The 144,179-nt window shown below is 37.6% G+C and overlaps 1 protein-coding gene across 1 annotated transcript; it reads left to right on the top strand.

Moving 5' to 3' along the window:
• The first annotated feature begins 35,648 nt into the window (after positions 1 to 35,648).
• Positions 35,649 to 124,911, top strand: GNAI1 (G protein subunit alpha i1). The gene is made up of 9 exons (XM_036863015.1): positions 35,649 to 35,770; positions 36,299 to 36,463; positions 89,812 to 89,854; positions 89,948 to 90,089; positions 99,213 to 99,370; positions 102,776 to 102,904; positions 109,236 to 109,365; positions 110,731 to 110,884; positions 123,255 to 124,911. Exons 2-9 carry the CDS (start codon positions 36,346 to 36,348, stop codon positions 123,443 to 123,445), a joined length of 1,065 nt encoding a protein of 354 aa, XP_036718910.1. The 5' UTR covers positions 35,649 to 35,770; positions 36,299 to 36,345; the 3' UTR covers positions 123,446 to 124,911.
• The last annotated feature ends 19,268 nt before the right edge of the window (positions 124,912 to 144,179 follow it).

Genomic DNA, 144,179 nt, shown 5'->3' with positions numbered 1-144,179 from the left:
ACTTCCAAAACTATGTTGAATAATAGTGGTGAGAGTGGACAACCTTGTCTTGTTCCTGATCTTCGAGGAAATGCTTTCCGTTTTTCACCACTGAGAATGATGTTTGCTGTGGGTTTGTCGTATATGGCCTTTATTATGTTGAGGTAGGTTCCGTCTATGCCTATTTTGTGGAGAGTTTTTATCATAAATGGGTGTTGAATTTTGTCAAAAGCTTTTTATGCATCTATTGAGATTATCATATGGTTTTTCTTCTTCAATTTGTTAATATGGTGTATCACATTGATTGATTTGCCTATATTGAAGAATCCTTGCATCCCTGGGATAAATCCCACTTGATCATGGTCCAAGGATCATAATACTTTTAATGTGTTGTTGGATTCTGTTTGCTAGTATGTTGTTGAGGATTTTTGCATCTATATTCATCAGTGATATTGGTCTGTAATTTTCTTTTTTTGTAGTAACTTTGTCTGGTTTTGGTATCAGGGTGATGGTGGCCTCATAGAATGAGGTTGGGAGCGTTCCTTCCTCTGCAATTTTTTGGAAGAGTTTGAGAATGATGGGTGTTAGCTCTTCTCTAAATATTTGATAGAATTCCCCTGTGAAGCCATCTGGTCTTGGACTTTTGTTTGTTGGAAGATTTTTAATCCCAGTTTCAATTTCATTACTTGTGATTAGTCTGTTCATATTTTCTATTTCTTCCTGGTTCAGTCTTGGAAGGTTATACCTTTCTAAGAATTTGTCCATTTCTTCCAGGTTGTCCGTTTTCTTGGCATAGAGTTGCTTGTAGTAGTCTCTTAGGATGCTTTATATTTCTGAGGTGTCTTTTGTGACTTCTCCTTTTTCATTTTTAATTTTATGGATTTGAGTCCTCTCCCTCTTTTTCTTGATGAGTCTGGCTAATGGTTTATCAATTTTGTTTATCTTCTCAAAGAACCAGCTTTTAGTTTTATTGATCTTTGCTATTGTTTTCTTTGTTTCTATTTCATTTATTTCTGCTCTGATCTTTATGATTTCTTTCCTTCTGCTAACTTTGGGTTTTGTTTGTTCTTCTTTCCCTAGTTCCTTTAGGTGTAAGGTTAGATTGTTTATTTGAGATTTTTCTTGTTTCTTGAGGTAGGCTTGTATAGCTATAAACTTCTCTCTTAGAACTGCTTTTGCTGCATCCCATAGGTTTTGGATCATCGTGTTTTCATTGTCATTTGTCTCTAGGTATTTTTTGATTTCCTCTTTCATTTCTTCGGTGATCTGTTGGTTATTCAGTAACGTATTGTTTAGCCTCCATGTGTTTGTGTTTGTGTTTTTTACGGTTTTTTCTCTGTAATTCATTTCTAATCTCATAGCATTGTGGTTAGAAAAGATGCTTGATATGATTTCAATTTTCTTAAATTTACTGAGGCTTGATTTGTGACCCAAGATGTGATCTGTCCTGGAGAATGTTCCATGCACACTTGAGAAGAAAGTGTAATCTCCTGTTTTTGGATGGAATATCCTATAAATATCAATTAAATCTATCTGGTCTATTGTGTCATTTAAAGCTTGTGTTTCCTTATTTATTTTCATTTTGGATGATCTGTCCATTGGTGTAAGTGAGCTGTTAAAGTCCCCCACTGTTATTGTGTTACTGGCGATTTCCCCTTTTATAGCTGTTAGCAGTTTCCTTATGTATTGAGGTGCGCCTATGTTGGGTGCATATATATTTATAATTGTTATATCTTCTTCTTGGATTGATCCCTTGATCATTATGTAGTGTTTTTCCTTTTCTCTTATAACATTCTTTATTTTAACATCTATTTTATCTGATATGAGTATTGCTACTCCAGCTTTCTTTTGATTTCCATTTGCATGGAATATCTTTTTCCATCCCCTCAGTCTGTATGTGTCCCTAGGTCTGAAGTGGGTCTCTTGTAGATAGCATATATATGGGTCTTGTTTTTGTATCCATCCAGCAAGCCTGTGTCTTTTGGTTGGAGCATTTAATCCATTTACGTTTAAGGTAATTATCAATATGTATGTTCCTATGACCATTTTCTTAATTGTTTTGGGTTTGTTTTTGTAGGTCTTTTTCTTCTCTTGTGTTTCCCAGTTAGAGAAGTTCCTTTGGCGTTTGTTGTAGAGCTGGTTTGGTGGTGCTGAATTCTCTTAGCTTTTGCTTGTCTGTAAAGCTTTTGATTTCTCCATCAAATCTGAATGAGATCATTTCTGGGTAGAGTAATCTTGGTTGTAGGTTCTTCCCTTTCATCACTTTAAGTATATCATGTCACTCCCTTCTGGCTTGTAGAGTTTCTGCTGGGAAATCAGCTGTTAGCCTTATGGGAGTTACCTTGTATGTTATTTGTCATTTTTCCCTTTCTGCTTTCAATAATTTTTCTTTGTCTTTATTTTTGCCAGTTTGATTAATATGTGGCTCGGCGTGTTTCTCCTTGGGTTTATCCTGTATGGGACTCTCCATGCTTCCTGGACTTGGGTGGCTATTTCCTTTCCCATGTTAGGGAAGTTTTTGACTATAATCTCCTCAAATATTTTCTCTGGTCCTTTCTCTCTCTCTTCTCCTTATGGGACCCAGATAATGCGAATGTTGCTGCTTTTAATGTTGTCCCAGAGGTCTCTTAGGCTGTCTTCATTTCTTTTTCATTCTTTTTTCTTTATTCTGTTCCACAGCAGTGAATTCCACCATTCTGTCTTCCAGGTCACTTATCCATTCTTCTGCCTCAGTTATTCTGCTATTGATTCCTTCTAGTGTAGTTTTCATTTCACTTATTGTAGTGCTCATCTCTGTTTGTTTGTTCTTTAATTCTTCTAGGTCTTTGTTAAACATTTCTTGCATCTTGTCAATCCTTGCCTCCATTCTTTTTCCAAGGTCCTGGATCATCTTCACTATCATTATTCTGAATTCTTTTTCTGGAAGGTTGCCTAGCTCCACTTCATTTAGTTGTTTTTCTGGGGTTTTATCTTGTTCCTTCATCTGGTACATAGCCCTCTGCCTTTTCATCTTGTCTATCTTTCTGTGAATGTGGTTTTTGTTCCACAGGCTGCAGGATTGTTGTTCTTCTTGCTTCTGCTGTCTCCCCTCTCAAGGATATCTTACTTTAAATGTCTAGTTTTCCCAGTAGCCCTTCTAGCACACAGTATGAATATGGGATGTGCAGGGGGCAGTTCTGTGGCTTCCCAGGGAGAGGTATAGGCCTAAAGGGATGACATTTGAACCTACTAGATAATGTAACTGTTGCCCGCTGGTTATAAATGTCACAAGAACTAAACTGGTTAAAGGTGAGAGAGACCAGCACTGTCCCTGTGGTCCTTGCTGCCTTTGTCTAAGCCAGTTATGGCAGGTTTGTACCCAAAGTTAGCAAATTCTAGCCAGGTTCAGACCAGAGCTAGGATATCAGAATCAGACTAGTGAGGCAAAACCCAGTGGAAGAGACAGAATTTAGAAAGACAAATTTTTAAAAAAGGAGGCTGCGTGGTGCGGGGGGGATATGAATGAAGCTGTGCTAATTATACAAAGGAAAAACATGTACACATAAAGAGGGCTGCCCTACTTTTGTGTGTGTGTATGTGTAAGTTTCAGGTATAAAGCATTACAGGTCAACATCTGTATATACTCCAGAGTGATCAACACCACAAATCTAGTTACTATCCATCTCCACACAGTTGACCTTTATCCATTTTGCTCACCTCCAACCCCCTTCCCTTCTGGTAACCACTAATCTGTTCTCTGTATCTATGTGTTTGTTTTATTTTATTTGTTCCTTTGTTTTCTTTTGTTTGATTGCACATATGAGTGAAATCATATGGTATTTGTCTTTCTCTATCTGACTGGTTGAGATCTATTTCTTTGTCTTCGAGTTTGCTGATTTGTGTTCCTACTTCATCCCTTCTGCTGTTGAACCCCCTCTAGTGCATTTTTCAGTTCACTTATATTCTCTGTTTGGTACTTTATTATATTTTCTGTCTCTAATGAAGTTCTCACTATGTTCATCCGTTCTTCTCCTGTGATTGGTGAGCATGTCTACGACATTAATTTGAACTCTTTATCAGGTAGGTTATTTATCTCCATAAGGTCTTTTTTTCTGGGAATTTGTTATATTCCTCCATCTCCTCATTTTGTCTGACTCTTTGTGTTTTTCTATGTGTATTAGGCAAAACATCTACCTTTCCCAGTCTTGAAGGAGTAGTCTTGAAGTGTAGGAGTGTAGGAGATGATCTGTGGTGCCCAGAAGTGCTGTCTTCCCTGCCCTCCAGAGCCAGGTGCTCAAGAGGAATCCCTTTGTGGACTGTCCTGGGGCCTCAGCTGCTGCATAGGGAGGGCAGGATGTGATGCAGCCTCCCTGTGCAGATGTGGCATGGCTGTGGCACAGGGAAGTTAGAATACAGCCCACGCACCTGGCCTGGTTGTGGTATGGCTGCTGTGCCAGGTGGGTTGGGTGCAGGGAGCTTGCCCAGCTGCAGCCCTGCTAGTGTGTGGGGAGGGCGGGGCGTGGTGCACTTGCCCAGTTTGGTTGTGTCATGGCTGCTGTGTGGGGTGGGTGGGGCATGGAGGACGCCTACCGTGCTAGCAGGTTAGAGGAAGGCACCAAACATGGCTTCCGCCAGCTCTGTCAACAGCAAGTTAGAATGAGATTGCAAAAATGGTACCCACCAGCATTTTCATCCCTGGAGAAAGTCACTTCAGTTTTCTGCCTCTCTGACAGACACTTTGGGATTAGTAACTGGGTCTTCCTTGCATACTGTCTGGGTGTTTTTCAAACTGCTGCTTTTTGATGGATCTCAGGGCAAGTTGGTCTGTGGTTGAGCCCTTTAAGAGTGGGTTCTCGGCAGCTGCGTGGGTGGGTGGTGTGCAGAGAATGCCCACTGGTGCTAGCAGGCTAGAGGGAGGGCTCCAAAAGTAATGCCCACCGGCCTTTGTGTCCCCAGGGAAAGTCACTGCACGTTCCTGCCTCTCCAGGGCTACCATTCTTTTGGGAAGAAGGTGGAATCTTTGTGTCATTTCACAGCCACTTCAAGGACTGACAGAGGTACATGTTCCTTCCCTGGATGTCCTGAAGTTGCCTCCTCTTCTTAGAAGCAACTAGAAAAAGATTATGTCACTATTCACTGTAGGTAAAGACTCTGAAAAGTAAAATTATTTTACTTTGACTGGGTCCCAGGTGATAAACTGACAATAGCAGTTTGAAAAAAATAAGAAGCCACTAAAGAAACTGATATCATTCTCTTCATTATTTTTTAAAATTGAAAAAAAAAACCTACACAATTAGCAGTATCAAGGGTGATTCCTGAAAACACACACATACAAACACATATAATTTACAGTCCTAATTATGCTGTTGCTGACTATGGGAATATAAATTGTATAACCAATTTGTAAGCTTCAGTTTCTTCCTCAATGAAGAATGCCTGCCTCACAAAGTTACCTTATATATTGTTTCACATTTTATTTTATTTTATTTTATATACACTGTATAATATTTTTTCTGTGTGCTTCCATGGAAAACTATGCATCTTCTGTAGTATACCCTTCTAGGTTATCATATTCCAGCCCTGTTAGTTTTCATTGAGCTAATTTGCAACTCTGTAGGTTGTAGGTAACTGAGAGATAAGTAAATTGTCTTGTCTGGTAGTGATTTAACTGACTTCCTCCCCTCTGTGGAAAACTAATTTTGTCTCCATTTGCAATTCACCTGAACATTCCTCTATTCCTTAGTAATTTGTGCTGTTCTGACTTTTCCTTTGAACCAAGAGCCCCTGACAGTAAGTGTCCATTTTCCTCATCCAGTGTGGACTGGTTGCCCGTACTTCCCTTCATTGTCATCCTCAAAAATTCGGTCATTTTTCTAGGTTTTATCCACTGTTTACTGTATACTATATCTGTCTCTTTGCTTAATTTGCATTTGCCTTTGTTCAGAGATATCCTCTAGTAGTAGCTTCCCATTAATGAATGACTGAACGGTGTGTATGTATATATATACGTATATATGTGTGTGTGTGTATCTATTTATCCTTGCATTCCTAAAAATGTCCTCATTTTACTCTCTTTCTCTTTTGCCGCACCATGCGGTTTGCAGGATCTTAGTTCCCCAGCCAGGTATTGAACCCATGCCCTGGGCAGTGAGAGCACAGAGTCCTAACCACTGGACTGCCAGGGAATTCCCTTTACTCTCATTCTTGAACATTAGCTTGTCTTGAGTATAGAACTGTTCACTAAATACCATTTTTGTTAAAACTTTTGAAGACATTGCTCCAAAGTGTCTTAACAAGTGGATTCTAAACCCCCATAGACTTATCTTCTTATTTTCTTTTCTCTACTTCCTGTTTTTCACTTCCTTGTGTTTTGTTTTACTTTTGGTCCTGGATTTATCTTTCAATTATTTTAGAATGTTATTTATTTCTATTATTTTTGTGCTCTGATTTTTTTTCCTTTTCATAGCATCCTATTCGTATATCTATTGAAAAATATACACATTGAAAAATAGTATTTCCACATTGAAAAATAGTATTCCCTATGTTATCTCTGTTTCCAGTGGATTTTATATCTTATGGTATTTTTTTTTATTGCTTTATTCCTTTACTATTGTTTTAGTAAGGTTTGCAAAGGAAGAAAAATAACAACATGTGATCAGTCATTTGGTTAAAAAAAGAAATTCCTTTTTAATTTTCCAGAATACTAATTTTTGGTTTTTTATTTGTATTGGGTTGAATAGTGTCTCTCCAAAACACATGTCGAACCAGTGAACATGGCCTTATTTGGAAATAGGGTCTTTGCAGATGTAATCAACTTAAGATGAGGTCATACTGGGTAGCGTGGGTCCTAAATCCAATATATCTGGTGTCCTTATAAGAAGAGGAACATTTGGGCACAGAGACACACACAGGAGAGAAGGGATGTGAAGACAGAGGCAGATATTGGACTGATACATGTATGAGCTAGGGACCACCAAGGATTGCTGGCAACCACCAGAAGCTGGAAGAGATAAGAAAGAAAGGATTCTTCCCTAGAGGCTTCAGAGGGATATGGCTTGCTGACCCCCTGATTTTGAACTATTGATACTAGCCTCTAGAATTATGAGAGAATAAATTTCTGTTAAGTCATCTGGTTTCTGTACTTTGTTACAGCAGCCCTAGGAAACGAATACATCTTTCCCCATTAAGATGAATTTATAATTTAGCAAAAATAGATTAAGTTGCTTTTGAAAAACTTGTCTCAGATTAGTACCTTTTAAACCTTCCTTTTTGAGAAACAGAAAATGCAGACAGTTGAGAATCTAAAACTTCTTCCCTATAATCATACAATGTTCAAGGACTTAGTGTTGATTTTTCCTCCTTAGTGGTTTCTCCTGGTCGGGTCAGCTCAAGCACCCAGTGATAAGTGCATAGAATAAAACAGTTTTTCCTATGCTGATAACTGAAGATAAAATTCCAGTTTTATACATTTAGCTAATTAGAAGTGTAGATGATGACTGCTTTCCATATATAATTTTAGGGCCTGGGCAATTTGATGCCTTTTTCTATATAATGAGATTGGCATTTTTTTTTTGTTTTTTACCTAAGAATTTGTTAAGCTCTATACATAGTTTTATTTAAATACATTTGGTTCAAGACTAGTGAGAGATAGAAGGAAACGTATAAACAAAAAAGACAAGCCAAGAAAGGGATGTGTTCAAGAAGAGAAGAGTCAACTCTATCGAATGCCACAGACTCCAAGAAAATACCGTCGGGAGACTGTTTTGTGTGGAGGAAGTTATTGACATCTTTGGTGCCTTGAGGGGTTCTCTGAGCAGAGACCAAATTGCAGTAAGCTTGTGATTGAATTAGAGGTAAGGAAATGAAGTAGGGAATGCTCTTTTCTTTTCTATGGAAAAGTTTGGTTTTGCAAGGAAGGAAAAAGGGGGGCAGTTATAGGATATTATTTTTAGAACAAGAGATTCCGAGTGTTATATTTAGAAGGGAAGGAGTTTGAAAGGAAAAGCAGCTGGAGCTGAAGAAGTTGAAATACTAGAGAGAGGGAAAGATAGAGATGAGATAGAGATAAGGACAGGGAGGTGGGGGGTGGAGGGGAGAGAGAGAAAGAGAGAGAGAGAGTGAGAGTGAGAGAGAGAGCGAGAGACAGCGTGAGAGCGACTGAGGGAGAGCGAGAGAGAACGAGGGAGAGAGAGAGAGAGGGAGAGAGAGGGAGGTGGGGGGAGAGGTAGAATGAGAGGTCGGGGGAGAAGATAATTAGTATATTTTCTTGAGCAGAAGGGGACACTAATATCCAGACAACGATATATATTAGCACTAGCTTTGGACATAAGCACAGCCCCTGAGACTAGAAAGAAAAATAATTTGTTTTCAGGGAGTTAAATGGGGAGGGGACAGGAAATTGAGAACTCTTGACTTTCTGTGAAGTTAGAAAGCAATATCGCATGCTAAAAATATTTACATAAAGAAGCTAAATTGAATAAGCTAAAATTATTATTTTATTTCCAAGTTGAAATGGCAAAAAATGACTACACAAGTGCTCTGAGAGCTCTCTTTAAAACAACGTGGAAGGAGGATCACTGAATAACAAGAGTCCTAACACATGGCTTCTTAGGTCATTAACAGAAATTATGGATTTCACACAGCCCATCAACCTTGTATATTTAGTTGATTTACAAAACAAGAAATGACAAGTACAGACTGGTTTCAGATGCTAAGAGACGGGTAGGTTCTGCTATTTTATCTCTGAAGGCTCTAAGTGTCCTGTTTCGATTTAAAAGAAAAAGTGCTTCCTCTAAAAAACATCCATTGAGGATGTGGCTTTATGACACACTTTAACTTTATTTGCCTAAGTGCTTGCTTTTCAGGGTATAAGGAAAAGCTGCATGGAAATTTTATTTGACTTTATCTGGTAACACTTATTTTAGGAAAAAAAAAACAACTGTTAATTAAATATGTAGCTCCTATAGATAAACTGTAAGTTCCTGACATAAATTTCAAAATCAGTCAAATATAGATAAGTGACTGACTGAAGTATTTTATGCCAATCTGCTTATTTAGAAAAGAAAGCAATTTCATCAGCTAAGCATATAATTTATTCAATCCTCTCAATTAAATGAACACATTCATAATTAAACATGACACAAATGTTTGCTAGAATGCCAAGAGACACGCAGAAAAAGATTCTTGTTTGAAAAAAAAAAGTTGTATAGAGATATTTGTGAAGCACACAAACTCGAGGAAAAATTGTGTAAGTATTTTAGTATTGCTGTTCACATTCGTGCCTTTTCTCTTTGCTTTTATCATTATGTTTATATAATCTAGACCAAAAAGGAGAGTAATAGCGCAGGTATACTTTCTGTATTCAGCTCGGGCACATGGCTGCTTGTAGCTGGTTCCATTTACAAGTGAAATCACAGCATTTGGTATGAGCCAATCCAAACTTGGATGAAAATGATGTCTCTTTCTAGCAAATTAATTAATCCTGCCCTTATGGTGAACTACTTTGTGATGCTTTTCTTCCTGCCCATTGGGTTAATGATGAGAGAGCAGAGCAGCATTGAATGTGGTGCCTGTCTTCTTGGTTTTTACTTTTCTACCAAAGATTTTTTTTTCTGAATGGATTTTAGTTTTACAAGTTATAGCACACTGTCGGGTTCAAGAAGCTTAAGGAAAGAGAAAAAATACAGAATTATGGAAATGGTCCTAGCCACATTTAAAAACGTTTATTGTACTCATGTAAATGAGACTGCTTTAACTCAAAAATCAGATAGAAATTGAGGGTTCTGATTACCATAGAAATAGAATAACTGAGTTTGTTTAATGCCTCTTTTCTTAATACAGCAAGGCATTTCAAGGTTTATTGAGAGGTAGAAGAAACAGTATGTTGTCAGAAAGATCTTATATATACTTCATTCAACATGTAATTAATTGATAATAAAACATTACATTCATGATATTTTATATTTTGTACTTGTATACTGGATTTGTTATTTTCCTATGAAATGATGAAACAGTTGTTTTTTAAAAAACATTTATGTTATACAATAGAAATTTTCTTTTAAATATACAATAATTCAACCAAGGGGGAAAGTAACAAATATTAATAATGATACGTTAAATAGTTTGTAATAGAATAAGAGCACACACATAGGATGTGAATAATGCTATTGTTCTCAAATTCTTGATTATTTTTCATGTTTAAAAAAGTTTCCACAAGTATGGTGTGCAAACTGAGTTTTGTGTTTGCAGCTAAGAAACCGAGACAAGCTATAAATTTGTCAGTTTTACTGATTAACCTAAATCAGTGCATACCTAAATATTAACCTAAATTGTACATGCCTAAATATCTGATAATACATAGAATGATTAACTTACTGGTTTGTAGTAATTTGGGTGAACTCTCAGTTTTTAAAACAAAAAGCTGATTTCTATGGTTCTGCATCTCTGGACGTTGCTGGGCCTAAGGCTTAGACCCTCAGGACACACCAGTGTATATTACCAAGATTATTTATCATAATTTGCATATGTTTTTATTTGTAAGAATTCTCTTTATAAAACATTCCAAGTTATTTGTATCTTGGTCTGTCTTTTAGGGCCTTATTATTCAAATGTGGTCCCTGAGATCAGCAGTATCCACATCTCCTGGAAGCTTGTCAGAAATGTAGACTCTCAGGCTCCGCCCCAGACCTGCTGAATCAGAATTTTAATTTAATGAGATTCTCAGATGCTTTGCATGCACATTAGAATTTGAGCAGAAGTGCTTGAGGGAGTAAAAACCTAGTATGCTGGAAGGTTTAAAGGTCCCAGGTGGTGTGGAAAGAAACACATTTCAAAGAAATGTAGCTCAAATCATATTCAACTTTACTTTTTCACATCTTGGGTTTTCTTTATAATCAATAAATTATAAGTGAGCCATTTAAATGAGTCAGTTTAAACAAATGGGTATAGTTCAGAATTGAGTAGAAACAAGAGATTTTATTTGCATAGTACTCTAAGTTGGAAAATGTTTTTAAAAATAGAAAAATATATCAAGTAATTATTAGTGATATATTTTTCTGGCTAATTTCTTCATTATTTTAAATCATACTTTCAATAATATTTAATATGTCACTGAACTAAATATAAATATCCTTAAATAGTCAAGTGATCGAGCATTCTGTTCACCTTCCTTGCATGACTTGAAAAGATTTCTAAATCTAAAGAAGCTGTAATAGGGAAAGTGCACATGACTCAGTCCTGTTTTAGCAATTCACTAAATGGATAGCTAGAAGGTTTCCTCCCTTCACACTGAGTCCTCTACAAACATTTGTTGAATGGATGAATCAGTGTTAGAGACAAAGACTATTCTTTCAAGAATAGACTGTACCAGAAAAAGATATAGGGCAATATCCAAAAGGAAGATACATTCAAAGTGTTTTTGTTTGACTGTTTATAAAACCAGAAAGGCAATTTGTTAAAGATAAGAATTACATTATCAAGAAGAAAGGATACCCATGTTTGCTGATCAGCACATTCTCTTCCTGGGACAACTATGTGTGGGAAGCAATATTACAATCAGAAAGTTATTGTGAGCCAAAGACATTAGATGGGTGATTATAGTGGCTTGTGCCATCAAGCCTGAAAAACTGGTACGTAGTTTTTTACCATTAGAATATACTAATCCCACAGAATGGATATGTGATTGTCTGGGTTCAGGTTAAATCGTCATCTGATTAGTACAAGAGACATTTTATTACTATTTGCCCTACCTATTCTGCCTTTTCTTCTTTTCTTTCTTTTGGAGAAATGCTTTGAATGGCAGGAAGAGTGGATTGAGGGAACCCAATCCTATTAGGAGCCCACTGACCCATTGTATGTGTGTTTACATGTGTATGTGTGTATCTCTGTCCCAGTTTAGCTGGAACAGGCCTCACTTACACCTCCTTAGCATTTGTTCAGAACTTTTTATTTTTCTTAAAGTATTAGTATTTATATTAAAATAATCAGGGATGAGTTTGTGAGATCTACTCTTTGTGTTTCCAGGTCTGTCATTGTCTGTCAGGAACACGGTTATACCTTTAAAATAACCTTTAATAACCACCTACCTTTTCCTGAGTCTGTTCAGATTCAGTATAACAAGCCCCTCCCTTTCAAGAAGAACATACAGTATGCACACTGATAAAACCAAGTACACTTGGACATGAAAGGCTAGGGATAGTTAACTTTGCAGTTTCAGGTGCTGACAGGAGATGCTTTTGAAGTTGCAGCCTCTGCCAGACATTTGGTAAACTAGTCAACTGTTTGGTGGCAACGTGTCACAGTCTGGCAGATGCATGAAGCCACCAGTCAATAGGGTCAATGGGAAATATGGAATATTAAAGGTTAGATGCATACGGTACTTCTGCAGTACAGTATACTTTAAAATCTCTTGATGTAGTAGTTTGGTCATTTATTAAATGCTGTAAATTACAAATATTTATTTTATTGTTTGGTAAAGCTTTTAAAATTTTGCAGTAGACTCTGGGCAACAATGAACTCAAAATATGAAAAGCATGTTTAATGAAAACTTTAGTACTAAACATCTACTTTTCAAACAAGTAGATGTAATGTGAACTTGCACAGAAAGCTTATCAATGGATACCATTCATCCCAGGATCCAGAGTAAAGCTAATACTCGCTACAAAGGGAGAAAACACAATCTCTGAAGAAACATCATCTATTTGAAAAGTTAATACTTAATTTAAGAAGAATGTTCCCAAAGACAACAATTTAATATATACAGCTGATACATTTCGTTCTTGAGAAGCATGAGTTTTCATTTGGATCAAATGAGTGTCCTTCTAAATAGCTGAATTTATTTTCAATCCCAATTCTTCTTGGACACATGTGTAAAGTGAAGCAGTAGCTCTGATGTCAGTTTTATATATGTCATTATATGCTTCAAATAAGAATTCATGTAAGTTAATTCCAATAATGCTTCAGAGTTTTTCCACCAGCTCATGCAAGCAAAGGAAAACTTTTGGAGGTGAAACATCTGACATTGACAACATTACATAAAAGTTGTAAATTCAATTAAAAAGTTCAACATTTAAGATACAATTATTTATTTGTACAATGATAAAATGAATACAAATTTTGGTGGAGCAAGCATTGTGATAGAAACAATGTTGTGGCTAATTTAAGAAACCTATTTTATCAATTGACTATTGCCACATGAATGCTGCTTAATAAATCACCCCAAAATTCAGTGGCTTAAAACAAAAATTATTTATTTGCATGGATATATGATTAGCTGACTGTAAGAAGACCAGCTAATAGATGAATTCAGTAATCAAGAGTGAGATGATGGTGGCTCAGGCTAGGATGATAGGAGTGAGGACTTGGGGAGTGATAAGAAGGGACTGAATTTAAATACATGGGTCAGCTTTGCGTCAACTGATCTGGGCTATATTCAGCTGCCACTTTATTCTCTGTCTGTCTCATCCTTCCTGTGGACCCAATGGAATAGACAAGGACTTGTTCTTCCCATGGTTATGGCAAAGGCTCTGGAGGGCAAGCAGAAATGCTGCAGACTTCTTAAAGCCAGAGGTCAGAACTAGCACACTATCAAATCTATCCACATGCCGCTGGCCAAAATAAGCCAAGGGGTGGGAAGTAGATTCTGCTCAGGATGACTAGGGTGTGGATACAAAAAAGGATGCAAAGATTTGGGCCAGTCATTCAATCTACAAACCCTTTTGGAAGGAATAAGCTCTTAAACAGATAAACTTGGAATTGGCTGTGCTCAGACATAATTGACTGCATCCCATAAAGTACTGCGCTCTATAGTCAAAACAGAGGATGTAGATGTCAAAATTTACACTTTTTAATATGTTCACAGAGTAAACTACAGAATTTGGAGGAGTAAAGCTGATGTTAAATAAACATAAACACACTTCGGCTTTGAAGTATGTGCTTTCTCTCTTTGCTGCTCATCATCAATTTGATTTTTAAAAATATCTGAGACTTGGAAGACACAATTTTGTAAAACAACCTAAAAGGCCTACAGTAGAATTGAACTTCTTAAAAAAAAATAAAACGCTTCTAAATTGTGGTTGCATTTTGTTCAAAAAAAAAAATTTTTTTTTTTAATTTATTTATTTTTGGCCGTGTTGGGTCTTCGTTGCTGCGCGCCAGCTTTCTCTAGTTGCGGTGAGCGGGGGCTATTCTTCGTTGCAGTGCGTGGGCTTCTCATTGCGGTGGCTTCTCTCGTTGTGGAGCACAGGCTCTAGGCGTGCGGCTTTCAGTAGTTGCGGCACGCGGACTCAGTAGTTGTGGCTCACGGGCTCTAGAGCGCAGGCTCAGTAGTTGTGGCGCACGGGCTTAGTTGTTCCGCGGCATGTGGGATCTTCCCAGACCAGGGATCGAACCCGTGTCCCCAGCATTAGCAGGCAGATTCTTAACCACTGCGCCACCAGGGAAGCCCTTGTTCAAAATTAAAGTTGAAAATATTTAACCAAAATTTTCTGCAAATGAAACAATAAAAAACTTACTTTTAGAAAAGAAAAATTATTTAACACAATGCTAAAATCAGGAAGGCATTAAAATATATCTGTTTAAAAGCAAAGAAGAAACTGAATAAATTAAAGGATGAGAGCTCAAACGGGGTACACAATCTAATTTTTGAATTCTAAAATTGCACTTTGGAATATCGCAAGTTGTGGGATGACTCTTTTGACAGAGGCCTTATTTTTAATGGATAAATTTATAATTTCCACAAAAATTGAATAAAAGACCTACAATTATAAATATGGTGAAACATCAAAAAATAATAGAAAAAGATAACTGACAAGTTTTTTTCTTATAAAATGTACATCAAAGAAAGGTTTCCTGAACGGAGGCAAAAAGAAAGCCTGTCAAAATATTTAGGTGAAATATTTGCACAGCTGAACGGCAAAAAAGAAGGACTGACAATATCCTCCATTTAGCAAAATTTGCTCAGATCTTACCAGGCATCTTAACATTTATAAAGAGATTGTTTGTTTAATTAAAAATACAATGGTCCACAGAGAAATATTTGTATAAATTGTCAACAATTTCAAATTTAGTAAACATAAAATACAACCTCAAAGAACATTGCAGGTAATTGTATGAAAACAAGATAATTAAGACATTTTTAAGAAAAGATGTTGAAAAAATACATTCTTAAGAAAAGCACCAGTGACATTATGTAAAAAACCGTTTAAAGAACATGAATATGTGCCAAAATTAATTATTCTGCTTATATTTTTTAATGTTTATATAATCAACATAAATAATTGTTAAAATTTTTGCTTTGATGAACATGGATATATGCTATTTTTATTTTTAGAAATCTTTGTATAGTTTCAGCATTATAATAAAATAATTTGGGGAGTAAAGAGATAAACATTTCAAAAAACAATGTAATTTTTTTTTCATGTCTTTAGTTAAATTCTTTTTTCTTTTAATTTTATTGGCGTATAGTTGATTTACAATGTTGCATTAGTTTCAGGTTTATAGCAAAATGATTCAGTTATACATCTACATATATTCATTCTCTTTCAGATTTTTTTTTCTCATGTAAGTTACAATGGGGTATTGAGTAGTGTTCCCTGTGCTATACAGTAGGTCCTTGTTGGTTATCTATTTTATATATAGTAGTGTGTGTATGTTAATCCCAAACTCCTGATTTATCCCTCCCTGCCATGTTTCCCCTTTGTTAACCATAAAGTTTGTTTTTGATATCTGTGAGTCTGTTTCTGTTTTGTAAATAAGTTCATTTTTATCATTTTTTAAAATTAGATTCCACATTTGAGTGATATTGTATGATATTTGTCTTTGACTTACTTCACTTAGTATGATCATCTCTAGGTCCATCCATGTTGCTACAAATGGCATTATTTCATTCTTTTTTACGGCTGAGTAATATTCCATTGTATATATGTACCACATCTTCTTTATCCATTCCTGGGTTGATAGACGTTTAGGTTGCTTCCATGTCTTGGCTACTGTAAATAGTGCTGCAATGAACATTGGGGTCCATGTATCTTTTCGAATTATGGTTTTCTCCAGATATATGCCTAGGAGTAGGATTGCTGGATCATATGGTAGCTCTATTCTTAGTTTTTTAAGGAACTTCCCTACTCTTCTCCATAGTGGCTGTTACCAATTTACATTCCCACCGACAGTGCAAGAGGGTTCCCTTTTCTCCACACCCTCTCCAGCATTTATTGTTTGTAGACTTTTTGATGGTGGCCATTCTGACCCTTGTAAGGTGATAGCTCATTGTAGTCTTGATTTGCATTTCTCTGATAATTAGTGATGTTGAGCATCTTTTCATGTGCTTTTTGGCCATCTGTATGTCTTCTTTGGAGAAATGTCTATTTAGATCTTCTGCCTGTTTTTTGATTGAGTTGTTTGTTTTTTTGACATAGCTGCATGAGCTCTTTGTATATTTTGGAGATTAATCCCTTGTCGGTCACTTCATTTGCAAATATTTTCTCCCATTCTGTGTGTTGTCTTCTCATTTTAAAACTATGTAATGTAATTTGACTCTTTCATTCCCCAAATTATCCCAGACTGAAATTTAAAGCAAATAGTCAAACCTATATGTCAGTAGTATAGGCATGACATGATAGTAGTCTGAACTACGTAGATGGTAGTTGTCAGAGAGAAATGTGGATAGAGCTTAATTATATTTAATTAAAATTAATAGGAGCTGAAGTAGACATCTCTAGATTGTATATTGTGATTAGTGGAACTAGTTAGTATAGTTAGTTGGTTAGTGGAAGTCATCTGTTAATAGATGGTATTGACCTTCATGGGATTTTAAAAAAAAGAAAAGATGAAGATACAGTTTGGTAGGAGACTGTTTTCAAGTGGGGAGGATCAAGAGACATTGGGTCTCTTGATGGTGGGCTGAAGCCTCGGAGATGAGGTTTTGATACAAACTGAAGGGCAACATCTTTCCTAATGACCATATCAAAGGCATGTCTCCTACCAAAGGTACTGAGTTTTGTTCATTTGAAGCCTCTGAATGTAGTTACTTTAGGTGTTTTGAAACAGTATTAGGATAAAAAAATACATTTTCTGTGTTTATGTTCGTATGACAGACTACTAACAAGTTAATAAACATGAAAGAAAAAAATACTGTTGTTACATATTAATTTTGTGTGAGACCTAGTCAAATCAATTGAGTCCAGTAAGATATAGAGAAAGGTAATTTTATATTTTCATTTACCCAGTAAACATAATGCATAATTCAACAAAAAAATAAATCTATTGGAATTCAGTGCACTAAGGAAATTAAAAATTAATATATTTACATTTTCTAAATCCAAACATTTTCTACATTCTATTTATTAGATCTCCATTCTTTAATGATCAATTAATTTCACATAATAAGAACTGGCAAATTCAATTAACATTGTAAATCATCATATGTGCTATGTGTCTACTCAACTATGGTCTCACACAGTTCCACATCCACCGTTTTATGCTCTATTTTGTGGTACTTTGTGGTACTGGAAACTCAAAACTTTTTTTGTTTTGCTTTTTTGCAAACCAAGTCCATGTAGGTTTCACCAATAGTGGGCGCTAGTGAGAGAGTAGAAAAGAGAAGTCAGTAGAAAAAAAAATTAATATATTTACATTCTCTATTGATTTATTTTACTACTCGTGAAAAAAATAGTTTTGCTATGTACAAATGTACATGCACATACATATACTGAATCACAGCTCATATACTACCCCAGTTGAAAATGTACAGATACAACATAAAAAGATGGGGCAATTTCGTGTTTTAAAGTGTTAAAAAAGACTATTTTAAATTTTAATCTGGTTAATTTGTCTAATTATTAAGACACTAGATATTGCTTTAGTTTGTATTAGATTTTTTATTTATGTAATTTTATTATGGTTACTAAAATCCATGTTTTTGTGATTTCTGTCCTTTAGGATCTCAGATTATTTTATAGTTTATCTTATTCATTTATTTGAATATTTTTAAAGGAATTTTCATGTGTGTGCACATGTACATATTTTGGAAAATCCTTGTGGAAAATAAGATATAGAATTCTTCAATGATATAAAATATGATGTAGAATCCTTCAGTAATACTACACTAAATGGTAGTTCTAAGACTTGTCATTACATCTCAGGGACTCTATTTAAACATCACTGTATTGAAGACAGACGCTTAGTCTGGTCAAGTGTCAGTAAATACAGATAATCAAGTGCTTCCCAGATCACTAAAAATGAAATAGAAAATAAGTGACCTAAATGGAAACAATTGGTTCTAACAAATATTAGAAAGCTAATTCTAAAATTTCCATGGGACCTTGTTTTCCTGAACCTTTAAAAATATGTCAGTCATATTACTTGATGCACTCATCCTTCATGTCTTGAAAAGTAACCCATTCGTTATGACATTAAAACACAACAGAAACATCCCCTCCTTCTTAGTGAGAATGCTGCCTCCCCACCCCACCCCACCCCCAGTTCACTATTCCTCGCGTTGTCCATTTCCTTGGTACTTGCCTTCCCTCCCCCACAGTCTTTAACTCTCAGCTGATGCACACCCCACCCCATCATTCACTGAGAAAAGTTACTGCACGGGAACTCCCTCACATTCCCAGCAGCAGATCTATTCATTTTCTCTGCACTCCTACTTAGAGTAGGAACGAGTGTCCTATCAAGTCTATTCTTGCAGGCACTGGCCTCCATGCCCTCTTGCCTTATCAAGAACTTCACTCCTCAGCCATGCCTCCTCTCCCCTACCTCCTGAATCTGTTCATCTCTCCATCATCAGTCTCTTCCTCTGTATTGGCATAATTCTGTCAGCATACAGATATTCTCTACTAGTTCTATTTTAAAATCCCTTCCGTAACCCCTCATTTCCTCCTGTTACTGTTCTATTTTTCTACTCCTGTTCCCAGAAAACATTCTTTATTTAGCGGCTTTACTTACTCTCCCCGACTTCATTTCTCCAACTCATACATCAAACTACACATATATGACTTCATTCTCCTTTCCACTGACTCTGTTCTTTTCAAGGTCACCAACTACTTCTGAGTTGCCAATTCCAAGAGGAATTTCTCTGTGTTTAACCTACTTGGCCTCTTGATGGTATTCAACATGTTGGAAATGCTGTTCCTCTGGAAACCTTCCCTCCTGGATTCCTTGACCTAATAGTTTCAGGCTTTTCCTCCTACCTCACAGTCTCCTCAAAGTCTGTTTCTGATTTAGATCTTCCTAAATGCCTTCCTAGTATGCCTCCTTCTCTTTATTACCCACATCTTCTTCCTAGGTTGCCTTTTCTTTCTCATAGCTTTAGATACTATTCCTGTTCTCCCGCATTCTATGTCTATTTTTCCATGTCAGACCTATCCTCTAGGTCTGAATCCTGGCTCATGAAGTCGAGACTCATGTATTCACCTGCCTATCTGACATCATCTCTCAGATACCTAGTTGGTAAGAAATGTTCAAACGTAGCTGATGATTCTCTCCACTAACCTATTTCTTTCTCTATTTTCCCTTGTTACGCAATGGCTCTGCCAGTTACTCAAGACAAAAACAAACAAATCTAAAAATCATACTTGATTCCTTTCTGTTCTACACCATCATCCCTAAATCCAATTGATCATCAAGTCCTCCTGGTCTAATTAATTCTAAAATATGTCTTGAATTTATCTAGAAGATGTCAGCTGTGATTCTGAACTGCACCAGCCCTGTTCTAAGTTATCTTCCTTGTGTTGCCTAAAATATTACAAAAACTTCTTAATTATAATCCCTGCTCTCATGAACAATTCTTCCATTCTCCAAACTGTACTAAGAGTGATGTTCTAAAATAAATAAGATCATATCACTTATCTGTTTATTCTCCTCTAATTGTTCCCCATGGAGTCTTTCCATGATCAAGCTCCTATTTACCTCTGCAAATACAGGTCCTCTGTGTCACCTCTTGCTTACATTCCATTCTTCAGCCACCTGGCCTTCATACTGCCCTTCCAGTATCCACGTTGCCTTTCTTTGCTTGAAATGATCTTCCTCCCACTCCTAACCGTCATCTGGCTCATTCTCATCCTTTATATTTCAGCTCAAATGTCTCCTTTTTGCAGAGTCCTTCTCTCTACCCAAATCATTTAAAGTAGCTTCTGCCTACTACTCTTTATCTTCTCACTCTGTTTGTTTTGCCCTACACCTATCTATCACCACCTGAAAACGTCCGACTTTTTGGCCACCCTGTACAGCACGTGGGATCTTAGTTCCCCTACTAGGGATCAGATCTGTGCCCCCTGCATTGGGAGTGCGGAGTCTTAACCACTGGACCACCAGGGAAGTCCTCTGATTTGGTTTCTTGTTCACTCTTTATCCATCTGAATGTTCACTTGAATGGAAGCTTCTGGAGAACAGGGACATTATCTCTCTGGATCAGTTTTTGTTTTTTTTTTTTAAGCCCAGGCCAATGTCTGCCCTGTATAGCGCTTGATAGGTAATTGTTGAATAAATATGTGACTAAATGAATAGATTATTTATAAAGTATGTTTATTATATGAAAAAGGTCAAGGAGTGTGAAATTGGATGACATCACAATCTAACCCAAACTAAGTGGTCAATACCCTCAATTGTCTAGAAAATTCAGAAAATGTAAATAATCCAAGAACATATGGAGCAACAGTACAGCTGAGAGAACAAAAAATAAACATACTAAGTTTAAAGGGACACATTTTTCCTTTTTGAAAAGTTACAAAGAAATGTATACATAATTGCAGAAATCTTAGAAAATATTATAAGGAAAAATAATCTAGGAATACCTGCTCTCCTGTCAACTGGTCAAAGCCTCAATTAATGTTTTATTACATAATTTCCAGATTTTTCCCATGGAGATCTACATATGGTCATTGAGCACTTGAAACATGGCTAGTGCAAATGAGGAACTGAATTTTTAGTTTACTTATTTACTTATTTATTTTTAATAAAACTAAAAATTAAGGCAGTATAAAATATTTTTTTTCCAAACACCACTTTATTGTTTGGCATGACTACATTTTGCTTTATTGAAAATACAATGTCTGAATTGAGATGAGCTGTAAATGTGAAATATACACTGCATTTTAAAGACAATATAAAAAATCCAAAAAATCTTAGTAATAACTCTTTTATGGATTACATGTTGAAATGTTAATATTTTGGATATAATGGATTAAGTAGAATATTTTTAATCTAATCTATTTTTATGTTTTCTAAAGTGGCTACCACAAAATTTCAATTACATATTTGGCTTATGTTATACTTCTATTGAATATCACTTCATACATATACATCTATATTTATATATGCATATACTTACACATATATAGGTTTTTGTGAAACATATTCTTTTATAAACTACTTCCTTGACTTAATGATATTATACAAACATCCTTTGAAGTCAATAAATACAGATCTATATTTAGCTTATTTGAATGATTGTTTAGTATTTCACTGTGTGGAATATTAGATATATTCTTTATTACAGAACATTTAGATGATTTCTAAATTTTCACTTTAAATACAATGCTAGGGACATAATTTAAGGGATGTTTATGCATGAGTGATGGTTATAAAGGCCAGACACCTTCAGTGCTAAATTTTAAAGCAATTAAAGAAGGCAAGGAGAAATTTTTCAATAATCATTGAAGTAATGAAAGTAATGGAAAGCAAAAGTAGTGGATTACTATGCATAATGGTGAAAGAATGGATGGAGAATCAGTCACAGTGGGTTCCAGGAGGAACACAAGTGGTGGCAAGAAGAGTTTTCAATGACAATGGGAGCAGTAACAAGCAGAAGACAGAAGTGGCTAAAATCAAGGGCATCAAGGTTATCTGAAGACATTTGGTCCAAATGACCTTACCCAACTCCTACACATATTGTTCTAATAGAATCATGTCCCTACGAATAATAAATAAGAGATTTTATATGTTTCATACCTTCTGCTTATTAAGACGGAAAGTAAATAACATATATTATGAAGATTTCTATCAACACCAGTTAAATTCTTTTTTACAATTCTATTTAAGACAGTTCTAATTTTCTGGAAAAATATGTTATATGATGATTTCATCTCTCTGAGAACACTTTAAAAAATAATTTTAGGTAAATGAAATACTGCTATTTTTAAAAACAGCATACAAGCTCATGGATATAAGAGGCTGAATGCTCTGGCCTATGTCTGTCATTTTTGCCTGACTCTAGAAGATGCTGTGAGTACAACGTCAGAAGACAAAGAGCCTGCAGGGACAGGTGCTCTGGTCCAGCCCTCCTGAGAACACATCAGAATTTACCCATCTAGGCCAACCTCAGGGGTTTGCCAAGGGATGTGGAATGGAATGGTTCTCAGACCAGTTTGGGGAGGCCTTTATCCTTTGTGCTCCAAAATGTCAGATCTGCTCCAGGTGTCCAGAATAGGTAACAATATTGTCTCCGGAGAACTTCTAATACACTCCACATTAGGGGAGATAAACAGAGTAGGACTGTCTTGATTTTCCAAGAGGTTTGAGTCTACTATATGCTCAGTGTTTCAGTATTGTGTGAATTACAAATTCCAGTGTTGTCAGGCCACTGGTAGGTTCCTAGACAGAAAAGATTGAAATTTAATATAGAGAAAATTACAGATACAGAAGAAAAAATATTTTATGGTATTAAATGGAAATAAAATATAATACCATATTTAGCATTGCTAGAAAAAGTCTTTTACAATTTGAACCAGTTATGCTACTTACCCCATAAATAGAATCATATGACTTTCTTGGTTAAGAGCAGTACAGTTGACTCTTTTTCATCCATTTATTTCAGCAGTAAGGGTTTTGCCTCCTATGTCCTACATTTCACTCAAGTTAAATAGATAATAGGTAGGACCTGGGCATTGTTAAATTTCTAACAGTTACACCTTTTATATAAACACATTGTAATTCAGTTAGAAGCCACTCGTCTCTGCATCATTCCTACAGTGTCATAGAAGCACCAGAAAGAAGGTCTGTCCTCTATTTCTGGCTCTGCCAGTACTGATTTTTAGCGAGGGTATGTCAGTTAATCTCTGAAAGTTAATTTCCTCGTATATAATATGGGGACAGTACATCTTGTGCTACCTGCTTCACAGGGTTGTCATGAGAATCAAATGAGGTAAAACATATAAATACATTCTGTAAACAAAAAGAGAGATTATTCTTGGAAGCTTAGAACAATTTCATTAGTAATAACAATGACAAGTCCTCACTTTGTAAGTATTTCTTTTATTAGGAATCTTCTGATTACAAGCAAAAGGAATCAACTCAAAGCAGCTTAAGGGCGGGGCAAAACATGGAGAGAGGTTTGTAATATAAGGATGCAAAATCATCTCTTGGTATATGAAACCAGGAGCACATCAAGATCTTAGGAAAAAAACTGAAACCAGTTACTTCTCTCTTCTCTTCTATTTGCCTGAAGCTTTTTTTTTTTTTTAAATCTAAAGATAGATTTCTTCTGCTTTTCCATGAATGAAAATGCAGCTACCCACAGATCCAGAGCATATATTTTACAGATCCAGCCACCTGAAGACACTGATCTCTTTCATTTCCAACTACAAGTTCACGGGGAATCTGGTTATGCTTGCATGACGTGCCCACCCATGCCCTATATTGTGAGCAATGATCAAGGACAAGACAAACGAAACGGCTGTTCAGTGAATACTACTATTCTCCAATAGACTGGAAAGATAGACCCTTTTTCCTTCCCTAGAAAAGGGGCTGTCAGACATCAAATCCCTTAGGCATCCACTATTCCCCTTTACTTTCGAAAGCATTTTCGCATGTGAGTGAGGTGAAAAAATGTCTTAATACACAACAGATAGAATTCTCTGAGGGATGAAACTATTTTTGTTGAGGAGAAAAAATACTTTGGCAAGCTATTCGAAAGAAATGTGAGATCTTGAGGGTGTGGGTACCACCTGAGTCCCAAGAACAAAAGAGTGCTTGAGGGTTCTCTGTTCCAGAAAATGAAAGGCATCAGATTCAGCTCTTAAGACAACTGGGGAGGAAAAAGAAGGAAGGAGACAGGGAGGCCAAGAGTCCAAGAAATGCTGTGCATCAAAGCAGCATGGAGTAAAGAAGTTGTAAAAATCTCCCTGGTGGTAGAATAAGCCTCAGCCTCCATCTAACCCAAAAAAAGTCCTTTAAGGAGGAAAATAACTCAATGTGGTTTTTAATTGATTCTGTGTAATTTGGGTTATATGTCTGTTCTGTGGACATTATGTAAATGAGGTAAGTGTGTGTGTGTGTGTGTGTGTGTGTGTGTACCTTAAGTTCATCTGGACAAATCAGTAAGGAAGAGAAGAAATGTATGCAGAAACGAAAAAGCCCCTTGCTTATGAGAGGCAGAGCGTACACCACCCAGGATCTCAAGGGCAGCGAGGCAGCAGCTGAGTCAGGGCTATACATGTATTATTCCCTATGATCTGCCCAACAACTTGTCAGGTAATTAAAACACATCATTAGTGTCTGACAGATGAGGAAACTAAAAATCATTTACCCAGTGTCTTATGGCCAGTTAGTCTCAGAGCAGGACGGAAGCCTATATGTTTCCTCACTCCTGGGCTCATGTTACTGCACTGAATTTTCTTTATTTCCTTCAAATGTTATGACACCGACAGAACAGGGGTAGCATACCTTAGTGGCAAGAATCAAGAAGACATTGCTTTTCACAAAATGCTTTTAATGTTTTTTAAACGCTTTTAATGAAACCACTAAGATTACCTCTTATTCATTCATCTACTCATTTAATATATATTTGTTGAATTCCTATTCTGTGACCAGCGCTATAGTAGGTGACAGCCCCTTGCTTCTGAGCAAGAATAGTTTGACCAAAGTGAATCTTAAAATTGTAAAACAAAAAGACTAAATAGTAATGGAGGACCATGCAGTTCACAGTGTTCTTGATTTTTTTAAGTACTCTTTGAAATCGCAGTGTCACACAAAGCCTGATCCGGTTTCAGCAGCAGAACTGAATAGTTAAGATTCCGAAACTAACCTCATCAACCCTCATACATTGCTGGTGGGAATGTAATGGGGCAGACACTTTGGAAAACAGCTTGGCAGATCCTCAAAAAGTTAAACATAGAGTTACCATATGACCCAGCAATTCCACTCCTAGTATATGCCCAAGATAAATGAAAACATGTATTCAAACACTTATGCACAAATGTTCATATCAGCACTATTCACAATAGCCCCAAAGTGGAAACAACCCAAATGTCTACCAACTGATGAATGGAAAAACAAAATGAGGCATATCCATACAATGGAATAATATTATCAGCAATAAAAAGAAATGAAGACTCATACAGGCTACACCATGGATGAAACTTAAAAACAATATCCTAAATAAAAGAAGCCAGACAAAAAGGGCCATATATAGTATGATTCCATTTACATGAAATGTCTAGAATAGGCAAATCCATAGAGTCAAAAAGTAGATTAGTAGTTGCCAAGGGCTGGGGTGGGTAGGGAATTGGGAATGATTGCTAAAGGGTATGAGGTCTCTTTTTTGGAGTGATAAAAGTGCCTTGGAATTAGTGGTAATGGTTGCACAATCTTATAAATTTATTAAAAATCATTGAATTGTACACTTTAAAATGGTGAATTTTATACATGGATTATATCCCAATTTAAAAAAAACTAACAACATCACATTTCTAATTGTGTATAAATTCAGGATAATAAAATCATTCTGAAAATGAACACTAACTCTACTGCAATCGCTACTTCCATTGCTACATTTTCCTTTTCGTTGTTTTCCTATGCTCGCCAAAATTCCCTCAACCACTGTATGTTAAAAAGGAGTCTGAATAATCTGATGAACTTCTAAAAAAGAGCCAATGCCCTTTTTTACCTTACCTTTCTCAATATTCTTGCTCTGTTTTGTGATTTTTAGATACTGTTCTCAGCATCAACTTCTTCTTGTTGCTGAAAAAGCAATTGCTAGTGACTCAACATAGGATAGATCAGTTGTCTCTCTGCTTTGAGAATTTTAGAGGCTAAGGGTAAAGCTTTGAAAATTATTTAAAATTTTACCTTCTAGGACCAAGAAGGGCTTGGAAGGTGCTCCGCCAGCGTAGACACTCTTGCTCACCCAGGTGTTCGAAAGGAGCCGTTTAGGAAAGGAACAGGAGCACATTGTGAATCAGAGCGCCCCTCTGTCGGCAGCTGTGCAGCACCAGGTGTCTGAAGCAGAGCTTTGGTAAAAGGATGAGGGTGAACTTGTGGCTGAAGCCTGAGGGCTAAGCAGCACTTCCCAGTCAACACATATTAAACATGTGTGGGCCAACACACTCAGCATGCTTGTGGAAAACAGTGTGCCCTGGGCAGGGCTTGAGCCCATGCACCTACCCAGAGCGCATCAAAGGGCAGAGAGAAGCTCTGCCGAGGCCAGGCCTCCATCTGCCCGCCCCACGGGAATTAGAAGCAGGATATGCAAGGAGAGCATGGATCCCAGGCGGAAACCAATGTATGTACCAGCACCCATGCCATGTTCCTGAGTTATTGAATTTCTCTTCCTGGGTGTTAAGGGTAGAGTAACAGTGAGCCGGGAATAGAGGGCGCACGGATAGGCCAGGCCCAGGGCGGGGTGACCAGAGATTTTCTGCCAATACATATATTTTACCCCAGTCGCTATTCTCATAGAAGATTTAAGGTCTGATCTTCAGCATTTGACTGATTGACTCTCTATTTTCCTGTGGTTGAGTAAAAGAGTCAATTAGTGGTTGAGTACTGTGGTTCTTTTTCAAGGAAAACCTTGAAACTTTCATGCCTTGAAGTTCCTCATACGTGGTTTTTTTCCCCATTCAGTGACCCTGAACTCTTACAAAGAACTCATTTCTTAATAACTTAATATAAAACATAATTTTGTCCCTTTTAGCCCCTAATCCATACATAGCCTAATAAGGTGTTGATAGTCAACAAATGCTTGCTAAACTCCTTACTACCATGATTTGGAATAATATTGCCAATACTGGTAATCAGGACAGAAAAGCAGTAAGTGCCTCCCTGAATTCCCTTGGCCTGGCTCCTAATTCCAGTCCTGATAACCCTTCTGTTGCAGTTCCTGCTGAGCTGAACAAGAGACACACATGCCAGTTTCACAGTTTAAAGAGAGAGCTACAGAAGAACAGCTGAGCCAGCAGGAAGCATAAACTGCGGGGGAGGTGTCAATATACCTATTTTTTTTTAATCCAGTGTAGTAAATAAACACATAGACTTTAATAAAGCCAGGTAGCTCTTTCCTTGAAAAGTTAGCTTATGCTTCAAGCTCGGCCCAAGGTTTGCTTGATCCTTTTTTAGAACAGCGTTTTGAAATTTTGGCAAGGTCAAACAAATAAATGGGAGAAAGAAAAAAAAAGACATGACCTTATTCTTAGGTTTATTCTCTCACAAAGAGAAGCAGGATGTTTAAGAACCAGGAAAAGACAAGGCAAATAGGAATCACAAAAACATTCAAAATTTTTAGCATTGTCAATCGCGATACAAATAGATACTATATCATGAATTTGACTATTATATAATTTCTCCTCTCTGGATCTTATCCAAACCCTTCATCTTGGCCCTCAATGCCCTCAGTTGTCCTCTTCACCTTAACTTCTTCTCTCTCCTATTTTGTGTAAGAGTAAAATGCTTAAACTCTTGGATCTGACAAAGCAGAAAGAAAAAGTACTATAATTAGGAGCGCATGATGTGCCAGGAACTGTGTTACACTTGATGTTATTTAATTATGAAAACACATCTGCTGATATATCCAGTTTTGTAGAAGAAACTGAGGCTTACAACTTCCAATTTAGAATAAAGTTAGAATAAATTCTGAGCACCTGAGAATGGCCTGCCCAGCTCTAGAGGATCTGCCCCACCTCCCTTGCAGCCCTCTCCTTTCTCATTCCCACCACTCTCTTCTTCATTATTACGCTTCAGCCAAACCGGCCTGTGGGTTCCTTGATTAGGCCAACCTCGGTTCTATCCTGGGGACTTGGCACTGGCACTTTGCAGTGAGAGAGATTGGAATCCTCTTCCCCCAAATCTGGTTCCTTCTTCTCCTCCAATTCTCAGTTCAAAAGTGTCACCTCCTCAGACTGATCTCCCTGAACCCTCAGTTGAAAGTAATTCTTCCCTCAGAGTAACTCCCTATTGTAGCCATGAAAGCGTTTCACTAAGATCCCACTTTAGGGGAGTGTAGTTGGCTGACCACCTCCAACTGCCCCGTCTTTAGATCCACTGCAGTGTTCACATCTGAGGCTGCCCAGAGTCCATCACTGAGCATCACGGGGGTTGCTAGACCCAGGCCGTTTCTGCCCAAGGCAGGACCCCTCTAATGAGCAGTATTTCCTCAGGAGTCAGGGAAGGGAGCCCCATTGGCCTGGCCAAGACTTTCTCAGAGTCGTACCATAGTCTGAGACTCTTCCTACCCAACTCTTCTTTCCTTCTCTCCTTCCCCAGGTGTCCGAGCTGCATCCCATTGGAAGGTTCTCCCCATCTCTTCCTGCTCCCCGCTCTCATTTATCCTTCACAGGCATTTCCCCCAATAAACCTCTTGCACGTCTAATTCTGTCTTGGAGTTTGCTTCTCAGAAGACCTGAACTGGTATACTCTTTTTGTAAAACTCTTTATCTTCATAGCACTTACAACTATTTTTAATTGAATCCTGTTTAATTGATCCACTTACCTACTTATTTAACATCTCTCTTCTACCACTGCACCATCCCAACAAAATAAGTCTTATTCACCCCCTCATTTCCAGTGCTAAGAACATTGCCTGACTCATGTCAGGTCTTTAATTAATATTGTTGAATGAATGAATTAATGGCATAGAAGACTAGATTTATATTCTAAATCCAGCTCCTTCCCTTTATTTATTTAATATGGGTATTTACTGTGCTAGCGATTGGAGATAAAACAGTAAACGAAAGAGACAAATTCTCTGCTCTTTTGAATTTATGTTCAAGTGAGCGAAGACAGGCAGTAAACAAATCACAAAAATAAGTGTGTGATGTGATAAGAGTTATAAAGAAATGGCAGTGCATAGTAAGGGAATGAAGAGTGACATGTGGTGGTTAAGCAATATATCTCCCTGATAAGGTGGCATTTAACTGAGATGATGTAAGAGAGTCAGCCAAACAGCTATCTGCAGGAAGAGTGTTCCAGGCAGGGAGAACATAAGTACAAAGGTCCCATGACAAGCATGTTTGGCAAGTTCAAAGAATAGCATGCAGGTCAGTGAGGCTGAACCACTGAGAGCAAGGAGAATGGTAGGAAGTAATATTTAGGGTGAAAGAAGTGAACTTGATAAACCAGGTAAGAACTGGTTGTATGTATGTCATCATAAGAACTTTAGGTGGGATTTTTCTCTAAGTAAGATGGAAAGTAAATGGATGGGTAGTTCTTAGTAAAGGAGTGACCATTCTAAAAGGATGACTCTGGTTGCTAGATAGAAAATAGGAGGGGATAATGGTGGAGACAGAGGGACAAGAAAGCAGGCTATTGTGATATTCCATCAATATCTCAAACTAGGATATATCAATGGATGGTGATATTTGGCCAAATTCGGAATATATTTGAAGGCAGAGTAAACAGGATTTCCTCAGGGGGTTGAGGGAAAGGGAGGAATCAAAGATGATGCCAGCTTTTTGGCCTGAGCAAATGGAAGGATAGAATTGCTGAGTAATGTTTTTTCCTCCAGTCAAGCTCAGTTGTACAGGTACAGACACAGATAGGCCAAGAGGTGATTTAACCAAATTTGAGGTTTTTCTGTTGAATACAATGGTGGGGATGTTTTGAGGGTATCTGCAAAGGAATGATTATCCTGGTACAAGATGCATAAGTTGCTTAAGGAGAGAAATTATCACATGACAGGGCATGAGGGACAGGGAAAAGGCAAATGGTCAATGGATGGAAGGTCTCTGTGGATTGAAGAAATGGTGGTGATGAGGTTTCAGAGGGCGTGAGATGGAAAAATCAGAGGCAGAGGTCAGAGAGTGGGGAAGCCATGTTCTTTCCTTAGCATAGTAACAATTTCCTTTTCTACCCCTGCCTAATACTTGGGAAGAAGAGTCACGGCTTAAATGAAACAACAACAAATCCCAAACCCACCTCTCCATCTACCATCCCATGTGTCTACCACTTCCCATGGTTAAAAATTCTGGGAAATTTCCTCATTAATCTCTGCATTCTCAGGACTTACTTACTCCTTAATTTTACATGGTATGGTTTCCATTCACAGCAGTACATCAAAGTACTTTGGTATATTTGCCAACCATCTACTGTTTTTGTTTTCTTTTTTCTTTTTTTCCAAAGTTCTTAATAAATACATAGAGCAAAGTGGTTTATTGTTTATTTTTTTATTTTAAACATTTTATCAGGAAGGCACTTTTTTTTTTTATACAGCAGGTTCTTAATAGTCATCAATTTTATACACATCAGTGTATACATGTCAATCCCAATCGCCCAATTCATCACACCACCACCACCACCCCCCTGCGGCTTTCCCCCTTTGGTGTCCATACGTTTGTTCTCTACATCTCTGTCTCAACTTCTGCCCTGCAAACCGGTTCATCTGTACCAACCATCTACTGTTGAAATGACAGACTCAAAGGAATTCAGAATTATTGGGATCTTGCCGATGATCTAATTCAACACACTTTTATAGGTAGGGATATTGCAGTTTATGTAAGTTAAGGGACTTTCAAAGACAGATATGCAGTTGAAAAGAGAGCTCTGAATTGCTCCAAGGTTATTTGATTACCTGCTTAGAGCTTCTTCTACCATAATACTATTTCCAATTCTCTTTTGTTTATACTTGTCCCTGGGAGTATTTTTGATGCGTTTGAAATAATATATTACCTTTTTTTTTTTTTTTTTTTTTAACATCTCCCTCCTTTACTTATGTACTGTTATATTCCTCAGTGCCCCCTGGCCTCATGGACACTGACTTCAAGATTTACCTGCTTCAGCAGGAAGCTGGCATCATATTCATGTGTGCTCGCAAACCAGTCTGATGGTTGAAGTCACTGCCTAATACCTTCCATGTTTTTCCTCTTCTTTTCCAGTTCTCTTCTGTCATGGCTGCTGTCTGTGAAGCTAAATGAGGGAGACTGAGCATTGCCAGTGGTGCAGTGCCCATCAGGAGCATGTACATGTCCATACTCAGGGGCCGTCTCTGTATGCTTTCAGTCCACCAACGTGCTGGCGCCTGGGTGGTGGTATGCTCCTTGCAGAGACGATGGCCTTTATGTTACCTCTGCCCCACAGTGTTGTAACTTGCAAACCGAAGGGTGCTGCTTGTCTTTTAAAGTCTTTCAGTAATAATTCAATGAGCTTTTGTATTTCAACCTTTGCCCAGAATCTCACAACATCTCTAATAAAAATGGTTTTGGTTTGGGGCCTTTCTAACTATAGACGGGTACGGATGCCATGCTAGCCCCACTATTCTCCAATTATTTATAGCGTCTCCCCAAACCAGACTCTCTCCTTCTTACTTAGAGAGCAAAACCCTCAATGTAGACAATGGAAAGGTGTCCGCATGTCACGTCTGCTTCCAACTTAGCCAAAGACACACACTGCCCTTTGGTTGTCTGTGTGTGTGTGTACACGTTTGGTTGTCCTGACTCTCTCTTCTCTGGTTCATCCTTATCCCCACACGAATCCGTCAATACACCAAGCCAAAATGTCTCACGTAAACTCTCCTTTCCCACTTCTGCTTGTATATCTCATGGCAGGATGAGTAAGAAAATGGTTGAAGACCAGAAGGAGTTTCTGGATTTTAATATCATTTCTCACACTAATCCCATGTGACTTCTGACTGATATAGAATCTCAAGGTTGTAAGGGATCCCAAAAGTTCATCGATCTCTAGATCTTTCCCAATATATGATCATCCAGTCTAGAGTTTTACATCTTAGTCAAGAATAAACGAGTTTCTGAGGCTCCCTATTTCCTTCGGGGGAAATTGTACACTTTTTTTTTTCACTTCAAGGTAAAATTTGTTGGCTATAGCTTTCTTCCAATAGGTCTTAAATCCACCACCTTGAATCCAGACAGAAGATGTCTATTCCCTCTGATTTATGATATCTCTTCAACCATTTATAAATAGCTATCATGTCACTTTGTATCTTCTCATTCCTGCATTAAATATCCCTAGTTTCTTCAATTATTCCTTATGACATGGTTTGGAGTTACTTTAAAACCTAGATGCTGTCACCTGAATGTGTCTCAATTTGTCTTTTAACATATGTCTCTAACTCTCTTAACATATGATGCTCAGTATTATTCAGCAACAAAAAGAAATGAAGTACTATACGTGCTACAACATGGATGAACCTTGAAAATTTTACGCTAAGTGAAAGAAGGCATAGACAAAAGACCACATACATGGTTCCTTTTATATAAGATGTCCAGAATGCGTAAATCTATAGAGACAGAAAGTAGATTATTGGTTGCCTAGGACTGGGGGTAGCAGGGAAGGTGGAAAGATTGGGGGAATAATGGCTATAGGGTATGGGGTTTCTTTTGCAGGTAATGAAAATGTTCGAGAATTGATTGTTGTGATGGTCACACAACTCTGTGAATATACTAGAAACCATTGAATTTTATACTTTCAATGGATAAATAATACGGTATGTGAATTATATCTCAATATAGTTGCTTAAAACATATGATGTCCAGAAGGAAAACAGTACTCTGAGGTAGATTGCTTCAACATCTGTATATCAGTTTCACTCTCTATAAAATAGATGAGTTAATACTATTTTTTCCACCTGCTTGACAAGGTTGTTGAATCATATTTTTCAACATCGTAATTATGTAAATTGTTAATTTGAATGATTCTCACCACCTCATATCTGGACTATTAACACAATCCACTTGCTGGTAACACCACTTGTTTTGTTGGGTGAAAGCTTTTTTTTTTTTACACCTATTACCCAGCTCAGGAGAATGTAGGGAACATTTAGTACCCATTGTAAAAAAGTCCACCTCTTCACCTTAATATTTAAAGCTCTCTTTCAACTTTGTGCCATACTTCCTATCATTCTTTACAACTGAACTACATTTTGATTATAAAACAACTGTTATTTCCATCATGTACTTTGCAATTAACCCTTTTAGCTGGTTATTCCTCTTAAAATATACCCTGTTATGTTTGTGCTCCCCTCCCAACCCCATTCATTTGTTGAAGCCCTCACTCCAGTATGATGGAATTTGGAGGTGGAGACTTTGGCAGGTAATTAGGTTTGGATGAGGTTATAAGGGTGAGGCCCCCATGATGGGATTAGTGTCCTTATAAGAAGAGTGAGAGAGATTAGAGCTCTTTCTCTCCACATGTGAGAGCACAGTGAGAAGGTAGCCATCTGAAAGCCAGGAGGAGGGTCCTCACCGGGAAACTAAATTAGCTGGTACTTTGATCTTGGACTTCTCAGCATCCAGAACTGTGAGAAATAAATTCCTATCGTTTAAGTCACCCAGCCTATGGTATTTTGTTATGGCAGCCTGAGTTGACCAACACAAAGCCCTGGAAACTCCCCATCAATCCCCAGTCATGGCTCCCTTCTAAAGTTTTTTCAAAACTTTCTCCTCTTGGAATTTCCCCTCATACTGCTCACTCCATTATTCTGCATCCTCTCAGAAGTTTAGCTTCATAATAAAGCTAATTTTCAGTTCTTATTCATCCATATATTGTATTTTAACTCCTCACCTACTTGACAAATGAGAGGTGTAATGTGTATCATTCTGTTCAGCTTTCTTTTCTCCAAAACACAAGTTTTGTAGTCATTTCCACTAGTACTCAGTCATGATTGCTTCCTCTTTTCTTGCGATTGGTGGTCCCATACTCCGTATGGCATGAAAGCTTATAGGAAAGGCTCACAGATAATCCAAAGTGGTAATATGTAAACACTATGTTGAAAGCTCACTCTGTCAAGTTTAATTCCAGAGTTTCTGATGAACATCAGCATTTAGACTGCCAAGAAATACAAAGAGGGTAGGAGGTGATTAAATACAATTTAAAGCTTGTTCCTTTTTGTTGGTATATTACAAAAGGCCATAGGAAAAGTTGAGGCAGTTCTTGAAACTGCAGCTGTTGAGCCCAGCAGGTTTGACTATTGCAGGAGAACAGGAAAGGGCATGTCAAATAGGGAGGAAACTGGCAACCTCTGCTAGCCCACAGGCCTTGCTTAGGAGACCCACTCTAAGGCTGTTCTTCCTGTAGCATCAGCTCAGCCTTACCTTCTTGGAAAACTCAAGCCCAGTTTTTACAAATGTTTTTTAGAAAATAAGACTTCCAGATGGTTGCTCTTTGGTTTCCATCAGAACAGTTTCCTAATTTTTGAACACATCAAAGAGGATGTTTTTCTTTGCTACCAACCCCATCTTATAATCAGTCAACATTTCCTGCGATGTCTATAAGGGAAAAGTGTAGTAGTGCAAGTGACAGGGAGAGACCAGACCTTAAACCTATGCTCATTCATACCGTGCTGGGTGCAATGCCTCCAAGGGCCACAGAAGCTATTTCCCCCAGACCAGGTAGAGCTGGAAGGATGGTGGATGGTCTGGATCAACTCCATCTCATTTCATGGATGAGGAAGCCAAGGCCTGCAATAAGGAATGACATGCCCAGTGGCTTATGATTTACTAACACGGCCATAAATATTGGTTCAGAACTTGGCCTGGAAGCTTCCATGTCACCTCAGAGGAGGTCAGTTAAGGTGTGGAGATTTGTGTGGGTGTGTTGTTTGGTCTTATTTAAAAATATGCTCTTTTTTAAAGCTTATCCATTCGAAAATATAATTACCCTGGTACTGTAGAGAAAATAAAACGTTTCTATTGTTTCAATCCTTTAAGGGTTGATTTTGTTTAATGCAAGTAAGAAATATCCGAGAGCAATCTAGCAGTAGACTTTGATGCCCCTGCGTTTCTGAATTCTCAGTCAATGAAAACATTTAAGCCAGGAATATGCCTGAATCTGTGGCAGGAGGGAATAGGTAGCAGCTGTGAAATCTGCGTAGTATGGAGAGGTTGGGCTAAGTGACGATTATGGTCTCTTCTAACGTTAAGTGGCATTCTTCCAAATACTTTATTAACATATATGTTATTTAAGAAAAAATTTATCGTACTTTTCATACTGCTTTAAAAATTCTATTTCATTTAAAATATAAATATCTCTGCTATATCATTAAATATTATTCTATAATATAACTTTTAATGCTGTAGAGTATCCTATCATTTTGGCAATCCTTGGACATTTTGTGGATAATTTTGAAAGTGGGATGAATGGACACAGTATTGAAAAGACTTTCTGAATAAAATTTATGGCACATAAAATTGTATGGATAGGAGAAAAAAAAATATGCTCTTTGATTCTTTGTCTTACATTTTCTCAGGTTTGAGGAAATCCTTCAAAATGTTCTTTGCTTGTGGAAAGGGACGTGAGAGTGGATGGAAGGAGGGAGGAGAGAAGGGAAAAAGAAAAAAGCGGAATAAAGTTGACCTCCTATCCTCCCCAGACTTTTCTGTTCCCCACTTTACCCTCTCTGCTTTCTCCACGGTTCCATTACCGGCCCCAGCTCCCTCTATTTCCCTCACCCCTGAAGGCCAGCTGACACGCCTTTACATTTGGAAAACCCTTGCGCGCCTGCCCGAGCTGGGCATGCTCAAACGCCCAGGACTGGCTTTTTTCGGTTTCCAACTTTGGCAGCTCTCCCACCCGCACCCCTAAGGGGCAGGTTCGAACACATCCCTGGGTGTGAGTAAACGGGAAGAAATTATCACGCTCCCGCGGAGGAAGCGAGGTAGGGGAGCTCGCCGCGACGTTCGGCCTTCCGGGGGCGCTCCCCAAGGGCGCGCGCGGTGGCCGGCCCTCGGGGGCTGTGGGGTGCCGGGGTCCGCGGCAGCGTGGGCGCGCGCACCCGTCCGAGGGGGTGATGTCCGAGGGCTCGTGCTCGGGCGCGCGCTCTGGGAGTGGTCGCGGGGCGGCGGGAGGGGCGAGCAGGGGCGGGGCCGCGGCGGCGCGCGGACGCCGAGCAGCGCCGGGCTTCTAGAGGTTGCGCCGCGGCCACCAGCAGGAGGCCACCGGTAGCTGTACCCAGAGCCTGGAAACCCGAGACTTCGGGGCCGCGGAGGGAGGCGAGGCGAGGCGCGGAGGGAGGCGAGGCGCGGAGCCCGGCCGTAGGCAAGAGCCGCGCGGTGCTGCTAGCTTCTCTGCAGACAGCGCTTCCCTAGGTCCGTTTCGGAAGTGGGTGGGGGTGGCGTGGCCGGCGTCGGGAGGAATTCGAACGCCCTCATCCAGGAAGAAAGAATTCACCTGTGTTTCGAGGCAGCGCGCCGGACTTGAAGGGAGCGGCGGCCAGCTCTTGCTCCTGGCACAATGGGCTGTACGTTGAGCGCCGAGGACAAGGCGGCGGTGGAGAGGAGTAAGATGATCGACCGGAACCTCCGCGAGGATGGCGAGAAGGCGGCGCGCGAGGTCAAGCTGCTGCTGCTCGGTAAGGGCGGCCGGGCCGGGTTGGCGGGCGGGGGCCCCCGGCGGGCCTGGGGCCAGGGAGTCTGGCGGGTGTGCTGGGCGCGGGCTCCTCGGCATTGGGAAGCCCGGAGGGGACGTGCCAAAGCGGCGGAGGGCGCGTCTTGTAGCGCCCGAGGATGCTTTCGGAGCGCGAGCTTGTGCGGCGCGGCGCCCAGCCGAGGCGGGTGCCCCTCTCCCCGGTCCCCTTCCTCTCTGTTCCCTTGGCCGGGGGGAACTCGCCCGCGGCGGGGCAGGAGCTTCACTCGCTTGTCTCGGTGTGGATCCCGCCAGGAGCCGAGGAGCGAATCGCGAGGAACCCCTTTTCTCTGAAGTTAGCTCAGCTTTGTAAAGATGAAAGGGCACTGGCGACAAGGAAATAAAAGCACATCCCACCCTCCACCCCTCCCCCGCGCGAAAAGCCTTCCTACAAAGTGTCGTATCGCGGTTGTGGTTTCTTCATGTCACGAGTGCCACGTTTTGTGAAATCAGTGCACCTTTTGTGGGGTCTCCGTAGGGTTGAATTGTGTCTTTCTGTTGAACTTCCTGTGGCGACTCAGTAAGTGTTAAGGCAGCACTGATTATATTTATCTTGCGTAAGGAAGTAGGCTATGCTGGACGCTGGATTTTTATTACGGTGGGACATGGAAACCATCAAAGTTAGGCAACACTGGCTTCAGAAAGATACTCGAGCAGTGAAAACCGGTGTGAAAGGTGTGAGTGGGTCACATTGAACAACAGGATTCTCTTCTCTGCTGCCACGGCTTCAGATGAATGAGATTTGCCAGATACACGCAAGGCTCTTACTTGTTCTTAGTATTGTTCTCCTGGTGAAACGCTCTGTGGAGGTCTTTTGCAGTTGTTTGAAGGGAGGGAACGTAAAAAGAGTAAGCCAGGATTTTGATTAAGGGATGCATTAGGAAAATACTCGCAGCTTAAGATTTGTTGATGTGTGAGTTAGGGTTTTCTTTTGTTTGCATCCCCATACCCCCCAAACACACACTCTGTAGGCAGTGAAGTAGGTGAAAGATTTCTCAGAATCTTTATTTGCACTCCCAGCGACTGCTTTTATTTTTGTAACGGTTACAATAAAACAGAAATACTATCGCACAAACCTGTTTTCGGTGAGCTTCTGTTTCATTGGTTTAATGACTGCAGGAAAAATGGTGGGTTTTTTCTCCATTACTAGTAGGCTTAGAAGCAGCAAACTTGGCATGACTAAAAGTAATAATGATCTGAGTCATTCTGCAAGTAACTGTGAAATAACTTTGCATTTTAAAGACCTGGTGGTTTTCTGCACCCCCGCGCCCCAACGTAAATCTTTCTCAGTTAATACTGTTTACCTAAGTTTTTACATTAATGAGAAATATTGTCTTTTGAGGAAGTCAGTGTATTTTAGTGTATTGAGCACAAAGGTGACACACACGTTTGTATGGAAACGTGTAGGTGCTCCTCTTTCGAATTCAATGTGCTTGCGACAAAAATGGAAAAAGGATTGAAAAGTTCTTTTCCTGCAGTTTCTGCACTCCTGCTCTGTTATATTATTTCAGTGTATTGTGTGACCTGAGTTTGAGTCAGCCATCCACCATGTTTAAAGCATTGGAAAGTGAGTCCTCTGGTGGTGTTTTATGCTTTAAATAGATGTCTGTTAGAGAGAGATGGGCTAGGATCAAGGTCCACCAAGTTGGCTTTTGCTTATATTCAGAAGAGATCACTGTTTCTCAACTTCAGCACTGTTGACATTTTGGGTGGAATAATTCTTTGTTGTGCGGGCTGTCTTGTGCATTGTAGGATGTTAAGCAGAATCTTTGGCACCCACCTTTTAGATGCCGGGAGCAGTCCCCCTCCACCCGTGACCCAGAAAAGTCTCCAGATAGCCCCCAAACATCCCCTGGGGGCAAAATTTAATCTTGGCTAAGAATCACTGTTCTAGACTAACAATTAAATATACTTCAATGTGTAACATAGAACCCAAAGTTGCATCTCTACCACGAACTATAGTGAGATCCGTGAGAAAGGTGTAGCAGAGTTGCGATTTTCAGAAGTTAGGGAATTTTTGTTTCTCCATACCAATAACATTAGAAAGCTTTCACAATGATTTTAAAATCTTTAGGTAACTGAATTTCTTCAGCTCTCTTTTCTAACTTTAGTCTCTTGCTGTTCCGTACACCTTTTCTCTGTAGAAATCCCCGTCACAGCATCCCTGTCTTGTTGGCCCAACACTCCTCTTTGTCTGGTTTACTCCCATTCTACTCTACCCTTTTGCCCAGAGTTCCAGCATTCTAGTTCCTATAAACAGAATGTTGGCTTATTCTTGGAATGTTTGAAAACATTTTTCTTTTTCCTAGTTTGACTTCAGCAGTGGAGGGTTGACCTTTGGTTCCTTTTTGGATGTTTAAAGTTATACGTGTAAGGAGCTCAATGAAATCAGTCCATGTAAAACACGGCAACTGAATCAGTTAGAAATGTGAAATGGTCTCTAGGTAACCTATAACCAATGTCAATTCTGTTTACATCAGGTTTTCCTCCTCTTCACTTTTGTTTTTCTCATCAAATGATTTTTTTTTTTTCATTTAAGGTATAAAGCACATTTAAGATGGTATAGTAAATAGTTCATTGTATTTCATTTTTCTTAAGGCATGTGTTGTCATTTTAGACATTTGGGTTGAGAGATTCGGGTATAAGACACATACAAAGATTTGGGCACTGGATGTCTATTTTATACATATATGTGTATATATACTATATATGTATATATATGTGCATATATATTGTGTGTGTGTGTGTATGTATATATATATATATATTTTTTTTTTTTTTTTTAAACTCAGAGGTATTTCACTATCCTTATTAGGAGCAGTGAATTAGGCCTTAAAAAAAAAAAGAGGACCTAGTCTAATCCTTGACCTAAAGGAAATCGGGTCAGGGTTTGAGTGGTTCTAAAGATTTAGCTTTCAGGCTTTAGTATTAGAATAATAATCCTAAATAATGAAACTTATTTTAATACTTAAAGTTTTCTTTCCATTGTATATGGCTGATTGTCTCAAGGAAAACATCATTTATTGTTATATCTTTGAGGATGTTACAACTTATCCTTTTAAGGGTATAGCATTAGGCCTAGGTGGTTGTTTCAGTGAGACTACATTGTACATATGGGTACTTATTAAATATCTTATGGTAATTTTCAAAGATATATGAGGGTAGAGTATATACAAGTAAAATTTTTATGAATTAATTGTTCTTAAATTATTTCACTCTGGAGTTTTTTTTTTAATTTTTGAAATTTATTTAATTAGTTTATTTATGGCTGCGTTGGGTCTTCGTTGCTGTGCGTGGGCTTTCTCTAGTTGTGGCAAACGGGGGCTACTCTTCGTCCTGGTGCGCAGGCTTCTCATTGCAGTGGCTTCTCGTTGTGGAGCATGGGCTCTAGGCGTGCGGGCTTCAGTAGTTGTGGTAAGCGGGCTCAGTAGTTATGGCTCACGGGCTCTAGAGCGCAGGCTCAGTAGTTGTGGCGCACGGGCTTAGGTGCTCCGCGGCATGTGGGATCCTCCGCGGCATGTGGGATCTTCCCAGACCAGGGCTCGAACCCATGTCCCCTGCATTGGCACGAGGATTCTTAACCACTGCGCCACCAGGGAAGTCCCTTCACTTTGAAGTTTTGAGCTTGTATTCTCCTTCACTCCTCCCATTATCCTTCCCTCCACCCATTATCCTTCCCTCCACTGAACTCATCCCCACAAACAAACAAATACAAATCCATACCCTTTATCTCTTTAACTTCTTAAAATGAGGTGAGGGACTGGATCTCTTCTGCCTGGTGAATATTTTTACATTGCTACCACCCACCAGCTATTCGAGAAACTAAACCGTTCATCTTTTTGGCTTTCTTTAATCTTGCCCTGTGACTTCCCTAGTTGAGAAATTCTGGCATTGCAGAACTTTTGATTTTGCATTGCTTTAGCCGTTTCCTTAGAGTTGGCTCAGGATCTTAGATGTCAGAAAGCCCCTTTCCTTAAGTGAGTGAATGGATCTGGTATTTCTACAGGGGTTATGTGCTTCTCTCTCCCTCACCTACTTTGTATTAGCAATTACTTTACTAGAAGCCGCAGGTGGTGTTAACATATGTTTTGAAAGTGCTGATTTTTCTGTATCTTTTGTTTTTCCTTCTCACTTTTATAGTTCAAGTTCTCCTCTGCCTCTGGCAGCCTATTTCCAGTAGACTTTCCTGCTTCTGGTCTTTGCCTCTAGCCTGCAGTAGGTATCATGCTAATGCCTTGCTCGGAAAACCATTCTTGACTTCTCCATTGCCTGCAGAATAAAAACTTTCTTCTAGACCTGGCTTCCCTCTAGCCTCATACTCTTTTCCTCAGGGCACCGTTCTTCTCCAAACAGGAATAGTTGGCGTATGGCAGAGCACATTTGCTCTCTGGTTTCTAGTGTGATTTAGCTTTATGCCCCGCCTGCTTCCCCCACTAGTGTGAGACTTCAGGGGCAGGATCTTTGTAGGTCATCATAACAAACCTTTCCTTTTGTCATGAGCATATTTAGTTCTTAATTATGTTAATATCTTGTGTAGGATTAGGATTTACCTAGAATATAAACCTTATACTTTGCCATTTTCAATATTGATGGGAATGTAAACAAAAAGGGAACAGTAAAAGTAAATGACAACCGAAGTGAGCACATGGTATCTAAAAGTAAATTGTTTGGTTTAAGAATTTTTTTCATATTTATAAGAACTTTTCACAGTCGTTATATTTATTTGACAGTTTAGATAAATTCAAGAAAATGACAATGGATATTCATTGGAGGAGGGTCTTCTATGTTGTTATAGTGTTATAGTGTAGTGTTTGTCCTTAAAATAATTTTTTTTGGTAAGGATAGATCTCAGGTTTTTTTACTCTTTATTTTTGGCCTCTTAGCTATAAAGAGCATGAATCTTGTTAACTTATCAATGATAGGAAATACAATACCTGTATTATAGGATTTAGTCAAAGATGTTATTTAAATCTGAAAAAGATCACTGTAATTTTTAAGACAAAAATTGAGTATCCAACCACGATCTTAATTTGTATTTTCTTATGCATTTCTCTCTGCCTTGGAAAATTCAAGATACCACAGATTGACATGGGAGGACCTGATGTATTTGTCACATTTCTAGGTCACATAAATTTCTTGGTCATATGTTCTGGCACGCAGTTAGCCAATGTCTGACTTCCCAGAGTGTGACGTTGGTGAAGCTCAGATCCCACATGGCATTTGAGTTGAATGAGCTAAGGTCAACTGCACCTAGTCTTGTAGCGCTTAGGCTGCTTTCTGTCATAATTTGTTCAATACTAATTAAAAACTTTAACAGAAATAGGGTTAAAAATCTTAACAGAAATGGGGCAAAAATAATTTTAAAACGAATGTTCGTTACCATAACTTAGTGGCTTAAAACAATGCACAATTTATTAACTTTACGTTTCTGTAGTTCAGAAGGTTACACCAAGCTAAAATCAAGATGTCAGCCGGGCCGCTTTTCTTTTGCAGGTTGTAGAAGAGAATCCGTATATTTGCTTTTTCCAATCTCTGTCTAGAGCAGCGGTCCCCAACCTCTTTGGAACCAGGGACCGGTTTTGTGGAAGACAGTTTTTCCAGGGGCGTTGCGGGGCGGCGGGGAGGTGGCTCAGGCGGTAACGTGAGCAGTGGGGAGCGGCGGGTGAAGCTTCACCCGCTTGCCCGCCGCTCACCTCCTGCTGTGCGGCCGGGTTCCTGACAGGCCTCAGACCGCTCTCGGTCTGCGGCCTGGGGGTTGGGGACCCCTGGCCTAGAGGCTACCTGCTTTCATTGGCTCATGGCCTCTTCTTCATCTTCGAAGCTGGCAATGGCTAGTGGAGTCTTTCTTTTGTAGCATTACTGTCCTGTCTCCCTCCTTCACGTCTAAGGGCCTTTGTGATTACACTGGGCACACTCAGATAATCCAGGATAACAGATGCATCTCAGGATCCTTATCTTAATCACCTCCGCCAAGTTCCTTTGCCATGTAGGATAACACGCTCACAGGTTCCAGGGACTGGGGGCATGGGCATCTTTGGGGGCTATCATTCTGTCTACTTTAGTCTGCCCTCTGGCTCCCAAAGATTCATGTCCACCCCACATGCAAAATGCACTTATCCTGTCCCAACATCTCCCAAAGTCTCAACCCCTTACAGCATCAACTCAACATCCAAAATCTCATCCAGATCTCAGAATCTAACTCTGGTATGGGTGAGATTCTCCATATAATCCATACTGGGACCAAATTTCTTTCTCTCTGTGAACCTGTGAAGCTAGAAAACACATTACGTGCTCCTAGAATACGGTAGGAGGGCACAGTGATAGAGCAGGCATAGGATACCGGTTACAGTCACGCGTTCAGAAAGGGAGAAAGTGGAAAGGAAAAGGAGTGAGTATTCAGTCCCATGCACTTTCCAAACTACTTTAGGTTTCAAGGCCTACAAATAATCTTGGTGACTCTGCTTGACTTTCTGGCCTCTGGCCTCTGCCCTTCAAGTCATCCTTCCTTTTCAATCGAAGGTAGCACGTGTTCGCAGCGGAGTAATGTTATCAGCCTGTTTCTTGCCTGTATGATGGTGATCTGACAGCATTCTTTCATTTTGTACTCTTTTTTTTTTTTGAGTTTTATTTTATTTTTTATACAGCAGTTTTCTTATTAGTTATCTGTTTTATACATATTAGTGTATGTATGTCTATCTCAATCTCCCAATTCATCACACCACCACCACTGCATTATGTACTCTTTTAATTTATCTTTTCCTCTCCCATTTTACTATAACCGGTAAGAAAAAAAACAGGTCACAACTTCAACAATTTGCTTGGAAATCTCCTTGTCTAAATATTCAAATTTATAGTTTACAAGTTCTGCTTTCCACATAACTGCAGGACATAATTCACTTATGCTTTGCCACAAAATAACAAGGATCCTCTTTCCTCTAGTTTCTAATAATATGTTCTTCCTTTCCATCCAAGTCCTCACCAGCAGCACATGTAAAGTCCACATATCTATCAACAGTCTGTTCATGACTGTATTTAGTTTTCTCTACCATGTTCCTCACTTTCTTTTTTTTTTTTTTTTTTTTTCCTCACTTTCTTTTGAGCTCTCACCAGGGGAGCCGTTAACATCTGTGTTTTTAACAGCGTGTCAAGGCAATCTAGGCTTTTTCTATCATGGTCCTCAAAATTCTTTCAGCTTCTACCCATTGCTTAATTCTAAAGCCATTTCCACGTTTTTAGTGTTTGTTGTGGCAACACCCTACTTCCAGATACCCTCATTGATACCTCATGTATAACTTTAGGAAATGCATAATGATGGTAATTTTATATTCTTTGGTCCCTTATAATTTATGTGACTGTTATGGTAATAGCAAAACCACCAGTTTCTGGTGTTTCATGTTGAACTCATGGTACTTCACTTGTGGATTAATGTGAACGAATAAGACTTTCCTTTGTTTGCCTCCTCTTCAATGAAGTTTTTCCTGACCATCCAGTCTAAATTAGTCTTCTTTGCTCTCCCTTCCAAATTAGTTTTGAAATCATCTTGTGCATTTACTTTTTTATTGTCTGTTGCATCTCTCCGTGGGGATTGGCTCATCAGAGCACGAATCCTGTCCAACTTGTTTATCACCTAATGAGGTGGCACGTACTAGTCTTTTCATAAATGTTAATTAAATGAGTGACTAGTTAAATGATTCATTTTGAGTAATAGTCTTTTTTTTAAATTTTGTTTTTCTTAATTTATTTAATTTAATTTATTTTTATTTTTGGCTGCGTTGGGTCTTTGCTGCTGTGCGCAGGCTTTCTCTAGTTGCGGCGAGCGGGGGCTACTCTTCATTTTAGTGCGCGGGCTTCTCATGGCGGTGGCTTCTCTTGTTGTGGAGCATGGGCTCCAGGCACACGGGCCCCAGTAGTTGTGGCACACAGGCTCAGTAGTTGTGGCTCACGGGCTCTAGAGTACAGGCTCAGTAGTTGTGGCGCACGGGCTTAGTTGCTCCGCGGCATGTGGGATCTTCCCGGACCAGGGCTCAAACCCGTGTCCCCTGCATTGGCAGGCGGATTCTTAACCACTGCCCCACCAGGGACGTCCTTGCCTGTCCTTGTATGGTGAGAATTGTCATTGGTGGCATTTGTAAAGTGTCTTTCATGTTTTTGGTATCCAGTTATGCCTTAAGTTTACAAAATCCTTAGGAGAATTTACAGTCTACTTAGGGAAAGAAAATGTGTACATAAAGATAACTCCTTATAAGGGAAAATGGGGAAGAAGTGGTATAAACAGATACCCGGGGACATGAGCTTTAATATCGGAGTGTGCATTGTTGATCTTGTGGGATGAGGGCGTAGGTAGCATGCCTCTCAGAAATTACAGCAGTTAAGGATCTGTCCATTGCCTTCATGTATTTCTCTCTCTTTTTTTGGCCATGCCTTGCGGCATGCGTGATCTTAGCTCCCCGACCAGGGATCCAGCCCGCACCTCCTGCAGTGGGAGCGCGGAGTCTTAACCGCTGGACCGCCAGGGAAACCCCTTCATGTATTTCTGAGCAGACTTTTGGATCCTGATTGGCTGTAAGCTCTGTATTATACAGAAACCTGCAATCTAGAGGAGATTTTGCCATCTATAGTTTAGTTTTCTTACTTTTTCCACGTATAAGGAACTCAGGCTGTAAAATGTTTTCCTTAAGACCTTGGGCAAGTTATCCAGTTCTTTAAACCTCAGTTCTCTATAAATTCCAGATAATAAACGTACCTACCCTATAGGGCTGGGGACAAGATAAGCTAATGTATCTACAGTACTTAGAGCAGTTGTACATGGCACAAGTTTTTATTAAATATAAGCTGTTATTATAAATACTTTAGAGACTCTTTGCGATCAGCCCTCCCTCCCTGCCTCCTTGTGGATAGATCCATTTATGGTCATAGACATTAAATCCTTTTGTCGGCTCTTCTTAGCAGAGGGTGTGCACATAGCAAAGATTTCAAGAAGTATAAACTCAATTGTAATTACTAGTTTCTGGTCCCACCACAGCTTCCTTCTGGGGCTTGGACTTCTGTTACAGACTCCCCACTGGGAACAGACCAGGTAGATATCTGTGCTAGGTTAAGAATTCTATAGAGCCTGAATTTTGAGTAATTAGAAAACTTCACAAATGATTTAAAAGTAATTTCTCTCCATTTTATTACCCATTTTTAGAATAAATGCAGTAATTTCCTGCAAACTTTCCTTCTATCTTTCTTGAAAATAAAACACAGCTGTTAATATAAATTACGAAACATTGAGTTGACTCAAGTGAATGTGCCATTTATCAGGGGAGTTTATGATTACTTCCTACAAAGAGATTACTAATAAAACTCCAGAATTACAATGAATTTACTTTTAAAAGAGAAGCAACATCTCTTGAAAAGTGGTCGTAACCTTGAAATAGAAACAAGCATTGAATCTGTGACAGTATTTATGCCTTTTAATAATTTTTCAAAGGAGTCACTTAAGACTTAGCCTTGAATTACCTGGAATTCCTCTGTTTACCTTGCCTATCTAAGGTACCCTCCAGATTCATTTTTTTTTTTTTCTGGTAATATACTTATCTAATGTACATTATATTTTTTCTTGTTTGGGCACATGCCTTTTATTTGATAGCCTTTCATGTATTTAAGAGGCATGCAACCTGTAAGTAAACCACATTTAAGATTAATATAATATAATATAATATAATAGGAGTTAGAAGAAAACTGCCTTCTGATTGGTAGTTCTGAAGCTAATCTTTTGAAGCATAACATATTTCTATGCAGTTTGAAAATTGACCCACTGAGTTTTCACAAACTGAGCACATCAGTGTCATCAGCAACCAGATCAAGACATGCCTGCAAGAGATGTGTTGTGACAGTACAAAGCGGTGATGCCGGTCAGTTGAGTTGCTGGAACTGATGAGAAGGTGCCCCTCCCAACTCTAGGCCAGCGCTCCGTACTCACCCCCACTCCTTCATCCCTTCTTACCCTCAGGACCTTCCCATCCTCCATGATTCTCTCTACCATCTTCACGCTTTAAAGACTCCTGTGCCCTGCTCCGTAAGCATTCTCAAGTCATGCCCAGCATTAAAAGTAATAAAATCCAGACAAAACTGTTCATACCCTCCTTAAATAATTTTTCATCCCACATTTTGTCATCTAAACTTTTCAAAATATTAGGCTGCATTCGCATCTTTTTCACCTTCCATTCAGTCTTTAAACTGCTTTTTATTTTAAAATTGTGGACTTTTCCAGTGGTACACAAGTATTGGGAAATATCACAGACACTCATGGAACACACATCAATATATTTTTTTAAAGAGATAGTATCTTGTGACTTTTCTCTCTCCACTGGAGTTTCTTTTGTAATTAGTTTGGGCTTCTCATTCTAACTTCTCTCTCTCTCAACCTCTCTCCTCTCTCCTGTTTTTTATCTCCCTATTTTTTGTGTGCTACTTAGATATCTCCTAATTTACTTTCTCTCTTCAGTAATCAACTAATGTGCCTTTTAACATAATTGAGTCTTTTAATGGTGACATTTTTATTTCTAGAAACTATTTCTAATCTTTTAAAAATAGTTTATTGTATTTTCTGTCTTTTTAAAAAAGTAACTTTCATTAATACTACACTTACTTCATAGTCTCTTTGCAAAAAATTGATTTAAAAAAAAATCTTGCTGTTCAAATACTTGTAGGGTCTTGACTGTATCTCATGGTAAGTAGATTGTATCCTCTTGTAATTTTTTTTGTGAGCATATATTTACCAACACGTGGCCTGTGTGAATCCTGGTTACCCTGGACTGGCTGCAGTTTTCCTTTCAGTCTTGCGGGTGGAGGGTGGAGGGCAGGTTTATTTCTCATTTACCTAACATGGTGTTCCGAAATTGAAGGCATCATCTCTCAGCCACTTATCTACACTTTCTCCTTCTTCCTGTTTTCTTCTTCTTAGCTCCCGGCACCACCAGTCCTTGACTTCTTATTTGTCTTCACACCCCGTTAGTCAAAATCTCCATTGACTTTATTTTCTAAATATTTTAGTTATTTCCCTGCCTTACTTCTTATCATCCAGCAGCGCTGAACTTATTTATTCCTGTGCTGTTTTTTTGCCTCCCTCCACCCTTTGCTCACGTGGTCTCTGCTTAGGTTGAGAAGGGTGTGTGCGTGTGTGTGTGTGTGTGTGCGTGCGTGTCCGTGTGCGAGCACGGTGGGGAGGGTCTTCTGGGGATCCTCGTTTACTTGCATCGTGCCCGTGACCCTGGCAGCCAGCTTCTTCCTTGTCTACTGGCACCCACTGCTTAAGTGTGGACGTCCTTGTTGGTCCATGATGTCTCCTTTTGATCATAGCCAGGACCATCTGTCTCACTGTCGTGGCCCTCCTTGGTCTCTCGCGGACGCTGTGGGTTTCCTGATCTCGCGCCTCCCCAGGCAGCCCTTTGCTGCAGAGCCGGTGCGTGGTAGCCAGGCTCTTAGCCCCCGAGTGCTCTGCTTTCTCCAACCACCTCAAGCACGTTGCGGGTTCTGAGTTGCGATTCTGGGGTGGTGCCATGGTGCTGGGGGAGATGAGCTCAGGTGTTCTCTCGGCAGACCCTACATCTCCGCCAGGCTGTGTGGATGTGTTGCTGCCTCGGCGACTTTCTCCTCCCTGGATCCCAAATACGCCCCTCTGCCTTTAGCCATCTCCTCATCCTCTCTCACGTACCATTCACCCCTAAATCTTTGGCCCAAAGAGGAGATCAGGATAGAGGTGACTCCCTGCCTCCTTTATCCCCATCTGCCTTCTGCAGTTTGCTCCTAGGCCACTGGGTCCCTTGTGGCTGCCAGGGTTACAGTCTTGCCATGTGACGTCTGGAGAGTACACCACTTGTATTCATCCATTTGTATCTAGATGACACTAAGGTACCCTGTCTGCCTCTTTCCCCTTATTCATGTACATGCAAAAGATAAAAAAAAACCACAGTAATTTTCAAAGTAGATCTCGCATTACATTCTCTCTTATCCTTTAATTCCTGCTCCCACGTTGGTTTTTTCCACAGTTGTATGTTCTTGCTGCTCCATGTGTGCTCACCTCATTTTCCTAAAGCAGCTCTTCTTAAACTTAAACTTTAATACACATAGAAATAAGTTGGAATCTTTTAAAACGCGGGTTCTCATTCAGTAGGTCTGGGGTGGGGCCTGAGTTTCTGCGTTCCTCACGAGCTCACAGGGGTTGCCTGGGCTGCTAATCCACAGTCCAGTCCGTACTTCGAGAAGCAGAATCCTAGAGGTGATCCTCCTGGGTCTTTTCCATTTATCCATTTTGTAAGCATTTTTCAAGACTTATCCGGTCTTTGCCACATTCATGAAGCCTCCCATAACCTTATTAATAAAGTATTTAAAACAGTGCCTTGCACGAAGTAAGCACTCATTATGTTTTATACATTCACATGCATGTACACACATATATAATGCCTACCCACCTAGTGTTATATAGTTAACTTCTGATGTTAATCTGGAACCTTGTTTTAGTAGTGCATTCTGAGAAAAAACTATTTGATGTTTTCTTGCACGGAAACATGCGCTTCCTGGAAAGTGATCAAAAACTGTAATTAGTGATAATGAATCTTCTGTGTATTTAGTAAGAATTTTTACAGTGGATTGCTTCTTGTGATGATATGATTATTCAGGTCAGGTTGAATGTGACCTTATAATAATGTTTTTATGGACATTTTCATCTGGTAAAGTTCATGATGAAATTCCTTTGTTAGAAGTAAGTAAAAGATGGTTGCAAATTCTGAGCAAGTTTATAGCCATTGCTATTTGTATATAATCTCGGCTCTCCTAATCTGTATGCACATATAACACATTTTCCACTGCCCTTAAAAGGGATTTCTGATCTTAGAAAACTATCCGTCACATTAATATTTACTGACAGGTACCTACAAAATGTGTTTAAATATAGCATAAATGTTCTATAACTTCTGCTTTCATCATAGTATCATTAGTTGGTTGGGCTTACTTTCAGTTAGTTATGACATCTGGTTCTTATGAAATGTGTAAATTCATTCAACAAATATTTATGGAATGCCAACCCTATGGCCTGCATTTAGGTATCTGGGAATGGAAAAATCATTGGGAAGAGGAAATTAATTAGAGAAAGTATTCTTTAAGCATTTTACCATTAGATAAAAACAATATGGTTATTTTGGCTTGTTTAGTATAAGTTTAAGTATAAAAAAATGGGTTCTGGGTTTCTTCCACTCTGCCGTTTGTCTTAGTAAGCCTTTGTGGTAGATCATTTTAACTTTGCTTTGGATGATTGCATTTTATACGTCAAGTTGAATTTTATTGCTTTTTGCCAAAAGCTATTAAAAAACTTTCAGAGCAGAGAATAAGTAATGAGCTCCACAGTAACTTATACTGTGCACATAGTGACGCTTAGTATAATTTCAGAACAAACTTCCTGAAAAGTTATCAGTCAACAAATGTAGCCCATTGTAGTTTTAGCAGTCACATCTGAAATAGTTTCAGCTCTAATCTAAGAAGTATACGAAGAGTGATTCTGAAAAATATGAAACTCTAAACAGAGTCTTCCTAGTGGCTACCTTTTGAGAGTCAGCTGAACTTATGCTTTATAATTCATAGACTTGTGTAGATTTTGAATTTATTTGGGGGTGTGTGGATGTTTTTGTTCGTTGTGGACAAATGTTATTTTAAAAAACAGAAACATTAGAAAATTCAAAGAGAATGAGCCTGTCAGATATGCAACTTATTTTTTCTGAATAAAGATAGCAAATGCCATGAGGAATTTCTAGAATGGATCCATGTACATGGGAGAATAAGTTGCGAGTTGAACTTTAGTATTTTAAGAATCATATGGTATTCTAAAAAATAATTTGGTATAATGGTTTCATCTGGATTCTGAAAGTTAAGATTAGGTATTTAGATTTTATGACAGTTTTAATCGTTAAATATTATGTGGATAAGTTTGCAACCAAGAAAGTCACCTTATTTGATAGAACGTTTTGAGTACAAATATAGAGGTATATTTATTTGTCATGTGTTTCCCATATAAGTAGTCTGTGATTGAAGAAAAGTTGGTTTTTAGTAATGTGTATATCATTTACATTTGTTGCATTTTCACAGTTTAGTTTACTATAAAGTTTCTAAAATTTGATGTATATGTCTTAAATTGAAGCAGTCAGCCAGAGCACTTGAGTTATTAAAAGTACTCTTTGAATACATTTCTTCTGCTAATAATGGATTATATAATATAGATCCAAGATTATTTCATACTTTAATGCAATCTACTTTTACAATTTCAGTATTGAGATTTTATAAAAGATACATTCTTCAACTTTCTTGGGCGTAACATATCCATAAACTGTTTTTCTTCCTTCCTAGCTGTTTCTCTAATGTTATATTTAATGTTTATATATCATTCTCTTAAAAATAAATTGGCATCTGTGCTGATAGGTATAGTAAATATCTGACATGATAAGTGTGTGAAGAACACTTCTGTTTTTAGGTGGGGCTCTTTATGGGCTAGGAAGTGATACTCCTCAAACCAGCTCTTGCAAAGAAGGCATCATTATCACAGAAGACTCAGAGGAAGCCCAAGGCTCAAACTCTTTAAAGCTGGTGTATCAGGAACCAAGACCGGTGCCTTTGGTTCTGGAGCTGCATGACATTGCCTCAGTGATTTCCACCCAGCCTTTGGTTTCCTCATTCCACGAGCTTTAAGTTCAGCTCACACCACTCACTGCCTCATACCCTTAATTAGTTTTCCAAAATCAGACAAATCACCTGCCCATCTCAACTTTTGCCCCAAGCTCTGGATTCATAGGTCTTTGGTAAGTGAATATTGGGCTACCTTTTGGTCACGTGCTCACTCTTCTCTGGTCTAGGCAGCTGTGCTGTGAGAGTAGTGCAGGGTCATTGAGCCTGCTTCTCAGTAAAGCCAAGGAAAGGGCTGTCAGACTGTTTTAAAATAAAAAAAAAAGCATGGTGTGTGCTTCCAAATCCTTTATATGTGCACTTTGGACATTTGGGAAGATAAACCTTTGAGTAAGTTTCTTTGGACATTTGGGAAAATAAACCTTTGAGTAAGTTTCTTCTCTTGGTGCACTTTTTAATTTAATTAATTAATTGGCTGCATTGGGTCTTCGTTGCTGTGTGCAGGCTTTGTCTAGTTGCGGCAAGCGGGGGCTGCTCTCCGTTGCGGTGTGCAGGCTTCTCATTGCGGTGGCTTCTTGTGATGCAGAGCACAGGCTCTAGGGTGCGCGGGCTTCAGTAGTTGTGGCGCATGGGCTCAGCGGTTGTGGCTCGCGGGCTCTAGAGCGCAGGCTCAGTAGTTGTGGCGCACGGGCTTAGTTGCTCCGCGGCATGTGGGATCTTCCCGGACCAGGGCTCCAACCCATGTCCCCTGAAATGGCAGGCGGATTCTCAACCGCTGTGCCACCAGGGAAGTCCTCTTGATGCATTTTAAACAGCTGACATAATTTTGTGTGTGTGTGTGTGTGTGTGTGTGTATAAAAAACTGTTTTGTCTTAAATGTTTACCTGTCATTAAATGTTTTCTGTAAATTTCAAGTGCACTGGCTACATAATCCATTTTATAGATCTGCTATGATTTATTTAATCGTACTAATCTTGAAAATTGAGATCTTTGAGTTTTACGATCAGATATTATGCTGAGATGATCATATTTTATGCGTATATCATTGCCTGTATTCCTGATTATTTCCTTAAATTACTGGCTTAAAAGGTTTGAACTGCTTAAAGGCTTTATGTATACAGGTAAATTGCTTTCCCCAGTTGTTCAGGTTTGTACCCGTACAGGTGGTATGTGAGGCTGCTGTTTCACCTCACACTCCTTAGCATTGAGTATTCTCATAAATACTAAAGTACTAAATCGAATAAAAATGGCTTCACATTGTTACTTTAATCTGCAATCTTGGATTTACTAAAGGGCAGTAGAAGGGCTTTCTGTTCTAAAGAAGTTAATCTGGTCCATTTTGAGATTCATCAGAACCTGTCCTGTAATACTCTGCATACTTTTGCATATATTTTTCCCCACTTATGTTCTTCTTTCTTGATTTTGCTTTTTGACATACATTGCTTGTCTTACTTCAAGTTAAATAAAAAGGTTGAGAATTGTTTAAATTGTTAGACCATATAACTATGCCTTGATATTTTTATATTCACTTAGTTATATATGCCTTCAGGATATACAACCTAAGAACTTTTTCTTATACTATACTTAGTATAAGTATACTTATACCGAGAAAAATATTTTCTGCAATATTGTTAGTAGTAAAAGCAAATTTTGGAAATACCAGAATTACTCATCTTCAGGAGTGAATAAATAAATGAGCAGGAATGAATAAATACGAGTATATATTAAAAATGAAATATATACAACTATACAAATGAAATACTATCCAGAGAAAGTGAACGTATGATGAATCTCAGTGATAATGTTAAGTTACATATGCAGTTTGCAAAATGATATGCTGTATGGGACATCCATGTAAAGTTAAAAAAAATCTTCAGAACTATACCATATGTTTATAGGTACACACATATATAGCAAAGTTTGAAGAAATGCATGGGGAGGATAAACATCAAATTCAGAGTGCTGGTGATTTCTGAGAAGGGAGAGAGGGAAGTGGATGTAAGAGAGGTATGTAGTGCTTTATGTCTCAAGCAGCATGCTGGATGCACTACACAGGTGTTGATTCTCTTATTTTCTAGGTATTTCTGTATGACTGAAATATTTCATAAGTACACAGAAGTTTTGTTACTGTAGGCTAATTCATGTCAATTTTGGCATCCTCTTTTTGTGCTTTCACATCTGTTATTTCCCAGGCCTTGTTTACTCTCATTTCCATTGCCTTGTCCATCATTTTCTTTTTTCCATTTTCATATAAATTAATCTGTTGTAATTCCTTCCTACCTGGACTTCCTACTCGCACACTTTCTGCCCTTCATTCTAAATTAATCCTCATGAATGACAGCTTTCATCTTATCAGTAACTGCTCAGAAGTCTTCAGTAGTTGTGATTACTTACAGAATATCCCCCTGTTTATTACTTTGGTAATCAAGAGCCTCTGTGGTTTGGCTTCCACCCTGCCTTTCCATATTTCCCGTGATGATCCCTTGCCAGTCTCTGAGCACTTCACATGCTTTCCCATGTTGATACCCTTCCTCATGCTGTTCTTCTTTCTAGGAATACCCTTCCATCCTTATCTATTTCCAGTCCTGCCCGTGTATGTTCATGAGTAGAGTTTGGGACAACTTTTGTCAAAATTGAATAATATCTGGATCCTTAACAAAGAGGAAAGAATTCTTATAGATTTCTGATATTCCTAATAATATTCCTAATTCTATATTCTTATAGATTCCTGATTTAAATGTATTGCAATATCACTTAAATATACACAATTGTGCAAACATGTAATTAGGTGTAAAAAATCATGTTTCTTACTCTTAAGCAACCACAAAGACAAAAAAATTACAAACAAAACCACGTATACAATTGTCATGAACATTATTTGTTCTGTGCTGGTTGTGGTATGAGTCAGGTATATATTGCCTTTGCATTTGGCACGCCTATACTACCAGATGCCGCACAATGTCCCAGTTCTCTCCTCCCCTTTCTGTAATCGAATTATTGGAAAACCCTCATTTCTGTGGTGCTCCCTCCTTCATTGGTATAAGTGCTTCGCTGAGGCATCATCTGTGATATCATGAATCATAAGGCTCTGTAGTGTTCCCACCAAGTGGCCTAATTTTGTATGTGAAAAACAGTGTATCTGGACTTAAATCCAGGTATCACCAATAAATATTAAATTAGCTACTATCTGCTGTGGGCTGTGTCACGTGTATGGATCTATACACACGTCAGACATGGATCCTGCCCTCAAGGAGTTTAGTGGTCATACAAAGCAAAAGGAAGCATTATCTATAGGAGGAATAAGTGCTGGGTATTTGAGCATATATAGGGAGACACCTGGATTTCAAATTCAGAGCTGTTCATTTAATAGCCCTTAAGCTATTAAAGGATACAAGCAAAAATATTAGGTCGATGTGTTTATTTTGAGTTGATTTCTCTACTTTCATATTTATGTTCTTCATTCTCCTTTCATTGCCTCTCGTCATTTCTTTTTCATGGACCAATTTCCTTCAGTTTTCTAGAACCAAGGAAGGTAATTTTGACCTCGTGTTACAAAGTAGGAAATTGAGGCTTACACACGTATGAAATCTGCCCAAGGATATACAACTAGTAAGTAGCCAGGCTGGGTCTTGGATATCTCTTGATCACATTCCAGGTTCTTAACACTCTTCATATACTGCCTGTCAGTACTTTCTTAGCTTAGATCTAAAGTAAACTACTATTCTGTTATTTCATGTGGGTTTTTGCATTTGTGAAATTAAAGGGTATATTAGGGGGACAGGGCTTGGTAAAGAGCAGACATTTAGTAAATGTTGGTTGAATAAATTAACAATTATGTCTTATGTTGAAAGAATTAATAACTATAATTTAAAACACCAATATTAACTGATACGCAAAATGAGATGTTTTAGCTAGGTATTTGTTAAGGGGAGACTAAATCATACATGTTCATTAAAATAGTGTCAATGTTGAGTATGAGAAACCAACCTCTGGATCTAATCTCGGGTTGGTGTAGTTTCAGTGTCATCTCTTCCATCTCCAAATCTAGAACTGAAGTATTTCAAATGAAAAATGAAATTTATTATTTTTAAAAAACTGATAAAACTAAATATCCTGAATCTTTGAAGAAAGAGTTAATTATACTTACTATACTATATTTACTAATTTTATTATACCATAGAAAAATTATGGGCTATTTTATTTTAGAACGACTTTTTTCTACATCAGTGACTTTCCCATTAACCAAGGTAACTAAAATATTTAATTTTTAATAATATGCCACCATGTAAAAATACCCATCTCATTGACACAGTGGCCCCTGCTTGATAATGATGGAGGCTCTAAGAGGGCAGATTGAATTAATCAAGCCTGTCATGTCTAATGTACACCTCAAGAAGAATCAAAGTATTCATTTTAACTTTGAGTTCCTTTTTTCTTTGACATAGGCATAATACACAGTTTTACATTTTTGGTTTAAGGTTTTGGTTATAAAATGTATATCTTAAAAATTGGTAAGCGTAGTTCATGCTTGTATTTTTCTAACTTTGTAAGTATATTTGAACACTGGAAATTAAAACCATTTCCATTTCTGCAGGTTAACCAGGAATATGTTGGGGGTATTTTTGCTCTGATTCTGTACAAGAAAAACAGTGAGATGATTAGTAAGTCAGAGGTTCTAGGGCTAGGATGCTTATTCCCTCCAGAATGCTAAAATACTGTAAATATATAAAGGAGTGTTTCTGGTGAGCTTATTTTGAGGGGTCCTATTAGTTAATGGCCTTAACATTCTGAAATATGGCCCTAGATACTTTACTCCAGAAACCATCAAAAAAAGAGATACATCCTTTGTTCCATGGTCGAGGAGAGGAAAAAATTTTTAATGAGCTGAAAGTAATACATTTTTTTTCCCCTCGCATTTAGAAGATTGTCTAGTTTTCTTACTCTCAATCTTTTGTGACTTCTATTTTGTTTCCTTTAATATAATTCCTAGAAATATTTCAAGGAGCCAACTTACAAAGTCTCTGTGGAAATCAGGTTTATATACTCAACTAATTTGATTTTTTAAGGAAAAATGGTGAGATATACCTTTATTTTAATTGTTATTTTTATGGTTATAATGGCTTGTGTTTGAGTTCTGGGTTGTAAATGTTTTGTTAAGGTTATGCTTTAAAGCCTCTATGCAAATACGGTGAATTTTGTATTTGGTGCAGTTATGGTAAACTAAGATTGCATTCTGTGCACAGGGGTTTGAGAAATAAAGCCCTAATCTTCCCCAAATTCTGGGGAGTTTGCCCTGGAAAGAAGGGCAGGGATGGGGTGACAGAACCTGATTCTGTGAACTCTTGTATACATTAATTTCCAGACTGAAGTTATCTGAGCTTTCATTTTTTATTTGGGTACTTCTTAGATAAATAATCTTGTACCATAATTTATATTCTTTACCAGAGTAACTTTATTTAGGTTCATGGTTGACAAATAATACATTTCAGTTATATCATTAAGGTTGTTTTCTTTGTTATAATAAAGCAAATGATGGGTACATTTTACATTTAAGAGAAAATTATAAAATATCTCTTGAAAATGGTGTTTTCTCCAAGTTGCAAGAACTTAGAAAGATTTCGATTATTGTAACTACAGCTTTGGCCTCAGCAATAGCTTTCTGGCCTGTGTTCCAGAATTAATACGTGGAGTCTAATTGTGAAAGACTTGGACTTATGTATTAGGTTACAGATACAATATTTTTTAAAGTAGATTTTTTTTTATAAAATATCGTTTCATCTTTAATGAGATGTACTGATACAGAAGAAATACCTATTACGTTATGGGGAAAATAAAATAATGTGCTGGTTATTCTTTATTCAATTTTAGCCTGCTTTTGAATTCATTTTTAAGTGGATTGCCTCTGAATGTTGTATTTGTAACTAAAGTGCAGAGATTTTCCAAAATTATTGATTCAATAAGTGGGATTATCCAACTTTTGAATTATTGAGCTTTTCTTGGTAAAAGGAAAAGTTTAATGTTTTTAATAGAATTTCCTTAACATGAATAAGGATAAAGCATTCCGAGAGTTGATATTAATCAGGCACATGAATTGTTTTGTTTTTGAATATCTTAATCATAATTGAATTGCTTTTTACTGCATAAAAAAGGAAACAAAATTTTCTTTGCTAGTATTGTAAATTTCAAATAATTTCTAATAATTCTGTATTTCTATCAGACAATACATGTATAAAGCATAAAAATGATTTTTTTTTTTTTTTTTTTTGGTGTGTGCCAAGTCTATAATAGTTAAAGATTTTAGTGATTTCAGAATTTGGTTGTTGGGGTGTTGTTTTTGTTCTGAAATCATATGATTTCATCAAGGTTAAACAAAAACTCGTATGTGCTTACCTTCCTTAAATATATTTTATGTAGTCTAGTTTTCAAGACTTTGCACTCTTAGTCATTAAGGTGTCAAAGACAGCGAGTAGGCTGGTGTCTTTATTGTTAAAGATCAGTGATTATAATTGAGGTTTTGAAATTGTAAGTAGCAATGGCATTCCAGAAAGAATGATAACAGAGTTATTCAGCTAGATGTTTAAGAGAACAGAATCCAGTGTGTCACTGAGCAGACTATTAGAAAGCGAATGTACATATGAGCAGACACGTTTGCCTCTTTTCCCGGTGACATTAAAATCAGAGCTGTTGGAGCAGTCTTTAGTTGTCCAGGACGCCATGCTCCTTTGTATAATTCTCCCAAACACTTTCCCTCTGTCTTAAATAAATATGCTGTATCAGTAAGCACTTACTGTGGGCTTATCATGTGCCATGCATACTGTTGGCAGAAGTGAAAGAAAACAAGGGAAGAGAAGGCTCTTGTACCCTGGATCTAGTGGTAAGAGATTTAGATATCTTTCTAGGTGAAACAGACCCCCAGGTATAAGTATACTTATTCTAAAGAAGGGCTTTTGAGTACTGAAATGAAATCATTTCCTTCAAATTCCAAGACTCTTAATGAGGTGTTTACATGCTTAATCAGTATACTAATATTTAACAATGTTTCTAGATATGTAATTAAACTTTTCTTTTCCAAAGAGTGACATTTAAATAAAAAGTCACAGTGCAAATGGCAAAACACTGTATTCTCAGTATGCACCAAGCTACTCTTGCCAACCTCTGAAATCCATCCCTTTTAACTTCCTCCACGTCCATCCTGAGATTTGTTAGGGGAGAATCACATCTGCTGTGTCTTTGCTCTTGGCTTCCACGTGAACTCTGTTGTTGCCCAGCCCTCCTGCCGTGGCTCACAGTGGTGATGTCGTCTAAATATCTGTTGAGGTCAGAGGTAGCCTAGCTTTTGCCACTGCTTACTGCCCACCCAGATGTGCTGGTACTCTCGGTGCCCAGGCTTGAGTTTGCTGTGTCTGTCTCAAGGTCTCTCCAAGTCTCTTGTGATGTTTCCCGTGTCAAGTTGAGAGTACTGTCCTGGCCACAGCTGCTGGCACAGGTCCTGGAACCCTGTGCTCTCACATGCCCACAGAGACTTCTGTGAAGGAGCTCTGTTTAAGTTTTACTTGCTTGTTTACTGCAATGCCCTTGTGCCCTATTCAGGCCCAAGTTCAGATAGGCTTGGCTGGGTGACACCATAGCTCTGAGGCGCCGTAGTTCTTTGTTTTCAAGCCAGACTGTGAGGATTGACTCCTCACCCCCCTGATTTCCTTTGACATAGTGTCTTCTAGTGTCTAGAAAAGCCTAAATCCTAGGTGACCACAGCTCAAGCCCAAGCAGTACACTCAGTGGGTGGTCCTTAATAGACACTTGAGACATTTCTATTTACTGTCTTCTTTTTCAGCAAACTGTTTTAACATTTTGAATTATGCTTTGTTTCCTGTTTGGGTGGCTGAGAATCTTCAGCTGTGATTGTCTCCAGGTCGATTTTCTCCATTTCACTTTTCTGTGCTAAAAGATGCTAGTTTTCAAGCAAGCAGAATTCAGTTTGAATCTCGACTTCAACACTTTAACTGGTGGGATGACCATGACACATTTCTACATTTCTGGGGAACATAATCTCCTCATCTGTGAAATTGTAAGAAAGTATCTGTCTCACAGGGTTTGTTGTGAGGATTAGATGTGCGTCAAGTGCTATGCACATGCTGGATGCTTATTACGTGATAGCTAATGTTGACCTTCCTGAGTTGGTTGGATCGCTCATTAATCATCAGTAAATAAATGAATTCCTCCTGTTACTTCGCTTCATAGATCTGAGCTTAGAGGCAGCTCTATTGCAAATCAGTTCCCTGCAACTTCTCTGGAAAATGACTGCTCCTTGTTTAAATGATCCCACCAGCCACCCCAGAAGTGACTTTTATCTATTATGTATTGGTAGCTCACTGTAGACAATTTTCCTTTCAAATGTGGCGGGAAACATTAGAACTGTTTGCACATGATGTGAGCGTGTGACAGTCAGCAGAGTCTAGATTAAAACGCAACAGCTGGGGCTTCCCTGGTGGCGCAGCAGTTGAGAATCTGCCTGCCAATGCAGGGGACACGGGTTCGAGCCCTGGTCTGGGAAGATCCCACATGCCGTGGAGCAACTAGGCCCGTGAGCCACAACTACTGAGCCTGCGCGTCTGGAGCCTGTGCTCTGCAACAAGAGAGGCCGCGACAGTGAGAGGCCTGCGCACCGCGATGAAGAGTGGCCCCCGCTTGCCGCAACTAGAGAAAGCCCTCGCACAGAAACGAAGACCCAACACACCCAAAAATAAATATTAAAAAAAAAACAAAAAAACGCAACAGCTCCCAGAGCCCAGCTTCTCTGTAGTTCTCTAGACCTCAGTTTGGTTATTTTAAAAAATGGGAGGAATGAACCAGGTGATCTTTGAAGAACTTTTCCACGCTAAAAAAAAAATTTGTTATTCTATAAGACAAGATCTACTGTGCTCAACTTTGTATTTTAGGCAGGTGGTTTGCACGTAAGTAAGATGTATTCTGGTGTTCCCATCCTGGAATAAGTAAGTATCCAGAAGAAACCTAATACCAGTCAGAGTTTGGAAATTGATCCAGCAGCATCCGACCCCTTTTGGTTGTTGCCTTTGAAGGTTTTCATTAAATTTTAAAAATGGATAGTACTTATGATATCCATTTGCAAATCAGAGACTTCATTTCAAGTTATTTGCCAGTGTATTATCTGGAGTGATTTTACCAGTTAAAGAAGAATATTACCTTGAATTGTTACAGCATATTCTTGAGAGCAATGTGAAAATCTATTAAAGGGGATATTTTGATAAAATAATTTGAGTATTTTCTAAGGAAGACAGGAAGTATGTTTTTTATATTCCTTACATTTAGTAATACTGTTTTTCAGAAAAGAAAATGTCTTGATAGCTAACATCATAGTTGATATTGTGTAGTATATCTTGGAACAGTTTTCTGAATTTCCATACATCAAGTAAAATGGTTTCTCAGTTAATTATGTCTAAGAAGTGCTGAGTTAGAGTTAACAGACTTTAAAATGTAGGACACTTCTGAGTCTTTAATATGCTAATGTGCATTGTGTATATCCTCAAAAAGTAGGTATAGTACGCACCTTACACTATACAGCCTGGTTATCACAGAACACCTACGGGCATTCTTCATAATATTAGTGTTCCAAGGATATAGTTTGTGAGAAGCTCAGTCATGTAGTTCTTAGCAGTTTATAAAAGTACTCTTGCATTATTACCTCCTTTGATTTTCACAACCCTGTTAGGTATTGTTTTACTAGTCAGGTACGTGAATGTTGGAGAAACTGTGGCTGTGTTATAAAGGCACGTATTTACTTAGCTGGAGATTTATGTTGAGAAGGAAATTTGATCTTAAATCAGCAATAGCGCGTTGTTTTGAGAAATATTTTAGCAGTTAATTGAGTACAGCTTTGGTGATTAAAAAGAAATCTGTTAGAAGACATTGATTTAGTGAATGAGAGTTTAAGAATGTCAGCTATTTACCACTGGGCAGGCAAGTGAAAATTTCCACTCCTTAATTACGTTTGTGTCAACAAGAAGGAATTTCTTTAAACGTTGTTATGTTTTTAAAAGTACATTACGGGGGCTTCCCTGGTGGCGCAGTGGTTGAGAATCTGCCTGCCAATGCAGGGGACACGGGTTCGAGCCCTGGTCTGGGAAAATCCCACATGCCGCGGAGCAACTGGGCCCGTGAGCCACAATTACTGAGCCTGCGCGTCTGGAGCCTGTGCTCCGCAACAAGAGAGGCCGCGATAGCGAGAGGCCCGCGCGCCGTGATGAAGAGTGGCCCCCGCTTGCCACAACTAGAGAAAGACCTCGCACAGAAACGAAGACCCAACACAGCCATAAATAAATAAATAAATAAATTTAAAAAAAATTAAAAAAAAAAAAAGTACATTACGGCTCTGCAATATAAACTCCTTGGATTCTTATTAAATTTAAAAATACATGTTAATGTATAATGTTACTGTTTGCTAAGGCAGGCTGTATTTGTTTCTAAAGTGTGAACCCCACAATCCAAAACACTGAATCATAGACCGATAAGAAGTTGAGTTCAAAGAGATTTTCGGTGTCCCTTAGTCCATCTCCCTTTTCTAAAAGCTGAAATTATCCCTGCAACATTCCTACTGGATCATGGAATTGTATAGCATGATTGAAAGTCACTGGAAAGGTGCTCAGTTGTTTTATTTATTAGCAGATGGTTATACATTGCTTAGCATTTTCCAGACAGTGTCCCAGGGGATCTGTAAATATCTGCTTATTTCATTAATAGTTATCGAGTGTCTGCTAATATGCCAGGTAGTTTGCCTGGATCTTTAAGGTATTTTATTAAATCCTACAGCAACTGGCTGAGGAAGTTTGTATTATTATACTCGTTTTATAGATGAGGAAACAGATACTCTTCTCATGCATCTCAGACTGAGACTACATACCTGAATACCAAGGTTAATACCAAAGGCAGGAAAAGAACTCTGCTACCTCTTCGGGACTTGGCTTTGTTGATACACAAGCAAAATCGGCAGAATTCTCTTCAGTTTCATGTTTTCAAAGAGGTTTTGCTCTTGGAGCTGTTATTTCAGTAGCAATGGTAAATCTCTCCACCTAGAAAAGAAACCCTTCTTTGGTTGAAGGAGTACTTTGAACAGCTCCTTGAATTTGGGGGAGAGATGTTAAGATAACTGGGAGAAATAATAAATGGTCCTTGTTCAGCCGCAGACTCGGATTTGGGGTGGCTGGATTTTGAGAAAGCATATGAGAAGAGAGTGGGAGAGGGTTGCGGTGACTTTCAGTGAAGAGAAACAGGGGAAGGAAGAATGGATGGTTTCTGGTATGCATTGTGTGATGCAAATCTTATTCCTTGTCTCCCCACAGAATCTTTATTAAACTTTTTAAAAATAATGTGTGAACCTGGATTTGATTTTTAGGCCAAGTACTGACTGCAGTTTCATGGGAGACTCAGAGCTGACTCGCTGAGATGACCCAAGGGAGGCTGACATATCTAGGTTCCATGTGTGTCTGGTCCTTGTATTCATTTCCCTCTGGCAGTATATGTATCACTTCTCTTGCATATAGCATCTGAAAGGGTTTTAGGTGTTTAAAGGACAGAATGGTCCCTACCCTAAAACCTCTCAATATTTTGTTTAAGTTAAACAATTTTCGTTCTGTAATCATCATTATCACATCACCTCCAGACACACTGGCATCCTAATAGCCCTTCTATAGGCGGGCCCACACCTGTTCGCAAACCCCAGATATATTTTGTACAATAACAAGTACTTAGACCCTGCTTGATCTCTACACATCCTCTAGTAATATGGTCTGTTTAGGGTAGATTCTCCATCACTATATTTTGTGCTTGGCAAACTCTTCACTGTTAACACGTTAATTGTATTCCATTAAAATTCATTGCGTAACTACTTAGCTCAAACCCGTAACACATGTTTGAAAAATTGGACGTTTTGAGTCTAAGTTCTGTATTTTACATCCATTTTAACATATGTGAAGACAATTTGTTCTAGTCCTTTATTACTGAATTTTGAGATACTGGTTTTCCTTCTATTTTTTTTCCCTACCTCATGATTAAAGTATAAATTCTATAACACATTATTCACAAATAATAATTCATTAATCAACATTCTTTAAATAGATACCAGATACAAACCCACCTAAATGAACTAGAGTCAAGCATTGTATTCTTGTATTGAGCACAAGAATATTATGGGATATTTGTTAAAGCCTTTCTGAAACTAAAGCTACTCTTGGGCTCAAATGTAGTCATGCCTTTTTCTCTGTCTAATAATCTCATCAATACAGGACCGAGTTTTTTAAGTGAACCTGTGCTACTTCCTCATGCCAGGGATTTCTGTTGAGTGCTCACAATTTACCTTTCAGTGAGTTGTCTTCAAAATTGTCAGAAATTGATTCCAGGCTTATCTAATTTCTCCACTCCTCCTTGCCCATTTCTTCTCTTCTCTAGCATTCTCCATGATTTCTCAGCTTTCATTTGATGACTTTACAAAGATACCAGCAATTGGAGGAGCAAGAATGATGGCTTAATAACAGCGGGTTGACATTTCAGAGCATGAGAAACCACCTACCTCCTCACTTGGCCTTTTAAGAGGAATGGAGAGGGATAAGAGAAAAGGATTTATAACAGGTTAGAAAATAAAGCCTATGAGAAAAAGCTAAAGGTGGCATATTTGTCCCCCCAAAAGAGAAAGCTGAAAACTTTACTTGTAGTGTGATGGCCAGCTGTTTTGCACATTCCATGAAGACCGAACAAAAGGAAATGGATTTAAGCTGGATTATTCAAAGATTTATATTGAGCATAAATAGAGCTTTTATGATTCTAAATAAATTGTTCATCTCTGGAGTGACTTTTTAGAGGAAGTAGGATTTTTTTTTCCTCCCCTCTAAAGTCTCTAAAAATAACAGGTTTTCATCTCTCAGTAATGGTGTAGCCTTATATTTGTAGCCTTCCCAAGGCTAACAGAGATACTGGCTGACGTTCACAAGTCCTTTCTGGCCCAGTGATTCTGTCTTTTGATAAATCTCACCTCACATCTAGAGATCTGATGCCTTAGAGCCACTCCTATTCTTTCTCTTTCTGTCATTTAAAGTGCTGTTAACATTCCATCATGAATCTGCTAATGCAAAAGTGACTCTGCAGTTTAGTGTACTATTCTGTATAAAAATAAAACTCAATATGTTTATGTAAAATATAAATGCTTCATATAATATTTCAATAATTTAAATGGCAGGAGATACTTGAAAATTGTTTTTAATGACAATCTTTATTTTTCAGTTCACCTTAAGAGTTTTGGCTGAACATTTTTCTGTCTGTTGTGAAATTGAATATGCCATACATTTATTTTTAGTTCATCTTTCAAATATTTCATTAGTAAGTAGTTATTTTTAGCTAAATTATTCTACAACTGGAGGTATTTTTCACTATAGTACTTTTTAGAAACTAGATTACTCTTAAACTGGTCATATTATCTATCTCAAAAGAACAAATGCTATTTGAGAATATCCCAAATTTTTTCTGATTTGGAAATAAAATAAATAATAGATATAGTCAAAATATCAAAGTAAATCCATAAAATATTTCCATAACAGTTCACCATTTAGACAGGAAGTGTCATCCCACTTGACCTTCATTACTTTGTACTTCATTGAGAATTAAAGACAGAGAAGATCAATTAATATAAAACCTTTGACTTCTGGATCTCTACTTACAAGTGGTGTGACCTTGGGCAATTGGTTTAATCTTTGTTAAGCTTCAGTTTTACCATTTATAATATAACATGGTAATGGTTCAGTGCTTATTAAGATTGATGAAAAAAATGAATGCAAAATGCTTAGCATAGTGCTTGTCACAGACAATTCCATTGTGAATATTTGCATATTGATATTAATTTAGTACTCTAGGTTGACTTTATGATTACTCAGATTGAGTCTCCATTCTAATTTTGTTGCTTTAACTCTATTATAATTTAATTTTAGTCTTTTCGAACTATGTGGGAGTTTGACAGTAATATATATATTTATAAATTTATTTTTAGTTTCATCCCCCCTGCCCCCATTCTTTTTTTTTTTAAATAAACTTATTTATTTATTTATTTACTTTTGGCTGTGTTGGGTCTTTGTTGCTGTGCGGGCTTTCTCTAGTTGTGGCGAGCGGGGGCTACTTTTCATTGCAGTGCGCGGGCTTCTCATTGCCGTGGCTTCTCTTGATGCGCAGCATGGGCTCTAGGCACGCGGGCTTCAGTAGTTGTGGCTCGCGGGCTCTAGAACACAGGCTCAGTAGTTGTGGCGCACGGGCTTAGCTGCTCCGCGGCATGTGGGATCTTCCCAGACCAGGGCTTGAACCCGTGTCCCCTGCACTGGCAGGCAGATTCTTAACCACTGTGCCACCAGGGAAGCCCCCCCCCCCCCATTCTTAATGTCATTGGTTGGGGATAAAAATGGATCTTCTTCTACACATTATCCACTATAAAATATATACCTGTGGTTTTTAAAAATGATGTGCTACAGTTCCCAAAGCAGGTTCTAAATGGTCTTTCCTTTTCAGTCTTCTGGTTTATAGGTTGACAAGATCTATCAAGGTTGTCATGACAGGTTTATTTGCAATCATTGGGGTGTATCACCTGGGGCAATATGTTGCCTGTGAGAGCCTTTTTAGGACATTTGGTCCTATTTAAAACATCCATGAGTGTATTCAGTCCATGCCACATGGTTTTGGACAGGACCAAATATCAAGGACGTTTTGGCATGGATCAAATGTCTTATGAACCAAATGTCTTACGGACGTTTTGGACAGGACCAGATGTCTGCTAACCATGGGAGTTGATGAGGTGGTTGACATCTTATAAACAAAAACCATTGAGAGTGGGTAGGTTAATGGCTTGATGTGTCCTGGGGTTCGGTAACCTAAAATCACCTTAGAATCATTGGGAGTTTCACAGACTTCTTGGAGTTAGAAAGAAACTTGGAGTTGACCCTTGTCCTGCCTTCAGCTATTGTAGGAATGCCCTTCATCATTCTGCATCTGTGATTGGTGGGCATTCTGCTTCTGAGCACTGTACATGGATGGATGGAAGGAAGAAAAGAAAGTTCTTCCTTGCAGTGCTTGGCGTTCTGTGGAAAACAGACATTTACAATGTCCTTAATGTGCAGCGAGAGTCACGCGGAGTCTAGCTTCTCTTTTCTGTACTTGAGACAGGGGTCAGTGTTCTGAAGTGAAGATGGAGTCCGGTGTCTGACAAAGGAAAAGAGGTCTATATTTTACTTGCTCTAGAGCAATGGTTCCCATCCTTATCAGACCCAATGCCCCCTTTCGTGGCAAATAATTTTAATGTGCCTCATAATATTCTGAAACAAATTTTGTAGATAATAATAACCTATATTTATATACTTATTAAAAAACAATCTGTATAACACTCTTAACTATAAATGTATTAAGAGAAACAAAGTAATTTATGTTTCTCAGTATGTGACTCAGCCACACTGCAAGTGATTATAAAAGTCAGATACTTGTTTCTGCGTGTAGAATCATTTGTAGTTTGCTATGCTTGCAAAGTGCAGTATGTGTGCCGCTGATAACTGAGATTGTCAGAAATGGAGCTCAACTTTCCTGAAATTTCTAAATGATAAGGACTTATTCTCTCCATTTATGCTGTAGTTGCTTTCCTGGAAAAATCCAGTATATATTAAAACCATGCAAAAAGGCCTTTGTGTTTATATGAGCAATGGGATTAGGTTCTAGACTCAGATTATGAACTTTGTTTTTTTTAAGTTCAAGATATCTTTGTATTTCTTTTTTTCTTAGTACCTGTTTTATTAAGGGTATACATTTAAAATAATATGACCCAGTTACTTGCGTTAATTTTTTCTGTGTGGATATGTTGTCAGTTGATATACAGATAAGCTCACTTGCTTCTCTTTTGTGTTGAATTTTGAAAATATATCAGTGGAGACACATGTACAATTATTTGCCTCAGAACTATCAACATAATAATTTATATTAATAGATTTCCTAATACTGGGTCGTTCGTTGATCCCCAGAATAAATATTGTTTGGCCATGATGACATATTTTCTTAACACTTTATTGGAGGTTTCCAGTCTTCTTCCCTTGTATATTGTGTTGTTTGCCTTCTTTTTTTTTTCTTTTCTTTTTAAATTTTTATTGGAGTATAGTTGATTGACAATGGTATGTTAGTTTCAGGTGTACAGCAAAGTGAATCAGTTATACATATACATATATCCACTCTTTTTTTAGATTCTTTTCCCATATAAGCCATTACACAGTATTAAGTAGAGTTTTTTTTTTTTTTTTTTGAGCAACGGGGATGTCCAGAAGGTCATTAGAAAATTGTGCAGAACACAGGACAATGCGTCATTGATAGGATTGTTTTGTATATTGCAGTAATACACCCAGCTACTCCAATAACCAAAAATGCTCTCATAAATTTCCTTTACAGTGCCCATGAGGCCGCACCATCCTTTTGAGAATCTCTGCCCTGTGCTGATTCCAGTATAACTTTACCAGCACCTTGAAGCCCCGGGAACTTCCTTAGGTCAAAAAATTTACATGAACCTGTGCATGTAAAATGTGCTGTAGAAATCTTTAGTCTTTATTTAACCCCTTTTCACTAATTTACTAGATTTTATTTTTAAATTACTTAGAAATATATTAGAAACAAGCCCCCATGCATAAGAAAACACACCTAGAACACCAGATACTACTTTTTAAATTTCTTTTTTTAATTAAGGTAAAATACACAGAGCATAAAATTCATTATTTAACCATGTTTAAGTGTGCAATTCGGTAGCATTAAGTGTAGTCACATTGTTCAGCCATCACCACTGTCCATCTTTGGAACCTTTACATATCCCAAACTGAAACTCTGTACTTATTAAACAGTAACTCCACATTCCAGCCGTTGGCAACCATTATCCTACTTCCTGTCTCTATGAATTTGACTCTTCTGTACACCTTATATAATTGGAATCATGCAATATTTGTCTTTTCTGCCTGGCTTATTTCACTTAGCAAAATGTCTTCAAGGTCCATCCATTTTGTTGTACGTATCAGAATCTCCTTCTTATTTAAGGCTGAATAAGATTCCATTGTTTGTATATACTACAGTTTATTCATCTGTTGATACACATTTCAGCTGTTGAGTCTTTTGTCTATTGTGGATAATGCTGCTGTGAACATGGTTGTATAAATATCTCTTTGAGACGCTACTTTTAATTCTTTTTGGGTATATACCCAGAAGTGGAATTGCTGGATCATATGGTAATTCTATTTTTTATTTTCATTTTTTAGAATCAAAAAATTATATTTTTTAAGTTTAAACTTCCATAACATTTTCCATAGTGGCTTCACCATTTCATATTCCCATGACATCCTTCCCAACACCTGTTAATTATGGGTTTTTGATAAGTACCTGTCCTAATGAGTGTGAGATGGTATCCCATGGCTGTTTTGATTTGCATTTCCCTAAAGATTAGTGACGTGGAGCATCTCTTCATGTGCGTATTGGCTATTTGTATATCTTCTTTGGAGAAAAGTCTGTTCAAGTCCTTTGTCCATTTTTTAATTGGGTTATTTATCTTTTTGTTGTTGCGTTGTAGGAGTTCTCTCTATATATTCTGGATATATTAATCCTTTATCAGATACTTAATCTGAAAATATTTTCTCCCATTCTGTGGGCTGTCTTTTCTTTTTACTGTCTATTAATGCACAAGTTTTAAAGTATGATGAAGTCCCATTTAGCTATTTTTTCTTTTGTTACTTGTACTTTTGGTGTCTTATCCAAGAAATCATTATCAAAGCCAATGCCATGAAGCTTTCCCAAACTGTGTTTTCTTCTAAGAGTTTTATGGTTTTATCCCTTATGTTTAGACCTTTTATGCATTTTTGAGTTAACTGTTTTATATGGTACAAGGTAAGGATCCAACTTCATTTTTTTTTTTTTTTGGCTGCGCCCTGCAGCTTGTGGGATCTTATTAGTTCCCGGACCAGGGATCAAACCTTGGCCCTTGGCAGTGAGAGTGCAGAGTCGTAACCACTGGACCGCCAGGGAACTCCCCCAACTTCGTTCTTTTACATGTTTTTTGTTTTTTTGTGTGTGTGTGCTTTGTTTTGTTTTGGCCGCACCACAAGGCTTGCAGGATCTCAGTTCCTCTACCAGGGGTTGAACCCAGGCCACAGCAGTGAAAGCCTGGAATCCTAACCATTAGGCCACCAGGGAACTCCTTAATTTACCAGATTTTAAACTTTTAACTTTCAGAATTGTTAGCTATCTCACCGTTATAATATCAATCTCCTTTCACATATAACATTTTTCTACTTAATTTTTAAAATATTTTACTTATTTTCTAATTTGTGTTATGCAGTCATTTTTATTCTTAAATATAAGCACATTCTTTTTAAATTTTGAAATTATTTCAGCTTTGTCTTCTTTTTCAGTCTTTCTTATTTTTAACCATGATATGTGTTATCTCTTTTTGCACTCGCCCACTTGATATATTATTTACTTGGTTTGAATGCTATTTTTCGAATATTATTTTTATTATAAAATGATACATGATTATTATAAAAAGAATTACCAAAAAAGATATGTAAATTAGAAAATGAAAAGCATTCATAATCCTAGTCTCAAGGGATAATAACAATTTTGTGTATATCCTTGTAGATACTGATTGTGTATGTGTGTATTGATACACACATATTTAATCTATCCATACACTCTTACATCCTGCTTTTTTTCACATAATGTATCCTGAACATTTTTCTATGTTGACTCATATAGAGCCATCACGTTTTTAATGCTTTTATAAAAATAAATTTATATGGTTATAGCATGATTTGTTTAATCAGCTTCCTGTTACTGGACGTTTAAGTTGAGTATATTTTTTTCATATTTTTAAAATGTATAAATATGTTTAGGACAGATCTCTAAAAAGGATCATAGTGTTTGGATTAGGGTATTTATTGAGGCTTTTGAAATATATAGTCTGTTGCCCTCCAAAAGGTTGTAACAGTTCTACTCTCAGGAATGGTATGTGAGTGTACTTACACTCCCACACCATTTCTTACAATTTACCGTACTGATTTGGCTAAAAATATTTTATTACTTTTCTTTTTGGTGATTAGTGAGATTGATTATCTTTTTAAGTTTACAGGGCTTCTATATTTCCTCTGTTGCCATTCTTGTGCTTTATTTTTTGTTTCTTTATTGTTGCTTACTCTGTATTAGTTTGTTGGTTTCATCTTATCTAGTTTAAGTATTTTAAATAATAGTTTTCTCATTACCCTCTTTCTGTAGTTCTTTTCCCGATTCTTGTAGTTTTAACTATTTTGTCTGTCAGAATTGAAAAAATAATTATTTCTATCTTTTTAAATATTCCTGGATTTAAAAGAGGGAGAAAGAATCATGACTTAAAGATGACAGTTTTAGGAAGATCCCATATCCTGTCCTACATCTGGCACTTGGGGTGGCTTTTTCCATCCACTTGTCCCTGCAGGAGCGAGCCCTCTGGCTCTCCTTAATGAAGCTCTAAAATGACTGTTGAATGGTCTAAAAGCATTTAACTTTTGCAAGTCTAGAGACTTCACAGACTAAAATTTTCTCCTCAGGGAGTATTTTGCTAGTACTAGATTAAGGCTAAAGTCGTAGAAATACATCATACTCTCATAACAGACACCACTAATCTGCTAGGTATAAAATCTTTGGATTTCTGCTTTAGATAAAATCACTAGTCTTTTAGCAAACTGTGGTCAGAAATGCTACAGGATAGAAGGAAAGGTACAACAAAGTTTCCATTTAGAAAAGGTTTGGTCTTCTATGAGCAGGAAACCAAGTGTTAGTCAATTTTCAAGACAGTTTCATAGGAAGGAGGTAAATGGAATGTCTGTAATCTGGTTTTTAAAATATTCTTTTTTAAAAAAATTTTATTGGAGTATAGTTGATTTACAATGTTGTGTTAGTTTTTGCTGTACAGCAAAGTGAATCAGTTATGCATATATCCACTCTTTTTTAGATTCTTTTCCCTTATAGGTCATTACAGAGTATGGAGAAGACTTCCCTGTGCTATACAGTAGGTTCTCATTAGTTATCTGTTTTATATATAGTTGTGTGTATATGTCAATCCCAATCTCCCAGTTAATCCCCCCCTCCTGCCCCCCAGCTTTCCCCCCTGGTAGTCATAAGTTTGTTTTCTACTAAAGTATTCTTAAAATTATCTTTTTAATTATAATTATTGACTATCAAATTTTTACTAACTTTTAAAATATCTTTATTGAGATATAATTCCCCAACCATACAATTTGCCCTTTTTAAGTGTACAATTCAGTGTTTTTTAGTATATTCACATTGTAGTGCAGCCATTACTGTAGTCAATTTTAGAACATTTTCATAACCTCCAAAAGAAACCTGTATCCTTGGGCAGTCACCTCCCATTTCCTCCCCCCCCCCCACCACCCCCCATCCCCAGCCTTAAGCAGCCACTAATCTACTTCTGTTTCTGTTAGACATTTCTGGGCATTTCGTATAAATAGAGTCATACACTGTGTGGTCCTTTTGTTTGACCTCTATCACTTAACATAATGTTTGTAGCCTCTATCAGTACTTCATCCCTTATATGGCCAATAATATTCAATTGTATGGATATGCCGCATTTTGTTTATCCATTCATCAGTTGATGGATATTTGGGTTGTTTCCATCTTTTGGCTGTTATGAATAATGCTGCTTTGACCGTTGATTTACAGCTTTTTGCATGGACTTATGTTTCATTTCTCTTGGGTACATACTTAGGAGTGGAAATATTAAATCAAATGGTAACTCTGTGTAACTTTTTGAACTGTCAGCGTGTTTTCAAAAGTCGGTGCACCATTTCATATTCCCACTACCAGTGTATGGGGGTTCTGATTTCTTCACATACTCACCAACACTTGTTATTATCTGACCTTTAGATTCTAGCCATCCTGGTACCCACTATGTCAGGGGTCCCCAACCCCCGAGTCATGGACTGGTGCCGGTCCGCAGCCTGTTAGGAACTGGGCAGCACAGGAGGTGAGCGGTGGGCAAGCAAAGCTTCATCTGCTGCTCCACATCGATCACATTACTGCCTGAGCCATCCCCCCACCCCCATTGCTCGCATTACCGCCTGAACCCCCTCCCCCCGTCCGTGGAAAAATTGTCTTCCACGATACCGGTCCCTGGTGCCGTAAAGGTTGGGGGCCGCTGTGCTATATGGCAGGCATCCTGGTGTGAAGTAGTATCCTGTTGTGGTTTTGATTTGCATTTCCCTGATGACTACTGATGTATCAGTAGTATCTTTTCATGTTTATTAACTCTTACTTAACTCTTAAAATTTAAGTATACTAAATCCCTAATGGAAGCCCTAATCTGGCATTTACATCCATTAGAGAGGATGAATCAAGACATGTATTTCATTAGTTATACACGTGTTTCACATTTAACATACAGAAGTTAGCACATCTTATAGTAAGTGTAATACGGCTATAATAAAGACAATTTGAAAAGAAAACCCAGTCGGCATTTAAGAAGTTTACTGTTTCTGGTTCCATAGTCCTAGAGCAACCGGTTCAACTAGAAACTAAAGGGTTCTCAAATTAGCATCAAGTAATTCCTTCTCTTACAGATAACCAGACTAAATTTTTAAGTGATGTAAAGCCTCTTTGCTTAAATAAATCTTTTCTGATTAGTGTGCCAATACTTGCCAACCTATTTTATGTCCTAGCCAGTCATGAGGGATTTGATGCATTGTTTATTCTCATTTTTACTTAAAAATATTTCCTTATTTCCTTGCAAAAATTAATTTATTGGATATTTACTGAAGACTTTTTTCTATTACTTATGAACTTTAGGGTTCTGTGTGTCAATTTGCATGGAGTGGGGTATTTAGTTAAAGCTGCCCCATCATTTGATAGTTTTTAGACTCACTCTTGTTTGGTGGAGAGAGCTGATGAGAAAAAGCAGTGAAGGCTTTTCTTTTATTCATCTCCATGGGACTTTGACCCCATACAGAAACTGGCTATGGCCAGAATGTATGAATTCAACATAGTCTTTTATTATTGTTGTTTGTATGAAACCTACAGTTCAAACACGACTGCATAAATCAAGGTGGTGCAAGTAATTTTAAAGATTTCCAGTAGTGTAATACAGAGTTCTGTATTGCCCCATTCTTTCCACACACACACCCCCTTTTATTGTGGTAAGAATACCTTAAATGAGATCTACCCTCTTAACAAACTGTTAAGTGTACAATAATTTTAACTGTGGGAAATGGGGAGTTGCACCATTTCTTTTTCTTTTTTTAAATTTTTATTATTTATTTATTTATTTATTTATTTATTTATTTATTTATTTATGGCTGTGTTGGGTCTTCGTTTCTGTGCGAGGGCTTTCTCTAGTTGCGGCGAGCGGGGGCCACTCTTCATCGCGGTGCGCGGGCCTCTCACTATCGCGGCCTCTCTTGTTGCGGAGCACAGGCTCCAGACGCGCAGGCTCAGTAGTTGTGGCTCACGGGCCTAGCTGATCCGCGGCATGTGGGATCTTCCCAGACCAGGGCTCAAACCCGTGTCCCCTGCATTGGCAGGCAGATTCTCAACCACTGCACCACCAGGGAAGTCCCCTCTTTTTAACTTATATCTTGATGTAAAATGACATCTAACAAAATTTTATATTATATATATATATATATATATATATATATATATATATATATACATACACACATATATATATATGCCTCCTGCTATAAAGAACTGGGGGGAATAATAATCCTGTTGACAGATGATGTGTTTTTATAGATTCTGGCATCATTTTATTAATAGGTCATTCCTTTTACTGAGACAGGTTTGCTTCTGTGTAATTTGTTATTGATCTTAATTCAGCCTTCTTGAGTGTCACACAGTATAACTTCTCTTCCCATGAGAGGGCTCTTCAGCTGTTTATCAGACATCCTGTTGTCTCCTGGTGTTTTTCTAAACATTCCTCCCTCCATCAGCCTTTGCTCAAATGAAGGAGTTTATAGTCCTCTACACCTCCTCTCTGGACATAATCCTATTAGTGTCCTTCCTAGGAGAGTGGTTAAAGAGGGTATTTTAGATATTATTGGACCAGTGGAAAGTATATTAGGGCTGTAGTTCTTATACTTTGGAATTACATACTTGTACACGTTTTGTTTGTACTAACTTTTCTGTAACCTTTTACTGTCATTTTCTTCCTTTCATTAATTGAGCTCTTCCACTGACTTACTGGATACATCAATTTGTTGAGAGATATTAGTAGCAGGTGTTGATATTTTAAGTAAAAGATCTGCATGTATCAGTCACCCCCTCTAAGTAGCCTTTCCTCGCCACAAGATCTGAAGTGTTTCCTGCCACCTTTTCCTCCCCCCATGAGATGGGGGCCACAGCTCTTACTCCCACTCACTCTGCCCTCGATGCCCTGAGTTGTGCCTGCCATCACGTGGGTACTTCATATGTTTTGAATGAAAGAAAGTATATTGAAATTGTTCATTTTCTTGACTATCTCTTTTGATTCTGGATACAACTTTCTAGAGTCAGGACCCATGATTTATTCAACTTTGACTTGATTGCCTAGCAGAATCCTTGACGCATAGATGCTAGAGTTCTGGCTGTATAGGTTAGATAGATTATTTTGAAGACTTACATGGCTAGAGAATGATTGGAGGTGTATAGTATAGAAGACGTGAGGCTAAAAGGCATGTGGGCCCAAATCCTAGCATCCTTGCAATGCCATGCTCAGAAGTTTTTGGTTAAACAGTTGATACAAATTTAAACATTTTAGAAAAATAGTTGTGGGAGGAGTATAAAAATTGGGAGATAAAGGTAATTAAGTTCTGAATATGTTGATATGCAGGGGGAAGTTTCCTTCGTAGAAATTCTCTGTGCTGATGGGATCAGAATTTACCTGTCTTAAGGGGAAACCCTGAAAAAAAAACTTTTGCAAATATAACTTGAATATTTTGTTTTAGTTGAAAACATAGGTATAATGCTATTCAGCAATCTTTTGATGTACGATCATGGCCTTTTTGGGGGGAGTATGAATCACTGACTATAGTTCACAGTTGTCTTTTTTGCATATCCAAAATGAACCCCTTATGTCCAGTTTGTTTTTTTCAATTAAAGATACTTGCAAAGGAATATGAATGAAGAATCCTTTTAGATTTAATTTTTTTGCTTGTCTCTGTTGGACAATTTCTCACACTTATCTAATTCAGTGGCCTTTTTAAATAGCTTGCTTGCTTTATTACATTTTTTCAAGGCATCCAACTTAGTTTTCAAGAGGAAACCAAAACAAATAAAAAACAAAACACAAACCCAACTCTTTCATTTTGTATATATTGACTGGCATAATGTTTCATTTTAAAAGTTTTTGCTTTTTTTTTAACTTAAAGGTGGAACAGATGACACAAGAAAGAAAAGAATACGCTTATGGGCTAGCTAAGCAGAGATTTCCGGTTATTCCCCAGTATGCACGGTCCCTGCATATCTATTTTCTAGACACATAGTTACACAGCTAGTGACTGTATTTCCCAGCTATCCTGGTGGCCATGTGAAGCCAGGAAGCTGGGTTCTGGTCACGGGGATATGAGGAGAAATGAGTTACAACTTTTGGGTTGTCCCCTCAAAGAGAAAGCACATTCCCTCACTTCCTCTACTTGTTGCCCCTCCCACTGACGGCAAGTTCACGTGCCGGTGGGATCCTGAACAGATATACCTAACCTGAGTCGGAAGCCGTGTCATGAAGGTGGCAGAGCAATAAGATAGAAGGTGCTTGGGTCTCTCACAGTATCGAGCTGACCGCAAGCCCTGGACTGCTTTGTGAAAGAACGATGGAATTCTTTCTCTCGTGTTTAAACCACTTCCACTGCCTGAACCAGAATCCTGACTAAAACTTTAAGGTACATGTATACTTGCCAAAAGCTTGGCACCACACGGAACTTATTTATTCTGAGTTGGTGAAAGTAGAAAAGGGAATGTGCATCAGATTACGTACTGAAGGGAAGTGTTCAAAGTGGTGAAAGGATGATGTCAGCTCACATCAGATATGAGACATGTGGTCCTCCAAGTCTGGTTTAATAATTCCTCTGAACAGGCTATGGAGATAGTGTGTAAAATTTGGGATGTTTGATAGGGGAAAGTGTAATATCCTTGTCTTTTTAAAAATATGCTTAAAAATCATTGCCTGTATATTAATAGTGAGGGTTACAAGAGTTGATTCACACTATTTTAATTTTTATTTAGCCTAAAATCAATTTACTTCCTGCTGATTAGCAGGGAAAATTACAAAATGTTCAATGTTGCTTAAGCCTTGGTCCAATCTGATTACTTAAACAGTCTACTTATGTAGTGTTCAGATAAAAATGTTTCATCCCTTGTCATCCTTCCTTCCTGCTGTTCTCCCTAATTGCTGTGGGGGACTGTGAGTGGGAAGGGAGGGAAGAGTGACTTTCTTGAGCTCATTGCAGCGGGAACAGGGTCTAGTCCCTTAGATGTAATGCCCTCTTCCTCCTCTGATGGTGGAGGTAATGGCTCTCACCTAGGTGCTCCTGGTATCACAGTTGAAGTCTCTGGTGCTGTAACTCATGGCCTGCTTAGAGCCTGCCTGCTTGAGCTGCCTCAAAGTGCAGGCCTCGGAATCTCTCACCTGAGTCTCTGTATGGCTGCGGGCTGGGTGGTTTTCCCGCCTGCCATACTGGGCCATGGAGCAGGCCTGGTGTCTGTCTGCTCAGTTTTCACTGTCCCTGAGAACTGGACGTGCCTTGGTTGGGAAAATTCAATCCCAGATGCTCCCTGCCTGAACATGGTGTGGTCCCTTGTAGTGCCGATGTTGATAAGGGCTCCACTTGGGAGAAAGTATGGGGGAGGAATGGAGGCGGGGATGATCGTGAAACTTTGGAAGTAAAAGTAATTTGCTGTGATCAGAATGTGAGATTTATGTGCATGAGTGATGAGATGGGAACGTGGGTTGAAACAAACGAGATTAAAGAAGATGATCTTATTCAACTTTAATCATTGGAGAGATATGACCAAATTTTTATAAATAAATTGTATAATTTTGATTCAGTCTTACAGTTTAAAAATTTGGAATTACACAAATGTTTGAGGCATAAAATTGCATTAGTCAGATACAAACACTTTTCAGTGTATTTCTTTCAAGGTACTTTTTTTAGTATGAAGATATATATATCTATATACAGTTTAAAATTACTGTATCTGTTTTTCCTCTATGAATTGTGTTTATGTCTTTGTTATTTAGAGTATTGGTGTTTTTCTTGTCAGTTAATGTTAATTCATTATGAATTTTAAAAATATACATTTTCTTTTTTTGTGGTATCTTTGTGTGGTTTTGGTATCAGGATGATGGTGGCCTCATAGAATGAGTTTGGGAGTTTTCTTTCCTCTGCAATTTTTTGGAACAGTTTCAGAAAGATGGGTGTTAACTCTTCTCTAAATGTTTGATAGAATTCGCCTGTGAAGCCATCTGGTCCTGGAGTTTTGTTTGTGTGGAGTTTTTAAATCACAGTTTCAATTTCAGTACTTGTGATTGGTCTGTTCATACTTTCTATTTCTTCTGGGTTCAGTCTTAGGAGATTGTACCTTTCTAAGAATTTGTTTCTTCCAGGTTGTCCATTTTATTGCTGTAGTAGTCTCTTATGATGCTTTGTATTTCTGCGATGTCCGTTGTAAATTCTCCTTTTTCATTTCTAACTTTATTGCTTTGGGCCCTCTCTCTTTGTTTTTCGTGAGTCTGGCTACAGGTTTATCAATTTTGTTTATCGTTTCAAAGAACAAGCTTTTAGGTTCATTGATCTTTTCTATTTTTTTCTTTATCTATTTCATTTATTTCTGCTCTGATCTTTATCATTTCTATTAATTTCACAGTTTGTTTATTCTTCTTTTTCTAGTTGCTTTATGTGTAAGGTTAGGTCGTTTATTTGACATTCTTCTTGTTTTCTGAGGTAAGCTTGTATCCCTGTAAACACCCCTTTTAGAATGGCTTTTGCTGCATCCCCTAGGTTTTGGACTGTCATGTTTTTGTTTTCATTTGTTTCTAGGTATTTTTAAATTTCCTCTTTGATTTCTTCAGTGATCCATTGGTTGTTAAGTAGCATATTGTTTAGCTTCCATGTGTTTGTGTTTTTTACAGTTTTTTTCTTGCAATTGATTTCTAATATCATAGCACTGTGGTTGGAAAAGATGCTTGATATGATTTCAGTTTTCTTAAATTTACTGATGTTCACTTTGTGGTGCTCACTTCGTGGCTCAGCATGTGATCTGTCTTGAAGAATGCTCCATGTGCACTTGAGAAGAATGTATATTCTGTTGCTTTTGGATGGAATGCTGTATAAATATCAATAAAGTTCATCTGGTCTAATGTGTCATTTAAGGTCTGTGTTTCCTTATCGATTTTCTGTCTGGATGATCTATCAATTGATGTAAGTGCGGTGTAAAAGTCTCCCACTATTGTGTTACTGTTGATTTCTCCTTTTATGGCTGTTAGCATTTGCCTTATATATTGAGGTGCACCTATGTTGGGTGCGTATATATTTACAATTGTTATATCATCTTCTTGAATTGATCCCTTGATCATTATGGAGTGTCCTTTTTCATCTCTTGTGACAGGCTTTATTTTAAAGTTTATTTTTTATGATATAAATATTGCTACTCCAGCTTTCTTTTGATTTCCATGTGTGTGAAATACCTTTTTCCATCCCCTCCCTTTCAGTCTGTATGTGTCTCTAGAACTGAAATGGTTCTCTTGTAGGCAGCATATATATGGGTTCTGTTTTTGTATCAGACTATACTGTAAAGCTACAGTAATCAAAACAGTATGGTTCTGGCATAAAAACAGACATACAGATCAGTGGAACAGGATAGAAAGCCCAGAAATAAACCCATGCACTTATGGTCAATTAATCTATGATAAAGGAGGCAAGTATACAATGGAGAAAAGGCAGTCTCTTCAATAAGTTGTGCTGGGAAAACTGGACAGCTACACACCAGTCAGAATAGGCATCATTAAAAAGTCTACAAACAGTAAATGCTGGAGAGGGTTGGAGAAAAAGGAACCCTTCTACACTGTTGGTGGGAATGTAAATTGGTGCTGCCACTATGGAAACAGTATGGAGGCTCCTTAAAAAACTAAGAATAGAGCTTCTATATGATCCAGCAATCTTGCTCCTGGTCATATATCTGGAGAAAACTCTAATTCTAAAAGATGCATGCACCCCAATGTTCACAGCAGCACTGTTTACAATGGCCAAGACATGGAAGCAACCTAAGTGTCCATTGACGGATGAATGGATAAAGAAGATGTGGTGTATATATATATATAGCAACATGGATGGACCTAGAGATTATCATGTTAAGTGAAGTAAGTCAGATAGAGAAAGACAGGTATCATATGTTATCACATACGTAATCTAAAAAGCGATATAAATGAACTTATTTACAAAACAGAAATAGACCCACAGACATAGAAAATACACTTATGGTTACCAAAGGGGATAGTGGGGAAGGGGAGAAGATAAATTAGGAGTTTGGGATTAACATATGCACACTACTATATATAAAATAAACAAGGGCCTATTGTATAGCACAGGGAACTATATTCAATATCTTGTAATAACCTATAATGGAAAAGAATCTGAGAAAGAATACATACACACACACACACACACAAGTGAATCACTTTGCTGTGCACTGGAAAAAAAAAATTACATTTTGATACTCATTAATTACTGATAGTTTTCCCTATTCTTTAGTTTGCCTGTCTACTTTATGGTAATTTTTAAAAACATTTGTAGGTTTGGGGACTTTTTAGTTTGTTTTATATTTGCTTGTATATTTAAATCTAGACCACCTTTTAAAAAATTGTCAGCATGAAGGCCTAGCTCTGTATCAGAGAAACCTAACCTGACTATGGCCTAAAGAAGATAGGTGTTTATTTCTCTTGTGTAACGGATCTAAGGTTAACTAGAGCTGGGGTGCTCTGCCTCACATGACTATTCAGGGACCTGCTGAGTTCCTGCCTTCTCATTGCTCTACCGTCCCTTGGACATTGTCTTAATTCACATGGTTGGAACAAGACCACAGGGACACCCATTTTCTGGCTCATACGTAGGAACAGGAGACAGAGAGTCCAAGGCTGCATTTTCCTTTTATACACATCGTGATTTGGTGAGAAATGGGGTGAAGTGGCTACACCTAGCAGCAAGGAAAGATAAGCAATGTAGTCTCTAGCTGCCATGTTCCAAGCCACTACTCTTATTACAATAGAAGGAGAGAATCTGTTTTTTTTGTTGTTGTTGTTGGGTTTGTTTGTTTTGTGTGTGTGTGTGAGAACCTGTTTTTAAGGGGAATTCACAAGCTTCCACCCACTTCTTTGTTTCTTCTGGTCTTCTAACAGAATTCTCCCTTTCCACAATTCATATACATATTCAGTTACATTTTCTTACGCTTTCTTCCTGTTGTATATTCCCCTCCTCTCCCGCTCTCCTCCCTCTCTTCCTGTCATCCAGCTGGTGAATAAGTGTCTTGTGCTCCTGCCATGGGAGTTAGCTTTGGGGATATCATGGTGACAGAAACCAGGGGCTCTCTTCCCTCATGGCGGCTCATAGTCCAGTGGGTGAGAAGGACATTAAATCTGGTTTTAGGAGGGATCTGTGGACTCTGGGGGCCCTGAGACCATTTTCGTAGTAATACTAAGATGTTGTTTGCCTTTTCTATTGTGTTGTTTGCTCTAATGGTACCAAAGTAATAATGGTCAAACTGCTGAATCATGTCAGTAGCATGAGATTGTACCAGTAGTCATTGTGTTCTTCACTACTATGCACTTGTGATTTAAAAAATGCTGAAGTCATAAGCATGATTATTTTTATTAAATCTTGACCATTAAGTACATATGTCTTTAATATTCTGTGTGACCAAATGGGAAGTACTCCCAAACTACTTTTGCATATGCCAGAGCACGTTGGTTGTCTTGAGGAAGAGCAGCTGTGTGATTGATTGAGTTGTGAATTGAACTAGTTGCTCTTTTCCTGGAATACCATTCCATTTTCACTTGAAAGAAAGACTGATAGAAAACTATGGTTAATCCGACTTGGGGATTTGGCAGTTAGTCGGTTGTCACTTCAAGGAAAACAGCAAACAGTATTTGTTGCCAATAATAAAATTTGAGCTTTCAAGCCAAAAAAAAGAAAAAGGAAATTTAAAAACCATGTCCCTACCACTGGGAGCTTGATAACATCTCATGACCTAAAGCTTTTTCTGGTGAAATTATGTATAATATTAAATAGGCAATTTAAAAATAAATGCTCTTTTTTTTTAAATATTGAAAATATGTCAACATTCAGTTCTGCATAAGTCAGTGAACTAATTTCCAAATCAGACATGGGTAAGGGATGCATTCCAAGTACAAGATAGACCAGTGGATTTTAAGCTACCAAAGTATGAAAAGTTCACAGAAATCCATTATAACCAAACTTTAAGCTACCCTTTTCAAAGTTTGGTATAGAATCAAAGAAGACTATCCACAATTATCTGCAAATGCTATTAAAATGCTCTTTCATTTTCTAACTACATTATTATGTGAAAATGGATTTTCTTCATTCAACCAAAGTAATACATTGTATCCTATTAAATGCAGACATAGATAGGAGAGTTAAGCTGTCTTTTAATAAGCTATTTGCAGAAATGTAAAACAGTATTACTTGTCTCACTTTCAGGGGGAGGAGGGAAATATAAATATTTCATAAAAATAATAGTTTGTTATAGCTCGTCAGCAACTTAATCACTATAATAATTCTGATTGCAATCAAGAAGAAAGGAGGAGACCTTTCTTCTGCCTCCCTGGTTCTCAGAACCCCTGGGAGGGACTGTTATAACACAGACTGCTGGGCCCCACTGCCCGAGTTTGAGTCAGTAAGTTCTGGGTGGGACCTGAGAATGTACATTTCTTAAGTGTTGCTGATACTACTGGTCCTTAGATCATGCTTTGAGAACCACTGTTCTAGCTGTTTCTTTGGGTTTATTGGACAAACCTGATTAAGCTGCCATTTGAGGAAGGATAAGTAGTACAGGTGTAGAGATCATGGCTGGAAGCGTCCTTAGTTGTCAGATTTGGGAATTAATTAAAAATTAAGCAGAAGAGCATGTCAAGAATTATTCAGTACCTGAGACTTTACCCTACTTACAAGCTAACAAGTTAGCTTACCCCAGTTTCTTTTTTCCTTTTTTTGGGGAGGGGGAAGGGGGGCACACGACGCAGCTCGCAGGATCTTAGTTCCCCAACCAGGGATCGAACCCGGGCCCATGGCAGCGAGAGCATGGGGTCCTAACCACTGGACTGCTGGAGAATTCCCACCCCAGTTTCATGGTTGCTGGCAGAAGACATGAGAGTCCTGGTTCAGAGACAAAAATGACTTATTACAGCAATTGCAGTTGCCGGAGTATCAGCCTTTATGGCGATTTACCCAGCCCCAGTTCCCTAAGGGCAACACGAAGAGAGCCATGGCTGCACAAGCAATGGGTTATGTTGCAGTAGAGGAGCCCTTAAGTTAGGGATCCCCAGTATTTTTTTCATAATGTGCAGTAAGCCCGCCTGATCTTTGTCCTGGAGCACGTTATCTTTATAATGCTAGACGACAGACAGACCTGCTCTCTGTTCCAGAGGGAAGCATTATCTCTTGTTTTCCAAGACTATTCTCTATATAAACATCTTTGAAAAGATGGTTGAGAATAAAGGCAGTCGGTGCCTCTGCTCACATATGTTCAGAAATGTGAGAGAGACCCATGGAGAATTGTAGGGCAACGTAGGAAAAGTTGAGAGTTTGTATATGTTAATTATTTACTGGTCCTTAATAGTAAACCGCTGAGCAAAAACACGAGAGCAGTTAGACTTGAGTTTTAGACAGTGCAGTGTATGGCCCCCTGATAAAGGAAAACCTTTCCCCACTGTGTAGTTCTAAATTATTTTCACAAAAGTGTGTAACTGTCATTGGGAACAAAGTTCCGTATGCTTTATAGGTCTTCTATGAACTATAAAACCAAACAATTTTATAACATAATGTATATGAACATTTAAAAAGTAAAGTTAATATGAATTTAGTAAGACAAATAATGATGGTTGGGTTGGCCAAAAAGTTCGTTCGGGTTTTTCTGTAACGTTACAGAAAAACCCGAACGAACTTTTTGGCCAACCCAATATAAGTCAATAAATTGTACTTACAGTATGACTCTTGGATTAAGGCATCCCTCTTCTACAGTGGGCGATATAATGACTGATTTTCCCACATCTTTTCTCCGTCTGAACTTCTGTAACTTTCTTTTGTAAAGCAGGCAGTAATTATCATTTGACCTTTACTTGCTGCAAATGCATCATTAACCTCCTTTGTTTTTCCTTCATTAGCTAAAGATAATTAAAGCAATACTGTTTGGCACAGGGTCAGTCCAAAACTCTTTTCGGGTCCATGTGACAGAAAGCAAACTCATAACTGACTCATAGCTTGGAAATCAAATTGAAATCGTCTTCAGTTCTGACTAGAGTGATATATTTTCTCCTTTTCCCAGGTCAGTCCTAGTTTATGCTTGTGCCCCCTTTAACTCTCAACAGTGTTTCACTCTGGATGGTCAATTGTAATATGACTCCCTAAATATGGCTGTATCTAAAGGCTCAAGGGTTGCTGTCTGGCTTCTCTTATCCTAGTTTTCTCTCAGTGCTGCTTCCCTCTGTTTTGGCCCCATCCTTTAATGGTGTTTTCCATGATGTGATCATGGAAAGTGACTTCTGTGGGCCAGATTCCACATTATGCTTTGAGTGCTGTGATTTTTTTTCTTGATAATTTTCACATAAAAGGCCAGGGAAAATCTCTGGCACCTAGATCTCATTCCTTTCTTGGAGGAAAAAAAAAAAAAAATCAGTGTATCCAAAGTGATTATTTTGTTAAGTTTTTAGTATATTTTATGTATATTATATATAAATATGTTTACATATATTAATTTGTAAAATGTTCTATTTGATGGTTTGTATAAGATGTATAAGCATAGGGAATTTTACTCTCAAACACAACTCGGATTGGCCTGCTGGAAACACATGGCCCTTTCTTTGGATAGGGGGTCTAGTGGTTGACAGCCAAACCCGATAGAGTGATGGGTGGATAGATTCTCAAGCAAGGTGCAATGTTTGGCACTTGCTTGAGTATCTCAGGACCTATAAACACAAACTCAAATATAGATCCTGAAATTCAGTTAGATAGAGGCATTCAGATGACTCAGCATTTCTTAAATTACTCTTGTTATACAAATAAAAACACTGAATTAAAATTTCTTGCAGCAAACTTGTAGACCCCGAAGAGTATACTTGTGGCCCCCAGTCCTCTATCCTCCCTTACCCTCACCGTGTGAGTCTCGAGACTCGACTCGTAGAAACATTGACCCCTCAGTTCAGTTAGTTACTTCTGTGGTCTCTTTAACTAGGCTGCCAGGAAAAAGCTTCCTGTGTTGCCCACGATTCTCCTTTCTTTTGTCCTACCTGGATTCTAGAGTAGTCTTATGTGTGTAATTATCCTTGTGCAGTGTAATAGTGTGATCCCTATCTCAGACATGAATGGCTCGGGGAGTAATTTTATGGGGAGTTAATATTTGGAGAAAGGGGATCATTTGGGGGAATCTAGATTCTGCTGTTTAGTCATTATTTTTATATCCCAGAGTGTCAGATATAGCCTATAAATACATATATATTTATATAAATGTAAGTCCAGAGCTTCTCACGGCTAAATAATAAAGATTTCTAGACTGTTACCCATGTTGGGGAATTATAATTAAAAACAAAGTCTTCTCCCAACCCAGAAATCATCTTCACAAAGGTAGTGGAGAAAGAAACCATTTTTTTATTGAATGGATTGCATCACAAGCAGTCCATGAAGAGATGCAAGACAGAAAGGTGTGCCACCCACTTAACATAGCCAAGCTGATTCAACCGGTTACGTACATGTTTGCGAGATAAAGGACAGCTAGTCCCTAAATGAGAGGCTTTACAACACCTTATGTCACCCACAGTTCATCCTAACTTTACCTGGTAATTGAGGTAACCATCTTTTAGCTAATGGACCTTATCCAGAAGAGAAACAAACTTATCTTATGACAAGAGGTAGTTTTGCAACTTGGAGCAAGACACCCACCCAAGTTAGACTCCTACCTACCTGCAGAAACTGGAAGATAGGGGTGCTATCTCCTGTGATGTTTACCTTTCAAAGAGATGGTTCTCAGGTCCTTGAGAAAGACATTCTTGATCATAAAGCTGACAAAAAAGGCCTGTTTAGTTTTCAAAAGGGTATACAGTTGTCCCTTGGTATCTGCAGGGGATTGGTTCCAGGACCTGCCACAGATTCAGCTAACCTCAGACTGCGTAGTGCTGTATGAATTTATTGGGAAAAAAAAAAAAAATCCACATATATGTGGACCCATGCAGTTCAAACCGAGGTTGTTCAAGGGTCAACTGTATATACATTTCAAAGAGAGGAGAAAGCACTTACATTTAAAATTTTTCTAAAGTAAATGTCCTAAGAAAAAGGGAGGGAAATTTTCCTTTACTTTCAAGAGGGATAATTAAGCCTCTTATTTTTAATTAATATTTGCCCTTGCATCCTCTTTATTTGCTTCTATCTTAAAAATAAGGACCTTGATCTTATTAATCTTACAGTAGCATTATGATAAGCAGAAGCGACTTTAAATGCACTTGTAAATTTGGTTGTATTCCAGTTTCAACTGAATTGTAATTTCGTCTTATTGAATGTAAAAGTGGTTTAATTGTTCGTAAAAGTTGAGTTTTTAAAAGTGGAGTAGTGATGTCAGGAATTCAGGTAAGATGACTTTGACTGAATCACCATTTTCATGCTGAGCAGCCTTGATGTTAGGCAGCTGAAACCAGTAAATAAATGATATAAATGTGAACCCAAGCAAAGCTGGATAAAGAATATTCTTGTGGTGGGGGGAGTATGTGTTTTCTGAGGTCAGAGGTGTTTTCTTTTTTCTTTTAAACCTCGCCGCAGTTAAAATTCCAAATTTCTCTAGACTGCCCCTCAACAAAAATCAGGGGTGAGCCCTGTTTGATTATCATTTTTATAATGGTAACATATCATTCTGTTCAAGGAGTTATAATCTAGCCAAGGGGTTACTTTACTTAGACCTTGATTTGCTTTTAGTCGTTCCCCTCCCTCGTCCTTCTCCATGTCCGCACTTGATACATTTTGCTTTTCCAAGCCCCGTTAATAAGCGGCCCTGTGTGTGCAGCCCGGAGCCGCAGGCGAGGCCCTGCCCGCGTTACTGTGGTGATGGTCCTTTGCCCTCCCATTATCTGTGTGGTGCATTATCAGGTGCCCGGCTCCACTTCACACACCTGCTGGGCTGAGTATTTACTCAGAGATGCAGTTTTCCATCCGCCACTTCCTCCTTTAAGAGAGGTCTGGGGCATCCCCCTCAGTGGCTTCATGGTTCCTGGCCCGCTGTGGCCACACTGCACACACTCTCGCCCTGGGGAGCTACATCCTCCCTTCCCGCTACCCTAGAGTCTCGTTCATCTCACAGCCACCAGCTTGTCAACAGTTACTTTACAGGCCACCTTGACCGTCTCAGCTTTGTGACCGCAACGGTCCCACGCTTTGATCTTTCCTGACTGATCCGTGTTACATATTCCTTGTTTCTCCTTGAAAGAAGGGTACTCTCACTCTTTTAATCTTGCCTGTGGATTGAACTGAAAAGCAATAGCTGCCCAGCCGAGTACTGCTAGGAAAATTTACCCTTTTCTCCTTTCTCCTGCCTCCACTACCTCTGAGGGGTTTTTTGTTTGTTTGTTTGTTTTGTTGTTTTTTTTTACAATATTGCTTCCTGTCAGTCTCTCATACAGGACTGTGCTGACTGAGATTTCTAGAGGACCTTTAACTCTTTCCTGTACGCTGTGTGGAAAGAATACCAGTGTTTAGAATGCTGGAACCATAACCGTGCAGCATTTCTAATTTTCCTGTTAGGAGTCTCTGCATGGAAGTAAGAACTGAAAAGTAATTATATAAACTGCTAAATTATGAAAGTTTTTTCCCCAGTATTTCTGTCTTTAGGAAATCTGGTCCACAGAGAGTACCTTGTCTAACTAGCAAAGAAATTAGGTAGAAATCCAGCCAATAACACTGCCATCTCCACTCTTTAATGTTAAACATATTTCAGGATTTTTTGGAACCGCAAGCCATTGACTAGATGCTCATTGTGGAGTAAGCTTCTCAGTGTCCCATGTCACCAACTATTGTATGAGATAGGAAGTGAGTTAGAATTTAAAGATAATGTCTAACATTAGGAAAACTTGCTTTTTTCTCATTAAGATTGAAAAATTCTCATCAGCATACACAGAGTTCAGCTGGTAACCATCTTATTCTTTGCTATTTCTGATTTTCCCCTTGTATGGCTCTCAGACCTCACGAGCTTGTATCATGTGAGCCTCTCTCTGAACCTCTGAGTTGTCTCACTAACAGAATGGGCCATGGGTGGCTGTTCATGGAAGCTCACTGTGCGTGTGGAATCACCACCCCGTGAATGGATGTTGGGATCTAAAATGTCCTATCAGCAAAACACGGCTGCTGCTGAGTCAACTTGCCGTGCCGGAGAAGCACAGAGGGCCCCCTTGAAGATAGCCCTGCTGGAAACTGCCGAGGGTGTGTTACTTGGGCGGACTTCTCTTGAATTAGAGAAATGTGTGAGCCATAATGCCTACGATTGTGCTTTTCATAGAGCCAAGTATATTGTTGTTGATTAATATATAATGGGTTGTTTATCTTGGAGTTGTTTGTATTGGCAGATGCCCTGCCAAGATTCAAAGGCTGTCTGTAGATGAATAATGCCCTCATTGTTTATTCAGCGCCTGCTTTTCTACTTAATATGCAGCTATCTTGGGAAAATTTCTTGAATATCAAATCACAAGTAAAATTTAAGCAGTTTTTCCCCCAGGTTTTCAAATAGACCGTTCAACTATGACTTATTCTCTGATGCCTCTGATGACTTGGATGTGTGTAGCTGGAGGGGGAAGGGGAGAAGGGAATGAGGCCCAGAAGTTTGCCATCTAACTGATCCTTCACAGATAGCTTAAATACATTCGGGTACATTTCTGGTTGATTGTGTGTCTAGCACAAGTTAGCTGCTGAGGATTCAAGTAGAAAATGTTCAAAGGGAGAGGCAACAGGGATCACAGCGGGAGTGGGTCAGGAATGGCTGAGGAAGGAGGTAGGTTTGATGGTTGATACAGCATCATGAGTGTAGCTCTAGGAAGCAGAACAAATTACGCTTTGGCAGGAGGAACAGTATGTTTGAAGATTGGTGGCGTCGTCAGCAGTAGGTGTTGTCGGTACTGTAAGTTCAGTGACACTGGAGCATAGAGCATGTAGCAGTGGCTCCGGAAAAATGGGACTATGAGGCCTAGGTAATGAAAATCCTGAGCCCTGTCTCTCAGACAGTAATAACAGCTCCATGATCTGTAGCCCTGGCCAAAGACAGTATGAAGCCAAACAATAGACTTGTCATACCTTCCTTTTGTGTCCTGTGCTCAGATGTTCACAGTATCTAGAGGGCTCTAATTTTTATAAAGGGCCATTTGGTTAGTGATATTTTCGTGTTATGATGGCATAATTCTAGAGACTCAAATTGTGAGGAGGTCATGAATATGTAGAGTGAAGGAGAGTTTTGAGAATGGGTTTATGACAGGGAATAAAGAAAAACATAGGGGGAGACATTTCTGCCATCCCATTGCATCCCCAGTGTTAGCGAAGCATGTCGGCTGTGTGTCACTTGTTCAGTAATGGTGGTTGACTGTATAATGTGTGAGATAGCTATTTTATTATAACGTAATATTTAAAAATAATTTTCGTGGTTTCTTGGCACCAATGGGCTGTCCACTTCACATGAGGCAAATTATGATAATTGGCCAGACAGTTAAACATCTTCCAGTGGGGAGCAAAATCTTGAGTAAAATTTATTTATACTGCTTCAGTGTAAGTTATAGAAGAAAGAATTTTTTTTAATACTTCAGGGAATACATAAAAACATCGATGAAAGCATTTTCTTTTTTAGCTGAGTTTAAGAATTATGATGTAATAAACAGATGGGACTTATTTTTAAGAAATTTTCTGTATGTTTGGAAACCAATAAAGATCATTTTGATATAAAAAAATTCAATCACAGATGTAAAAAACAAACTTGGGAACAAACTTGGGGGAAGTGGGGGGTAGATTGGGAGATTGTGATTGATATATACACACTACTATATATAAAATAAATAAGGGCCTACTGTATAGCACAGGGAACTCTACTCAATACTCTGTAATGACCTGTATGGGAAAAGAATCTAAAAAAGAGTGGATGTATGTGTATGTATAACTGATTCACTTTGCTGTACAGCAGAAACTAACACAACAGTGTAAATCAACTATACTCCAATAAAAATTTTTTAAAAATTAACTGTAAGAGACAGAGAGAGTGTGTGTTGGGAGTTGGATATACATAAGTGATAAAATTAGAAATCCCTCATTTTTTTTATTTCCCTTTTTTTAGGTGCTGGTGAATCTGGGAAAAGTACAATTGTGAAGCAAATGAAGTAAGTAGATTTAAAATATTAAATTTTTTTATGTTTACGTGTACTGTTCCATCAAAGGAAGTTAGTGTTACCTTTTTTCTTTTGTCTCGTTAGAATTATCCACGAAGCTGGTTATTCGGAAGAGGAATGTAAACAGTACAAAGCAGTGGTCTACAGTAACACCATCCAGTCAATTATTGCTATCATTAGGGCCATGGGGAGGTTGAAGATAGACTTCGGTGACTCGGCCCGGGCTGTAAGTTACTAAAGTCCTTGGAGCAGACCTGATGAGTAAAAAAACAATTTGCATGATTAACACCATATTGTATAACATAGATTTATCAACTGTCTCAGGACCAGAAGGATGGTAGTGAGTGAAGTAGGTCAGAAGCTTTAGAAGTGAGTGAAGTAAGAATACACAGGTTTGCATAATCTTCCCTTTAGAGCTAGAATACTTTCCTTATCCATAAGATGATTGGGACCACTCAATATCCATTGCAGTGTTTTCTATGTAACATGGCATATTGGGCACCTCTGTGTCTCCATAGCAGTTTTTAGTAGTTACTACTGAGTTTAGTAAACTGCTTACACTGGCATTCTTCAGAATTTGTTTTTAGGATTTGGAGTGCTGAAATTGATCTAATTATTTGCGTTCATGCCCAGACTAAAAAGCAATCTAGTCTCAGATAATGAAAACAGTATACAAGTTTGCTAACCTTTGGAATCAGAAAATACTGGCTATTAGAAAACATCTTTCAGAATTTCGCAGCTAGGACCTTAGGAGACAAGCTAGTTTCACCTCTTTATTTTATCCGTAAAGAAACTGGAACCCAGGACATTACATGATAGAAAGATTGCCACACGGTGGTAACCAATGCAGTGTGCCTGTGCTTCCTTGTTGGGCCCAATGTGTAACTTATTTTCAGTGTGATTGGAAGTAGGCCCAGCCAGTCCATAGGGTATTTTCTCTTTCTCCTTTTCCCCCAGTCCCAGTTTGCTTGCTTAATCTGTTTGTTTCAAGTTTTAGTATTATTTTATTATGGTTTATTCTTCACTGATTCTTTTTTTTTAATAACTGATGTAAAACTTGACCTTCCCAGAAACCTTTAACTGAATCTCTAGATTAATTTTTAATATTTTTGTACAAAGTAGATTTATTATTACTACTACTACTGTTACCCCTTTTTATAGTTCCCTTTTATTTTTATGTGTTCAATGTGTGTGTGCTATCTCCCTGATAATACTATGAAGATTTTTTACATAGAGACCGTAACTTTTTGTCTTCTTAACGTCTGCTAGGTTTTTATTTTTACGTAGAGGCTCAATGTGTGCTTAACAGGAAAAAAAATGAATGAAAGCAACGTTAGAGAACATACATTGGAGAAATCTGTAAAGCAAATCTGGTTTATTTTTTATAATAAGTTAATCTAATATTTATAAGTTGCTAGGCCATATTAATTTACTAAGCTTTTCCTTTTAAGCAAAGATTAAAAAACTTAGGGTAATGAATTAAAATTTTCAAATAGATTTCAAGATCATTTTTAATAATAATTCATAGCATTCTTCTAAATTATCTTATCTGAAGTAAGATTTGATCATGTCCAGACAATTTTTGCCTTATCAATACTATCCATTCAGGCTGTAACTTATTCATTTATCATTTATTCATTCAGCAAATTTTTTTTGAGCTCTTAGTCTTACACAAAAGAGAGCTACCCTATGATAAAGAATTGAATAAATTGTACTCTAATTCCAATTCATATGTACAGTATTCTGTGTTCAGATCTTACGTGTGATTATTAGAGAGAGAGGTTTTTGTAGCCTCCATTGTACGAGGTAATGATGGGTCGATGCAAGCTGCTTTTTATGAGGTCTTTTTATTTTCATATTTTTCTCTCAAGGAATGTTGTCACTTTCTGTCCTTTTTGGGGCAGATTTGGGCTGTTTCAGGACTGACTGGAAATAACTGCTCTCTCACCACAAGCTTTTTTTTAAAACTGGTTTTCTGATGCTTTGGAATCTACATGGGGGCCTGCGCTGCTCATTTTTGTTTCACTGGTGCTAGTTTCATCCACTCTTTTTAAGCTCTCTCTAGCTGTCCCCTGGTCCTTTGTTTTCTTCCTACCTACCGACTATTACTTCTGTTAGCTTTAGCCATTGTTACTCTTTCACATAAACATCTTCAGTCTCTCTCATTGGTTCTGATTGGTCTACTCCGTGTCTTTGTTGCCTTACCTCTATGCAAATCTTATTTTTCTATTTATTTATTTTTTTAATAAATTTATTTATTTATTTATTGGTGGCTGCGTTGGGTCTTTGTTGCTGCTTGCGGGCTTTCTCTAGTTGCGGCAAGTGGGGGCTGCTCTTCGTTGTGTTGAGCAGGCTTCTCATTGTGGCGGCTTCTCTTGTGGAGCACGGGCTCTAGGCGTGCGGGCTTCAGTAGTTGTGGCACATGGGCTCAGTAGTTGTGGTGCGCGAGCTCTAGAGCGCAGGCTCAGTAGTTGTGGCGCATGGGCTTAGTTGCTCCTCAGCATGTGGGATCTTCCCAGACCAGGGATTGAACCCGTGTCCTCTGCACTGGCAGGCGGGTTCTTAACCACTGTGCCACCAGGGAAGTCTGCAAATTTTAAAATACTATGAGGCTATTGAAATTGTGCTAAGGAATACAAAGATGAATTAAACATGGCCTAGACAGGAGGAAGGGACTTTGAGCTTGGTATTGGAACATGTATTAAGAGTTTTCTAGACAAAAACAAGGAAAAAGCGTTCTAGAAAGAAGAAACAGTATAGAAAAAGGCTGAATATATTTCTTTTTCTACAGTATCAATTCCTGGAAGTATTAGCCTTTTAAGTTGAAGGATAACCAGATATTTAAGTTTGATAGGTACCATAGTTTTCTCTGTTTTCAGAAAAAACACGAAGTGAATAATCTTTTCTAGCAACCGTGCATCAGTGTCAACTTTCCCAGTGTCATTAATTTAGATACATTAACATTTTAATTTTTTAATATCTTAGTAAAAAAATATTATCTTTCTTTCTTAGTTTTTATTTTCCTGATTTGTAGTGAGGTTGAGAAGCTTGTCATTTTGTATCTTTTCTATGGACTCCTCTTAGTATTCTTCACTCAGTTCTGTTAAATTCCATGTCCTTTTCACACTGAATCTCTTTGAATATTACGGATATTACTTCTTTATGTTTTACAAATGTTTTTATTCAGCATATTTCTTTTATTTTTTTGAAACAGTATTTTTCTTGTTACAGAACTTTTGATTTTCTTCAATCAGTTGTGACTTCTGTGTTTTGTGCCTTGTCAGACATTCTTCAGCTTACAATTATTTTTTAAAAATTATCTTCCTTTTTCTAGGTGGAATCTAAGTATATTTTATAATCTGATCATCCCTTGCCTACAACCATGTATTAAATACTCCATTCCTGGGTGACTTGAAAATGCTACCCTTAGCATTAAATTGAGTGTTTTTCTGAACTCCATTTTTTCTTTTTATTGATATATTCTTTTCTTCCCTAGCTCAGTCACTTATTTTCATAATAAGATGGAAATAATAATAACATCTACCTTACAGGGTTCTGAGAAATAATGACAAGCCTTTACTACATGCCTTGGTCATAATCGATGCTCAGTAACTGTTTGTTATTGCTGTTGTTATTTATAATGATTATACTACTATTATTATATTTGTCAGAGTCACATTATTTTAGTTTCTCTTGCTTCATAGGATATTGGTATCTGGTAGGGTAAGTGCACCCATCCCATTGTTCTTTTTTAACCAAAATATAAAGGCTATAATGCATTTCTCTTCCAGATAAACTTGGGAATCAACTTAATTCCTCACAACCCTTTTGAAACAAACAAAAAAAGCCTGTCGGTATCTTGATTGGAATTACATTTTAATATGTAGGTTAACTGGGTGAGAATTGACTAAAAGATGTAAAATTTTAAGAGACAGTGACAATTTGCTGTGGTTTGCTTCGTATTTAGCAGCTAGCAGATATGCAAAGCAGATTACACATTAGTTATTTAAAATGAGAGGAAACAAAACTGTTTTTAAGGCTGGAATAGAGCAATCAAAATTTGTGCCTAATATCCTTTCAAAACTCTCATAATACATGTAGTCCATCTGTGGATGACAATTTATTGATAAATTAGATTATTTTGTTTTTAGTAATGTACAGTTAGGGAAGTGTTGAACAGGGGCCTATCAACATGTCACTGCATCACTTAGAATTGTGCTGCTCAGAATGTGGTCCATGGACAGTGCCTGCACACAAGCATGTGCACAGGTGAGTACAGAAGTAAAGGAAGCGATTAGACAAACTTTTACTGCAATTGACAGAGTAATTTATATGTTAACTCTGATAGTTTACAAAAATGTATTTATATTTTCCGTCATTTAAATGTTATTTTCCCAATAGTATTAGTTTTGAAAGATTGGAAACAAAAGAAAATGAAACAAATAAAACACAAGACTGATCTTTCATCCCAGAAAGCTTGAGAAGCACTTCCTTGGAATAAGCTGGGCTGTAAGGAACAGAAAACCTTGCCTTGAATTGACTTAAGCTCCCTTTCTCCCCCAAACCTCAGCGTGCTCCTGCATAATGGCCACTTTTCTCTTCCTCTAATTTTTAAATTTATTTCGTTATTTAGTTAGATTATGTCTCTGCCAGATTTGCCAGATTGCTTTTGAGAAAGGCTGTGTCAATTTACTTTCCTAGCAGCAGTGCCTTTTCTTAGCACTCTGGGTAGCCAAAATTTGGAGTCTGACATGTTTAAAATATTGGCTAATTTATTAGTAAGTCTTATTTTAATTTAACTTGCATTTTCAGTTTTTTAATATAACTATGCAGTTTTCCATTTCTTTATTGACTTTTTATTTCTCTATGTTAGTGGCTTATTTTATCCTTTATTCATCTACGGATTGGAGTCTTGGTGTTTTGATTATGTATTTGCTTGTTTGTATGTACTTGCATATTAACCCTTTGTCCACTAATGCAAATGTTCTCTCACATTTGGTTTATTGCCTTTAATCTTAGGTTGTCATTTAAAAAATTTTCCCCTATTATTTCTTCCATTGTGTTTAAATTTAGAAAATCTTCTCTCAACCAAAGATTTACCAAATATTTGTGCTATTTTAAAAGTTTTTTAGGGAAGTGAATTTCAACATCGTTTCTATGTTAGTTCTTTAATCCCTCTGAAACTTTGTTTTATGCATGGAATAAGGATCTACATTATTTTTTTTCCTCTTCATATGGCTATCTAATTATTCACAAGTATTTTTTGAATAATTGTATTCTTTCCTACTGATTTATCTTGCCACCTTTGTCATGTAAGTTCACATTTGGGATTTTCTCCCCCTGTTGATCTGCATTAATACTAGATGTTCTACATACTGTAGACTTTTAATATCTGGTCATTTCAGCCTCTGTCCCCAGTATTCTTTTTCAAAATGTTTCTAGTTATTTCTACTTATCATTTTTCCAGATGAATGTTTGAATTATTTATAGTAGTAGTCTGGTTTATCGTTGAGAACTAAGATGAAGAAGTTATAATATTATGTTGTTTTTGATTCTGAGAAATACTGATTTATATATGTGACAAAGTGATATTAACCTTCATTTGAAATGTATTATATGCCTCCAGCACAGTATTTTTCTACTTTGCTCAGTTCATGTAGTATTTATTACATGTTTGTCTATTCACAATAGGTTCTATTGTGCATACAAAGAACAGTTTAATATTTATTTTATTAATTTGAAAATTAAAGCTATATAGTTATAAGATTCATAAATATATACATAAAAGTTATATTTGTGTAACATACTTATTATAATTTCTCTTCTTGACAAAATGAAGCTCATGCTCACTGCAATTTAGTCAAAAATTTTGCCGTCTGCAGTTTAGTTAAAATTAATTTAGATGATTTTACTTTTATCCCCCAACCCTTCCCCCTTAAGCAGTGTTACGGGGAAAAAAAGAAAAACAACTTCCTCTTTCCTTGCCTCAGTCATTTTTACTTTGGTTACAGTTGTGTTTTTAGAGAAAAAAAGTTTTACATTTGTTTATTTCTTAAAGCAATTCTTTAACATCTGGGATTAGCACCAGGCGCCTTGGAGAGGTGACTTCACTAAAGTTCTCAAGATTTCCTTACCAGTACGCTAACTTTGGTGAAAGCAGTATAACTGTCTTAAATTTATAGGAGTGATTGTATGCTCTAGAAACGTGGTAGATTAAATATGTCAGTAATTCTCATTGTATGTGGTGTTCAGTATTGTTGCCTAATGTTATTAATGAAATAATTATCCTAAACCATTGAAACAAAGGATTTCTATACCTGTATCAATCATGACATCAATATATTATCCCTGTGGTCAAAAATTCAAAGGTGCACTATTTTTTTTAACACTCCTTTATCATATTACTCAGCCTCTATCGTAGAAGGGCTTTCTGATGTTTTCTATTGAAACACTCATCTAGCCTTTGCTTAACAATTTCAGTCTCTTACTCTCCCTCCTTTTTTTGTGTTTTTGGATAGCTTTGGTTGTGAAAAAGTGTTCTTATTGGATTGAAATCTGATATCTTTTGCCCTCAGAATTCTTTTTCTGCTCTGTGCCTAAGCACAAAGTCTGTTCTTTCTTACCTTTGATGATTCCTGATATATCAGAAGACAGCCATCATGGTCCCTCAAAGTCCTCTCTTCCCCGTAATTCTCACAAAATAGGTGACGGCTTCAAATAAAATGTGTTGTCACTAACTAACAGTTGCCCCCTGATCATCACTGCATGAGAAGATAGCATTTCCCATCTCCTTTGAGTTCCCCAAACATGCAGTTATATGAACTAGAATTTACATTCTTTAAACCATCTTATTTTCATTTAGTTCTTAGTCATTTGAAAACATACTAACTCGGCTACATCCAAGGATTTTTTTCCTTGCTACTTGCAAATAATTGCCTGGCAAATAAATTTCTTTTTAACACTACAAAAAGAGTTCCTGTAAACTGCTTTACTTACCTATAGCCCTTTAGTAATCCCTACCCTTTTTCGACACTATGTCATACTGTTTTAGTACACTCAAGTTTGTCTTTCTTTCTTAAATGTTCTTAAGTAACATTTTAAATGAATCTTGAAAAGACTTAAGTCCATGACAAGATAGGATTATTGTCATCATTCTGCAGTTGTCAAATTTATCTTGTCTTAGGCAGTGGCTACTTAGTAATTGTTGACTAATATGTGGGGTTGGGTGACTAATTACCTGTGGAACTTTAAATAAATTGCACAATCTCTCTATGTCTCAGGTTCTTTTTAAACAAAACAAAAAATTAGGTAGAATAATTTCTGAAGTACCTTCCTGCTTAAATTTATTACTTAAAGCTCATCTGCAGACATCTGAATGTCCTGCTAATGACATGGAGATGAGTATTCCAGTTGGTTTTTTAAGGAAAAGAGACTTCTTTACATTTTGTAAAGAGGAGACATTTTTGAATGCCGCAGTTTATAAATAGAGCTTCCACAGTTTCCCAAGTCTTTTCTTCAGGCTTCTTTCCCGGAAAGTTTGAAGAGAACGTGATCTTATGACCCATACCAGAGGGCATTAGTCTTTTCTGTCAACAAATTTTATGGAAATTGAATAAATATATCATAATGAAAGCTCATTTTAAAGCTCACTTAAGTGAAAAGCACTTTTCTAAAGTGGATGGAGAAAAATATGTTTGATGTCACTTAAAAATAAAAATAACCAAATTTAGAAATTTCTCATATAAGTCATTATTTGGAAAAGTGAATAACTGTTTACTGGAATTAGGTAAATGGTGCTAAAAACGACTTGAAATTGTGTTTTGTTGGGGTTTATTAAGGACATGGTACAAGTGTTGCTTGCTTGCATGCATTTCTCTTGTGATTTACTAAAAAGGGAAACATATGCTTGAATAATACGTTCCCATGCTGAGTGACTTAATTATTTCTCACGATGGGTTCCCTCTGAAAAGAAAATGTTTCACAAATTGGTGGTAGAATGAATTTATATTGTCAGCTAGTACCCTCTGCTAGCCTGTGTCACCAAATGCTTCCCTTCTGTATGCCTTATCATAATATGTGCGTCACTTTATAAAGAGCTACTACACCACGTTGGAAAAAATGCCCCTAGAGAAAAATTATGGACTGTCTATCCAGTTAACATAAAGCTGCATATCTCAGGCCAGAAAGAATCTTTGCGAAGATGGTAACTTCACATATCCCTTATTTTTGTATTCACTGTGTTATTACCTGAAGACTAGAGTTGTGTTATAGAGCACTGTAGCTACTACTCCATATGTGGCTACTGAGTATTTGAAATGTGTCTAATCTGAATTGAGATGCATTGTCTGCATAAAAGAAACACCACATTTCAAAGACTAAGTATCTATAATAATATGAAATATCTCAGTAAGTTTATACTGATTACATGTTGAAATGATATTTTATATACAGGTTAAGTAAAATATATTGTTACAGTTAATTTTACTTTTTTTTTTTTTTTTTTTACACTTTTTAAAATGTGCTATTAGAAAATTTAGAATTGCGTCAGTGGCTCCTATCTCTTTTGGACAACACTGACCTAGTGGGCTTGATTACCTATGGATCGGAATAACTGTAAATATTGTAGCCTCAAAACTTAAGCAAAATTTAATTAAATTTATGTGTAGTATTCCTTCATTTAAAATCTTTGCATGCTGTCTTCTATATGTGTCATGAGTATTTCTACTCCAAAGCTGTGCTTATTTTGTTTCCTTGCCTGGATTAGCAAACAGCTATCCCCATCTCCTGGCCCGTTGATTTTAAGGTATACATACTTTAAGGTCTTCTGAAAAATCTCACACCATTCTGTGGAACTATTCTTGCTTTATTCCACATTGATTTCTCCCTTCTCCGAACTTATTTTGCATCGATGAAGTATATCACAAAGCTAACATTTAATTAGATTCTAAAAATAACCTCTAATGGTATTAATGTGTTTTTTAGATTAGAAACATTTTGGTAAGGGAGAGGCAAAGCATACATTCTTCTGTTTTCTCAAAAGGGTACAACAGACTGTCAGTGGGTAGTTGGTTAATATATTCTCTCATGAGCTGCAAGTGTCGTCATTCTTTCAGCTCCTTAGTGCCTTGATAGCTGTTACTAATATCACAAAACATGGACTCATGATTTAAGATTATGCTTTTTTGATTAAGCCAATTTTTTAAGTGGTGCTTTTAGAGAAATCCAAGTTATGACACCAGTAAAAGGCATAAAGAAAATTCACTATTGCACTTTTTGTAATCTATAATGTACTTTATCTGTAGTGTCTGCCTTTTTACTTTTTAAATAAAAATGGACTTTGAATGTTCAGGATGATGCCCGCCAACTCTTTGTGCTTGCTGGCGCTGCTGAGGAAGGTTTTATGACTGCAGAACTTGCTGGAGTTATAAAGAGATTGTGGAAAGACAGTGGTGTACAAGCCTGCTTCAGCAGATCCCGGGAGTACCAGCTTAATGATTCTGCAGCATAGTAAGTAATCGTAACTTCAGAACTACTCTATCATGAATAGTTACTTGGAAGTCAGGTGTACCGCCAAGTCACTTTTAGTGCAGATTTGGCTGACACATTCTTGTACAACTCAGGATATTTTGGATGACAGTATTTCAAAACTTTTTCTGTCTTTTTTGTGTGTGTTTGTAGGTAGCAAGGCTCGTATTTCCCTTGTGTTCAAAAGTTGTCTCAAGAGACTCATGTAACTCTAATTGAAACGTGCAGAATGGAGCTGTTTCCAGTATATTTCCAAGAAAGTAACTGGAACTTGCCAACATTTACTCTGAATTTGGGTGTATCTCTAGTTTGCCTGGAGCTAGCCAAAGGGGAGAGTAACTGATTTGTGTGCTTTTTGTTTACTAAGTGCCTAAGAAGTTACTTGTCCAGTGACAAGACACCCTGAGTGACAGGCACCCCATTTAAAGGGATGCATGGTGATCCCAAGATATTTTCTCACTGATGAAAATAAAATAGCTGTACAGTTGAAAGTTGTCAACTGTATGTGCCCTGTTGCATTGGACATTGTTTACAGATATCTAAGTCTAGTTTTTTAGAAGAAAAATCTGCCCTGATTTTCCAGGTGGTGGCCCCAGAAAGTCTATAAAGGAAGTTTTGATAAAACCTAATCAGGGAGCTTTCTGTTTGATGATCTGCGTAGAACTAAAAAAAAAAAAAAAAATCAAGGATTTGTTTCCGTTACTTGGCACACATACTCACAAATGCCAAAGATGATATGACTAGAAACACGTGCCTTGCACTCATTTTACTTTCCAAAATTACTCAGTTTTCTTGACAGAGCTATTGGCTCTTAGGAACACAAGTGAGGATTAAATAGAAGATGACAGGTATTAGAAGGTCCAGGTAAATACACATACTTTGCCACAGTGGAAAACCAACGGGTATGGCTCCTGAGGACCTTATTATCGTATAGCATGTCATGTATTGCACGTCAGAGTACTCAGTGTTAAGTAAATGATTTAGTGTGAATGAATAAGTAATACAAATTACTGTGTCACCTGTCACAATTTTTATAATGCTATATTTCTTAATATGTATTTTTAGTGTGTCCTCACTTCTACAAGGAAATACTCTTTCAACTCAATGAGTAGGCCTTTGACTCCCTGTTAGGTATTCATGATGTGATGTATTTTTTTCTATACTACTCACAGATTTACATTTATTTTGAGGTGATTTGACTTATATTGAGACTGTTTGATTCTTTTTTATCTCTGCCACTGCACTGTAAATTCAGTAAGGTCTGTTTTTGCCCGGTGTTATATCTCCATTGCCTGATACATGGTCATCACGCAATATGCCCTTAAATTACTAAACCAAACTTTACAGAAGCTAGAAGAGAAAATTAGAAGAAAAATTCTTAGGGCAAGGACACAGCTCTTAGTCCACCATACTTGCTTTGGCGCCACCAGAACCTGAAGAAAGATCTAAGTGGAAGTCACTCACGGTGAGAAGGTGTCTCTGAGCTGAGCCCAGCAAGGGGAACTATTTGAATAATTAAGGGGTGCTTCTTAGGGACAACAGATTGTCAAGTTCATTTCCCCCTATCTTTCTGGACCCCCCTCAGTATATTTACCAAGACCCTTTGTCCTGTGCACAGCGCTTGGACACGCTCTGAAAGAAACGTGTCACTTTGGCTCCCCATTATTTCATTACTAGTAGTTCTCATCTGAAGATGGCAATAATGGAGCCATTTTTCAAGAATGAAGGAAATCATAAAAATCTTTTTTCCCCGTGGTAGTTACAAGCTATCTTGATTTCTGAATTCTTGACCGGAGATGGGGGATGCTGCCAAGCTGCCCATTAAGGCCATCTAACCACCAATTTACACTGTAAATTTGTGATCTTTTAAAACAATTGGAGTTTTTCACGATGCCTGTTTTTCTTTTTTGTCTTGTTGAAATATAAATGTGCATTATTTTTAGAGGCTAATAGAACTACAGCAGTTTTAAGCAAAGAAATGTATATAGGAATAATCAGTAAATTTTAAATAAGAATAGCTCACTATTTCAAAGGGACAATTAGTAAAATCTAGCCATGGCCTGTTTGTTTGTTTTTTAAGTCAGGTTTTCTTACAGTAAGGTGAATGTTATATATATGGAACTAAAAACACGGACGAGGTACTAGGGGATTATCACCAATGCAGTAATACATTGATTATTTTAAATTCAGTAAATATAGTACAGATAACTCAAGCTGTCATCTCCATGTATTCTGGTATCAGCTTCTGGTATCAGCATCACATACATAGACTTAACTGTCTAAAACATTTTGATTACTAATTCACGGGATAGCTTTCCAGCCCCATCTCCAGAAATCAAATATTTATTGAGCTCCTTATGTTTGTAAGACCCCATTCTAAATGGCTAAGGAACAGTTTCAGAGGATAACATCAATGAAAGTTGCAAAAGTTGGTGCCTCTCTATAATAAACCTAGATGTATCGTCTAAATTATCTTGGACGCTTCCACTCTAGTATTAGACAACACTTCGGTGATGCTCCCCACGTTCAACTGACCTTAGGATTAATTTCATGCGTAGCCTACTAGTGGACTTCCTCCTACCTCCGTACTGTTCTACTGCTTTTCCTGATGTGAATGACATTCCCTTTTATCCGTTGCACCTGTCAGATTTCTGTTTATGCCCTTCACCATCCGTGAAGCCCTCTTGAACCACTCAGGTTCACCTGAATCTCTCCATACCTGGACTGTAACATTACTGATTCTACTACCTAAGTGGACACAGAATAAAAGAACTGCATGGTATGGCACCACTACATTTTTATAGCACAACATATTTTGCATCATTGGCAGAAAGTGTTGAATGAGTGACTGAAATCAGTGAGAAGTAAAATATGAATATTGATTCATAGAGGCAGTAAAATGTAGAGTACAGGAGCATGTGTTGTGTTTTCCTGTATGTTACTTAAGGTTGGTTGAAAAGGAACAATATTGAATTCAGCCTTTGGCCAGAGGTTTCCTCACTACTTAGGAAGGCTTTCTAATTTCTCAGCAAACGAATAATGTCTGGAACATAAACACAGTGCTACATCGAAGAAGTGTAATAAAGAGTTTCAAGGGACAAATTCATGGTGTGCCGTGAGTTTGGATGTTTATGAAGTTATTACTTTGTTTTCTTTTCCAACAAGGAGAATTACTGAAATATTTAAGGAACTTTGTGGCTGGAGAAGTATAAACATTTTCATTTCTGCGAGAGTTGTGTAAGATATAGACTTAAAATTACATCATTTCACAGAAATATAAAAACTTCAGTAATCTGGAGTATTGCATGCATCAGAATGTTTTACTCTGGTTTAGATGATCTTTATTGACAGTGTTAACTATTAGCATACTGTTGTTTATTTTTTCAGCTATTTGAATGACTTGGACAGAATTGCACAACCAAATTATATCCCAACTCAACAAGATGTTCTCAGAACCCGAGTGAAAACTACAGGAATTGTTGAAACCCATTTTACTTTCAAAGATCTTCATTTTAAGTGAGTATCTTCAAAACATATGATTTATGAATTTAGATACAAAACACATTGTTTAAGGAAAAAAAGGTATACTAATAAAAGTTTTAAAATTTTTAGAGTTTGAAATTACAAAAAATGTTTCACAGCTGATTGGAGAAAAGAATTTTGGGCTGAAAGAGGTCAAGAAACATTCAGGAGGAATATTTATATTTTTTATTTAAGAAAAAATAGCCATGCAAATTCCTTTTGCCTATATTTTTCACAGCGACTTAAATAAAAATGGTTTTTGGCTTTTATTTTTAAAAGAAAGTACTGCTCTAATATTTTATATTTTGGAAAAGTGTTGCCATCCATTTTTAGGTTTTACTGATAAGAATATATGCTTATTTATGGAAATATTTTTAAAAGTTATCTTTTTAAAAATTTTCACAAAGATTTTTATTTATGTAAACTCATGTTTGTACTATTTCATGATGAAAAATGTTCATTTAATTTACAGTGTACTATAACTTAACTGAAGTCTGAACAGAGAAGCACTAAGTGGTAGCCTTTAGAATGAAAGGGAATCTGGAGTTCATTTTGTCTAGTCTGCTCATTGTGTAATGAACTGGGCTCAGGGAAGTTCATTTAAACATTGCATTCAGATTTACAGAACTATGTTTTTCTTTTTCCAATAAGTAACAGTTTTCAAAGTATGAGAAAAACTGCTGAATTTTGCTTCAGTTAACTCCAGTGCTCTGAAGCAGTATGATAATAAAGCAGAATTTCTGAAACCATCTTAAAGAAAGGCTCCTAGTGAAAGATTAAAAACAAATATTCATCAGCTGACCTCGTAAAGAAGCTCAGTATTACAAGTTGTGGGGAGCACAGCTAAATATATGCAACTATACCTCTGATTCTCTCCATAAGTATTTTAAATATAATACATGTTACTATCATTTATCACTACATTATCCCACATTCAGTGATTCATGTAATTAAGTTTTCCAGAAAACTAAAATTTAATTTCAATTTTCCCTGGCAGCTTCCCTCCAAAAAAACAAACATTGCCCTGCTTTCTTAAACAGAGATATAGATCATAATTAGTTTATCTGACCGTGTAACTTTTGGTACTGTAACATGGTACTGTTTTGCATTTGCTTTTAATTTTTTTTTGTTTTCACTTTTTTTTTTTTGGCGTCAGTGGGCTTTTTTTTTTTCCTTTCCCTGCTGGTATGATCTCTTATTGAAATCATTTACCTTCTTTTAGTTTGCTTACTATTTGGAGAACATTAAATAACCAAACTGAGGAATATTAAAATAGTATTATTTTAAATAATCTGATTTGTCTTATTTGATAACTGTTGCCAGATGTATTTAAAAATTATAAAGTGATTTTAATTATAAGGAAATTCACTGTTAGATTTTAAGCTTTACTGGGTCTTTTTTTAATCCTAGTACACCTTAAATTCTGATTTTTTTGGTTTCTATTTACCTTGCTTTAAGACCATATTCTATAGCAAACTTAAATTGTTATGGTCAGATGATGACTTTATTCTAACCATGAAGTTTCAGGAGAAAATGCATGGGGTTAGGGTTAGCAAGTAAGGATTCCGGACATAGGCCCCTGGTTAGGTAAGGGCAAACTTGTTTAAGATTCTTAACAGACTGGTCCAATCTTGCTCATTGTCAGAGGTTTATACATAAAATGGTTACTGTCTATAAAAGGAAACGTAGAGTTGTGAGCTCTGTAAATGATGGGAAACGGCAAAGGTAAATGTCACATCAATTATTTGGTGCTTTGGGCAATCTAACTGTGCAAAATTCAGTTTCGTTCTTCGGTAGATGCACCCTAAACATTCACTTCCAGACCATACACTTCACTTCCAGCCTAGGTTTCTCAAAGTTGCCATTTCAACATCAGGAGTTGTCTGTCATCATGGTCCTTCCAGGAAGTCCACTTATCTCGCTCTGTTTAGTCTCCTTGGGTGAGGTAAAATTTCACAGGATGTTTTTAGTTACTTGTTTTCACTTGCTGACTTACAGATAAACATAGGTCTGTCAGGAACTTCAAATAAACTTTGTCTTATTTTGGATTTGAATTCTGTTAAATTACTATCATTGCTAACATATGGTTCCAACTTTGCTTTTTATATGTTAAGTGAGCCTCAGAAGAATGAGGGCAAAAATATACTTAGAATAATTCTACTGGGAACTCTTGAGTGTGCTTATCATTTTGTGTGTTTTGTGGTATAAATTCATTGTCTGATTTTTAACTGCTGATATAAAATTTCAGTTTCACTTATTTTGTGGTATGGGAATTAACATTCAAAATGAGGCAATAAGGCATTATAACTTAACAATATATATTATCACCTCTGTGACTAGGCATGTATAGAAAGTGTCTATGAGGATTATTTTGCTTTAAAGAATTAACAGTTTTATCTTGTTATATTTTTGCTGAATATAGAATTAAAGCATCCCTTCTCTTAGAAAATCATAACATGTTTCTATTCCTTTTCTTTAGTAATGTAATGTGCAGTTGGTTTTGGGGTGGAATGTCATTTATGGGGTTGGTATTCATATATGGTCAACTAGCATTGTCTCAGTCTTGGTCACAGTGGAATTAGATGACAGTCTGAGGGTAAGTCAGCATAGCTCAGGATAGCCGATATATCCCCTTCCATCTTCCCTCCCTCCCCCTGCTCCCTCTAAAAAGAGAAACCTAAGAAAACTCAATTTCACTCCCTATTTGATACTAGTCAAAAGTCTCATCTTTTCATATGAAGGAGAACATACTATAATCTTGCTTTGTTTTGGGTTAAAGAAATAGAAGTTCAGAATTTGAAGATAATTCTCCTGTATTTGTGAAATAATGAAAATGCTCTGTGCACAGTCTGATCCTTTGTCATATTAGTTCTTAGTCATTTTTGCTCCTTGACTTATGAATTAGGCCAGTGATTCTCAAAGTGTGGTCTCCAGATCAGCAGCATCAACTTACCCACTTGGTGATTCTAATGCACACTGAAGTTTGAGAAGCAGTGGCTTAGATTAAAGGTTCTTTATGACCAGTATATGAATGACCCTCATTCATTTCTAAATTAAATAAATTGAAGATTTCTTCTGTATTCATACTACTTGATTATCAAGTTAAAGCGCTTTTATATTTAACATTCCCACAGCATAACTGGAAGGTCTAGATCTTCAACATGGTAAAACTAACCTATTATTGATCCATTTAGAGTTTATTTTTGTGTATGGTGTTAGACAGCGTTGTAATTTCATTCTTTTACATGTAGCTGTCCAGTTTTCCCAGCCTCACTTATTGAAGAGACTGTCTTTTCTCCATTGTATATCTTTGCCTCCCTTGTCATAGATTAATTGACCATAGGTGCGTGGGTTTATCTCTGGGCTTTCTATCCTAGTCCATTGATCTATAGTTCTGTTTTTGTGCCAGTACCATACTGTTTTGATTACTGTAGCTTTGTAGTATAGTCTGAAGTCAGGGAGTCTGATTCCTCCAGCTTTGTTTTTCTTTCTCAAGATTGCTTTGGCAGTTCGGGGTCTTTCATGTTTCCAGATAAATTTTAAAGTTTTTTGGTCTAGTTCTGTGAAAAATGCCATTGGTAAAAATTAGTCTATTATTGCTTGAAAGTGTTTTAAAATATTCTGTAGACACAGTTCATTCTTTCATTCAACAAATGTTTATGAAGTGCGTGTGTTTGTCCAGTGGAGGGGATATAACATGACCAAAACAAAGTCTTTGCCTTTACGTTGTTTTAGGGTTGGGGGAGGAGGGGAGATGAAATAACTATTTAGTATTCAGGGGGTGATAATTGCTACAAAGAGAAATAAAGCACGATGAGGGGGATATACTAGTTTCCTAAAGCTGCTGTAACAAATTACCACAAACTAGTGGCATATAACAATGGAAATTTATTCTTTGATAGTTGAAGCCAGAAGTTTAAAATCAGTTTGTCAGCAGGACTATGCTCCTTCTGAAGGCTCGAAAAAAGAATCCTCCCTTGCCTCTTCTTAGCTTCTGGTGGTTGTCAGCAGTCCTTGGTGTTCCCTGCCTTGTGGCCATATCACTCCAGTCCTTGGCCTTCTTCCCTGTGTGGGTCTGGTTCCTCTTTGCTTATTAGTTCACTCCTCAGTTTCTCTCCATCTTGCATTTTACTTTAGCAGCAAGGAGAACCAAGGCTGTACCTTGCATTCTTTGCTTGAAAATTGTCTCAGCTAAATCTAAATATCCAGGTTCATCTCTTACAAGTCCTACCTTACACCCAGCCCTAGAATAGTTAAGCCAAGTTTTTGCCACTTTAAAACAAGGATTACCTTTTCTGCAGTGTCCAATAATCTACTTCTCATTTCCTTCTGAGACCTCAACAAAAACATCTTTAACATTCATATATCTTTCAACATTGTGTCCATGATGATATATATTCATTCTCTAAGATAGAAGCTTTTCTGCCATCCTCTTCACTCCATCTAAGTCTCATCAAAATCACCTTTAATACCCGTATTTCTAACCAACCATCTTTCAAGGCATTCTGGGCTTTTTCTGTCAAGTAACTCAAAATTCTTCCAGCCTTTCCACTATTACCCACTTCCAAAGCCACTTCCACAGTTTTGGGAATTTGTTTTACAGCATTACCCCACTCTGGGTACTAAAACTTGTGTCAGTCAGGGTTCTCGCAAGCAGCAGAACCAGTAGCTTCTGTGTATTTCAAGGAACTGGCTTAACGTGACTGTAGGTGCCAGAGAATTGGAAGTTTGTAGCGCAGGACAGCAGGCTCAGAGAGAGACTGATGTTACGGTATTGAGGCAGAATTTTTTTTCTTCTGGGAAACTTCAGTTCTTGCTCTGAAGGCCTTTCAGCTTATTGCATGAGGTCTGCCCACACTATCAAGGATAATCTCCTTTACTGAAAATCAACTGACTGTAGATGTTAATCATAACCAGAAAATACCTTCACAGCGGCACCCAGATTAGTGTTTGATTCAGTAGCTGCGTGTGATAGCCTAGCCAAATTGACACGTAGAACCAGCCATCAACAGAGTGATAATGTGGGACAGGGTGGGTTTTGTTGTTATTTTATATGGAGTGGTCATGAAATAATGTGACGTTTGATCAGAGAAGTTAGCTAAAATATATTATCTTTTTGGTAAAGTTGTCTTCAGATTGTGTTCCTTGGCAATTTAACAAATGGGTAATCATTTTAATTTCTTTTGTTCTTGTCTGATCTTTATTACCAGCTGTCCTTTTTTATATCTTACCCATTTTGGTGTGTAGTAGAATGATTTTGTTATAGAGCATACTTAAACTTAATGAACAATTTACTAGCTAAACTAATAGAAAGAATGGCACTTAGATGATGATAAAAGTAACAATACTAGTTACTTTTGTAATGACTACAGATCCTATGTACTCGGATTTGGTTTATAGGCCAAAACTATTCTACAGGGAAAATTCTTTTTGCCTGAGAATTAAATAGGGACTATTTTAATTAGTGCAGTATCTAGATAAATGGAGCCTTTAAAAATGTACCAGTTTGCATAGTGTTTCCATTATGTAAGTGGTTATTTCTAGGTTGCATAACATAATCTATGTGAATTTCAACTTGTGCTTAACTTAAACTCTTACAAGGAAAAGAGGAAAAGATTATTGTTTTTGTACTGTTTGTGTTACTACCCTGTACAGTAACCTACAATGGTCTACTGTTGTGTATCATGTAAAAATTAAGTTTTTTCAATCCTAATTTTCAGACTGTTCAGTAGGCCATCCATTTAACTCATCTTTTTTTTTCTGTACCATGGCTTTACTTTTTAATTTAGGCAGCCTGTTTGCCCCTGTTTAAATATGACTTGCTTGCTCAGCTTTTCTTACCTGGGATGGTTTCTCCTTTACATCGAAGTTCTGCTGTATTGCTTCTGAGAGAAAACATTTTGTAGTTGGATGAGGGGACCATGTTCTCTGCCTCTAATGTTCTGTGACTTTAGCAAATTGAATATATTCTGTCATCTCCGCATTCTTATAGCGCTGCCCCTTCTTTTGTATTTGTTTTCATGTTCTGTTCTAACGTGTTCTCATACGTTAATGAATGTGTTATTCTTTTTTTTTAAGGGTATTTTGGGGTTTTTGTTTTGTTCTACTGTGAGATAAAACAAAATGGTTTAAAAACCAGCAGACTTTTTTTCCTTTGTGAAAATCAATTTGTGACATTATTTTCCTCCCATAAAATCCTTTTCTCCTTTCTTTCCATCCCACATTCCCTATGCGATTTGGAGCTTTTTTTGTTGATTTTTATAGAACTCCTCAGAGCCTCTGAACATTCAGCGTGATGTCAAACTCATTATTTTTCCTCTTACAGAATGTTTGATGTGGGAGGACAGAGATCTGAGAGGAAGAAATGGATTCATTGCTTTGAAGGAGTGACCGCCATCATCTTCTGTGTGGCGCTGAGTGACTATGACCTGGTTCTAGCTGAAGATGAAGAAATGGCAAGTAGAACCACTACTTTCTTTTTTTTAATTTTATTTATTTATTTATTTATTTATTTATTTATTTTTGGCTGTGTTGGGTCTTCGTTTCTGTGCAAGGGCTTTCTCTAGTTGCGGCAAGCGGGGGCCACTCTTTATCGCAGTGCGCGGGCCTCTCACTGTCGCGGCCTCTCTTGTTGCGGAGCACAGGCTCCAGACGTGCGGGCTCAGCAACTGTGGCTCATGGGCCTAGTTGCTCCGCGGCATGTGGGATCTTCCCAGACCAGGGCTCGAACCCGTGTCCCCTGCATTGGCAGGCAGATTCTCAACCACTGCGCCACCAGGGAAGCCCAGAACCACTTTTAAAGATTGAGCATGGCATATGAAGAGCTAGAGATGTAGCCAAGAATTTTTCTGTGAAAAATTCTTGAAGAATTCTTGCTAATGCCTAAATTATTTGAAAGTTCAGGCTCTTTTCTCTAACTTTTCTGTGTAGTATATTTCCTTTTTAGAATGCAAAGAAGAACAGATGGATCCTGACAAAAAGTTAATCTCACCTCAACCCTAGATGCTTAACTAGGCATTTCTGAGATCTGGTGTCTACATACTAAATGAAAATAAAGTTAGTTCCATTATAGTCCAAGGCTTATTTTTCTTAACTTATTACTTCTGCCAGCTCAGTAATCCTTGACCTCTGTTATACTTTGCTACTGTCATGTAATTTTCAGATGTGTTTCAGTGTACCATTAATCTGGGGGAAACATTTTTAATTAGAAAAAAGCTATAAGTGTCAGTTTCTTTTATTAAAATAAGTTATATACAATTATCATACAGTAGGTGTAGTGCACATGTTCATTTCTGTCATTCTGGCACTATAAACTATATTAGTGCCCTTTTTGAAACCACAAATACTGGAAGGGCAGGAAGCAGGAATTGGAGGTTTCCTTCCCTAATGTACCATTATATTTAGGGTATTGGGCTAATTGTGTTTCAGCTTTTTCAGTTTAATTTATTAATCTTTAAAAACCTCTACTTATCTTTTAATGGAAACTTCAGTTCGCTCTGTAATAATGAGGTCTCCTTTGAAACGTTTGCACTTCGCATTTCTAGATCGCAGGGTCCTGCAGCACAGTGACACGCTGCCAGCACTCAGCAAGTACTGGTTGAATACAAAAAAGTGATGAGTGATGTAGACACTCATCTTGCCTAAAATCAAAGTGTGTGCTTGTTCTTAAATGGCAAAAATATGTTTTTGTGGGACGTTACCTATTTTTCAGCTAAGTTCTATTGTATTACCATACTTTTTTTTTTTCCACGCTCAGTTTTTAAAAGTAATATTTCTCAAAATCCTTGCCATTATGACAAACTGGCTGTATTCTATTACAGAACCGAATGCATGAAAGCATGAAGTTGTTCGACAGCATATGTAACAACAAATGGTTTACAGATACATCTATTATACTTTTTCTAAACAAGAAGGATCTCTTCGAAGAAAAAATCAAAAAGAGCCCTCTCACTATATGCTATCCAGAATATGCAGGTATTTTACTTTCTGTAGATAACTTGTCAGCTCGTATATTTCTAAGTGAACGTTTCCCTAAGGCAAGATTTCAGTTGTTGATTTGAAGCTTTTGGCTTAGTAATTCTTAACCTTTAAGAGAAATTATTTATCAAACTGCATTCAAGCACAAGTAGTAGTTCCTTGAGTTGTGGGTGAGATGACTGAAAATAACATTCATTTTAGGGAAAAGCTTTTAGATAATTTTCTATGATGACTCCAAGTCTTCGTAAACTTACGATATTGATTGGTTCATCCAGTTAACAGATCTTATGTCAGGTATTGTGTGATGCACAATAAATAAAATGTGTCTCTGGTCACTGACTTAATCTCAAAGACAGAGGTACTCCTAAACAAACAAAGACACAATAGCAGTGCAGCACGCGAGTACAAAGGAACATGGATAGTAATTGGAAGGGGGAAAAATTAGAAAGGAGTCTGTTAGCTAACTCCTCAGGGGAGTCAGGGAAGGTTTCACAAGAAATCCAGGCTTTGGTAATGAGACTGTTAGTGGTACTTTAATTTTACTACTGTGTAAAATGGTCTGCAGTGAGAAAAGGAGACCTGAGATGCAGTCCTGGCTTTTCCATAATTAGCTCTTTGATCTTGAACAAGGCAGTTAATGGGGTCTCACTACCCCATCTGTGAAATCAGAAGTTGGGCTAAAACATTGGTTAAGTTTAGTTCATTGGAACACTTCCCTGGCTGCTATTGAAAGTGGGTGCAAGGAACAGTGATACTCACCCCCCACCCCCTGCCCCCCTCCACACTCAACTTCTCCCTCCCTAAAGCAGAGTAATTTAGCTTTCATTTGTTTTGCATATTGGGTTTCTGAATAAGGCTTTATTTTAATGAAGAAAGTTCGATGCCTAAAAAAAAAAGTTTAACTACCAATAGTTTATCTGATCTCTAAATCTAAACATTATGAAGCTTGGTTAATTTAGCTAATTGATACAAGTTACCCTCACTCCATCCTCATTGTTAAAAAAAAAAAGTCTAAAGAATTTTTTTTGGTTGAAAAATGTGAAAGTGAAATATTATATGTATTGCATTATTTTTTTAACATGCTTATTGGAGTATAATTGCTTTACAATGTTGTGTTAGTTGCTGCTGTATAACAAAGTGAATCAGCTATATGTATACGTATATCCCCATATCCCCTCCCTCTTGTGTCTCCCTCCCAACCTCCCTATCCCACCCCTCTAGGTGGTCACAAAGCACCAAGCTGATCTCCCTGTGCTATGCAACTGCTTCCCACTAGCTATCTATTTTACATTTGGTAGTGTATATATGTCCATGCCACTCTCTCACTTCATCCCAGCTTACCCTTCTCCCTCTCCATGTCCTCAAGTCCATTCTCTACATCTGCATCTTTATTCCTGTCCTGTCCCCAGGTTCTTCAAAACCACTTTTTTTTTAGATTCCATATATATGTGTTAGCATATGGTATTTGTATTTCACTTTCTGACTTACTTCACTCTGTATGACAGACTCTAGGTCCATCCACCTCATTATAGATAACTCAGTTTCATTTCTTTTTATGGCTGAGTAATATTCCATTGTACATATGTGCCACATCTTCTTTATCCATTCATCTATCAGTGGACACTTAGGTTGCTTCCATGCCTTGGCTATTGTAAGTAGAGCTGCAGTGAACATTGTGGCACATGACTCTTTTTGAATTATGGTTTTCTTAGGGTATATGCCCAGTAGTGGGATTGCTGGGTCGTATGGTAGTCCTATTTTTAGTTCTTTAAGGAACCTCCATACTGTTCTCCATAGTGGCTGTATCAATTTACATTCCCACCAACAGTGCAAGAGGGTTCTGTTTTCTCCACACCCTCTCCAGCATTTATTGTTTCTAGATTTTTGGATGATGGCCATTCTGACTGGTGTGAGTTGATACCTCATTGTAGTTTCGATTTGCATTTCTCTAATGATTAGTGATGTTGAGCATCCTTTCATGTGTTTGTTGACAATCTGTATATTTTCTTTGGAGAAATGTCTATTTAGGTCTTATGCCCATTTTTGGATTGGGTTGTTTGTTTTTTTGATATTGAGCTGCTTGTATATTTTGGAGATTAATCCTTTGTCAGTTGCTTCGTTTGCAAATATTTTCTCCCATTCTGAGGGTTGTCTTTTTGTCTTGTTTATGGTTTCCTTTGCTGTGCAAAAGCTTTGAAATTTCATTAGGTCCCATTTGTTTATTTTTGTTTTTCTTTCCATTTCTCTAGGAGGTGGGTCAAAAAGGATCTTGCTGTGATTTATGTCATAGAGGGTTCTGCCTGTGCTTTCCTCTAAGAGTTTTATAGTGTCTAGCCTTACATTTAGGTAAGGGGTTTTTCGGGATCTTTTGTGTTTCCATTCAAATTGTGAAATTTCTTGTTCTACTTCTGTGAGAAGTGCCGTTGGTAGTTTGATAGGGATTGTACTGAACCTGTTGATTGCTTTGGGTAGCGTAGTCATTTTCACAGTGTTGATTCTTCCAATCCAAGAACATGGTATATATCTGATATCTCTCTGTCTGTTTGTATCATCTTTAATTTCTTTCATCAGTGTCTTATAATTCTGCATACAGGTCTTTTGTCTCCTTAGGTAGGTTTATTCCTAGGTATTTTATTCTTTTTGTTGCAGTGGTAAATGGGAGTGTTTCCTTAATTTCTCTTTCAGATTTTTCATCATTAGTGTATAGGCATGCAAGAGATTTCTGTGCATTAATTTTGTATCCTGCTACTTTACCAAATTCATTGATTAGCTCTAGTAGTTTTCTGGTAGCATCTTTAGGATTCTCTATGTATAGTATCATGTCATCTGCAAACAGTGACAGTTTTACTTCTTCTTTTCTGATCTGGATTCCTTTTATTTCTTTTTCTTCTCTGATTGCTGTGGCTAAAACTTCCAAAACTATGTTGAATAATAGTGGTGAGAGTGGGCAACCTTGTCTTGTTCCTGATCTTAGAGGAAATGGTTTCAGTTTTTCACCATTGAGAACAATGTTGGCTGTGGGTTTGTCATATATGGCTTTTATTATGTTGAGGTAGGTTCCCTCTGTGCCTACTTTCTGGAGAGTTTTTATCATAAATTTGTGTTGAATTTTGTCGCAAGCTTTTTCTGCATCTATTGAGATGATCATACGGTTTTTCTCCAATTTGTTAATATGGTGTATCACATTGATTGACTTGCGTATATTGAAGAATCCTTGCATTCCTGGGATAAACCCCACTTGATCATGGTGTATGATCCTTTTACTGTGCTGCTGGATTCTGTTTGCTAATATTTTGTTGAGGATTTTTGCATCTGTGTTTATCAGTGATATTGGCCTGTAGTTTTCTTTTTTCATGGCATCTTTGTCTGGTTTTGGTATCAGAGTGATGGTGGCCTCATAGAATGAGTTTGGGAGTGTTCCTCCCTTTGCTATATTTTGGAAGAGTTTGAGAAGGATAGGTGTTAGCTCTTCTCTAAATGTTTGATAGAATTTGCCTGTGAAGCCATCTGATCCTGGGCTTTTGTTTGTTGGAAGATTTTTAATCACAGTTTCAATTTCAGTGCTTGTGATTGGTCTGTTTTTATTTTCTATTTCTTTCTGGGTGTCTCAGAAGGTTGTGCTTTTTCTAAGAATCTGTCCATTTCTTCCAGGTTGTCCATTTTATTGGCATATAGTTGCTTGTAGTAATCTCTCATGATCCTTTGTATTTCTGCAGTGTCAATTGTTACTTCTCCTTTTTCCTTTCTAATTCTGTTGATTTGAGTCTTCTCCCTTTTTTTTCTTGATGAGTCTGGCTAATAATGGTTTATCAATTTTGTTTACTTTCTCAAAGAACCAGCTTTTAGTTTTATTGATCTTTCTATTGTTTCATTTCTTTTTCATTTAAATCTGATCTTTATGATTTCTTTCCTTATGCTAACTTTGGGGCTTTTTTGTTCTTCTTTCTCTAATTGCTTTAGGTATAAGGTTAGGTTGTTTATTTGAGATGTTTCTTGTTTCTTGAGGTAGGATTGTATTGCTATAAACTTCTCTCTTAGAACTGCTTTTGCTGCATCCCATAGGTTTTGGGTCGTCGTGTTTTCATTGCCATTTGTTTCTAGGTGTGTTTTGATTTCTTCAGTGATCTCTTCATTATTTAGTAGTGTACTGTTTAGCCTCCATGTATTTGTATTTTTTACCGATTTTTTTCCTGTAATTGATATCTAGTCTCATAGCATTGTGGTTGGAAAAGATACTTGATACGATTTCAATTTTCTTAAATTTACCAAGGCTTGATTTGTGACCCAGGATATGATCTATCCTGGAGAATGTTCCATGAGCACTTGAGAAGAAAATGTATTCTGTTGTTTTTGGATGGAATGTCCTAGAAATATCAATTAAGTCCATCTTGTTTAATGTGTCATTTAAAGCTTGTGTTTCCTTATTTATTTTTATTGTGGATGATCTGTTCATTGGTGAAAGAGGGGTGCTAAAGTCCCCTACTATGATTGTGTTACTGTCGATTTCCCCTTTTATGTCTGTTAGCATTTGCCTTATGTATTGAGGTGCTCCTGTGTTGGGTACATAAATATTTACCATTGTTGTACCTTCTTCTTGGATTGATCCCTTGATCATTATGTAGTGTCCTTTTTTGTCTCTTGTAATGGTCTTTATTTTAAAGTCTATTTTGTCTGATATGAGAATTGCTCCTCCAGCTTTCTTTTGATTTCCATTTGCATGGAATATCTTTTTCCATCCCCTCACTTTCAGTCTGTATGTATCCCTAGGTCTGAAGCGGGTTTCTTGTAGACAACATATATATGGGTCTTGTTTTTGTATCCATTCAGCCAGTCTGTGTCTTTTGGTTGGAGCATTTAATCTGCTTACATTTAAGGTAACTATCGATATGTATGTTCCTATTAGCATTTTCTTAATTGTTTTGGGTCTGTTATTGTAGATGTTTTCCTTCTCTTGTGTTTCCTGCCTAGAGAAGTTCCTTTAGCATTTTTTGTAAAGCTGGTTTGGTTGTACTGAATTCTCTTAGCTTTTGCTTGTCTGTAAAGGTTTTAATTTCTCCATCAAATCTGAATGAGACTCTTGCTGGCTATAGTAATCTTGGTTGTAGGTTTTTCCCTTTCATCACTTTAAATATGTCTTGACACTCGCTTCTGGCTTGCAGAGTTTCTGCTGAACGATCAGCTGTTAATGTTATGGGGATTCCTTTGTATGTTATTTGTTGCTTTTCCCTTGCTGCTTTCAATATTTTTTCTTTGTATTTAACTTTTGATAGTTTGATTAATATGTGTCTTGGCGTGTTTCTGCTTGGATTTATCCTGTATGAGAGTCTGTGCTTCCTGGACTTGATTGACTACTTCCCATGTTAGGGAAGTTTTCGACTATCATCTCTTCAAATATTTTCTCAGACCCTTTCTTTTTCTCTTCTTCTTCTGGGACCCCTGTAATTTGAATGTTGGTGCCTTTAATGTTGTCCCAGAGGTCTCTGAGACTGTCCTCAATTCTCTTCATTCTTATTTCTTTATTCTGCTCTGAGGTAGTTATTTCCACTATTTTATCTTCCAGCTCACTTATCCATTCTTCTGCCTCAGTTATTCTGCTATTGATTCCTTACAGAGAATTTTTAATTGCATTTATTGTGTTGTTCATCATTGTTTGTTTGCTCTTTAGTTCTTCTAGGTCCTTGTTAAACGTTTCCTGTATTTTCTCCATTCTATTTCCAGGATTTTGGATCATCTTTACTATCATTACTCTGAATTATTTTTCAGGTAGACTGCCTATTTCCTCTTCATTTGTTTGGTCTGGTGGGTTTTTACCTTGCTGCTTCATCTGCTGTGTGTTTCTCTGTCGTCTCATTTTGCTTAACTTGAGTTTGGGGTCTCCTTTTCACAGGCTGCAGGTTCGTAGTTCCTGTTGTTTTTGGTGTCTGCCCCCAGTGGGTAAGGTTGGTTCAGTGGGTTGTGTAGGCTTCCTGGTGGAGGGGACTGGTGCCTGTGTTCTGGTGGGAGGGGCAGCATCCGGTGGTGTGTTTTGGGGTGTCTGTGAACTTAGTAGATTTTAGGCAGCCTCTCTGCTAATGGGTGGGGCTGTGTTCCTGTCTTGCTAGTTGACTGGCATGGGTCATCCAGCACTGGAACTTGCTGGCCGTTGGGTGGAGGTGGGTCTTAGCATTGAGACGGAGATCTCTGGGAGACCTCTTGCTGATTGATATTACGTGGGACCAGGCGGTCTCTGGTGGTCCAATGTCCTGGACTCAGCTCTCCCACCTCAGCGGCTCAGGCCTGACTCCAGGCCCAGGCACCAAGTCCCTGTCAGCCACATGGAGACATATGGCATCTTGATGCTGTGATGCTGAGTGTAGTTCCAGGGGAAGGAGCTTGGTGGTGCTACTCTTGCTGCTCCGGGTGACCGCTGCCTCTGTTAACAGCTCCACTAAGCCTGAGGGTCTACCAGCTGCAGGAAGATGAGACCACCCGGGGCAGCCTTCAAGCCGTGATTCTTGCCACGATCCCTGCTGTTGCTGTCGTGGAATCCGGCTTCCCCCACTGCTGCCCAAGTCTCAAGAATTTGTTTCATTATAAACAAAATTTGTCAATTTTGTATTCAGTAAATTGTACAGTGAGTATTCACTGCCTTTTCATAGGCAGTGTTAAAACAACCATATGATATCAGTGCTTTTACATCCCACTTATGTAGGTGAGAGCACTGTGATTTAATGAAGCAGTGGAGTCCAAATCCAAACCCAAGTCTGTTGCATTCCTGCATCCAGGACATTAACATCCAGAATACATTTAATTATATATTTTCAATGGAGGCAAAGCAGTAGGGTCTCCAATCAGTATGATCCTCTTACTCATCACTACAGCCCTTTTTATGTATCGCAAAGTTATACTTCGAAATAATTTCACAGAATTAACTTACTTTAAAAGTTTTGTTTTCTTTTTGAAAGTCATAGTGTCCTAAGTCACCTTATTCAGAAACATTTTTAGTGCTTTGTTAGGAATAAAATTATATATAGTTCTAATTCCAAGATTGAAGTTGCCCAGAATCAAGGTGGCTCAGTTTGGCCTTTACTTTCCTCTGTCTTTCAGTTCATCTTTGTCATTTTCTATTGTGAAGTAGCCCTTTTGTGCTAATATTATCAGAGGACCCAAATCAATCCTCAAATATTACATACTTACAGGGCTTTTTAGAGCAGCCAAGAGGATAGTTGTTAGCGCATTTTTTGCCAGGTATGCATTGTGTTCAAAATGTTTTTCGAATGTTGTCAAGTTAATAAGAATCACTGATCTCAGGCTCTTTGAGCAAAGAGAGTATTACATAATTCTTTCATAGTCCCAGTGTTAAGACTATAATTAAAAACTTCATTGCACATGCTAAGTATTGATGCTGTCACCTCTTGTTGCACCCTCAACTCTTAATCCCTGTGGCTACTGTTTGCTGTAGGAGAACCCATTGTAGCCTCCAAACTACTCACTTGGTTTATCCCCTACCTCTCTCTGCTCCTGTCTTCTCCTCTTTTTATCTATTTACATTTTGGCATTTCACCAGATTCCATCTGCAGTCTTATAATCTTCTAGCACTCCATTCTTTCATAGTCATATTTATTCTCAGCATGATAAATTCAGTTGTCAACTCTAATTTCTCTATTGAGTCTCAGGCTTGCATTTCCAATTGCTTGTTGAATCTATCCATGTTTTTTAGCACCTGAGACTCCAACTGAATTCATGTTATTTTTTTTTTTATTCAAATCTCCTTTATCTCCCTTTGAATTAGATCACCAGGCACCCAATTCTCCAGTATTGAACCAGATTATCATCTGTACTTAACCTTTATTCAAGACAGTTCTAGCAATCACGTTAGAAAATATCTGTCACCTTCCCCCTAGTCATTCTTTTCCAAAACTTAAAATCAAGTTGAGGAATGTATCTTGTAGTTCTAGGGCTTCAATAATCTAACTAGCTACCCACAATAGATACAGCAAATTGAGCTATGCACTCAGGGCAAGCTGTTTTCTCAAAACATGTTTTTAATTTAGAGGTTGTATTAGCTCCTGTGAGTCAAGAAGACATTGTTTATTGCTTTAGAATTTCAGAGTACCAACCTTATTATGATTTAGTAAATTAAAATTTGATTTGTAGAGTATATGGTTGTCTGCTAGCAACTTACTTAAGAGATAAAATTTAAACTTATTTTGACAACTTAGAGAAAATGGAAAAATTCATAGAAACATACAACCTATCAAGTTTGAATCATGAAGAAATAGAAAATCTGAACAGCCTATGTTAGTAAGGAGATTGAATTAGGAATCAAAAACCTCCCAATAAACAAAGTTCATAACCAGATGGCTTTACTGGTGAATTCTACCAAACACAGAAGAATTAATTGTTAGCAGTCCTTCTTAAACTCTTCCAAAATTGGAAGCATTCTCTCCTTTTCCATAACTCATTTTACCAGGCCACCATTACCCTGTTACCAAAACCAGGCAAGTATGCCACAAGAAAAGAAAATTACAGGCCAATATCCCTGATAAACATAAAATTACAGGCCAATATCCCTGATAAACATAAACATAAATGCAAAAATCTTCAACAAAATATTAGCAAACTGAATTCAGCAATACATTAAAAGGATCATTACACCACAACTATGTGAGATTTATTCAGAGGATGCAAGCATATAGTTCACTGTCTGCAAATCAATTAATGCAACACACCACCTAAACAAAATGAAGGATAAAAATCACATGATCATCTCAACAGATGCAAAAAAAAAAAAAAGCATTTGACAAAATTCAACATCCATTTAGGATAAAAACTCAACAAAATGGGTACAGTGGGAATGTACCTCAATATAATAAAGGCCTATAGCTGATATCATACTCAACAGTAAAAAGTTGAAAGCTGTTGCTCTAAGACAGGGAATAAGACAAGGTTTCCCAGTCTCACCACTTTCATTCAACATAGTATTTACAAGTCCTACCACTGCAGTTTAAGCAAGAAAAAGAAAAGGCATCCAAGTCAGAAAGCAAGAAGTAAAACTGTCACTATTTGCACAAGACATGGTATTATACATAGAAAAATCTCAGATTCACAAAAAAACTTAAAACTCACAGTGAATTTAGTAAAGTTGCAGGATACAAAATCAGTATACAAAAATCTGTAACACTAGTAATGAACTATAAGAAAAACTGAAAGTCAGATTTACAGTTGCATTAAAAGAACAAAATTTCTAGGAATAAATTTAACCAAGGAGGGGAAAGGCCTGTACACTGAAAACTAAAACATAGATGAAAGAAATTGAAGAAGATACACATAAATAGAAAGATATTCCATGCCCATGGATTGGAGGAATATTAATATTGTTAAAAAGGTCCGTACTACCTAAAGTTGTCTAACAGAGTCAATGCAATCCCTATCAAAATTCTAATAGCATTTTTCACAGAAAGAGAATAGTCCTAAAATTCTGAATCACAAAAGACTCCAAAAGCTAAAGCAATCTTGAGAAAGAAGAACAAAGCTGGAGGCACTATGTGCCCTGATTTCCAACTATATTACACAGCTACAGTAATCAAAACAGTGTGGTATTGGCATAAAAAACAGACACATAGATCTGAGGAACAGAATAGAGAGCCCAGAAGTAAACCCATGTATACAAGATCAAGTAATTTATGACAGATGACCCAAGAATATACAACGGGGAAAGAACTGTCTCTTCAGTAAACAGTGTTTGTTAGGAAAACTGGACAGCCACATGCTAAAGAATGAAACTGGACTGCTTTCTCCACCATACACAAAAATAAACCCAAACAGATTAAAGACTCGAACGTGAGACCTGAAACCCTTGAACGTAAGACCTGAAACCATAAAACTCCTAGAAGAAAACACAGGCAGTAAGCTTGACAGTCATGATTTTTTTTTTTAAGTTTGACACCAAAAGCAAAGGCAACAAAAGCAAAAATAAACAAATTGGGTGACATCATCAAACTAAAAAGCTTCTGCACAGCAAAGGAAGCCATCAGCAAAATTAAAATGCAGCCTAAGGAATGGGAGAAAATATTTGCAAAACATTTATCTGATAAGGGGTTAATATCCAAAATGTACAGTCATCCCTCCATATCCTTGGGAGATTGGTTTCAGGACCTGCCATAGATACCAAGATCTATGGATGCTCAAATCTCTTACATAAAATGGCATAGTACAGTTGGTCCTCCATATTTGCTGGTTATAAACCCACAGATACAGAGGGCCAGCTGTATAAAGAACTCATACAAGTCAGTAACAGAAACACAATTTCACTATTAAAATGGGCAGAGGATCTGAATAGACATTTTTCCAAAGAAGACATACCGGTGGCCAACATGTCCATGAAAAGGTGCTCAACATCACTAACAATCAGGGAAATGCAAATCAAAACCACAATGAGCGGGACTTCCCTGGCGGTCCAGTGGCTGAGACTCCACGCTCCCAATGCAGGGGGCATGGGTTCAATCCCTGGTCAGGGAACTAGATCCCACATGCATGCTGCAACTAAGAAGTCCGCATGCTGCAACTAAGGAGCTGGCGAGCCACAACTAAGACCTGGTGCAACCAAATAAAGATAAATATTAAAAAAAAAAAAAAAAAACCCACAATGAGCTATCACCTCACGCCCGTTAGAATGGCCGTTATCATAAAGAAAAGAAATGCCAGACGTTGGTAAAGACGTAGAAAAACGGGAACCCTTGTACCCTATTGCTGGGAATGTAAATTGGTGCAGCCATTATGGAAAACAATATGGAGATTCCTCAATAACTTAAAAATAGAACTACCATATGATTCAGCAATTCCACTTCTGGGTATTTATTTGAAGAAAATGAAAACACTTTCTGGAAAAGATACATGCACCTCTCTGTTTATTGCAGCATTACTTAGAGTAGCCAAGCTATGAAAACAACTGGTGAAGTACAGGGGAGGGGAAGCACTGCAGTAACACAGGTGGTACTTTGAATATAGGTTTCCTCCTGACATGGAGTGAGCCTCAAATGTGGAACAGAGGGTCTTAGAATGGCTTTACCAAGCAGGCTGGGTAACAGAGGACCTTGAAGTCCAGTCACATAATTTTGTGTTATTACTGCAAGAGACAGAATTAACAGTTTTTTTCAAAGGAACATTTTATTGAAGTATCATATGTATACATATATAAACTATATAGATACAGTATATAGATACTCACATACTTAGCACAAATGTGAAACTTACTGAATTTTAAAAAGTGAAAACACTGATATATGCACCATTCTGGTCAAGAAATAGAACATTTCCAGGTCCCCAGAAACCCTGTCATGCCCCTCCCAGTCTTAACTGATCAACTTCCATCCACCCACCTACTCACACAAAGAGTAACCACTATTATGACTTCTGTCTTCATCGATTAATTTTGATTGTTTCCAAACTTGTTTTCTAAACATCAGTTGTTTACAGTATATACTCTGTTTTGTGTCTGCCTTCATTTGTTCAGCAGTATGTTTATGAAGCTCATCTATAGTATTGTGTGTAGCAATAGTTCTTTTATTCTCATTTCTCTATGGCAGCTCATTGTATGAATATATACCAGGATTTATTAGCCAGTCTACAGTTAATGAACTTCTGGGTTGTTTCCTAAAGTAGAAGTTCTGCTGTTAACAGTCTTTATATGTCTTCTGGTGAACATATGTATATAGTTCTGTCAAGGACACACCTGGAAAACTGAACTCTTGAGTCACAGAGTATGTGTGATTATCTTTAGATACTGCCAAGTAGCAAAGTGTTGTTTGTACTCAGGAATCTTCAGTCAGTCACCTGAAAGCAGAAGTGTGTCATTCACTTTTTTGTAACCTCATAGGCATAAACCACATTGTAGACCCTTGTACAGTTTTTGAATACAAAAATTGAGAAATGCTAATTAATGTATATATAGGAAGGGGAATAAAAAATACCGATCAGCATCAGCCAACATTTCTTGATCCAGCCACTAGGCTAGAAGTGAAATAGTGTGCCACCGTCAGGAAACTGAGTGGTTCTGTGTTAGGATGTAGAGTATAAGGGGTTAGAAAAAAGGGACTCTGACAATTGGAGATTGAGGCAGAAACAAAGATCATGGGGAACCTGGAATACCGTGCTTTTTGTTTTTTGGGTTTTTTTTAAAGGGTAACTTATGTCATTACAGGGTGATTAACATTGGGTATTTTTCACTTAGAAGAAATAGTTTATCTTATTCTCGAAGGGCAAAGACGATTATAGAGTCCACATATTTTACACATAAGAAACTGATTTCAGTATTTTAAGGTCCATGTTGCTTAGTGGTACACTCATTTTAACTTCGCCTTATGTTTCTTTCCTTTTCCCATATCAGGCTCAAACACATATGAAGAGGCAGCTGCATATATTCAATGTCAGTTTGAAGACCTCAATAAAAGAAAGGACACGAAGGAAATATACACCCACTTCACATGTGCCACAGATACCAAGAATGTGCAGTTTGTCTTTGATGCTGTAACAGATGTCATCATAAAAAATAATCTAAAAGATTGTGGTCTCTTCTGAGTTTTGCAGTAAATGGTAAAATGCATTTTCAAACCAAATGAGTACTTATATGTGGATCTCTCTAGACTAGAGTCTTGCAGCAACACAGAATGTAGTATATGGGAAATGCATCTGGGACCTGACCAAAATTTTCTTTTTTTTTAAACTGGAAGTAATGGAAGGTCCTTTCTTAAATGTGAGAAGTGGTCCTGCAGTGTGAAACTAAGGGCAGTGTTAAAGCTGGACTCTAGTGTATTGATGACTTCTGTGTAAGTGTAAATATGCAAATGTATGTATACATGTATTTATGACTTTAGTTTTCCACATTACTTTTAGGTATTAAGAGTGGCAACTTATGATTTTAGCGTGATGGCTTGGGAAATAATAGAAATATTAAGTACTTTGTACTGAATGACAGACTATTATGTTTGCCAGTTTTAAACAGCTTTATTTATGTTCATGTCCTGTAAATTTTTAAGTACAGTAATTAATATTAGGACACATTGCAGCCCTTGTCTTGATTATATGTATACTTGTAATCATAAAAATGTTATTTGTACAAACATTGCACAGACTATTTTAATAACATGATTTGTTCTTTAAATTTAATGTGTTTTATTGAAATGTTCTTGAAGTGGATGAGTATACCTGCCTTTGGATCAGTTAAACATTGTATGCATTTCAGTTTTTCTTTTAAGAATGCATGCTAATCTGATTCTACATTAGATTTGGTTTGAAAACAAATTTCAGATTTTTGAGGATATACTTACAGACTTATTATAAATTCTTAATTTTTATTCGGTTGGTTTGTTTTCACTTTGAATTTTAATATTTGGATGGTATTCATGCATTGCCTTAAAGGTGATGCCAGATTTTTATACACTTTAAATAACTACATTTTTATTTATAACTAAGTTTAGGTGGGTGTGAGAGCATTTTTGTGGGTAAAAAATAAGTTAGCATAATGAATTTTGAGACATTCATTTGTGTATTTCCTTTGGGAAATCCCTTGTACCTACTATACATGATAGCTCCTTGTTTAGAAGATAACAAGAAAGATCTTTGAATATTCTGCTGATGATAAAATGCAACCTTTAAATTCATATATGTAAGTAACTAGTTTCAAATTTAATTATCACGCTATGTTAAAATTACTTTTTTCCCTTAGATTATTCAAATTTCCTCCACTTGCCTGAGTTTGTATTATTTCTTTTTAAACTGTGCTATTATTTCTGAGAATGAAATGGGCAATTACACTTAGAAAATGAGTAACAGCATTTAATTAAGTCAGTGCTTGTGTGTATCCTCAAGTAAGTGTTACATTTCTGCTAGATATTGAATTTTGATAGTCATTTTTAATTATTCATGGCGTGTCTCTATGACCTCGTTTCAGCAAAGTGAACAGCATTCCATACCCTACTTCTCTTTTTTACTCATCTTGAAAAAGTTAGTCTTTCAGTAAGCTTCATGGGTAAGTAGTTTCTAAATTTAGTTGTGTGCTATCATTTTGTTGAAGTCTCTTTGTGGTTGTGTGTGTGTGTGTGTGTGCGTATAACCGTTTCATTTTGGGGATTTGTTTTTCTTCTTTGTAATGTAGAGAAATTCAAAAATTTCTTAACAAAATTCTTCAAATGTGTTAGTTTAGATTCTTTATGTGCCTTTCATGAAAGATATGTTTTCATTAATTTTATGGATGGAAGACCTGTTGTATTCATATTATGAAGCTATGTATGAAGTTCAACTATCCTGTAAATCAATTTGAATCATGAGAAATAAGTTTAAAACGCCACAAGAAGCACATATTGGTGACCATAACTGATGAATTCCTGAACTTTAGTCTGTGTAATTGTGTTACTAATAAAAACCTAATAAATTTGAATTTTTAAAATTTTACAAACCTGTTGGCTAATACGTGTTTTGCATTAGCATTTAAGTATCAGTCTGTTGTGTGTGCTCATTTCTTCTTTATCTGTGTTGTCCTTCTGCAATTTCATCTACTCCAGAAGCTTGAGTTTTCCCTGCCCCAAGTCTCCGCATGAGATGTGGTGCCACATTTGGAATTGCCTGCTTGATATCCCCTTCTGAGAAGTGACTGCCTGCTCCAGTTCAGCATGTACAAACCAAACTCATCATTTTCCCTGTCAACCAGTTCTCACCTCTGACTTTGCCATTGCACTGTCATTCATTTAATCCCTCAGTGGGGAATTTTTCAGCCATATAAGTTACCATTTGCTCACAAGTCTACTTTCCCAGTGCCTCACATGTGTTTTTTGTTTTATTTCTCTTTTCCATTCCCACTACCACCTACTGAATTCAGGTCTTTGCTTAACTTCCACTTAAAATGGCTTATTACATTCCCCACTTCCACTTTCTCCCTTCTTTAATCCAGGTTACTTATCCTAATCTAGAACTCTGGCTGTGTTATTTTCTGTGCATTGGCTCTGACTTGTCAATAAAGTGAAATCTAACTTAGCCTTCCATTCCAGGCTCTTCATCATCTGAGCCCACTTCACGACATCCCCTGTCTCTCCCTCACATTCTAATAATACTTTGTGCGTAGCCTGGGCTTTCCTTCAAGTATTGTACTACATACTACCTGAAATATGCTTAAAACAATGCCTGGAACATGGGAAATGTTCATTCACGTCTGTTAATGTTGTTATTTTTATTTCTTAGCACTTGTGTTTGTGGTCTCTTTTTTAGATCAAGGGGCATCTGTTCTGCAGTCTGCCCTCCTGGGAGCTGCATGGTTCTCACGGGGCTGCCAATCACCGTTCTCACCTCCCTGAACCGTTCATCGTCCCCATCACTGGGCAAGCACCCCAGCTGAACCAATCACATAGTCCTAGTTCCCATTCCTAAGGTTCCCAAAGCTGTTCTGGTTTCTAAAATCCCCTTCCATCTATTTCAGTACCCTTCTAAAAAATACTTTCATGCTTCACCTCATTCATTCAGTTTCAATCTTTTCCAAAAAAAAATCCATATTATAAAATGCGTATGTTCTTACTGAATGCCAACAGTAACTGTGAGATATATCCAAAAAGGCTCAGAGAGGTTAATTAACGAACAAGATCAAGGTTTCAAACCTATGACTTCTGACTTCATGTCTATCAGAGAACTCCAAATAATGCTACCTTATTTCCACAGAATGGCTAAGTAGTCTTTTAACCATTCCCACTCTCACCTTCTGAGTTTATCTGAATCATAATATTTTTAGACTAAAAATACGTAAGATAGAACAAAGCTGTACACATCATTCTCCATAATTTGAAACTATATTAGAAAACGAGAGTAAAGCAGTGTTGTATTGGCATAAAAACATACACATAGATCTGAGAAACAGAATAGAGAGCCCAAAGATAAACCCAGGCATATGTGGTCAATTAATTTATGGCAAAGGAGCCAAGAATACACAATGGGGAAAGGACAGTCGCTTCAATAAATGGTGTTGGGAGAACTGGACAGCACATGCAAAAGAATGAAACTGGATCATTATCTTACACCATACACAAAAATAAAACCCAAAATGGATTAGGGGCTTGAATGTAAGACCTGAAACCATAAAACTCTTAGAAGAAAACATAGGCAGTAAGCCCCTTGACATTGGTCTTGGTGATAAATTTTTAGATTTGACACCAAAACCAAAGGCAATAAAAGCAAAAATAAGTGGGACCTCATCAAACTGAGAAGCTGCTTCTGCACAGCAAAGGAATCCATCAACAAACTGAAAAAGCAACCTGTGGAATGGGAGAAAAAAACTGCAAATCATATATCTTATGTGGGGTTAGTTATATCCAAAATGTACTCATACAACTCAATAGCAAAAAAACAACCTGATTACAAAATGGCCTGAGAATATGAAGATATTTTTTCCAAAAAAGACATAAAGACGGCCAACAGGTTCATAATAAGTTGCCCAACATCACTAAGTATCAGGGAACTGCAAACGAAAACCACAATGAGCTATCACCTCACACCTGTTAGAATGGCTATTCTCAAAAGACAAGAAGTAACCAGTGTTGGTAAGGATGTGGTGAAACAGGAACCCTTGTGCCCTATTGGTGAGAATGTAAATTGGGGCAGTCACTATGGAAAACAGGATGAAGGTTCCCCAAAATAGTAAAAATAGAACTACCATATGATTCCGAAATTGTACTTCTGGGTATTTATCCAAAGAAAGTAAAAACACTGACTTAAAAAGACATGAACCCTCATGTTCATGGCAGCATTATTTACAATAACCAAGACAGGGACACAACCTAAATGTCTATCCATGGATGAATGGATAAAGAAAACGTGATACACACATACACAGAGGAATAGCAGCCATAAAACAAAACGAAATCTTGCCATTTTCGGCAACATGGATGGACCTTGAAGAGGACATTATGCTAGGTGAAATAAATCAGAGAAAGAAAAATATCGTGTGATACCACCTGTATATGAATCAAAAGAAAAAAAAAATTCAGCTCATAGATGCAGAGAACAGATTGGTGGTTGCCAGAGGCGGTGTGTGGGTGGGCAAAATGGGTGAAGAGAGTCAAAACTACAAAATTCCAGCTATGAAATAAGTCATGGGCATATAACGTACAGCATGGTGACTATAGTTAATAACACTGGGTAGCATATTTGGGAGTTGCTAAGAGTAAATTTTAAAAGTTCTCATCGCAAGAAAAAAAATGTGTAACTATATGGTGATGGACGTTAACCAGATTTATTGTGACCATTCTGCCATATATACAAATAGCAAATCATTGTGTTGTACACATGAACTAATATAATGTTATATGTCAAATATATCTCAATAAAAATACATAAAAACTTCAAACAATATATATGATACTTACTATATCTTGTATCAAAGCTATTTATGTTATCAACACATTAGATTTGAAGGCACTTAAGGGGACAAACAGTGATGGGCATTTTTACATCACTCATTATCTACAGAACCACCCATGGTGCCTTGTGTAAAGGGGTTTAATAATGTAATCTATATTACAGATGTTAGCATTGTCATTGCTTATGTGTTATGTTAGAGAGAAGTTGAAAGTAGTGGGGGTGGCCTAGGCCCTGGCATTCAGTCTGAGTTCAAACCCTGGCTCTATCTCTTATTAATTGGGGAAACCTGGGCAAGTTATTTAATTTTTCTTGGCCTCTTTTTTATCATCTGAAAAAATAGGGATTAAATAATCAGACCATTAATATTAAGTTCACATGCCTGTTAAGAACTTGGAAGTGAGCCTGGCACGTGGTAAACATTCAGTAAGTATTATTGCTATTTGACTATAAAAACTATTTAATTTGGGGGTGCCTTTAAAGTCATAATCAGTGCTTAACCAGCAGCTGTTGATATGAGCTTTGAATGAAATGTCTCCAAACAAGATAACTATCATAATTCATCTTTATAGTTAAAACTTCAGAGTGTCTCACATTGATAATGATATCGGAAAAATGTGAGAAGAAAAAAAATGCATCTCCTTAACTTCAGGACACTTCTGTTATCTTTATTTTTTTATTATTTATGTTATTTATTATGATGTTATTTAACGTAACCAAAAATATGGGAGATTTATGTTATTTTAAAGTTAGTTTGGGAAATTTCTCTTGCTTCTGAAAACCCCCATCTTAATAATTAAAATGGCTTTATATCAAAACTTTTATATTTTACAACTCCATTGGCCTGTTTCCTAGGCATTTTCCCCTTAACCAGTAACTGCTTGCTTTGGTGTCTGTTGTGATGTGTTCTATTATTTACTTGGATTTTTTAGTTACTTTAAAAGTTATGAAACACATTTCATCAAGTCCGGAAACACCCAAATATGCACAGGCAGGAATCTGCTGCAATCTAGCAGGCCAGGGCTGAGGAGGCCTGAACTGGGACAGGCCTACCATGTTATAAATCTCGAGCACCATATATAAGGTCAAATATTTCCAACTTCTTTGATTTACTGGCCATCTTCCTGGGTCTCCATACCAACAAACTGAATGGAAACATTGCCAAGGGATAGTTGTTCAAATTAAGAATGCATTGTAACTGATTAAAAATGAGATGCTAGTATTTAGCAAACCATGCATAGAAGATAAGTCAAAGCAGATTTTAACTACTATTTCAGCAGGTGGTAGTGCCACTTTTAGCAAAAGAAGGTACCATATCCTTCTGAATTGCATAGTGCCTCACCTGAAAGAAAGTACATGGAGTAGGACTCTTGAGAACCTAAGAATCCAAACCAAAGAAATTCCTTTTCCAACACAGGTGTACAATTTTGCAGTTAATTTTTACTAAATTGACATATTTGTACAATTTCATTGTAAAGCTAGTCTTACAAATGAGCCACTGTGAAGACTGGATATTACCTGGAATTTTCTGTCATGCCCTCTTGAATTTTATTTTCTGTGAAAATATCACAGTAACTTCAACTTTGATCCTTTTCCTTACTTTTGAAAATCAAAAATGAGTGAAGTCAAAGCTACTTCTAAACAATTCTGTCTTTAATTTTCATTGAATGAAATAATCCTGGGTTCTGGTTCAAGAGGGTAATATAGGAAGATCCTGAACTTGCCGCCTCACATGGACACACTGAATTTACAGCTCCATGTGGAACAATTTCTTCTGGAAAGAAACTGAAAAACTAGCTGAGCAACTCCTACACACTGGGCAAATGAGAAAAAAACCCACATCGAACCAGGTAAGAGAATCTGAGACACAATCTTGTCTTAAAACCCAGCCACGGCATGGCAACCCACAATCAGAACAGAACTCAAAACCCCAGGCTTCTCCCTGATGAGCAAAGGGTCTGAACCCCACATTGGGCACCCCAACTTTTAAGGCCTGCACCTCAGACATGAGCACCCAAAACATCCACCTTTGAAGCTAGCGGGCTCACGTCCATGAGACCCACAAGATTATAGCAAACAGAAACGCTTCTCAGAGGGACGCAGCACAGACGCACCCACGCCAGGGCCCATCCACAGGGACAGCCGACTGAAAAGCACCCAAACCTTCTGTGAAAGAGGCTTTTATGCTTATCTTAAAGCATGGTGAGAGACAGGCATCTAACGTAACACACATCTAGGGACCTATTGAAATACTCTCCAGTGACAGAGGACAGCCGGCTCCCTCTGCCTTGCTCCAGGTCACATGTATCTCCTGGAAAGGAAATTTCACCCTCATCTGGTACCCCAATTTTTGCAGCTGCTGCCCAGGGGACACCGCTAGAATGCCTGGCTCTGGTGGCCAGTGGGGCTTACACTCACCATTCCCAAGAGACTGTCACAGACAGAGAAAGAGTTCTTAACAGGCTACCATCCCCAGGGCCCAGCAAGAGACCAGAGACTGCTGTGCCCCGTCTTTCTGTGAAAGTGCTACATTAACTCATCTTCATAGCCGCAGCCTGAGGGGCAGGCTGCTTATTAAACACACATCTAAGGGCCAACTCTAATCCTCTCCAGAGACTTCAGAAGGCTGGCACTCTCTTTTCACTCTCCCTCTGCTGCGCTCTTGAGTGACAGTACTTGCCAGAGGCGAGCTTGTACACGTGTCTGGTGGCCCAGTTTTTCTGTCTGTCAACCAGGGGATGCCCCTTGACTGCCTGTCTCTGGTAGCAAATGGGGCTTTCATTCATGGGTTTCATGGGACTGTAACAAATGGAGAGACAGTTCTTAGCTGGTTACCACCACCAGGGAACAGCGCAGACAGCAGACTGAAACACACCCCCAGTCTTTATGGGAAAGAGGCCTATTTGCTTGTCCTGGAGCTGCAACCTAAGGGGCAGGCTTCTGACTTCGCATATATCTAGAGGTCTACCGAAGTGTTCTCTGGGGAGGGAGGCCAAGCAGACACCATCTGTGTGCTTCCCTCTGCCACACTCCAGGTTGCCAGGATCTCCTGGAAAGGGGCTTGCACACTCATCTCGTGCCCCAATTTTTGCAACCGCTTTCCAGAAGATGGCTCCAGATCACCTGGCTCTGATGGCCAGTAGGATTTATGTTTGTGGTTCCACAGGACTATATATATTTTCGTATTTTAAAAGCTGCTGCCTATTAGAATAAGCAAATTCAGTAAAGTTGCAGGATATAAAGTCAATATAAATGTCAACAAAAATCTGTTGCCTTTCTATCACTAATAACAAACAATCAGAAAGAGAAATTAACAAAAAAGAATAAAATACCTAGGAATAAATTGAACCAAAAAGGTGTACACTAAAAACTATAAGACACTGATAAAACAAATTGAAGAAGACACAAATAAATGGAAAGATATTCCATGCTCATGGATTGGAAGACTTAATATTGTTAAAGTATCCATACAACCCAAAGCAATCTAAAGATTCAATACAATCCCTATCAAAATTCCAATGGTGTCTTTCACAGAAATAGAACAAACAATCCTAAATTTTGTATGGAACCACAAAAGACCTCAGACAGCTAAAGCTATCTTGAGCAAGAACAAACCTGGAGGCACATTCTCTGATTTCAAACTATAATACAAAGCTATAGTAATCAAAAAGTATGATATTGGCATTAAAAACAGACACATAGATCTGAGGAACAATAGAGAGTCCAGAAATAAATCTACACATACATGGTTAATTAATTTATGACAGAGGATTCCAGAATATACAGTGACAAAAGGACAGACTCTTCAATTAATGGTGTTGGAAAAACTGAACAGCCACATGCAAAAGAATGAAACTAGACCACTATCTTACACCATACAAAAGAATTAACTACAAACAGATTAAAGACTTGAACGTAAGACTGAAACCATAAAACTCTTAGAAAAAAACATATGCAGTAAGCTACGTGACAGCTGTCTTGGTGGTGATATTTTAGAATTGACACCAAAAGCAAAGGCAACAAAACAAAAATAGACAAGTGGGACTACATCAAACTAAAAAAGATTCTGCATGGCAAAGGAAACGATAAACAAACTGGAAAGGCAACCTACAGAATGGGAGAAAATTTTGTAAGCCATGTATCTGATAAGGGGATAATATCCAAATATATAAAGACCAAATATATAAAGAATTCATTACAACTCATTAGCAAAATACACACAATCTGATTTAAAAATGGGCAGAGGATCTGAGTAGACATTTTTCAAAAGAAAACATATAGATGGACAACAGGTCCATGAAAAGGTGCTCAAAGTCATTAATCATCAGGGAAATTCAAGTCAAAACCAGAATGAGCTATCACCTCATACCTATTGAATGGGTATTATAAAAACGACAGGAAATAACAAGCATTGGTAAGGACGTGGAGAACAGGGAATCCTTGTGCACTGTTGGTAGAAATGTAAATAAGTGCAGCCACTGTGGAAAACGATGTCAATTATATCTAAATAAAAATAAGTAGAATAAGGAATAAATGCCTGATGTCCTTCCACCTTTAAAATTCTATCTATCTGTCTATGAATAAAAATGTACTCATTCAAGGAAAAAAAATATTGGGTTGGCCAAAAAGGTTGATCTGTTTTTTTCCGTAAGATGGCTCTAGTAGCACTTAGTTGTCTTTAACTTCATTAGAAACAATTTTGTTAGACTGTATGAGACAGCTGTCATATCAGCATGCATGTAAAAAAACACATCAAAATTGGTGAATTTTTGTGTAGCCATTTTAATACTGAAGATGGAAGAAAAAAAGCAACACTTTCGGCATATTATGCTTTATTATTTCAAGAAAGGTAAAAGAATGTAACCGAAATGCAAAAAAAGATTTGTGCAGTGTATGGAGAAGGTGCTGTGACTGATCGAACGTGTCAAAAGTGGTTTGTGAAGTTACGTGCTGGAGATTTCTTACTGGAAGATGCTCCACGATAGAACAGTTGAAGTTGGTAGCGATCAAACTGAGACATTAATTGAGAACAATCAGTGTGATACCACGCGGGAGATAGCCGACATACTCAAAATATCCAAATCAAGTGTTGAAAATCATTTGCACCAGCTTAGTTATGTTCATCACTTTGATATTTGGGTTCCACATGAGTTAAGGAAAAAAAACCTTCTTGACCATATTTTCATATGCGATTCTCTACTTAAATGTAATGAAAACATTCCGTTTTTAAAACAAATTGTGACAGGCAATGAAAAGGGGATACTGTACAATAATGTGGAACAGAAGAGATCGTGGGACAAGTGAAATGAACCATCACCAACACCACCAAAGGCCGGTCTCCATCCAAAGAAGGTAATGTTGTGTATATGGTGGGATTAGAAGGGAGTCCTCTATTATGAGCTCCTCCCTAAGTTCTGATTCATCCGCCATATTCACCAGACATTGCACCTTTGGATTTCCATTTATTTCGGTCTTTACAAAATTCTCTTAATGGAAAAAATTTCCATTCCCTGCAAGACTGTAAAAGGCTGTAAAAGGCAACTGGAACAGTTCTTTGCTCAAAAAATAAAAAGTTTTGGGAGGATGGAATTATGAAGTTGCCTGTAAAATGGCAGAAGGTAGTGGAACAAAAGGGTGAACACGTTGTTCAATAAGGTTCTTGGTGAAAATGAAAACTGTGTCTTTTATTTTTACTTAAAAACCGAAGGCACTTTTTGGCCAACCCGATAGTACTGAATTGTTGATTCTGTAGCTTGTGGAATGTGGACCATCCCAGCAGCAAATTCTTTTATCTAATTTGTGGTGCTCATTGTGCAGCATTCCACTAGCATATAACGCGTTTCCCTTTTTCACAAACATAAGTAACCTGTTAATATAAGTGACCATTTCTCATAGCAATCTACTTCACAAGGCAATTAACCTCTAATAAATGGAACTTTTTGGCAGGCTTGGGAATATATTTTACTCCATTCTTAAATTCCCTATTATTTTAGATTACCAATTAGTTTTAACTGTGTATATTTTTTGTCAAAAGGAAACTCATCTAACATCTAATGATTAAAGAGTTCTTCTGGCCAAAGGTAGAGGGGAAAGCATGGAGCCAATATAAAGTGCCCTTTCTTCTCTCTGAGACCCCACCTCTGATCTCTTACACCTAAGGCTTCTAAGTGCAGATTTGAAACAACAAAGTTCTTTGTCTATTTTATGTATAGTAGAGAGGGAACTATATTCAATATCTTGTAATAACCTGTAATGGAAAAGAATCTGAAAAAGAATATAGATAGTTGGATGGATGGATATAGATATATACGTGTGTGTGTGTGTGTGTGTTTGTAACTGAATAACTCTGTTGTACATCTGAAACTAACACAACATTGTAAATCAATTATACTTCAGCTTAAAAATATATATATATTTATATAGGAAAAAAACCCAACAGAGTTCTAAATTGAGTCCCTTGAAAAGTTTTACTAATATAATAAGGATTCCTTCAACACGATAAGCTTATACATAAGTTTCTAATATATTACACATAACCTGTCCCTTCTAATATCATAACTATACATAGAAAATGCATACGTAATACATTTCCTTGGAATCTGCTGTGTCCCAGGACTTCTCACGGTGCTTTACGAATGCTCCCATTTAGTCATCAGAGCAGTCCTGCAATGTCATCGGTCAAAGTTCCATTTTTCAGATAAGGAGACAAATTAAGAAAGGTTAACTATCTGGTGTAATGCTGAATCCCTGGCAAATGGCAGAGTGGGAGTAAAATCCAGGGCTGAAAGTCAATTGTTAGCCATGGCTTCAGAATCCAGTTGCATCAAGAGGTTTTTTTCCCTAAGAGTGCCGCAGGGTGTCGTGCAGTGTGTCCCAAATGGTGTTGCCTAAGCAGATGTGAAGTGTGCCTGGTGTACATTAGCGTGTCAATGGCCATGAAAAGTCCTGCAGTAAAGAAGCCCCTGTGTGTATTAACCCGCTGTTTTACAAACCTAGAGCTGCGCTAACACAACAGTCACCACCCATATGTGACCCCAGGGCACTTGAAATGTAGCTGGTCCAAACTGAGGTGTGGCATGAGGGCAAAGGCACACAGGAATTCCAAGACAAAGAATGTACATGTTAAATTAATATTTTGGATATACTGAGTTAAATTAAATATATCTTTAAAATTCCACCTGTTCCTCCTTACTTGGTTAATGTGCCTCATGGAATATATAAAATACTCAAGCCATCTTGCATTATCTTTCTACTTGGAAGTGAAACACTGATTTTTTTCTTCCACAACAACTCTATTTGCATTCCATGGAACAGTTCCCAAGTTTAAGAGAAGCAGATACCATGGATAAAAAGCTAAGACTTGAAGACTACTCCAGTTATAAAATGCTATGGTTTGGTTTGGTGTAATATGGCCTTTACCGTCAGGGGGAGGGGGTTGGCTATCTCATTCTCACTTCAAATATGTCAGCTGTAATAAAAGAGAGCAATACACATTTTAAATCCATACTCTAAAACTAAAACTGAGTTTTTCAAATAGCTGTATCTTTATTTTTAGTTCCAGTACGTGGAATAGGAGTAGATACATCAGGGCACTGGAAAATTACTAAATCCTGGTTTACAAACCCATCTCTTTAGCATTCTTAAGCCAAATCACAATATTAGTGTTTTTTTTTAATGTTGTTACTGTGTTGTGTTTTGTTTTTTAATATTTTTCAACTCCCCCAGCCAAATTCCTTTCTTCCTCCACAATTCCCACAGGACTGGGCTGAGCACAGTCATGCATTAAAAAAGCTTCTGAACTTTTTTCAGAAAGAGTAGCTCCCTGGAGGTGTGGAGGAGGACAGGAATCTGATATTCTGCAGGGCTTAAATCAGGATAGGACATCAAATATTCCAAGGTCTTAGATGCATGCTTTGTATTTCTCATCAAGACAGACGACAGCAATAAAATCACATCTCTTCTAAGTTTCAATAAAATCACATCTGTTTCTCTGTATAATTGAAGCTTTCCAGATTCTCAAACTTCCCTCAGGATTTGAGTTCATTAGTTGAATAGTATCAATCTGAGAAAGATTATTTTACATATATGCATATTTTAGCCATACTTCTAATGAGAGTATACAAACATAAATCATTCCATGAGAAATATAATGTTTTCTACTCAGTACAACGTGTACCAAATAAAACTGTATTGGGATATGTGAATAATTTCATTGGTAAATAGTTGAAATTATCAAGACACATTTTAGAAATATGTTTAGTTTGGGGTTTTTTAAAGTTTGGAATAGCCTAAATGATTAAAGCTGACTTAAGTTGCTCTAAGAATTATAAGAAGAAAAAGAATAGCTTTTATAGCCACTTAATTATCATTTAATTAAATGATTATGTATCCATTAAAGGCATTAATATTCAGGTAAATTTATATTCATTTTTTATATCAAACAATCTAATGTTTGAAAGAATCCATCTTTAGGAAATCAAATCATGCTCATACACAAGTCCTGTCTTCATTCTGGTAAGTCTGTTTCTACACTTCATATCACTAAATCAGTAGACTGCATTTACCTTTACTTAAATACATCATTGTTCACATTGGAACCATTATTTTCCATAGGAAAAAAGCAGCATCAATCCTCTACCTAATTTCTTAGAGTCAAACTTTATTTTATAGGCCTATGATTTTTCTTGGCATTACTGTGTGGATAATCAAAATCAATGGTTATTCTGTTTACTAAGCAGTAGAAGACGTCACACACTTGGCTGGCAGTTCCAGCCCAGAGCTCTTTCTCAACACGACTTGCCTCAAATTTGGCAAGAGTTCATCTAATAAGCCATATAAAAGTACCATATTTTCTAATTAAATGTTACCTCTCTTTTCCTTGAACCTTTGGCAAAAATGTCCTTTCTGTTTAGTTATTGTCAAGGACAGCTGGAAAGCATTTGACCTGTTAAACCAGCTCCACTTATAGACACTATGGTTAATTGCTAATCAAAAAGCAACTTAAAAATGCAGGAATGATGTCACCCAGATGGCAACATATGTCCTTCCTGATTTTGCTCCCTCTCATGAGAAAAACAGCTGACAACTATTCATGGACAAGACACCACTGAGAAAACCCTAGAACACAGGGGTGAGACTGAAGCACACCCTTGCAACACAGAGACCAGGACAGATTGCATTCGAAGGGTAAGAGGAGCCGTTACCTGCTGACCGCATTGCCCCTCCCCTAGGCCGCCCAGCACCCCTGAGCCTACAGTTCCTCCAGTGGGAAAAGAGAGCCCAGGGTGGACATCCACCAGCATTGTGGGTTATTTCTTGGGAGCCCCAACTCCAGTCTCGCCCCCTGGAAATTAACTGGTGGATCTTCCGGGCTTGATCACTTAGAATCTGACTGTGATGGAGAAGGGAGGAGGGGTTTGCAACAAACCAGCACTTGGATCTTGACAGACTGACTCCTCACTTCCAGCACTCAAGTAGAAGACCCAAACAGCAGCTTTGCTCATCTGCAGAACCAAGATGGTGGTGCAGTCAGACCAGGGAACTTGGTGGGATGCAGGTCTGCCTGATTCAGGTGCTCAAATAAGGACCTTGCTGGCTCTGGAGCCTGGTCTGCCCCTACCCAGGTTGGGGGTGGGGAAGTGAGGGTCTGAGTCATAGCCCAGTGCACTAAGTATAGCTCCCAACCCTCCCTGACCAGAAAGCCTGGTTGTAGCACCTGGAAATTTGCACAGCCCAGCAACACATGAGCAGAGAGTCTGGCAGGCAGAGCTGATTGTTTGCAAAGCCAAGCCAGTGGCCTGTTTCAGGCAGAAAACTTGGTGCATGGGTCAGCTTGAGTCAAGACCACAAACAAAAAGCCTTTCCAATCTTGGAGCCGATTTTCCCACTCCACCTGGGAAGGGAAACTAATTCATGGCTCCACCCCTTGCTGAAGATAGCTTTCAGCTCATCTGATCAGGCTTAACTAGAGCACATGGGAAGCTGCACAGCCCATCCAACATTCCTGCTTACAGTGGCACCTGAACAGAGAGTCCAGCCCAGGGCTTTCTCCCTTTGCAGAGCAAAACTGGTGTTCTCATCTAGCCAGGGAACTCAGTGCATAGTCTTGCCTGATTGAGGTCCCCAAACAATGAGCCATGCAGGCCCTGGGGCCCCTTCTGCTCTCCCACCAGGGCAGGGAAGCTAATTCATAGACCCGCCTACTACTGAGTATAGGACTCTGTCCCAACCATCTAGTAAGCCTGACTATAGAACCCACGCAACTGCAGAACCCATCCTTCAGACTTGCTTGGGCAGGGAACCAGGTCAGCAGTCACAGACGTAGAACCAACTCTTCTCAGCCAATAACACACCCGCCCCAACCTTATAGCTTGGGCAGTGGCCTCACCAGAAAACAGACCCTGTTAGCAAGCTCCATCTGCCCAAGGATGTTACAAGTGGACACATTTAGAAGCTCAAACTGAGCTGACTGGTGAGGAACTATCTGCCAAAGTGAAGCTGTAAAGTCTGAAAGAAGACACCACTTACTCAAATGTGCTGATACCAATGAAAGAAATCAAGAATCACAAAAAATCAGGTAAACATGACACCACCAAAGGAAACTAATAAAGCTCCAATAAGTGACGCTAAAGAAATGGAGATGTATGAACTGTCACACGAAAAATTCAGAATAATTCTCTTGAAGTTTAGTGAACTATAAGAACACACAGACAACTAAACAAATTTAAGAAAACAATACATGAACAAAAGAAGTTAAACAAATGAATAGAAATTACCCAAAAAATGAAACAGAGATCCTAGAGCTGAAAAATAAAATGACTGATCTGAAGAACTGAATAGAGAGCTTCAAAAGCAGACTTGACCACTCAGAAGAAATATGTAATGTGGCAGTGGTGGTGATAATTCACTTACAATTCTAAAAGTTAAGAAACAAATGTGGCAAAGTAACCATAACTATAATAATCTGTTATTGGATATACAATATTAAAATATGTAAACTATAACATCAATAACCTAAAATGTGAGCAGGAGGAGAAGTAAAAGTGTAAAGGTTAGGAATGCTATCAAAGTTAGGTTGTTATCAGTTGAAAATAGGGTGTTATAATTTTGAAATATTTATGTAAGCTCCATGGTAACCACAGGGAAAAACCTGTGGTAATTACACAACAGAACATGATAAAGTAGTCAAAGCATACTGATACTAAAAGACATGAAATACAAAAAAAGACAGCAGGATAAGAAAAAAGAAAAATGGATCTATAAAACATTCAGAAAAAAATTTTAAAATGGCAATAGTAAGTCCTTACCTATTAATAATTACTTTAAATGTAAATGGATTAAATTCTCCAAAGACTTAGAATGTATGAATGGATAAAAAACAAGATCCAGGGATTAAAGTTTTACGGAGTTCTGACCGCCACAGCAACAGTCAGCTCTACCCACCACCAGAGCCTCCCATCAAGCCTCTTAGATAGCCTCAACCACCAGAGGGCAGACAGCAGAAGCAAGAAAAACTACAATCCTGCAGCCTGTGGAACAAAAACCACATTTACAGAAAGATAGACAAGATGAAAAGGCAGAGGGCTATATACCAGATGAAGGAACAAGAAAAAACCCCAGAAAAACAACTAAATGAAGTGGAGATAGGCAACCTTCCAGAAAAAGAATTCAGAATAATGATAGTGAAGATGATCCAGGACCGCGGAATAAGAATGGAGGCAAAGATCGAGAAGATGCAAGAAATGATTAACAAAGACCTAGAAGAATTAAAGAACAAACAAACAGAGATGACCAATAAAATAACTGAAATGAAAACTACACTAGAAGGAATCAATAGCAGAATAACTGAGGCAGAAGAACGGATAAGTGACTTGGAAGACAGAATGATGGAATTCACTGCTGCAGAACAGACTAAAGAAAAAAGAATGAAAAGAAATGAAGACAGCCTAAGAGACCTCTGGGATAACATTAAACGCAACAACATTCGCATTATAGGGGTCCCAGAAGGAGAAGAGAGAGAGAAAGGACCAGAGAAAATATTTGAAGAGGTTATAGTCGAAAACTTCCCTAACATGGGAAAGGAAATAGCCACCCAAGTCCAGGAAGCGCAGAGAGTCCCATACAGGATAAACCCAAGGAGAAACACGCCGAGACACATAGTAATCAAAGTGGCAAAAATTAAAGACAAAGAAAAATTATTGAAAGCAGCAAGGGAAAAATGACAAATAACATACAAGGGAACTCCCATAAGGTTAACAGCTGATTTCTCAGCAGAAACTCTACAAGCCAGAGGGGAGTGGCATGATATACTTAAAGTGATGAAAGGGAAGAACCTACAACCAAGATTACTCTATCCGGCAAGCATCTCATTTAGATTTGATGGAGAAATCAAAAGCTTTCCAGACAATCAAAAGCTAAGAGAATTCAGCACCACCAAACCAGCTCTACAACAAATGCTAAAGAAACTTCTCTAAGTGGGAAACACAAGAGAAGAAAAGGACCTACAAAAACAAACCCAAAACAATTAAGAAAATGGTCATAGGAATATACATATTGATAATTACCTTAAACGTGAATGGATTAAATGCTCCAACCAAAAGACACAGGCTTGCTGAATGGATACAAAAACAAGACCCATATATATGCTGTCTACAAGAGACCCACTTTAGACCTAGGGACACATACAGACTGAAAGTGAGGGGAGGGAAAAAGATATTCCATGCAAATGGAAATCAAAAGAAAGCTGGAGGAGCTATACTCATATCAGGTAAAATAGACTTTAAAATAAAGAATGTTACAAGAGACAAGGAAGGATACTACATAATGATCAACGGATCAATCCAAGAAGAAGATATAACAATTATAAATATATATGCACCCAACATAGGAGCACCTCAATACATAAGGCAACTGCTAACAGCTATAAAAGAGGAAATTGACAGTAAAACAATAATAGTGGGGGACTTTAACACCTCACTTACACCAATGGACAGATCATCCAAAATGAAAATAAATAAGGAAACACAAGCTTTAAATGACACAATAGACCAGATAGATTTAATTGATATTTATAGGACATTCCATCCAAAAACAGCAGGTTACACGTTCTTCTCAAGTGCGCATGGAACGTTCTCCAGGATAGATCACATCTTGGGTCACAAATCAAGCCTCAATAAATTTAAGAAAATTGAAATCTTATCAAGCATATTTTCTGACCACAACGCTATAAAATTAGAAATGAATTACAGGGAAAAAAACGTAAAAAACACAAACACATGGAGGCTAAACAATACGTTACTAAATAACCAAGAGATCACTGAAGAAATCAAAGAGGAAATCAAAAACTACCTAGAGACAAATGACAATGAAAACACGACGACCCAAAACCTATGGGATGCAGCAAAAGCAGTTCTAAGAGGGAAGTTTATAGCTATACAAGCCTACCTAAAGAAACAAGAAAAATCTCAAGTAAACAATCTAACCTTACACCTAAAGAAACTAGAGAAAGAAGAACAAACAAAACCCAAAGTTAGCAGAAGGAAAGAAATCATAAAGATCACAGCGGAAATAAATGAAATAGAAACAAAGAAAACAATAGCAAAGATCAATAAAACTAAAAGCTGGTTCTTTGAGAAGATAAACAAAATTGATAAGCCATTAGCCAGACTCATCAAGAAAAAGAGGGAGAGGACTCAAATCAATAAAATCAGAAATGAAAAAGGAGAAGTTACAACAGACACCGCAGAAATACAAAGCATCCTAAGAGACTACTACAAGCAACTTTATGCCAATAAAATGGACAACCTGGAATAAATGGACAAATTCTTAGAAAGGTATAACCTTCCAAGACTGAACCAGGAAGAAACAGAAAAAATGAACAGACCAATCACAAGTAATGAATTGAAACTGTGATTAAAAATCTTCCAACAAACAAAACTCCAGGACCAGACGGCCTCACAGGTGAATTCTATCAAACATTTAGAGAAGAGCTAACACCTATCCTTCTCAAACTCTTCCAAAAAATTGCAGAGGAAGGAACACTCCCAAACTCATTCTATGAGGCCACCATCACCCTGATATGAAAACCAGACAAAGACACTACAAAAAAAGAAAATTACAGACCAATATCACTGATGAATATAGATGCAAAAATTCTCAACAAAATACTGGCAAACAGAATCCAACAACACATTAAAAGGATCATACACCACGATCAAGTGGGATTTATCCCAGGGATGCAAGGATTCTTCAATATACGCAAATCAATCAATGTGATACACCATATTAACAAATTGAAGAATAAAAACGATATGATCATCTCAATAGATGCAGAAAAAGCTTTTGACAAAATTCAACACCCATTTATGATAAAAATTCTCCAGAAAGTGGGCATAGAGGGAACCTACCTCAACATAATAAAGGCCATATATGACAAACCCACAGCAAACATCATTCTCAATGGTGAAAAACTGAAAGCATTTCCTCTAAGATCAGGAACGAGACAAGGATGTCCACTCTCACCACTATTATTCAACATAGTTCTGGAAATCCTAGCCACAGCAATCAGAGAAGAAAAAGAAATAAAAGGAATACAAATTGGAAAAGAAGAAGTAAAACTGTCACTGTTTGCAGATGACATGATACTATACATAGAGAATCCTAAAACTGCCACCAGAAAACTGCTAGAGCTAATTATTGAGTATGGTAAAGTTGCAGGATACAAAATTAATGCACAGAAATCTCTTGCATTCCTATACACCAATGATGAAAAATCTGAAAGAGAAATTAAGGAAACACTCCCATTTACCATTGCAACGAAAAGAATAAAATACCTAGGAATAAACCTACCTAGGGAGACAAAAGACCTGTATGCAGAAAACTATAAGACACTGATGAAAGAAATTAAAGATGATACCAACAGACGGAGAGATATACCATGTTCTTGGATTGGAAGAATCAACATTGTGAAAATGACTATACTACCCAAAGCAATCTACAGATTCAATGCAATCCCTATCAAATTACCAATGGCATTTTTTACGGAGCTAGAACAAATCATCTTAAAATTTGTATGGAGACACAAAAGACCCCGAATAGCCAAAGCAGTCTTGAGAGAAAAAAACGGAGCTGGAGGAATCAGACTCCCTGACTTCAGACTCTACTATAAAGCTAGAGTAATCAAGACAATATGGTACTGGCACAAAAACAGAAACATAGATCAATGGAACAAAATAGAAAGCCCAGAGATAAACCCACGCACCTATGGTCAACTAATCTATGACAAAGGAGGCAAAGATATACAATGGAGAAAAGACAGTCTCTTCAATAAGTGGTGCTGGGAAAACTGGACTGCTACATGTAAAAGAATGAAATTAGAATACTCCCTAACACCATACACAAAAATAAACTCAAAATGGATTAGAGACCTAAATGTAAGACTGGACACTATAAAACTCTTAGAGGAAAACATAGGAAGAACACTCTTTGACATAAATCACAGCAAGATCTTTTTTGGTCCACCTCCTAGAGTAATGGAAATAAAAAAATAAATAAACAAATGGGACCTAATGAAACTTAAAAGCTTTTGCACAGCAAAGCAAACGATAAACAAGATGAAAAGACAACCCTCAGAATGGGAGGAAATATTTGCAAATGAATCAACAGACAAAGGATTAATCTCCAAAATATATAAACAGCTCAGGCAGCTCAATATTAAAAAAACAAACACCCCAATCCAAAAATGGGCAGAAGACCTAAATAGACATTTCTCCAAAGAAGACATACAGATGGCCACGAAGCACATGAAAAGATGCTCAACATCACTAATTATTAGAGAAATGCAAATCAAAACTACAATGAGGTATCACCTCACACCAGTTAGAATGGGCATCATCAGAAAATCTACAAACAACAAATG

This window comes from Balaenoptera musculus, chromosome 9 (assembly GCF_009873245.2).
Source record: "Balaenoptera musculus isolate JJ_BM4_2016_0621 chromosome 9, mBalMus1.pri.v3, whole genome shotgun sequence".
NCBI classification, from domain to species: domain Eukaryota; kingdom Metazoa; phylum Chordata; class Mammalia; order Artiodactyla; family Balaenopteridae; genus Balaenoptera; species Balaenoptera musculus.
This window is presented reverse-complemented; position numbering and strand designations above follow the sequence as displayed.

Coding starts and splice junctions, on each gene's coding strand:
- GNAI1 (XM_036863015.1), top strand. CDS start 36,346: ATGGGCTGTACGTTGAGCGCCGAGGACAAGGCGGCGGTGGAGAGGAGT. Junction 36,464..89,811: donor GGTCAAGCTGCTGCTGCTCG/GTAAGGGCGGCC, acceptor CCCTTTTTTTAG/GTGCTGGTGAATCTGGGAAA. Junction 102,905..109,235: donor TTCAAAGATCTTCATTTTAA/GTGAGTATCTTC, acceptor TTCCTCTTACAG/AATGTTTGATGTGGGAGGAC.